Below are 144,179 nucleotides of genomic sequence, written 5' to 3'. Positions count from 1 at the left end.
TGCTTTTTACTGGAATGCTTTTGAATGTGAACATTACTGTACATGTGGACATACAGTTCCCAGCCAAGAATTTAGTGTCAAAACGGTGGATTGCATGTTTTGCATGAAAATACCTGTAAAACTGAAACATAAAAGTCTATGCAGTTTTTGTAATGTCAACAATAGCCAGTATATTGAAACCTGGTGTACTTTGATTAACTGCATGTACCTTGTGAAGTGAAAACAAGTGTTATTCTTTGACAGAATAATATCATTTTGAGTCAGATTTCCAGTGTTTTAGTAAAGTTAGTATGTGCAGAGAAAGATGTGTTCTATTTTGAAATGAAGAGTTAGTATATATTTAACAAAATGCATTTTTGAGAAGAAAATTATCCATCTGGCCAATTGTGTTTTGTAGGTGTGAGTCTGTGTTAAGAGTTTAGAAAAAGTATCTGAAGTATGGGTAAGCGCTTGTTAGCGATTGAAAAAAACTGTATTTTTTGAATAACATTTACGCATTTCTCACTGACAGATTCAGTTCAATGGCAGATGCAGTGTTTAACTATCCATAACATTATATTTGCAGACACAGTATACCATAATTCAACATTTTTACAGTTTTTTCCTTCAGAGTGCACTCTTGCATGCAAGTCTAAAATTACATTTCAGGTTCAACATTTTGCCTATTTTAAACTTCCACTTGAATGTGAACACACCTACTGGAGGTTCGACAGTACACGTATACACGCTATTAAAGAATCTCTGCTGATAGTCTCAAAGTCCAATAAAAACTGTCTATGTGGCTGTGGGGCAGAATTACAAAATGTTGGGTCGTGCTGGTTCTGTTAATCTGTGAAATATCATTGACCTCAGATTAGACAGTCTGAGATGGACATGTACTGTAATACCTCTGGCCGTGTGGGTGAAAGGCACGTCACGGTTTAAAGACCTTTTCCATATGGAACAGTGCTCTTCACTCCTATCGGATAAAAACCTCTTATTAAATTATAGCACATGTTGGAACAGGCAATTAAGTGCAAGGAATTTTTATGACTAAATAAAAAGCCTATAATGCATGCAGTGCAACTGAAAATATATTTGTTGGATTGCTTACTATTGAAATAATCATTTTGAAAGCACATTAACACCTTTATTTACCAATATACTCAGTTCACTTTGTTCCTATTATTAGGGTAAAACTATTTAAAGGTCTCTCATTAAGGCTCTCACTTTTTTTAACCCACTGGTGTGCTCCTACATTCAGGCCTGCAATGTGATATCAAAACCTAAATATATATTGCATCAAAAATACCACATCAGATTTTTAAACAATTCTGAGAAACACTTAAAGCATGAATGTGTTTGTATATAAATGTACATATGAAATCTTTTAAAATATTTGTATTTTTGTTGTTTTTGTGATCACAAACATCAGAAAAGATAAGAAAAGAAATAATATATTTATATATAGATAATATAAATAATAGATCATTTGTTGGTTTTGTTTATATATTATTATTGTTGTCATTATTTTTCTTTATTATATTTATATAAAGACAATGTTAGAATAAATGCATGTGAAAAATAAATAAATAATCAGAATATCTTTTTGGCTTTGTTTATGTATTATTATTATTATTGTTTTTCATTATTGTATATTGTATATTGTATTTTTTAACAAATACAAGAACAAGATAAACCTGAATCAATCATCACAAACATCAGAAATAAAATAAAATAAAATTTAATTTAATTAAATTAATTATTTATTTAAAAAGTAAAGAAATAATGTGTGTATGTGTGTGTGTGTGTGTGTATATAGATAGATAGATAGATAGATAGATAGATAGATAGATAGATAGATAGATAGATAGATAGATAGATAATGTTAGAATGAATGCATGTGAAAAATAAAGAAATAATCAGAATATCTTTTTGGCTTTGTTTATGTATTATTATTACTGTTTTTCATTATTGTATATTGTATATTGTATTTTTCAACAAACACATGAACAAGATAAATCTGAATCAGTCGTCACAAACATCAAAAATAAAATCACATAATTAAATAATTAAAAAGTAAAGAAAGACATAACATATTTATATATAGATAATGTTAGAATGAATGCATGTGAAAAATAAATAAATAAGCAGAATATCTTTTAAAATATCTATATTTTTGGTTGGCTTTTATATATTATTGTTGTTGTCATTCTTTTCGTAATCATCACAAACATAAAAAAAATAATAATAATACATGTATATATAAATAATAGAATGAATGCATGTGACAAATAAATATATAAATAAATAAACAAACAGAATATACTTTATATATTATTATTATTGTTGTTGCCATTATTTTCATAATCATCACAAACATTAAAAAAGAAAATAAATAATATATGTATATAGAGATAATATAGAATGAAAGGGTGGATAAATAAATAAATAAATATATTAGACTATCTATATTTTTGTTGGCTTTGTTTATATATTGATATTATTATTACACATTATTATTATTACACAGTATTTTTGCAGTTTTTGTTAATATTTATAATTATTGTTGTCATTATTTTTCAACAAACACAACAACACTAAACCTGCATCAATCGTCACAAACATAAAAAAGAAATATATATATATATATATATATATATATATATATAGATAGATAGATAGATAGATAGATATAGATAATACAGAATAGACAAATAAATAAGTAAATAAATAAAAATAGAATATATTTTAGAACATCTATATTTGGTTGGACATGTTTATATATTGTTGTTATTAATGTTTTTATTTTTTGACAAATGCAAAATAAACATACACCAATTATAAATAAATAAATAATTATTTTTTCAATTAATACATTACAGTTTTTTTCAGTTGCTAACATCCTTTTGTCCTATCTGTAGTCACATTTCCAAAACTCTAAACACAATAAGCACAACATCCATCTGTTGTGACCATACCATTAACACAATTTGTGTTGTTTTCACACAATATGCTGTCAATTACCACATTTCTAAAATGCATACATTTTCTTTTCATACAAGCTTACCCAAAACCAAAATCATGGATCTTTTTATTCTTATTTGCAAATGCTTAAACACATCATGTCAGAAATGAAGATCTAATGTTCCAAACCTTAAATACAGTATAAAGCTTCTACTTCTGCAATGACAGCAGCTCAAAAGTATTGAAAAATATTTCTATATAAAATATTGTAACAACTAATAAGCATTTTTAAGTAACAGATCAATGAAATATTTAGAAATAGCTGATTCCATTCTCATTTGGAGGAATAAACAGGTGTTGAAGCTCTTTCCATTACATCAACATAAAAAGACCTATTTGAATTGGTTTTGTGGATGCAGAACAACACAAAGAATCAAGGAGAGAAAAAATAATGCCTGGGAGAGGGAGAGAAATAGTTGTAAGAGGTAGAGGAGTAGTTGGATCAGAAAAGGGGAGAAGAAAAGGTAGGGGAGAGCAGTAAGAATGTGTGCTGGACTGTGCATTTTTATGTTTGTTTTTTTCCCCTTACACATGTGGAACCTACGAAAGCTTATGTACATGGGAATTGTGACTTTTTTATCTCACAATTCTGACGAAGTCTAAATTGCAAGATGTAAACTTGGAATTCCAAGAATATACGTCCGAACTGTGAGATAAAAATGGTCACAATTATCGTATTTTCTTTATTTTTCTGTGAAGGAAACAAGCTTGCATAGTAACCAAAGGCCACGTATGTTGGAATTTCTGTTGATCACTGGCATCAGCTATCATAGGGCACCATCCACATCCAACCCCGACCCACAGGAAAGCAATTGCAATCAAAGTTCCAATCAAATTTCTGCATAGAGGACCCTATCTTTTCCTGTTGTACATTCTATAAAGTAATGATAACTCATTCAGTTTTAGATAGTATATTGCCAAGAAAGAACACATTCAACACCTAAAGATGTAAAATGGGTTTCAGTTTAGGGTAAAATCAAATTACAAAAAAACTAAAACAAAAACAAAAAAACAAACAAACAAAAAAATTGTCTGTTATATTTCGGTAGTACTGAAACATGACAATCAATGCAGTTTTTGTAAAGCCATCAGCTGTTAGTAATTTGAGAGTCACTGTGCTATGATTGACTATATGTTTCTGTTGGATAGAAACTAGTGGTAATGTTTTGACCGAATGACTCGTTTTTGAATCGGGTTTGCTGTGTTTTGATAGAGTTGGTATTTGTAGAAAAAGGGTATTCAGCATTTTGAAACGTAGAGTTTGTATTTATTTAACAAAATATGGTTTTGGCCACAAAATGAACAATTTGGTTAATTGTGTGATGTAGGTGTGTTGCTGTGTTAAGAGTTTAGAAAAAGTACTTAAAGTATTGGTAAATACTTGTTAGCAATTGAAAAAAACTGTAACACAGCAACACACCTACATCACACAATTAACCAAATAGTTCATTTTGTGGCCAAAACCACATTTTGTTAAATGAATACAAACTACATTTCAAAATGCTGAATACCCTTTTCTACATATACTAACTCTTTCAAAACACAGCAAACCTGATTCAAAATATCATTGAGTCATTCAGTCAAAACATTACCACTAGTTTCTGTCCAACAGAAACATATAGTCAATCATAGTACAGTGACTGTCAAAATACTAACAATTGATGGCTTTACAAAAACTGCATTGCTTGTCATGTTTCAGTTCTACCTGCATATAATAGACAATATAAAAATTAATATTTTTTTCTGTAATTTAGCCTTCAGTTTACCTTCAACTGAAACCTGTTCAACATTTTTAAGTGTTGAATGTGTTTGTTCTTGGCAACATACTACTGAATGAGTCAGTGAGTCACTTTGAATGTACAAGAGAAAATCCAACATACATGGCCTTTGGTTACTATGCAAACTTGTTTCTGTTACAGTATAAGAAAAACAAAAACAGTAATCTTTTGATCTCACAATTCAGACTTCTACTGGAATTGTGAGTTTACATCTTGCAATTCAGACTTTATCAGAATTTTGAGATACTGTATATTCACAATTGCAAAAAAAAAAAAAAAAAAAATCAGAATTGTGAGATACAAAAGTCAAATTACCCTTTATATTCTATGGCAGAAATAAGCTTTCATAGGTTTCACATGTGTAAAGGGGGAAAAAAACAAACAAACAAACAAACAAATATAAAAATGCACAGTCCAACACATTCTTACTCCTCTCTCCTAACGCTTCTCCTGTTTTTCTGAACTACTCCTCTCCCTCTGCCAGGCATTCTATTTTTTCTCTCTCTGATTTTTTGTGTTGTTCTGCATCCACAAAACTAAATCAAAGAGGTCTTTTTTACTCTATGTTGTTGATGTAAAGGAAAGAGCTTCAACACCTGACTATTCCTCAAACTGAGAATGGAATCAGCTTTTCTAAATATTTCAGTGATCTTGTTACTTAAAGGTGCTAATCAGTTGTTACAGTATTTTATATAGAGAGCATTTTTTCAATACTTTTGAGCTGTTGTTGTTGCAGAAGTAGAAGCTTACAGTTTTTTTCAATTGCTAACAAGTATTTACCAATACTTTAAGTACTTTTTCTAAACTCTTAACACAGCAACACACCTACATCACACAATTAACCAAATTGTTCATTTTGTGGCCAAAACCATATTTTGTTAAATAAATACAAACTCTACGTTTCAAAATGCTGAATACCCTTTTTCTACAAATACCAACTCTATCAAAACACAGCAAACTCGATTCAAAAACGAGTCATTCGGTCAAAACATTACCACTAGTTTCTATCCAACAGAAACATATAGTCAATCATAGCACAGTGACTCTCAAATTACTAACAGCTGATGGCTTTACAAAAACTGCATTGATTGTCATGTTTCAGTACTACCGAAATATAACAGACAATTTTTTTGTTTGTTTGTTTTTTTGTTTTTGTTTTAGTTTTTTTGTAATTTGATTTTACCCTAAACTGAAACCCATTTTACATTTTTAGGTGTTGAATGTGTTCTTTCTTGGCAATATACTATCTAAAACTGAATGAGTTATCATTACTTCATAGAATGTACAACAGGAAAAGATAGGGTCCTCTATGCAGAAATTTGATTGGAACTTTGATTGCAATTGCTTTCCTGTGGGTCGGGGTTGGATGTGGATGGTGCCCTATGATAGCTGATGCCAGTGATCAACAGAAATTCCAACATACGTGGCCTTTGGTTACTATGCAAGCTTGTTTCCTTCACAGAAAAATAAAGAAAATACGATAATTGTGACCATTTTTATCTCACAGTTCGGACGTATATTCTTGGAATTCCAAGTTTACATCTTGCAATTTAGACTTCGTCAGAATTGTGAGATAAAAAAGTCACAATTCCCCTGTACCCTTTATATTCCATGGCAGACATAAGCTTTCGTAAGTTCCACATGTGCAAGGAGAAAAAAACAAACATAAAAATGCACAGTCCAGCACACATTCTTACTGCTCTCCCCTACCTTTTCTTCTCCCCTTTTCTGATCCAACTACTCCTCTACCTCCTACAACTATTTCTCTCCCTCTGCCAGGCATTATTTTTTCTCTCCTTGATTCTTTGTGTTGTTCTGCATCCACAAAACCAATTCAAAGAGGTCTTTTTATGTTGATGTAATGGAAAGAGCTTCAACACCTGTTTATTCCTCCAAATGAGAATGGAATCAGCTATTTCTAAATATTTCATTGATCTGTTACTTAAAAATGCTTAAAATATTTTAGATAGAAATATTTTTCAATACTTTTGAGCTGCTGTTGTTGCAGAAGTAGAAGCTTTATACTGTATTTAAGGTTTGGAACATTAGATCTTCATTTCTGACATGATGTGTTTAAGCATTTGCAAATAAGAATAAAAAGATCCATGATTTTGGTTTTGGGTAAGCTTGTATGAAAAGAAAATGTATGCATTTTAGAAATGTGGTAATTGACTGGATATTGTGTGAAAACAACACAAATTGTGTTAATGGTATGGTTACAACAGACCGACGTTGTGCTTATTGTGTTTAGAGTTTTGAAAATGTGACTACAGATAGGACAAAAGGATGTTAGCAACTGAAAAAAACTGTAAGAGTTTAGAAAAAGTACTTTAAGTGGTAAATGCTTGTTAGCAACTGAAAAAAACTGTAATACATGTATGTATTGTAGCTTCACTATGAATGATGATGCCAGAAAGCTCAGTAAGATGATGCACAATGTACAGTGACTCCTTCCAAAACAACAGTATGTCACAATTGCATTTAGCCTACTGTATATCATGTGCGGTCATATGGTAAACCAGTCATTCTCTCTCTGCTTTAAGAGCAGCTCCACCACACCCCTATTAGGATTCATGACGCTCAACATGAGCATTACTCAGTATCCAGCTGACAGTTTCCTGTCTATTTTAACTCTGCAGTGTTCAGACATGCCATTGACATTCATAGCAGCTCTCTGCCTCCGTCATGAATTTTCCAACCTGACCCTGAGAGTGCTTAAAGGTGTCATGGAGGGCACCAAACACTGACTTGTATGTAACTTTGTTGTTATTTTCACACTTGGGTCCATCATTAACAAACTGTTGGAGGGAAGGAAAAGCTTGTGATATAGTGAGAAATACAAAAAGAATTTTGCCAGCATCATTAGGTGGGTGGGTTTTGTTTCATTAGTACTCTCCTATTTAGTACATTTTTCCATAAACGTGGAAGAAGTTGCAGAAACAAACTGTTCAAGTAAACCGGAGATGAATAATCCAACTGAAGTACATAGTGTGACCTAATATCCTCCCAAACTGGATTCATCCCACTTCTCAGCATGCTTACCAAAACTTTCTATGATGTAACAGTTTTACTCATGCATCGTTCATGGGAAGTTTACACTGCTGTACATTTAATTTCTCTGTATGATGACTGCAGTACATGTGCCACAATGTCATTGTTTCTGCCCGCAGTGTCACATATCACAAATCACTACTGAAAAAGACAAAACACTGTGTGAAAGCAAGATCTGCAAGCTTTAACTTGTAGGCCTGTCTGTTTCTGCGGAACCCTTGTAAACAATTTTTTTTCCAAAGAAAACATGTAAACATGTTTTTCCAAAGAAAACAGACTTCTGTTGCATATTGTATAACCAAGGGAAGATAACCTACTTAGGCATTGTGGTAACGCTTTAGATTACAACCCGCAAAGAACTACGTAAGTAAACTGAATTTACGGTGTATGTTTCTGCAATTATAGTGTACCTATAAAGAACGTACATGTAGGTAAAAGGGGATTACATTTTAGTAACAAACCAGATACCAACATGCAAAGAACTATATAAGTATACTGAATTTACGGTGTACGTTTCTGTAATTATAGTGTACCTATTAGTACGTATGTGTAGGTATAAGAGAACAATAGGCTATGTTACGTTTTGGTAATTCGGGGGTAACAACCAGATATGCAACCTGCAGAGAACTGCGTAAGTAAACTGAAGTTACAGTGTATGTTTCGTAATTATATTGTACCTACGTGTAAGTATAAGGGAACAATAGGTTACGTTTGGGTAATAACGGGGTAGCGAACAGATAGACAAATAATTTATAATGGAATTACTTAAAAACTTAACAGGTACCTGTTCTATTAAATCGTAAGTTTGGTGTATCTATACGTAAGATTTTTAAAATTACTGGGAAAATATACTCTTGTTGCATGTAGTTACAGGGTAAGTGTGACATCTGCGGGCTGTAAATTAAAGTGGCGATTGTTCCCCCCTTGTTCAAGGAAGTTACAGGGTAGGTTCAATACATAAACACACAATCTGAAAATATATCTAAAAATATTTTTTATAGTCGCTAATCCCACTTCTACCTCTAAACCTAACGTTAACTATGACTGAACAGTAATAAAAATATAAAAAACAGGAAAGTGCAATCACAATCATTTATTTATTGCAAAAATGTCAACAGCCATACAAAAAAGTAATCCAAATAACGATGCGTTTGCAGCCGCAGTCCTCTCTGGCGGAATACAGTAGGTTTGAGGTGCAGTAGGATGAGAGCAGAATTTAAACTGTTAATCGCTGAAAATATTATCCAGACTATTGTCTTGAGCCACTCCTCGAAGGCGCCCGCGCGTCATTCCAACACATCTCATCAGAAACACGGCATGTCGTAATCTGTGACGAATGCAGGCGAGAGCCAATGAACGTCCGATTTTCCTGTCGCAAAATGCACTTTATAGCACGGGTTTATGGCTGTTGCTGCTGGACTCGCTGTTAGAGATGGAGATGAAGATCGCCGGACAAAGCCTTGAATTTGGTTCTGGTCCTCGCGAATCGTATGGATTCTGAAGATCTGGGTTACAGCACACAAATAAAATGGTTTAATTTGTAATTATGATGCGTGTTCGGTGTATTTTATGGTTCTGTTGTTAGTCACAGCATGTTAGAGAAAACGCCTTTGTGTTCCACCACGGCAAACGAAGTTAATATTACATGAATGATTAAACGATTGCAGAAATATTATTTATTTTAAGGGTTTAACGTGTAGTCATTATAACATTATGTAGACCTATTCTTGGAAACGAGCTGGCAACAGAAATCACACAGAACAGAATGAAATGTTATAATTTCATATGAAGTAAACGTTAAATGTTTAGATGATGTAAATATGTCAGTATTGCACATTTAGTGTCTGTAAAAATGTAAATAAATGTACATTTTGTGGAACCACATTTTACGTCGCGTTGTTATATGTATTGTACCCTGTAACTTCGTTGAACAAGAGGGGAACAATCGCCACTTTAATTTACAGCCCGCAGAGGGCACACTTACCCTGTAACTACATGGAACAAGAGCATATTTCCCCAGTAATTTTAAAAAGGTTACGTATAGATACACCAAACGTACGATTTAGTACCTGTTAAGTTTTTTTAAATTAATCCATTATAAATTATTTGTATATCTGTTTGCAACCCCGTTATTACCCAAACGTAACCTATTGTTCCCTTATACTTACACGTAGGTACAATATAAATACGAAACATTCACCGTAACTTTAGTTTACTTATGTAGTTCTTTGCAGGTTGTATATCTGGTTGTTACTCTCTATTACCAAAACGTAACATATTGTTCCCTTATACCTACATGTACGTTCTTTATTAGGTACACTATAATTACAGAAACGTACACCGTAAATTCAGTTTACTTACGTAGTTCTTTGCGGGTTGTAATCTAAAGCGTTACCCATTGTTTTAGTACGTTTACAATAACTTGGGTCATTTTTCTTATAAAAATCCGTACAAGCTAATCCTGATGGATAAAGTCAAGTCTCGCCCACTCGCCCTGCATAAACAATGCCTACCTGAGCTAGAAACCAGAAGCGATATGAGTCAGTCAGCACACTGACAAGTCAGGGCAGTATGGGACTGATTTTGCTGTCATCTTGTGGTCATTGGCAATACCGTTCTCATTACAGTTTTTTTCAATTGCTAACAAGCATTTACCAATACCTAAAGTACTTTTTCTAAACTCTTAACACAGCAACACACCTACATCACACAATTAACCAAATAGTTAATTTTGTGGCCAAAACCAAATTTTGTTAAATGAATACAAACTCTACATTTCAAAATGCTGAATACCCTTTTTTACACATACTAACTCTTTCAAAACACAGCAAACCTGATTCAAAATAGAGTCATTCAGTCAAAACATTACCACTAGTTTCTATCCAACAGAAACATATAGTCAATCATAGCACAGTGACTGTCAGTTGATGGCTTTACAAAAACTGCATTGCTTGTCATGTTTCAGTTCTACTTGCATATAAAAGACAATATAAAAATTAATATTTTTTTCTGTAATTTAGCCTTCAGTTTACCTCCAACTGAAACCCGTTCAACATTTTTAAGTGCTGCATGCGTTTGTTCTTGGCAACATACTACTGAATGAGTCAGTGAGTCACTTTGAATGTACAAGAGAAAATCCAACATACATGGCCTTTGGTTACTATGCAAACTTGTTTCTGTCACAAGAAAAATAAAATAAAAACAGTAATCTTTTGATCTCACAATTCAGACTTCTACTGGAATTGTGAGTTTACATCTTGCAATTCAGACTTTATCAGAATTTTGAGATACTGTATATTCACAATTGCAAAAAAAAAAAAAAAAAAAAAAATCAGAATTGTGAGATACAAAAGTCAAATTACCCTTTATATTCTATGGCAGAAATAAGCTTTCATAGGTTTCACATGTGTAAAGGGGGAAAAACAAACAAACAAAAAAACATAAAAATGCACAGTCCAACACATTCTTACTCCTCTCTCCTAACTCCTGTTTTTCTGAACTACTCCTCTCCCTCTGCCAGGCATTATTTTTTCTCTCTCTCTGATTTTTTGTGTTGTTCTGCATCCACAAAACCAAATCAAAGAGGTCTTTTTTACTCTATGTTGTTGATGTAATGGAAAGAGCTTCAACACCTGACTATTCCTCAAACTGAGAATGGAATCAGCTTTTCTAAATATTTCAGTGATCTTGTTACTTAAAGGTGCTAATCAGTTGTTACAGTATTTTATATAGAGAGCATTTTTTTCAATACTTTTGAGCTGTTGTTGTTGCAGAAGTAGAAGCTTAATACTATATTTAAGGTTTGGAACATTAGGTCTTCATTTCTGACATGATGTGTTTAAGCATTTGTAAATAAGACTAAAAAAATCCATGATTTTGGTTTTGGGTAAGCATTGTATAATTTGGGTAAGCATTGTAGAAAATGTAAGCATTTTAGAAACATGATAATTGATTGCATACTGTGTGAAAATAACACAAATTGTGTTAATGGTATGGTCACAACAGATGGATGTTGTGCTTATTGTGTTTAGAGTTTTGAAAATGTGACTATAGATTGGACAAAAGGATGTTAGCAACTGAAAAAAACTGTAATACGGAGAAAATGCACTCCTTTATGTTCCACATCGGTGAAACTGGTCATTTAGCAAGAATATATTTTGTAGTAGTATCCATATTTTTTCCCGTAAGAGTGGGCACGGCCATTTGTAAATTTTATCAGCTATTTTAGCTGTACAAAACATCTCGTTTTGATACTTGATATTGAAAACTGGTGTTACCATATTATTTTATTGTATTATCTTAATTATGAACAAACTGGTTTGTAGTGCAAACAGTTTTATCGTTTACTGCACATTGTTTTTCTTCTTATTTCCCTACAGCTGCTAATGAAACTGAAGTCGCACAGAAAACGGCTTACTTCTGCGTTGAAAAATAATAAGATCAGTGTGTTGCTTTTTCAAAAATAAGCAGGGAAGCGTTTCCATATTTCAGCACGTGAAATTGCAGGCAAACATACACCAAATTCCGAGAGAAATAAAACAAGGAAGTTATTAAAATGCAGAACCGAAAAACTGCAATTCACAAGCACGTGGATGTATTGAGTTTATTAGATTATATTGAGTACTGTGACATCCCTATATTCTATAGTCTTTGTCTAAACCCATTTCAGAGGATGTAACACACCCTGCGTTCCATTCGAAAGGGCTCATCCCTATGCCCTAAAAAGGGTTTACGCTCCGGAGTGAGAGCTCGAAGGGCTGAAGGGTGTAGGGGACCAAACAACTGTTTCTTAAAGCGCCCTTCTATGTCATCATCCTGTGACGACACGGAGGCGCTGTCATCATGGAAAGAATCAGCACAAAGGATCATGGGGGCCCGAAGTGTCCATCAGTTGTACCCTTCGAAATCCTTCATTCCGAAGGGCCCTTTGAAGTGACCAGTTTTGAGCACTTTGATTTGGAACGACCCTTCAAATTTGGCGGCCATGATTGGTTTCACTTCGAAGTGCCCTTCGGAGGGCAATATATCCCGTTTGGAACGCACCAACAGTGTCCTAACTACACGCAATGCGACGCTGTGTCACGCGATAAAAAGTATCTTTTCCATGTTAAAGGATTAGTTCACTTCCAGAACAAAAACGTACAGATAATATACCCACCCCCTTGTCATCCAAGATGTTCATGTCTTTCTTTGTTCAGTCGTAAAGAAATTATGCTTTTTGAGAAAAACATTTCAGGATTTTTCTCTATATAGTGGACGTCTATGGTGCCCCGTGTTTGAATTTCCAAACTGTAGTTTAAATGTGGCTTCAGGATAATTTTGAAATGATTTTTGAAGTCGACATACCCTAACCATAGCAGTCCATTATATGGAGAAAAATCTTGAAATGTTTAACTCAAAAAACATAATTTCTTTACGACTGAAGAAAGACAGACATGAACATCTTGGATGACAAGGGGGTGAGTACATTATCTGTAAATTTATGTTCTGGAAGTGGACTTCTCCTTTAAGTGGAGTTTTAGTCCTAACTAGCTGCAAAGGCCACAAGCAAAATTTCTATTTTAGAAATGGTTTCTATTTCCGCAAAGTCATGGCTGGAACAACAACATACAATATATGACAGTGATAATCTCTTGTGCTTTATTATAAGTTTAATGTGAGTTTGAATATCACTTTGCGTGACCTTATAGCCATACTGAACGCAACAGATAGTTTACCTCAGATTTTGAAAATAAATTAAAGCAAAGATGTGCATTAAAGCAGCAAACTCCATAACAAAGATGGTATCAGTCACTCAGTATGTATATTAAAAGACTTAATATTTATGAATTAGATTAAAAACGTATACATTTTGTTGTGAGTGCAGTGTGCTTCCAAAAAGAGCCCGCACACACGCTTTTGATTGGTTGTGATATTTGATTAATTCTATCACGTTATGGTGTGGCATCGCATCTGGTTTGGATACCCAAATTGCTTGTCACTGGAATCTTGTCGCATCACATGTAGTTAGGATACGGTGTAAGACAATGATGGTTTATTCATTCTTTTGAATCAAATTTTTAAAAGGGATTGTATTTTTAGGATTTTTTAAATAATTATTTCTATTATTTGCTCATTTGGTGCTTGATTTTGCAAATTGGTGTGACTTACCATATTATTTTAATGTATTATCTTAATTATGAACAAACTGGTTTGTAGTGCAAACAGTTTTACCGTTTACTACACAGTGTTATTCTTCTGTAAATTTGTTATACAAATTCACGTTGGATTTGGTTTTGTAAGTATCTAATATTTATCACTGCCGAATACCTGAAAATAATCATCACTCAGTCACTGGTGGAAAGCTTTAAAACTCGGTCCTGGAGGGCCGTGTCCTGCAGAGTTTAGCTCCAACCCCTATTAGACACACCTGAACCAGCTAATAAAGCTCCTAATAGGCATAGAAACTTCCCAGCAGGTGTGTTGAGGCAAGTTGGAGCTAAACTCTGCAACTCTGCTTTAAAGCGACTGTTCACTTAAAAAACTACAATTCTGGTTTTCTCACCGTCTATGAGGTTTTTTTTTTTTTTGTTTGTTTTTTTGTCAAACACAAAAAGAAAATATTTTGAAGCATGTTGGTAACTAAACAGTTGACGGTAGCCATTGACTTCCATAGTATGGGGGAAAATAACCTGCCAGTGTTTTTTTTTTTTTTTTTTTTTTTTTTTTTTTTTTTGCCATTTAATTGCTTAAGAATTGAAAACTGTACATGTTAAAAGAATATCCACCAAAATGGTTTTCAGCCAAGGGCCGGGATCCACTAGGGGATGACTCAAAAATGTTTAAAAATGAGCTAAAACATATAAAACTCAGATAATTCACCTTCAATAAATAAATAAATAAATGCACTGGATATGTGAGGTAGTTTCATGTTAAAAAGGTTATTTTTAGATCTGAAAAAAAAGGAATTAACAAAATCACAAAACTTCATGGCCATTTTAGAATGAATATATTTTATTCTCATCCCAGACGCTAAAATACTTAGTGGGTTAGAAAATTTGAGTGCCAAATGCAAACAAGTCATGGGCCTTTGAATATTGCTGTAGTCGGTGTGAGGCCCTAAAGATAAAATGTGCAAGAATCACTAATCTATAGTCTTCTGTTGATTTTGTGTTATTTATTTGACGATACATTTGTAACAATAAGGATCCGAAAATAAATCCATATTAAAAACATTTAGTTACAGATATGACCAGCAGGTGGCGTAATTGGACCACAAAGTTTTTCTTTCTTCACCTAAAGTCACTGCAGTCGTAAACGTGGCCCTGCACTTAGTAAGTTCATTGTGATACTGTGATTACTCCTGTGTTCAGCTTGACTAACTACTGAATTTCTATTACAATGGTAACCAGCTGAGTATCAGGTTACTTGTAGTCACACTATCTGTATTTTGGAGCTGTTTGCAAACATCATGCCTGTTACCTGTGACCTTAAACACCTCCAGTACATCTCCTGATGCATTAACAGTATCTAGCTGTGAGAAATGTCACAGCCTTAAGAATAATGCAATCACACTTGACATGCATCATCTTAAATGGGTTCTAGAGACAGAAAAACACAGAGTCCCAAGCCACCCACTCCAGACCCTTCACACGTCTCAGAGCTGGAGAAATCAGTGCTTAGCAGCACAGATGGATCTTACACAACATATCCAGGAAATCAACTTTCAGAAGACTTCTGTCAAGAACTGAAAAATTGCACTTGTTTTTGGTTGATCAATAGACCTTAGTCAGAGTAACGGCATATTTGTTTTTCATTTCTGACAGGAATGAAAATGAGGTTGTGAGGGATTGAAGTACAGCGAGTTCAGTGGATTGTACTGTTGTTTAACAACATGTCGATTGTTCAGCTGATGAAAGGTTCTTCTGAAAAAAAAAAAAGTCTGTATAGAAAAAAAACCTCCATAAAACAGTTTAAAAGTTGCGAGTTCTGAAAATTATGTGATCTAGGACGTTTATACAGTGTATACCATTGTAAAGACTTTGTCTGTTCCTCACAGCCTCGTTTACAACTACATTAAATATTGAGGCATTCTGCATCCAGATAATTTTCTTTGCTACGTAGCTCTCTGAAATGCTTGATTCTGATAGGTTAATCGCAACATATGAGACCCTTGTCAAAAGCAAGGCTTTATATCAGGGGCGTTGGGAATGGGAGAGGCAATGTCTCCTCAAAATATTGGAATATTGGATGAGAACAAAAAATCATAGTACAAAAATAAAATAACACCAATATTACAAAATATAACATATAAATCACTTACATTGTCCAGTAGCGACACCAGCAGGTAAATTTACAGCAGGTGTCCACGTCTCTCTGGCCTTCACTGAGCCCATTGAGTTTTAATAGACCCCCTAAAGCATGCAATATGATTGGATATGACTGGTTATGATCAGTTGTGATTGGTCTTGTGTTCGTGCGCGTTCCACGTTCGCGAAACAATATAATTGCCTTAAAGAAGTTCACTTCCAGAACAAAAATTTACAGATAATTTACTCACCCCCTTGTCATCCAAGATATTCATGTCTTTCTGTCTTCAGTCATAAAGAAATTATGTTTTTCTTATTTTTATTTTTTTTGAGGAAAACATTTCAGGATTTCTCTCCATATAGTGGACTTCTATGGTGCCCGTGAGTTTGAACTTCCAAAATGCAGTTTAAATGCAGCTTCAAAGGGCTCTAAACAATCCCAGCTGAGGAAAAAGAGTCTTATCTAGCAAAACGATTGGTTATTTTCTAAAAAAAAAAAGACAATTTATATACCTTTTAACCTCAAATGTGTAGCTCTGCGTGTACTCCGTGTATTCCGGTTTAAGACAGTTAGGGTATGTTGACAACTCCCATCACATTTTCTCCTCCAACTTCAAAATCCTACATCGTTGTAGAAATACCGACGCAGTGTTTACAAAGTGAACGTTCAAAGAAGATAAAACACCCTTTACAAAACAGCAACTATGTTGAAGTTGGAGAAGAAAATGAGATGGGAGTTTTTTTACTTATCCTAACTGTCTTGAACCAGAATACACAGAGCTCACACAGAGCCAAACAAGACGAGCATTTGAGGTTAAAAAGTGTATAAATTGTAATTTTTTTAAGAAAATAACCAATCATTTCGCTAGATAAGGCTCTTCTTCGTCAGCTAGGATCATTCAGAGCCATTTGAAGCTACATTTAAACTGCATTTTGGAAGTTTAAACTAGCAGGCACCATAGAAGTCCACTATATGGAGAGAAATCCTGAAATGTTTTCCTAATAAAACAATTTCTTTACGACTGAAGAAAAAAAGACATGAACGTCTTGCATGACAAGGGGATGAGTAATGAGTAATGAGTAATTATCTGTAAACTTTTGTTTTGGAAGTGAACTTTTCTTTAATGAGAAGACTAATTTTAAAAAGTAAACAACTCACACACTTATATATAACTTATTTGTTACATCAAAATAAGACTTAAAAATGGTATGAAAACATGATCTGTAAGAGTTTTTAGTGAGTAATCAACTTGGTGAAATTTAAAGTATATTTCACTTTAAATTAATATTTTTTGTCTAATTATTTATTTTGTGATAACTGTTGACTGGATATATATTTTCGCATTTTTATGACCACTGAACCACATACTGTATTTGACCATTGGCAAGCAATCTGGTGCTAGTTTGATGCCTTTCTTAAGTATTTGTGGTTTCTTTCTATTTACATAATGAAATAATTTAAGGCCCAGTTTCACAGACGGGGCTTTAGAAAACATTACTGTTGTGCATCTTGAGACAGAACAATGGAACTGACATATTTCAAGATAAGTCGGAGCAAGATATTTTCATTTGCATTTTAGTCTGGGACTAGCTTAAGCGTTGTCTGTGAAACCAGGGGCCATCATTTCATCATTGAAGCCATCATTACAAAATAAGCCTACAAAAACTGTACGCTTGGGGCTGAGGAGTTGATCATTTTGATTTTGTGCTGATCAACTGATTGTACTCATACTTAACATAAAAGTTCTGATAAATGATGTATGTTACAATAATGTTTAATTAAGTTTGGCTACATGATCACATCAGACCTCACACAGAGCGAGAGTATAGGCTGGTTGTTAGGAACTCCTTAGGGGCTGAAGCAGAAGCAGCAGTTCTTTGATGAAAGAAAGAAAGCCTATAGACAGATGAGCAAGCCCAGCTGTCCAGAGCCCCTCGGCATCAGTTTACAGCAGCCTAAGTGCCTCCCCAAGAGATCCCAGAGCAAATGGACCCCGCTATACCCTTTACCATATGATATGGCACATACTGTCCGCATAACAGCATGCTTATTATGCAGGCACACATGCACACACAAATCTTAGAACAAACTGTTCTTTCTCCATGGAGTATCACTTTATTTTATTGCTTTTATGTCAGAATTGCAGGGCAGTAAATGCACATGCCCTCCCCGCAGACACTCAAACAAACGCATGCATGCTGAAACAGCTGATTCTCTCTCCTCCTCAGGGGGCCTCCGCCTGGTGCCAGACCCAACGGCTGAATGTTGTAATACTGTTATTCTGTAGCACTTAAATGCCTCAGCTGTCGAAAAAAATTCAACTCGACTGCCAAACATCCTGGGCCCAGTACAAACTTCAGGGATGTTTTGATATGGTTTCTTCTGACCTCTACTGTCTGAACTGAGCCTTCTTTTCACAGAAAGATCTATTAAGTAATTAATTAATTCATTATTTTCACTCTAACACTGCATGTAAGAAAGTAAAACTTATGCCGCTGCAATCCACATTAATTTCGTATCTGTATACAGTAATGGCATGTAAACAGTTGTCTAATTTGTATCTATCTTGATTTCTTAAATGGAATTTTAGAAGAAACATCTGAGACAAAGAAGATACTTGAAGTAAACATAACTAACAGCTCCATTAATTCTCCTTAAGCTTTTGAAAAAGAGAGAAAAAAGTTGTTCCTCAAACTTCGGAAAAACTAGAACTAGAACAGGATAAACTATAAGCAGATGATCTGTCATCTGACGCACAAGTATTTGAGTATATGGCCTGTTACAGCTGTGGAGTCAGATTGTGTAATTAGTTCTACTTGTAATGGTTTTCTAAGTGAACAGAAGGTCCTCTTCTCCACCTCGCCCCGGCCCTCTTCCTGTGTATGATGAATAATGCTTTGATCATCTAGAGGGGGATGGATCAGTGCATGTGTGACTGATAGAGACAGAAAGAAAGCAGGAAAAGGAGCATTTGTGTGTAAACTCTCCAGATGTGTGTGTGTGTGTGTGTGAGGGTGGAAAGTTGCTGGAAAATCAATCACATCCATTGACAGTTCTTATCCGGGATGAGGGCTCACCCGGGGATTCCCAAGAGACTCATACAGTGGTCCATCATGCTCCTGGCAGAAGGGGCTGATGGGATGAAGTGACCATCCCATCTGTCGGGACATGGACATCACACGTATGGCTGGACATCTCAACACCTCCACTATCTATCTATCTATCTATCTGTCTATCTATCTATCTGTCTGTCTATCTATCTATCTGTCTGTTTTTATTTATGAAATATTTTTTAGTATTTCATTGGAAAAGATTACAACTGAACTTTCAGTTTCAACACCTATCGCAATTTGTGACTATTTTATTTTTTTGACAAATTGGTGGAGAATTCATCTGAATTCTTATGATCTCATTCATACATTTTTGTACAAAAAGGTTAAGGGTCAACTGTCATGCTCAGTTTTTTTCTAGAAACTGCACAGTTTCATACAAATTAAATCCTACATTCATACAAAATCACGAACTTGTAAAACAGTTAGGATATCACTTCTTTATAGAGTGTTTTCATGACACGTCATCAGCCATATCAATGCCACTGAATATAAACAATGCCACTGAACTGAATGAAACATATTTTTGCTGATAATGGCTGCAGATAATGATCAGTTATTGTAATGTTTTGGGCTGTACTAATCAGTAAGACCATGAAAAATAGTTGGAGTACTATAAGTTATAACAAATCAAGGAGAAGAGTGCAAAAAAACTGTAACAAGAGGCGTTTGTGGTTGGCAAACTTAACTAGGATTTCCATTGCAGAAATCCTGACAACTTTTGTATTTGTTCTTATAATTTCCGGTCAGGTAGGTGAAATATTAGGCTAATATAATTAATACTGCTCGTAAGTATCTTTACCACCAACTTTAGTTTGTCAAAATATTTTACACATATTTTACATATTATACACATTTTTAGGAAATTAAAGTGGCTGTAGCAATTCTGTAGTAAAAATGGCCAAATATTAAAGATTAAAGAAGTGGATATCTGAATGAAATACTGGTTAGTCAATATTAAACAAGGATTGGATCACGCAGTAAAATGTAAAAACAATCATCAGGCCAATGGCACCCTTTGCAGGCATTTGTTATAATGAATAATGTACATTAGTTTTACAGTTTTGTTCAATAAAACCATATGATTACTTGCTTTTGATACTTTATTTGAACTAATTATTGCCTCATTGCTATTATATATGTATTTTAATTAATTCTAAATGTTATTGTTTGCTTAGGTCTGTTTTTATTACCTCAAAAAATTATTTATAATTATATTACTCAATTCAGTATAATAGATTGATTGCTCGATTACCAAATAATCTTTAGTGACAGCTCTCCACTCACTTTTTAAATCACTTCATTTTGGTGAGTTTTTCCACCCCATTACAAATCATTGACTTTGAAATTATCAAAGTAAGTATGCATATTTTTTATTGCTTTTTTTATTATTTTTATCCTTTGTAGCCTATTACACATATTCAATGGAATAGTGATAATAGACACGTAAACTGCCAGAAATATATTTTAAAATATTTTAAAAAATAAAATACATTTTGTATATAATAGATTTTTGCATTACACACTTCATTAAAAGATAAATCTAGCAAAAAAAATCTGAAATTATCTATGTATGTTTTTATAGTACATATTTGTGGGCTTTTCACTTTAATTACACAGAGACAGAAAAAAACGCACACACATACACATTAGTAGTAGGATGGGAGACACAATTACACCGTTTCCTAAAACGACTTACAACATGAGCAGATTGCTGAACATCAGCACTTTGATTCCTTTGTGTGTGTGTTTGTGTGTGTGTGTGTGTGTGTGTGTGTGTGTGTGTACACCCTTGCAGACAAAGACAATATCCTTCATGTCTCATCCTTTTGATACATCTAAAAGCATTCAATAACAACACATCAGAAGTACTTTATGCTGAACCGAGCAATCCACTGGGTTGATTTATTTGTGTGCTTATTTTAGCTTTATGCCATAAATTCAACATGGATTGAACAAAGAAAGATTTACTGTCTTTGTGAAGACTGTTTCTGTTTAGTGCTTACTCAGCATCTGCTCATTGTTTCTTCATTTAGCACTCTGCTGCTGTGTATGGATATTCATTAGAGTCAATTGAATGATATTGATACTGGATTCAGCCAGTAAACCGTCAGGACTGTGATTTATTGGTACTTATTAGAGAGCATTGATCAGTATTGAGCTGAGAGTTGGTGGAGCCGCATGTAGCTGATTGATCACACTAGCTGCTCTCTATAGCGGCCTGGGAGTCATTAGCAGCGCAATAATAATTTGCTTTCAATGAGTGTCTGTCTGAATCAAGACTTTTTCGTCAGCCAATAAAAAACTCGTTGAGCGAGTGATGCTTTTTTGCCCAGTGATTGATACACACAAGTACAAAACTGTTTTCTGAATTATGTTACTGTAATGAAGCTGTGAGTGATGTTGCCGAAGTGTACATTTCTTTACAACTGATAAAGTATTTTAGGTGGTCACTAGATTTTTTTACACAAACACATCGATTTACTTCAGAAGGACTTTATTAACCCCTCGGAGCCATGTGGAGCACTTTTTATGATGGATGGATGCACTTTATTGGACTTCAAAATCTCAACACCCATTCACTGCCATTATAAAGCTTGGAAGAGCCACAGCATTTTTAAAAAATATAACTATAAAAGTCATATACACCTAGGATGGAGTAAATCATGTGGAAGTTTTCATTTTTGGGTGAACTGTACCTTTAAGAAACTAGACTAGTGTTCAAAAGTTTTGGGTTGGGAAGTTTTTTCAGTGTTTTAATGTTTTCTTATTTCACCAAGGCTGCTTTATTTTATTAAAAATACAGTAAAATTGTGAAATATTTTTACTATTTTAAATAATTGCTTTCTGTTTGAATATAGTTTAAAATTTAATTTATTCCTGTGATGCAAAGCTGAATTTTCAGCATCATTACTCCAGTCTTTAGTGGCACATGATCCTTCAGAAATCATTCTAATATGCCGATTTGCTGTTCAAAAAAACGTTTTTAACTATTATCACTGTTGGAAACTGTTTAAATATTTGGTGGAAACAATTTTCAGGATCCAATGATTAGCAAAAAGTTTAAAAGAACAGCATTTATTTGGTGTAGTAACATTATAAATGTCTTTACTGTCCCTTTTATTCAATTTAATGCATCATTTACTTTTTAAAAAGAATTCTGATCCCAGTTTTTTAAAGGTAGCGTGCTGGATTTGAGATCATTCATTCATGTAGCACAAACACAAATTCTACCTAACACTAAATCCAAGTATGAGCAATGCTAATAATAGTGATTATTTGCTCATACTCCAAAAATGATTTAGCAATATAACACAAGAATAAGGCTTCACTAACACCAACACTAACAAAACTTGCCCAAAAGCATTTCGAGGGCAGCACCGTTAAAAATCCGGTGTGTAAAATGAACATTTTTTGGTGAGGCTCCTCTGATAAATTTGCATTATTAATACTGTGGACTTGGCAATACTATCTTAGCGCACACTAACTGCGTCCCACTGGAGTAACTGAGGTTAAGGACCTTACTTATAGAGACACACTAGTGAGCAACAATGGGAATCAACTTTCTCACAATTTCTTAGGATAAAATCAGGAACATTTCTTTAAAAATCCCTGATCTTCTGGAGTAACGTAAGAAGGTTCCATCCATCCCCCTATCTACAACCCAATATTTGCATTTATTGGGCTATTACCGAGTGATTAATTGGTGTCCCACAAGATGCATGACATCAGTCCTCCTGCATCATTGATGTTCAGGGCCTCCCTACGGCCTGTAACGACGTTCCTGGAAAAGGCTGGTCGGAGCTTTTGGAGGAGGTGTAGGCTTGAGTGCTTCACCATGGGTCAAGATTGGCTATTGGAAGGCTTTGTTTTGAGAGAGCATTCTGGGACTGGGATCGATAGATCAATGCAGAGAATTGTATGGATGTCTTGAATTCCTGTAGAGTGGTCTGCCCCATTGCCCCACCCTCTCCTCTTGAGGTGGCCTATCTCTCTGGGGTGACTGGCTGCTAATGTGCTAATGTGCCCTGCTTGACTTCTCCCTGAAGCCAACAATGCCCTCTGCTCCTCACTGTTTCTCAAACATATGCTGGAGAGACAATGAAGAGGGTTTTTGTGGGTGGATGAGTTGAGGTATCTTCAGCTTGAGTTAACCTGGAGGGCTCTTGGGTGGGAACAACGGTGTTGTCAGTGTTAACCATTGTTGGGACTCAAATGCGAATGTTGGGACTCTGAAATAGAGGCAGGCCATGGGAGGAGATAGAGAAGCTCCACTGGTTGTCTGAAAGGCCAAAGGGCCCGTCATTCTCTCAGGCTATAATGAATATCGCATAAGTGCAACAGATTGTGGGGTGTCTCCAAAACAGTGAGACTGTCACAGAAGAGCAGAAAATACAATGCAGACTCCACTATTCATGAGTTTTATTCATCCTCTCCAGAGACTCACATCACAATGAATGTTAAGATGATGTTAATCAGACAATGACGTGTTATGGAATGACTAGCGAATTACTAGTCACACATCTGTCTATCTATCTATTTATTTATCTATCTATCTATCTAGTATCTATGTTATTGTTTTGAAAAGTCTGTACTCTATAGTATTATAATGTAAAACAGATGCTGACAGTTTCAAAAAAGCCAAGTGTGAACATAGCCTTAATTTTATTTGTCTGCACTAAAAATACCAAGGGATGTTCTCAGCCAATTAGAAGATAAGCCACTTCCAGTCAGGACCCCCTGCACGGCTGACTGTTTTTAGCACAGCAATTTGGAACTATTTTGGTGTATGTAGATTATTGTCCTTACTTTGATCCTCCTTGCTAAAATGCAAACACAACCATGGCTGCATGCACACAGACACACGCACACACACACATTTCCCCTATGTAACGATTGAGTCTCTGGCAACCAAACAGTTGTTTTATCCCAGTGTGAGCACAGACAGAGGAAGCAATAGTCTTCTGGCAAGGCAACAGCTGTTTTCTTTGGCCTAGCTGTGCTTGGACTGTATTACAATGAAGGCAACCCTCAAACTTAAACAAATGGAGGGGTCAGCTGGGAAGTATTCTCATTTTAATTTGAAGAAGACAAAAAAGTTCACCAGAAACCCAGTTAAGAGAAGATTATGTCATAATGCTTCTTTCAACTGTAAAAATGTCTGTGCCCTTGTTGTTAAGAGCATAAACTTGTGGTTTCAACTAAAGTGAGAGACCAAATTTACTGTTTTACCACCTTCTTTCATCCAATATTTATTTGCAGTACTGACAGACTGTGGGAAATCTTATGGAACAAGATCTAATTTTCTAACTTCAAAATCGTCTGACATAATTGTTTTACATTTTTTTGTAAACAGCGTTTGACGTTCTTTGCACGTTCGCTTTGTAAACACTGGGTCTGTACTTTCCGCTACTTCATATGTGACCTTTCCAACATTACGTAATGTGCAAAGTCGGGCTGGAGCAAGATGAGAATTTGTGGTTAAAAAGTATATACTTTTTTTTTTTTTTTTTTTTTTAGAAAATGACTGATCATTTTGATAGATAAGACCCTCGGCTGGGATCGTGTAGAGCTCTTTGAAGCTCCACTGAAACTGCAGTTTGGACCTTCAACCTGTTGGTCCCCATTGAAGTCCACTACATGGAGAAAATCCTGGAATGTTTTCCTCTGAAACCTTAATGACATGAACATCTTGGATGACAAATTGGTAAGTAAATTATCATAAATATTCACACAATTTTTGTGTGTGTGTGTGTGTGTGAGGATTGGTCTTTTTTTATATGAAGTCAGTATTTAAATTATGCTTTTGATGCACTTACATCTGTTCGGCAGTTACTAACTAACTTTTTAACCGACCGATAATCATATGCCCGTGGGAAAAAAATGTTTTTTATTACTGTAAAGCATTGCACAACTAATATTAATTGTAGAAATTAAATCTTACTAATCATATATTTCATAAAGGATAAAAAACACTTTTTTTGTCAGAACAGGAATTTTAATTGAAAAAATAGTAATAATAGCAAGATTTAATGATACTTAATTTATTCCTATTTAATTTGATTTATGAACATTTATTACTGTCTTAAAGAACAGGTTGTTCGAGATATAAATATAACATTCTGCCGTGTGAGTATCACTCTGTACCAGTGGACCTTATTTACAAAAAATAATTTATCATGTAAATTACAAGAGTATCTCAAAATCTCTGCAAAACATCACTGATTTGTTTATAATTGTAATCAATTTTAATTTATGCTTAGTCATTAGTTTATGCAAGTCATTCTAGTTATTTTAATAAAGCCAGCTATACATAACATCAGTGTGAATTCACAAAATACTTGACTTAAACTGGCTTAAAGCACTTTGCAATTGGCCATGTGGCCAGCAGGACATCCCTATGTTGAGAGGTGCAGACAGTTGAGGTCAAATGTTTACATACACCTTGCAGAATCTGCAAAATGTTAATTATTTTACCAAAATAAGAGGGATTTGTTATTTAGTACTGACCTGAATAAGATATTTCACATAAAAGAGAAAAGTTAACATCCCCTTGATTCTTAATACTGTGTTGTTACCTGAATGATCCACATCTGTGTTTTTTTTTGTTTAGTGATAGCTGTTCATGAGTCCCTTGTTTGTCCTGAACAATTAAACTGCCTGCTGTTCTTCAAAAAAAATCCTTCAGGTCCCACAGATTCTTTGGTTTTTCAGCATTTTTGTGTATTTAAACCCTTTACAACAATTACTGTATGATTTTGAGATCCATCTTTTCACACTGAGGACAACTGATTTTTTTTTTAACTGTCCCTAAATATCATATTTCTTTTCATTTAGTACTGCTTTTCAGAAGTTACAGAAGATACTTACATGTTTCCCAGAAGACAAAATAAGTGAAATTTACCCTGATCTTTATATTAAAAAAGTTTTCACCCCTGTCTCTTAATGCATTGTGTTTCCTTCTGTAGCTTCCGAAGGGCAGTACTAAATGAAGAAAAAAAGTTATTTAGGTGGTAAAAAGATATTTATGTGTAAAAATGTACATATTTTCATTTTGTTCAAAAGTTTACACCCCTGCATTGTGTTTCTGTAATAGTTGCATATGAGTCTCTCAGTTGTCCTCAGTGTGAAACGATGGATCTCAAAATCATACAGTCATTATTGGAAAGGGTTCAAATACACAAAATGCTGAAAAACCAAAGAATTTGTGGGACCTGAAGGATTTTTCTGAAGAACAGCAGGCAGTTTAACTGTTCAGGACAAATAAGGAACTCAGAAACAACTATCACTAAACAAAAAAAAAAAAAAATAATTAAAGGCATTTTGCATGATCCTTCTTATTTTAGTAAAATAATTAACATTTTGCAGATTCTGCAAGCTGTATGTAAACTTTTGACCTCAACTGTATATCCACTTCTTTACAAAAGGTAACATTTCTCAGGTAGTGCTTTGTTACAAACTGACATAGAGCTGATGTTTGTGCACACTGCATTCAGATGCCAGATTCCGCTGCCATTGTGTGCAGTGTTGACATACAAAGGTCCTGCTCTTTGATGAGGGCATCTCTGTCTACAGGTCATGTTGGGTCATCTGGACCATCCCGGCTCAACGCTGCTCTTTGTGAAGGCATGCTAATCTTGATTTTGAGCAGACTGCAGGCCAGGATGTGCAGCTTCTCTGTTAACACCCGCTGCATTCCAGTAGGCCGCTGTTGAAAGGCCGTTCCTCTGCTGGAATGGAGGCTATTTATCCAGTCAGGTGTAAAAAGGGACACATGAGATTAACCAGGGAGTAAATGGGAAATAAGAGGTTTACAAATATTGTTGGCTTCTTGTGTGATAAATTGCTTGTGATATTACTCATTTGGATTAAAGTGTCTGCTTAATGCGTAAATGTAAATAGGAGGCAAGTAGATGATTACAATATTAATTTTAAGATAACTTGCCTTTATGCAGGGAAAGATGGCCGTACATCTTGTTTTTTTTTTCTGGGATTTTGAAGCTTGTATGAGTCATTAATGTGTTTACAGATTAAATTGTGAGGCTCTGGGCACCGGTTTGCTATTTTATAATCATATCCTTGACCTTCACTCATATTACCAGTGTAAGATTTCTAGATGCGGAATCTGGGTTGTTAATGAAAGTTATTCTGACCTTTGTGGTTTTGTGGCTTTCTGCTGGCAGTTTGATTAATTTTGTCAAGTCGCATGAGGATGTCTGCAATCCATTTGTAAATGAACTGCGGTATGTATGATCAAACGAAGATGGCATCAAATCAATGATGTGATCACTCTTTTTGGCTGCTGCATGGATTTCCAGGAATGCTGAGGAGGTGATCAGGAGGAGAGAGATTCCTATCATGTACAGATGCACCAGGGGACGTCATTTAACCCTATCTCTGTCTCAAATTTCTTCCTGTCCTTTTTTTTTAAAGCCCATATTGTATACAAACACATGTAATGTAGACTATATTAAAAAAAAAAAACCCTCATAAAGGAGCAATATACTATATATATATATATATATATATATATATATATGAAGTTCATTTGCAAAAAACAGATAACTCCATTTTTAACAATTTTCCAAAATCATGTTTTTGCATTCTGCATTCCAATTAATCTCAATCAAACTGCAGTTATTTTGTTAGCTAAAAAATAACCCAAAAAAATAAAAAATAAAAAATACAGCTAACTAACACAATAAAATGCAATAAAAAAATGATAATATAATAAAAAACATGATTTTTTTTTTGTTTGTTTTATATATATCAAAGGATAATTTAAAGCCTTTGTTTTTGTTAATTGAGAAAAGCACGAAGTAGACATTACAAAAGGCGGCATTTATTTATTTATTTATTTTGGGCGCATTATCCCTTTAATTAGCTCTTTATTAATATTAAGATTTTTTTTTCAGATTCTTTCAGCGTAATTTCACAAAAAATAATTTAATATTTACATATTAATAAAAAAAATCTGAAAAAAAGGATAGCTCACCAAAAAAATAAAAAGAAAATAAAAAAAACAAAAAGAAAATGGACAAAAAAAGTAAATGAAAAGTTAAAGTTATGTTTTTAGTGTGATTTCTCAGCCAAATTTATTAATATGCAATTAATTATATGAATTAATTGCATTTTATATATATATATATATATATAAAAGTTTAATATATCATATAATATATCAAAAGTTTAAAGCCATTGTTGTGTTATATGAGAGCATTAAGCATTAAGTAGACATTACAAAATGTAGCTTTAATTAGTTCTTTATTAATATTTTTTTTTTTTAATTTTAAACATTTTTTTTTTCTTCCAGAGTATCATTGATTTCACTAAAAAATTATTGCATATTTATATATTAATAAAAAATCTGTGGAATGTGGATATGTATTCTTTATTAATTAAAGGGGTAGCTCACCAAAGAAAATGCAAAAAAAAAAAGGAAGAAAGAAATGAAAATGAAAATAAAAAGTTAACGTTATGCTTTGAGATGATATGAATTGATATTGAATTGAATTGATGATATAAATTATAATAATTGCATTAATATATTATATTAATTATATTCATATTTACATATTAAAAAAAAAAAACTAATTAAAGGTACAGCTTGCCAAAAAAAAGAAAGAAAAAAGAAAGAAACATGCAAAAAGCATAACATAAATCCATTAACAAATTGTCAGAGCATATGTATTTTAAAGAACATTTCCAAACTTACATTACAGTGTAACATAGTCAAGTTTGGCTCTGAAAAATCACATTGGTTTCATGTGATTGTGATAACTCCAATATCAGCCTGAATCCAGCCAACATGATTAGACTTAATGTCATAATATTATAGTTCATTTATAATATATGTAATATATTATATTACATATATTATTACATATATATATATATATATATATATATATATATATATATATAATATATTATAAATATAATAGTTCTTTTTAATAATCCTTTTAATCTATTTTGTTTTTCTCATTTTCTCTGTTTTCGACAGAAAAAACAGCATACAGGTTTGTAATGACATAAGGGTGAGTAAATACTGACAAAACATTCATTTTTGGCTGAACTATCCCTTTCGAGTCAAACCAGTGATTTCACAGTCAAATTATACGGTATGCCTCTAATAAGCTGTGAGTATGTTCAAGTGCTTAATTTGTACATGTAAATCCGTGTGTGTAAGCAGGTGGGTGGGCAACTGTCTGGCACACTGCAAAGACCAAGATTGCAGAGCCAGCAGAAGATCTCAGTGATGAGTGGGTGGGGATGAACGAGGACCATCCTGAACCAGGATGGAGGAGACGGCTTTGGAATCATGCCGTACTGTATACTCTAACATACACACATGCATAGTCAATTATATGTAGAAACAAAACTGTTTCTTAAGGCTAGAATACACTGCACAAGGTTTCTGAACATATTTTAAAATGCTAGGCATCATACACTTTCTGACTTTGTAAATAGTTAAAACTAGACATCATACACTGAATGACCGAGATCACACACTACCAGACTTTCAAGCTGTTCCAAACAAGGAGACAGGTGACAAATGAAAACTATGTTGTTAAACATGTTTAATATCATGTTTAATATCCTCAAATTGAGTCTGTGACCATCATACTCTATGTAATTTTCTATGAAATCTAACTAGTGTCAACTTTTCTAAACTGTAAATTGGGGAAAGAATCTTGGCGAAAGTCATGTATCCTAGTCTTTACAAGCATGAACATGTACAACCTTAGAAGCTTGTCGTGTGAGCAAAAGTCTCCCGTCGCAAGTGTTCAGCAGTGTGAGAAGCGGTCTGTATTCAAATGCAGATGGTGGGTGTTGTTGACTGCTGAGTTGAAAACACAAAAGGAAACAAAATGTATGCCTAGAGACAAATACAAGAAAAGACTGGACAAGGAAAGGCTGTAGTGGCTCTAAATAAAAAAATGTATTATACAAATACAATAAAAATGCACTGAAAATTATAACCAATTCACCTCTTTTGAATGACGACTAAATATGTGTTGACAGAAGTACACTTACAATGGAAGACGGTGGGTCACTCATTGAACATTTGCTGCATAGACTTCTGCCCACACATATTTTTGTTTCTATAATACTCACAACTTGTTTACTCATTCATTCATTCATTCATTTACTTATTATGCTTTATGTAAAGGATTAGTTCACTTCCAGATGTTTAAGTCTTTCTTTCTTCAGTCAAAAAGAAATTACGTTTTTCGATGAAAACATTCCAGGATTTTCTCCATATAGTGGACTTAAATAGGAATCAAATTGTTTCAGTGAAGCTTCAGAGGCCTCTACACGATCCTAGCCGAGGAATAAGGGTCTTATCTACTGAATTGATTGATCATTTTCTAAAAAAATTAATTTGCATACTTTTTAACCACAAATGCTCATCTCGCACTAGTTCACACTTTTCACATTGCTTAATCACGTCGGGAAATGCCAGCCTGGTCTCATTGTTTATACGTAGGTATTTATACGTAACATTAATACCGTTTTACAAGCACAAAACATGCATTTTTGTATGTTTTTATTGATGCTGACATTTAAAATGCACAAATCGCTACATATTTTTAGCTAAAAACGTAAAATATTTACATATCTTTTATATCATTAAGATTCAAATGCATTTTTATCATTTAATCAATAAGCAATTTAGATTTTTAGACCCCTTAACATAACCCCAAACCTATACCTACCCTTTTTATAGTGAATAAGATAATTGATCAAAATATGCAGGGAAATTACCATTTTAGTAACAATATAACATTAATATTTATATATGTATATATATATATATAGTCGCTAATCTCACTCCTACCTCTAATCCTAACCATAACTATTTCTGTACAGTATAAAGAAAAACATGGCAGACAGATACGTGCACTTACAATGATTTATTTATTGCAAAAATGTCAAAAGCAGTACCAAAAGCAGTCCAAATAACGATGTGTTGCAGCCGCAGTCCTCTCTGGCGGAATATGGTAGGTTTGTGTCAGGTGCAGAACAGAATTTAAGTTGTTAATCACTGAAAATATTACGCAGATTATTATCCCGCTTTATTCCGTGAGAGCACGCATTATTCAAACATACCTCACCAGAAACAGTGCATGTCGCAATCTGTGATGAAAGGCGAGAGCCTGAGTTGTTTTATCATGTCCACAGGTTGAAGGGACTCCAATAATGTAATATTTAACCCCTGGAATGCTAATTTTACCAGAGGAACCCCAACACAAAACGTGTAGGGATGCGCGGGGCACAAACTAACGCGGGGTTAATTGTAACACACGTGGTTTAAATATTTCCACACATGCTAGCATAACCAAATTTACGGTATTTACTAGTTGCCATAGCAACACTATACAGATAAAAAAGTGTGCCAAAATTCAAAAGCCTTTTGATGATATCGCTGAATATTTATTTTACCATAGTAAAAGTAAATTTCTGGCTAAAGTGAATTTTTCTTCTCAGTTTTCAGTATTCATTTAAAATGAGATAAATGTGCTATTATTTTAATCACCAATCTGTTATTTATCAGTTTAGATAGTTTATTAATGCTTGGCAAACCAGCAGAAGACACAAACCACTTTTATATTCCAGTCGCGCTGATGGGGAAAGTTGTAACACCGTGTTACAATCTGCCCTGCTATTATTAAACTGTGCTATTCTATGACATTAGCCATGTAATTTTCACTATTTACTTTTATGGATTTTAAAAAGAAACCACAAGAAACAGGTGAATAAAGACTGGCAATTGATGTTTAATGTTGAAAATTTATTATTTCAAGAAATGAAAAGCATTTTGGCTCATTTATGTGTCTCGTGTTCTATGAGAGCAGTGTTTGGAGGGAGGGGTTGTGTTCTTTTAAATGTCTGAATGTGTTTCATCTATTTGCGCACATTGTTTTGAACTATACTGTATAGCTGTGTTTTGCGATCAGGGCCGTCCCACACATGGTTGCGATGTGTTCATTGTGAACCTTAAAAATTTGATATTTTTTTGAAGTCTTAAAAAGCCATTATTTTATTTGAAAAAGTTCATCATTTTATTTTATTGACCAAATATTTTAGTTTGTCGTGTATATTTCTTTCATTCGATCAGACAACATTTGAAGCTGTCATATGGTCATGTTACAACGTGCCCCTCATATGTTACAATGTACCCCACATATGGGGCATGTTGTCACTTTTCACTTCCTTTTTTTGAGGTAAATAACGAAAAACTTATACACTGTAATTATGAAACAAAGTGACATATGTACAAGTGTGAAATTAACATGGATAAAAAATTATCTCCGCTATTTTACCCCCTGGAACGCGGGGACCCCCCTCAAAATGTGACTAGACTACTTTTACGCTAGTTTTGAGTAGCAATTGTTTTGTTGTGAAAACCTGGTACCCCTGGCTGGTATATTGCTGCTGCTTACGTTTGCTGGCCTCGTTGCTCAGGATAAAAAGTTGTTTTTAAAACATTATGTAGGCCTATTCTTGGAAACGAGTTGGCAGCAGCAATCACACAGAACAGAACGAAATGGTATAATTTCATATTAAGTAAACAAGCAAACGATTTAATAATGCAATTGAAAGCATAAGGCCATTGATATGACCACTACAAACAACAATAATAATAAAATTGATGTGGCGATTTCAATATTCATAAGGATTAATTTTTAGGTGTTGTCAGTACATCAGTATTGTACATTTACATGCTAAAAACACGTAAGTATTTGTACATTTAGATGCTGTAAATACATCATTATTATACATTTTAGTGTTTGTAAAACGTAAGTAAATGTATGTTTTGTAGAACCACATTTTACGTAAAAGACTCTGGTTCAAAAATGTAAGGTAGGGCGAAAAACTGCATCGCATTTCCTCCAACTTCAAAATTGTCTGACATCGTTGTTTTAGCTTTTGACTTACTTTACACATTTGCTTTGTAACCTATGTCACCTATGTGTGATCTTTCCAACATGATTACGTAATGAGTGAAGTTGAACTAGGGCAAGATGAGCATTTGTGGATAAATTTTTATATTGTTTTAGAAAATGGCCAGTTGTTTTGCTAGATAAGACCTTTACTCCTCGGCTGGGATTGTGTAGAGCCACTTGAAGCTGCATTGAAACTGTAATTTGGACCTTCAACCCGTTTATCCCCACTGAAGTCCACTATATAGAGAAAAGTCCTGGAATGTTTCCCTCAAAAACGTTCATTTCTTTTCGACTTAATAAAGAAAGACAATAACATCTTGGATGACATGAGAGTGAGTAAATTATTTTATTTTATTAGGACAATTTTAATATGTTTATTCTTTATTAAGATGTTTTTCTCATGGGGACAGTTGGCCTGGTCTCCACAATGTAATGCAGGGGATGTTAGGTTTTTACTATTCTTGTGGGGACATTTGATCTGCAAAGTGCATGCAAAACCTGAGCAATGAACAAACGTTAAAAACAAGGTTATGAATATGATGCTGTGCTTCCTTTTTTTGTTTTTTTATGTATTGGAAAGAAGAAGTGTCCATAGGCTATAACAGACACAACTCGCAAATCCTGTCTCAACTGTTTAAAAGCCTTCCCATAACTCACTTACAACACCTGAGAAGAGGAACATCCTGAATGTTTGTACCTGAATAACCCAGGCAGAACCTCAAGTATGTCTCAGGTGTCAATGCATTTCCATGCAAGCATAAATTATGTAGCTAATATTATGTAACTAACAACTAATATCAAGCAGACTGATGCAGTGTAACTTTTCACTATCTCTGCATCTTTCCGCTAATATGCAAATACGTATTTCAGTGGAATGACATGTGCAACGGCAATGAACGGTCAAATAACTGCTGCTCATTTTGTTTATTTAGAAGCGTTTGCATCTCTCTCATTGCCAGATAGTGGTTATGAAATCTTTTCACTCTGTGGCTGTTGTTGTGAAATGCAGCACCTCTCTCTCTCCATCTCTATCTGTCCTCACTCTCTCAGGCTCTTTTTCAGTCTCTCTCTCACCCGATGTCTGCTGCCAAGGTGCAGTTTGCAACAAGTACACGCCGTACCCAGAGCTGAGCTGACAGCCGGCTTTCTCTCAGGGCTGAATCTCGGAAGAATGCAGTAAAAATCCCACACCCTTTCCAATTAATGAGCATCTATCAATCAAAGGGGCCACGTGACCCTCCCACTCACATTCATCCCCGCTGGTCAATAGTCACCGCTGGACAAAACCTCCACGCCCGGACCTCTCGTTCGGCTGCTTATATATTCATGAGAAGCATGGGATTGTTGCATTTCAATCTTTGAATTTAGTGGAAAAAATCACATATTCAAAGCCATGAATACAAAAGAAAGTTTTAAAAGGAATGGTGGTACATTTGTGATTTACATACAGATGCTACATGGATGACACTAAACTGCATTATGAGCGGTGGTTTTGTTCTCAGATGCTGATCAAGAGTCGGCAGTGACTATTTCTGAAGTCACTGATCATTTTAAACGAAAATTTTTATTTTTTTTTTATTTACTCACACTCAGGCAATCCAAGGTATAGATGAGTTTCTTTTCTCATCAGTACAAGTATGGAGAGATTTAGCATTACATGACCTGCTCACCAGTGGAACTGTAGTGAATGGGTGCCATCAGAATGAGAGTCCAAACAGTTGATAAAAACATTACCATAATCCACAAGTAACCCACACAAATCCATTGCATCAGTTAACACCTTGTGAAGCAAAATGCTGTGTTTGTAAGAAACTAATGACATCAATAAGATATTTTTACATTTAAACAGTCACCCTTGAGTCCATAGTCCATAATAATGCTGTTTAAAATTAAAAATGGTTTAATGATGGATTTATTTCTTAAAAAATATGCAGCTTTTCACTTCACAAGATGTTAACTGATGGACTGGAGTGGTGTGAATTACTTGTGAACTAGATAAAAAAACGTTTGTCAAGACAAACTTTAGGCTGACTTGAAAAATCCTAGCCTGAAAGTACAAAGTAGCTGTAAAAGCTTGAAGTTTTATACTTTATATAGATAGATTAGATGATTAGTATGTTGCTAGCATGATTATCATGTTTCTAGCATGACCATTAAGTAACTAGCATGTTGCTAGCATGATTAACATGTTACTAGCATGATTAACATGTTGCTAGCATGATTAACATGTTACTAGCATGTTGCTAGAATGTTTTTTTAGCATGATTAAGAAGTTACTATCATGATTAGCATGTTACTAGCATGTTGCTAACTTGTTTCTAGAATGATTCACGTTACTAGCATGATTAGCATATTGCTTGCATGTTGCTAGCATGTTGCTAGTCTGTTTCTGATTATCATGTTGCTAGCATGTTTTTATCATAATTAACAAGTTACTAACATTATTAACATGTTATTAACATGTTGCTAGCATTGTTTCTCCCATGACTAGAAAGTAACTAGCATGTTTGTAACATGATTAGCATGTTATTAGCATGTTGCTAGAATATTTCTAACATGAATAGCAAGTTGCTAACATGATAAGCAGGTTACTAGCATGTTGCTAGCATGTTTCTAACATGATTAACGTGTTACTAACATGATTAGCGTATTACTAACATGATTTGCATGTTACTAGCATGTTTTAGCATGACTAACAAGTTACTAGCATGATTCTAGCATGATTAGCATGTTACTAACATGTTTAGCATGATTAGCAAGATTATTACAATTATTAGCATGATATTAGCATGTTGCTAGCTTGTTTCTAGCATGAAAAACATGTTACTAGCAAGATTAGCATATTGTAGCATATTTCTAGAATGATTAACAAATTACTAGCATGTTAGTCTGTTTCGAACATGATTAGCATGTTGCTAGTTTCTAGCTATATTTGCAAGTCACTAGCATGTTGTTAGCATGTTTTAGCATGACTAACAAGTTACTAGCATGTTTCAAGCATTATTAGTACGTTAGTAGCATGTTGCTAGCATTTTTAGCATGACTAGCACGTTAATAGCATGTTTCTAGCATTATTAACATGCTGCTAGTATGATTAGCCTGTTGTTATTATTATATGTTATTAGCATGTTGCTAGGTTTTTTCTAGCATGATTAACATGTTACTAGCAAGATTAGCATGCTGCTAGCATGTTTCTTTCATGACTAGCAAGTTACTAGCATGTTTGTAGCATGATTAGCATGTTAGCATGCTACTAGCATGTTGCTAGCATGTTTCTTACCAGCATGTTACTAGCATGTTGTTAGTATGTTTCTAGCTTGACTAGCAAGTTACTAGCATGTTTCTAACATTATTAACATGTTGCTAGCATGATTAATGTGTTACTAGCATGTTGCTAGCATGTTTTTAACATGATTAGCATCTTACTAGCATGTTGCTAGCATGTTACTATCATAATAGGGCATGTTTCTAGTATGATTAGCAAGTTACTAGAATGATTTTAGTTGCTAGGCTTGGCTAGATAGATAGATAGATAGATAGATAGACAGATAGATAGAGAAATATTAGATAGAGTGGAAGCTTGAATGAGTTCGAATGGATTAGAAAGTAGCACACAGAAGGGAAGCTTAATTCTCAAGCCAGCCTAATTATTGTAATGTTTTTATCAGCTGTTTCTCAGTCTGACGGCACCCATTCACTGCAAAGGATGCATTGATGACCAAGTGATGTAATGCTCCATTTCTCCAAATCTGTTCTGATGAACAAACAAACTCATCTACATATGTGACCCTGGACCACAAAGCCAAATCTTAAGTAGAACGTGTATATTTGCAGTAATAGCCAAAAATAAATTGTATGGGTCAAAATGATTGATTTTTCTTTTATGCCAAAAATCATTAGGATATCAAGTAAAGATCATTTTCCATTAAGATATTTTGTAAATTTCCCACCATAAATATATCAAAACTTAATTTTTGATTAGTAATGTGCATTGCTAAGAACTTCATTTGGACAACTTTAAAGGCTTTTTTTTTTTTTTTTTTTTTTTTTGCACCCTCATATTCCTGATTTTCAAATAGTTGTATCTCTGCCAAATATTGTCCCATCTTAACAAACCACACACCTGTAGAAAGCTTATTTAGCCAGCTATGTATAAATCTGTATAAATGATTATGTATAAATTTCAATTTCAAAAAACTGACCCTTATGGCTGGTTTTGTGGTCCAGGGTCACATATTTGATAGCCTGAGTTTGAGTTTTATTTTTGGGTGAACTATTTCTTTAATGTTTCCTCTGCAAGTATACTTTCATTCATGCAAGCACATGGCCATAAACATCTGTGCGTTTGCTGTAAAGCGCTAAGCAATTCAAAAGCCTACGCGATCTAACAACCTTTTCCATATGTATCTCGCGCATTCATCTTCATGTATCACCCTCTGAATCATGCAAATGTGAACTAGCACCTATTACATTATAAGAGCTATTCATCACAAACACAGGGGTAGGAAAAATATAGCTTCCTTTATTTATAACTTTATTATAGTCTACTTAAAATTCTAGAGGGATGTATAATGTATAAAGACTAGAAGCTTTTAATTAAAACTACTTCATTTACATACTGTATAAATAAAGAATATTAAAAAATATATACCCAGTTACTACCAGGATCTGCTTTCAAGCAGAGAAATCTGCTTGGTCTTGGCTCTCACTTGTCCTGTGACATCAATCTCACATACATTTCAAAGTGATGTCAACCCACCCACGAGCACCTCATTGGCATATGCACACAGCAGGCGATGGATGGGCTGGGATTGGCCTGTGCATCTTTTAAAATCCAACCAATGGGAAACAACAAAGAGTCACCAGGAGATCTATTTGACCCCAAACTCTAATTCATACACTCCCTTGTGGGCCCCTCCTGAAGGAGGGATTTAGGTGCATGTAATGACAGCTCCTCATGCAATTAAATCTACACTCTAAGAAACACTGGGCTACATATGGACAAACCCAGCAACTGGGTTGTTTTGTCCTCACTGTAAAGTTAAATGTTTAACCTAACCTTCTTTTATTTAACTTAACTATTGTTTGAAAAATTACTATATGGCTGGCTTAAAATGAACCCAAATTTTGTGAATTAAAAATCAGACACATAATTACTAGCAGCATCACCAATAATCAAAAGGTGAACATTTATTAAATTGCCATTTTAAAAATGTTTATTATTTTATAATTATTTATTTATTCAACTGATTAATACATGCCGTTTATTGAACATATTAGTACATGTTCATTTTCAACTTATTTTGGGTTCATTTTAAGCAAGCAATACAGTCATTTTTAAGCAATAGTTTAGTTGAAACTACCCAAAAGGTTGAGTTAAAACATTTAACCCAGCCGCCATGTCAAAACAACCCAATCGCTGGTTTTGTCCATATTTTACTCAGCGTAAAGTATTCTTTTAACTGAAAAAAACAAAAAACAAATGTAAAAGTAAAAAAATCTTCCATAAGTATATATATCCCAAGAAGATGCATTCCCAAAAGCCTCTATATTATCACATTTGTGTATATTGAGTCTTCTGTGTTTAATATTTTGAAAACACAGTATATTGTTAATAAATTATTGTCTTTAAAAAGACTACATAATATACCTATATTGTTGAAATGATGTTTAAAAAAAAAGTAAAAAATATAAATCAATTTAAAATGTACTTTGACCCCTCACATTTGTGTATATTAATTTATATTAAATATTCAGTACTTTTAAAATATTTGTAATACTTTAGAATATTTTTAGAATACTATTTTTAAAAAGTAAAAAATATGAATAATATTTTTAACATGTATATTTAATTATACACAGTAAGGTTTTTGATGTTTTTTAAGTCTGTTATGCTCACAAAAGCTGCATTTATTTGATAAAAAAAAAAAAAACAACAGTAATATTGTGAAATATTATCACTATTTAAAGTAATGGTTTTATATTTTAATATACTTTAAAATGTAATTTATACCTGAGATGCAAAACTGAATTTTCAGCATCGGTCTTCAGCGTCACATGATCCTTCAGAAATCATTCAAATATGCTGATTTATTATCAACAGTTGTGCTGCTTAAAATATCTTTTGGAACCTGTGATACTTTTTTCAGGATTCTTTGATAAATTAAATGTTAAAAAGAACAGCATTATTTAAAAAAGTAATTTTTTGTAACAATATACACTACCATTTAAAAAAAAATTGGGGTCAGTAATTTTTTTCTTTCTTTCTTTGTTTGGAAGAAATTAATATTTTTATTCAGCAAGGATGTATGAAATTGATAAAAAGTGATAGTAAAGACTTATATTGTTAGAAAAGATTTATATTTTGAATAAATGCTGCTCTTTTTAAGCTTTTATTTATCAAAGAATCCTAAAAAAGTATCACAGGTTCCAAAAAAAATATTAAGCAGCACAACTGTTTCCAACATCGATAATAAATCAGCATATTAGAATGATTTCTGAAGGATCATGTGACACTGAAGACTAGAGTAATGGCTAATGAAAATTCAGCTTTGCATCACAGGAATAAATTATATTTTAAAGTATATTAAAATAGTAGACCGTTATTTTAAATTGCAATAATATTTCACAATATTACTGTTTTTTCTGTATTTTCGAACAAATAAAATGCACACTTAATGAGCATAACAAATCTATTTATTTATTTATTTATTTATTTTTTTTGCTGACTTGTCTGTTGATGTCAGTTGTCCAGATTTAATTAGAGACTTCTGGGTGAAGCAAAGCGTGCAAGATGCTAATAGATCAAAAGGACAGGTCTCCACCCTATTTTGTACACAGTGGTCAAGAAGATCACGAGACCTTGACCTTTTATTAGACGTTTAGGGATAGATGCTCCTTTCCTCATCTGATTAGAAAGACATCAGGTGGTATTCAACCTGCTCAGTCAACCTATTCACTCAAGGGTCAGGCTACTGGGAATTCATGATACCAGCCAATGATAGATGCACTTCAGTAAGCATTAGAGCAACAAACAGAGTTTAAGATATCCAGAGAATGTTGGAAGACAAGAATGCATTTTTGTGTATGTATTTCATCATACATTTGCTACATATTAAACCCTTATATGATAACCCAAGCATGTTTCTCACAGTTTGCCCTTCTTTATTTATTATTTGACCTCTCAGTTCAGTTTTTATGTCAATGAACCTTCATAACCCAGAAAAAAACAAAAGCGCTGTCATGGTAACAAGAATTCTCACATCATTCGCACCAAAGACATCTGTTGATGATGTAGATTCTGCTTCACGTCATCATATCTAACACTACAGCAGCTGTAAGAAAAAAAAAACTCTTATAAGAGAGAGCAATTACAGTACACTAGGCCTATAAAAATATACCTTAACTTCAGTACAGGTGCTGCTTTAAATATTATTATATTATATTACATATTGCATTTTATGTCTGACAGAAGGACGAAAAAAGTGTTAAAAATGAGTGTTACAAAAATGTATTTCTTTCTAATTTTCTATTTCTCCACAGTGCACCACTGTAAAAAACAATTTGTTGAGTCAGCTTAAAATAATTTGTTACCTGGCTGCCTTTAAAATTTTAAGTTCAGTCAACTCAAAAAAGTTTAGTCAGCTTGAAATGTTAAGTTGTACTAAGTGACAACTTACATATTTGAGTTGATTCAACTTAAAATTTTTAAGGCAGCTGGGTAACAAGCCCAGCTTTTAAGTTTAACAAATCAATTTTTAATTTAGTCAACTCAAATATCTAAGTTGTGACTTAGTACAACTTAACATTTTAAGTTTTTAACTTATTTGAGTTGACTGAACTTAAAATTTTAAGGCAGTCGAGTAACAAATTATTTTAAGTTGACTCAACAAATTGTATTTTTTTGTTTTGTTTTTGAGGGCAGACTACTTAATTAGCACCTCTAGTATATGATAACAGCATGCTAATGTTCAAGAACCTCTGCCAGTCGTTCACATGCAAACACACTCACGCACATCTTCAAGTCTGTATCCCATGTGCCACACACACATCTGCTCCAATGCCTACACCTCGTTCATTTATAACTGAGTTGAGAGGGATTCATCAATGCAAACCAACTGTCAAGTCAAAGCAATCAAACTCATTCAGCCTGATGTCATTGATCAGCCTCGTACAAAGTCTTCAAATTTTGTATGGGACAATTGGATAAAAAGGGTGGGTTGAAAAAAGAAAAGCAAATTTTATAAAAAAAAAGACCATTAAGCCAGAGAAAGACAGATACATCTCTCCAGGGAGATTCGTCAATCATTGTAGGAAGAGTCTTTGTTCTGCCTAAGGTCAAGGTCTTAAATTAAGATGTAAAGAGAGAGGATAGACACTGAATTGAGAACTTAGTCAGCGATTACTTACTTGCTAATGCACAGATTTGCCATATGGGACACGGTTGGAATAGAGGACACGTGGTATAGCCATAAGAAACAGTATTGTCACAAGTACTGCTTGTGCACTGCCAGCAATTCATTAAGCTGTCTGGCACTAATTATCATCTTGAGCTAAATTAACACAGACAAGATGTATAGGCGGGATATGACTTGCTCTTTCACTCACAATAATAATACAACAAAGTGCGGTTCAAAATGAATACAGCGTATGTAAATCGAAAATTATAGGTATGCAGTTGTGTGTGAGACAAAAACAAAGCAAGATATTGGGTAATGATTCACTTGTTTAAAATCATTTGCACAATGATTTGCTAACATTTTGCACTGCAAAAAAATATTGTTTTATTATGGACCAAATCATTTATTTGTTTGTGTGTTTACTTATTTTTTTGTAAAAGTATGTAAACATTCTCAACAGTTTTCTTTTTTTTACGCTACCAGTCAAAAGTATTTGAACAGTAAGATTTTTAATGTTTTTGTGAGTCTCTTCTGCTCACTAAGCCTACATTTATTTGATCCAAAATACAGCAAAACAGTAAAAATTTGTAATATTTATTTATTATTGCTATTTCTAAGAACTGTTTTATATTTGAATATATTTTAAAATGTAATTTATACCTGTGATTTCAAAGCTGATTTATATATATATGTAACTTTTATTATTATTATTATTATTATTATTATTATGTTGAAAATAGCTGTGTAGAATTTTTTCAGGTTTCTTTGATAAATTGAAAGTTCAGATGAACATCATTTATTTAAAACATTTTTTTTTTCTGACATTATAAATGTCTTATCATCACTTTTGATCAATTTAAAGCATCATTGCTAAATAAAAGTATTAATGTCTATAATTTCAAAAAAAAAAAAAAAAAAAAAAAAAAACATTATTCTGACTCCAAGCTTTGATTGGTGTATTATATAAATTTACAAAAGCTTTTTTTAGATAGTTGCTGATCTTTGGATCTATCTATTCAACAAAGAATCCTGAAAAAATATACTCAACAGTTTTAAATATTTATAATAATAATAATAATAATAATAATAATAATTAAACAATTATTTTTTTAAATAAATAATTTTTAATTTTTTTTTTTTTTTTTTTTTTTTTTTTTTTTTAAACAGTAAATCAGCATATTAGAATGATTTCTGAAGGACACTTAAGACTGGACTGATGATGCTGAAAATGTAGCTTTGATCCCGGGAATAAATTACATTTTAAAATATATTCAAATTTAAAGCAGTTATTTTAAATAGAAAAAATATTTCACAATATTACTGCTTTTGCTGTATTTTGGATCAAATAAATGCAGGCTTGGTAAGCAGAAAAGACTGTAAAGACATTAAAAATCTCACAGTTCAAAAACTTTTGACTGGTAGTACATATAGATATTTATAAGTCAAAAATGTGGAATTATTTGTGCTAAACACCTACACACTAAAAATTTACAAACATTAACTTAATCAAAATATGAATCAAATCTCTCCATCTGAACAATGAGCCTTCACTCACATAAAATCAAATCAATCTCAAATACAAGCAACAAAATAATGAGGAGAATATTCTAAAACAATAATCTACATTTTAAATAACTGATATTTTAAATATCTGGAGTATTTATGTGGCATTTTGCATGAGCCCTACTTAACTTCTGAACCTGGTATAATATAAAACGCATTTTCATATTTAATTCTGACATATTTCAATTAGCTGTTGAGCTGACATAGAGCATATCATCTTAAAAGTGTCTCCCACTCTGAAACAACGAAGTCTATAAAACATTTCTCTCAATCATCACCCTAATTCATCCCGACACTCAAACCTCAAATGAACCGCTGTAGCAGACCCTGTCGCTTTAAGCGGTGGGCGTGGCCAGCGCACTACGACCCGCCTCGTATGCAAATCCTCCCACTACTTTGGCTGGGTAATATAGTGCGGTACTCGTTTCAGGTGTCCATAGTGAGCGCGAGCCGCGGCTTGAGAAGGAATCACATAGGCGTTATAAAGGGCGCAGAGAGAAGCGAAGTTCTCATGAAGAAGCGGACTGCAAATCAACAAACATCCTCGCAGCTCAACTTATAAACAACAGCCGGATAATACAAAACCACTCCTGAGAAACCGAACGCAAGACAGGATTATTCAACACACAGCTGATGACGCTTTCTTAACTTGTTGACATGAAAGCTTTTTGTGCAAAACACTTAGCTGGAGCTCACCGGTGAACCGCAACACCTTATTTTCGCCTCTCAAATGACATGCAACATACTGACTCCCGGCTGTGTATTACGGTAAGTGTTTAAGCAAGGAACGCCTAATTTATTTGGTTTCCTTAATCGTTTTTGGGGAGAAAGTAAGGCATTTTACGACGAATAGAGCAGTTGTAGTAGTATATGCACTTACATGAAACATTAAATTGTTGTGTTATGTAATAGATTAGAAGTATGTTGCGAAACTTCAAGTTTTGTACAGTATAGTGGAACTGCATGCAGACCAAAATTCTTATGTTTCTGTATAATAGCATTTTTAATAATACATTTTCGTGCATATTTTAATAATTAATTCATAATTTCTGTTATTTGGGATAATTTAATATTTTATTTATTCAAATACTTGCAATAGCAAAGCTACATAGTAGTGATACTTAGAAAATAAAAACGAAGTGTTTTAAGTTCATTATCACTCTTGGAGCACCACAAGATCGGATTGTTTTTAAAAGCGGATCAATTGTGGTTTTCAGATCTTGATCTCTGAGGAAAACACCAATGCCAGGAATCAGTGCAAACGCATCGCGAAATAAGAAGTGGGAGATGGAGGAATACGACCAATATCAGCACTATTTCTACGACGACCACAACTTGGACGAGGACTTCTTTTTCAAATCGACCGCACCAAGTGAGGACATTTGGAAGAAATTCGAGCTAGTGCCAACCCCGCCCATGTCGCCTGTCAGGATACTGGAAGGTATCGGTCCATCTCCAGGGGACAAGCTGGAGTGGATGTCCCAGTTCCTGGGGCAGGACGACGAGCAGGAGGGCCAGTGCAAACTGAACGCGGAGGAGACTCTGGAGAACTTGAGCTCCATCATTATTCAGGACTGTATGTGGAGCAGCTTCTCCGCCAGTCAGCAGCTGGAGAAAGTTGTCAGCGAGCGCTTGTCCTGCTCGGCGCAGGCGAAACTCTCCAGCAAGGCGCAGTGCGTCCCTGCGGACGCGCCTGCTCTCAACAGCTTGGCGACAGATTGCGTGGATCCAGCAGCTGTCCTTACCTTCCCTCTGAGCAGCAGCTGCAAGAAACAGGTGTCGTCCGGGTCAGAATCTCGCACCGACTCCTCTGGTAAGCACTAGACCGTTGACTTTGAACGCGACAGACCAATAAAACTCACTTATTTGCTTAACCGTAGAGAGAAAGTGTAAATCTGCAGCTGTGTTGACACGGATCTCAATGATACGAGCATGCAGTACAGTAGTTACCATTCATTTATGCATTAAGTAGAACTAAGCTGAAACCTGACATACCTGGATAAAAAAAAGTTGCATGGCTGCCACAGGATTTAGGTTGGCATTTCATGGTTTTTACTTAATATGTGTGGAATGTAATAGTGTGCTGAGCTTCCACATTCCTCAAGTGAACAAAAGGAGAAATTGTTGTACTTGTGGGTGGTGCCAGCAGCAGAAACCAGTAATAAGGATGCTTGAATCCTTAAATATAATGAGTAAGTGTTAAAGGCCACTCAATTGTCCACTAAGTGCTTTTTTTTTTTTTTTTTTTTTTTTTTTTTTTTTTTTGGCATTATAAGGGACCACTTTTAGCCAAAATGAAAATTTTCTATCTTTTGTTCATGTCATTCCAAACCTGTAAGACTTGCTTTCAACTGCAGAATACATAAGATATTTTTAAGAATGTTTTAGCTGTTTTTTTTATCCATGCAATAAAAGCCAAAGGAGTTAAATGTGACCCTGGACCACAAAAACAAGATTTTTTTTTTTTAATTGAGATTAATGCATCTGAAAGCTGAATAAATAGACTTTCCACTGATGTATGGTTTGTTAGGATAGGACAATATTTGGCTGAGATGCAACTATTTGAAAATCTGGAATCTGAGGGTGCAAAAAAATCAAAATGTTGAGAAAATCCCCTTTAAAGTTGTCCATGTGACATTCTTAGCAATGCATATTACTAATCAAAAATTAAGTTTCAATATATTTACGGTAGGAAATGTACAAAATATCTTCATGGACCATGTATTTAATATCCTAATGATAATTTTGACCCATGCAATGTATTGGTTATTGCTACAAATATATCCATGCTAAGACCGTTTTTTTTGTGCAGGGTCACAAATATGACACTTAATAGTCAATTTCTGTTTTTGTGACACACATTCAGCATTGAGCTCAGTACTGAAGTAATTGTGTAGTGAACTCAAAGTAGTAGGAACTCAGATGCTTCTCTTATCAAAATACAAATCAGAGGTGACTCCAAGTTCATTATTGCAATTTAGAGCCTCATTTACTTTCCTCTTGCTGAGAATAAGGAACTAATAGAAAGCTAAGATTCATCATGTAGTTTTGGGGCCCATCTAAATTAGATCTTGCATTCTGAATGGAGTTTTTTTAACATGCTGGGTCAATGGAGGTTTTGTAGTTGGTCAATCTACATTTCTTTCTGTTGTTCTTTCAGATGACGAAGAGATCGACGTAGTGACGGTGGAACACAAGCAGAACAAGTCCCGCTTGGTGAACGCCCGTAAACCGGTGACCATCACGGTTCGTGCAGACCCTTATGACCCTTGCATGAAGCGTTTCCACATCTCCATTCACCAGCAGCAGCACAACTATGCTGCCCGCTCTCCCGACAGCTATCCTGAAGAGGAGCCGCCTCGCAAGAAGGTCAGGCAAGAGACCTTGCAACCACGTTTGGGTTCTCCACCCCAAACGCCAGAAAGAAAAACCCCCTTACCTTCCCCCTCAACCCCTACTCCATCTCAGACTGTCTCTGCTTCTCCAACACACACATCCTACCACCTCAAATCCCAACCATCCAGCCCTCAGAGTTCGGACTGTGAGGACACGGACAAGCGGAAGACGCACAACTTCTTGGAGCGGAAGAGACGCAATGACCTACGTTCGCGATTTCTGGCCCTGCGGGATGAGATCCCAGGCTTGGTTGACTGTCCAAAGACGCCCAAAGTTGTGATCCTGACCAAGGCCACAGAATACCTGCGTACGCTGCATGTCAGCGACAAACAGAAGGCTCAGGAGAAGAAGCAACTGAAAAACAAGCAACAGCAGTTACTACGGAGACTCGCTGAACTGAAACGTGCATAAACCTTTGTAGTCCAGCCATATTTTCAATAGGAACTGTGTAGAACTGTGTTTTCTTTCCAAACGAGGGATATTTAATGGAATGGACTCTAGTTCTTCAGTTTTCGTTCTTTGCACATTTGCCTTCGCAATGGGGAGGAGAAGTACTTGTGGAAGCTGTGGACCTCACCAAGCTTCAAACGTTTTCCAAAGAGGGTCATTATTTCTGATTTTCATTTGAAACTGAAACCATGAATGTGTGTTATCCTAAATTCTTTCGCAAAAGCTATAGTATTTGGGGCGGGGAAGTATTATTTCATTGAATTAGCATGCCAAATTAGGCATTGTTTGAGATGTAGCAAGTTATATGCATGTGTAATTGATCTTCTAAACCAACATGCCCTTTTTAGTGGCGGAAATCTTGAATTTATCTGGGTAAATATATATATTTAAGGGTTTTGATCAATGTAACTTCTCCGTTAATAGTGCTTTATCTAAATTAACCTAAATTTAAGGAGAGCTGTGTGCCCCCATTGCCACATGATGACAGAGAGTAAGTTTAACAGACAGGAAGTTGCATCACTGTTCTTTTGTTACATTGTGTTCCATTTTGTTTTCTTTTCAGTTATTGTATATTATTGTTATTTTGGATGTTCAGGACAGTGTCCAGCACAGCCTTGCAGTGTATATAAACTGTGGCATATTCTTTGGACATATGTGTATATAATTGTAGTGGTGTACAGGACATTGTGTAAAAAAAACATACTTTGTGTTTTGAATATGAAAATCAGCACTGTTAATAGACTTTATTTTCTATTTTTCTGTCATTTGTCCTAAAACTTGGTTGGCCCACCTGCCTTCCCTAGAGTATCTCAAAATTTCTATTTTTGTTAAGAAAAGTTAAAAAAAAAAATTCAAAAAGTTAAATAAAACAACACTATCAACATTTCATTTTCATCACTAGCCACTTTATGCTGTTTTCACTGCCTATTCCCTTGTGTTCTGAAGTTTCTTTGGCTTATCGCTCTTGTGGCAGAAAACAATTGCTGAAAGAATTTTGTACTAATTATATTTTCTTACGGAATTAATTGTATCATTGTTTGATTTCTATTTAAATATAAAGTTGTACTGGTGGCATATGCTTACATATTTCCTAATATGACTATGGTAATTTGAAGTTTTTGCACATGGTCATTTGTCATGCAATTATTTGTAAAAAAATAAAAAATAAATAAAAATAAAGGCCATGTGCTCACAACAATCATCACTGATTGATTGAGGTGGATTTTGTTTGTACAATTGGCCAAAAGGGTAAAATGCCATCAGAAATATGTATATGCCATCAGTAACCCGTTGTTGTTGTTGTGTTGTTTTTCTTTAATTTTGTCCTTTGTCGTCAGGTGTCATAACGGGAGGAGAATGGCAGCAGCATTGTCTAAGCACTTTGTGTTCTGTACCTCATAAGCCTATATACATAAACTCAAAATTGGGTAAATAAAATAAATTCAGTTCAAATCATGTCAGCATGCTTGTCTTTCTTTGTTACTTAACATTTAATGCCACATTTCTCATATTTTAAGTTAAAAGAGAAGTTCACTTCATACTTCATAATGTATTCACCCCCTTGTCATCCAAGATGTTCACGTCTTTCTTCAGTCGTAAAGAAATTATGTTTTTTTGAGAAAAACATTTCAGGATTTCTCTCCATATAGTAGACTTCTATGGTGCCCACAAGTTAGAACTTCCAAAATGCAGTTTAAATGCAGCTTCAAAGGGCTCTAAACAATCTTATCTAGCAAAACGATTGGTTATTTTTATTTAAAAAATGTACAATTTATATACTTTTCAACCTCAAATGCTTATCTTGTTTAGCTCTGCGTGAACAGTATGTCGAAAAACTCCCATCTAATTTTTTCCTACATCGCTGCAGAAGCACCGACCCAGTGTTTATAAAGTGAACATCCAAAGAAGGTCAAACGCCCTTTACAAAAAAAGGTAAAACAGCAATGAAGTTGAGGGAGAAAATGAGATGGGAGTTTTTCGACATACCCTAACTGTATTGACCCGGAGATGGAAACACTACGCATACACAGAAACTAGACAAAATGAGCATTTGTGGTTAAAAAGTATATAAATTGTAAAAAAATTTTCTTCCTTGGCTGGGATCGTTTAGAGCCCCTTAAAACTGCATTTTGGACATTCAAACTCACGGGCACCCATTGAAGTCCACTATATGGTGAATGAAATGTTTTCCTTAAAAAACACAATTTCTTTACGACTGAAGAATGAAAGACATGAACATCTTGGATGACAAGGGGGTGAATACATTATCTGTACATTTTCGTTCTGGAAGGGAGCTAATCCTTAAAGTAAATAATTAAATATTGTCATCATTTACTCACCCTCATGTTGTTCCAAACACGTCTGACTGACTTCTGTAAAACACAACAGGAGATACTTTAGTCACCATTTAACTTTATATGAAAAAAATGCAGTGAAAACTAAAGACATTTGAGTGAACTGTCCCTTTAAGACTGTTGACAGTTTTGAAATAATATCTTGATCTTGAGGAGCGACGACTGGTTATGAAATGCACCATAACTGTTTAAGCAGTATAATCCTGGCTCAGTTATGCCAGAAAATAGGGCAAGGTTTTACTCCATGTGGCATAAGAGCTATTTCGCTCCATCAACACCTGTACAAGTGTGTGTGAACTCGATTTGATCATTTCATTAGCGAGAGCCACTTTTAGTTGACACGTCGTAGTGGCCTTCTTTGCCATGGCAACGCTCATCTCTCTTTTCCTTGGCACAGAACGCTCAGTTGCCATGGGGACGGGAGAGAGCTATTCATACCCGCGTTCTTCCGGAAGGTGCACAAGTCGACCTGCTAAAGTCAACAGTGTTGTCAAAGCAGCAAATTAAACGATTAAAAACTGTGCCAACTCATCAGATACATGAGTGAATCTCAAAGCTGGCATTATTGCATTTAAGGGCTACTAGTTTCACCATATTACTAGTAGCCAGCACTCAGTGCTGGATGGATAACTTGCAAATCGTAGTCTGTTACTGATTACACAATGAAAATTGTAGTTAATAACATAGTCTGTTGGATTATTATTTACAACGACTACTTTTTAAGAACTTTTAGATCTTAAAACACTTAAGACACTTTTGACCTAACTTGTTTATTTTAATCTCAAATTAACCATGGTTTTACTATAGTAAAAGTGTAGTAGCCTAACCATGTTTTTGGCGTATTGATTACCATATGTATAACCACAGTTTTACTACAAATACCATGGTTAATCTATGGTTAGTGTAGCAAATCCATGGTTAATTTGTTGTTACCGTAGTTTGACTATATTAACCATGTTTTTTTGGTTTTGTTTGTAGTAAAAGGGCAATGTGGGATAGTTGTGTACCATAGTGTTATATAAAAAAGAAAAAGGGTGGAGAAAAATAAAAAGAATAATTACAGAGAATCAATCCACCTTATTTTTTTCTGTGTGGGCACGGCCATTTTTGTAAATGGGTCTGGCTTCCGGTCTAATCCGCACCCAGATGTTTTAGCTGTACAAAACAGCTCGTTTTGCTGCGTGATATTGCAAATTGGTGTGTCTTACCATATTACTTTAATTTATTATCTTAATTATAAACACTAATGCAAACAGTTTTACTGTTTACTGCACGTTATTGTTTTCGTTATTTCACTTTAGCGGATAATGAAGCGTAAATATCGCCCATATAGCCTACTTACTTTCGTTGTGAATAATTGTGAATAATTTAATGCCATTGTGTGGATATGTAATTATGTAATCCATAAAAGTAATCTGATTATGAACATTTAAAATGTAATAGAATCTAATTACAAGTAAATGAACAAATAATTTTTGGAATTTGATTAGATCATTTACAACCCAGCACTGCAAGCACGTTATTAGAGCTAATAGGATTCTGTATTGATGTATTAGTTACGATTTTCGACCTGTTTACTAGATTCTCTCCTGTTTGGAACAAGCAGTGCCATTTTATTGTCCATATATATTACAATACCTCCTTTCCAAGTACTTTCTGTTCGATTGTTGAACTTTTGTCCTATTTCTGAATGAAACACCCTTGCCTTCCCGTACCTGCTAAAATTGAGTCCTTCATTCCCGTTCCTATGGAAACTGTTTTAGTTGCTTGGATACAGTTCCCTCCTTCGCTGCGAAGTCACCGCGCATGCTTAGATCATTCTACAGCCCTGAGAGGTTGCTGTCATGGCGGCCGCCACGCGTGTGCTCCAGAAAGGCATCAGCCCGTCTTTAGTGGTGATTTTAGGAGCTACGGGAACTGGCAAATCCAAACTGGCTATCGACATCGGGAAAAGTCTTAATGGGGAAATTATAAGCGCCGATTCCATGCAGGTGAGTTGAGCGATCCGCTGCATCATCTGTCAAACAGGGAAGCACGTGAAAGGGCATTACGAATAATAAATGACAGCTCGTTTTAAAACAGCAGAGCTGTAAAATTAAATAGTTAATGGTTTGAACTGAAACAGCATGATTTGTCAGAAGCTTTGGTTTGGTGTCAAATCAAATGCAGCAAGTTTTATATCGCATTGAAGTAGAACATCAGTAGGCCAAAAGTATTTGGACACCAAAATATGATTGTTAATTAGTTGTTTTCCCGAAAATAGTTTGGAGCAAACGTTGTTTAAACGTTTTGCATAACACATCGTATAAGTTTTGGGTTTTAGATATATTTTATTTCCTCGTGTCCACCATGGTCGCCATTTTTGACAATGCTCCACGCGATCATAATTCATAAATTTGTCATAAAGTCGTGTCTATTGAACTCTGCCACTAACAGCAGGCTTATGACAAGAAATGTGTAATAACTGGTTTCATATTTTACCTGATGTGGTAATTAGTCTTCCATGCATTGATAATATAAAGCTGTAAACATTGGTCAGTTTTCTGAGCTAAACTGTTTTATTGGGTTTCATTAAATATATAGAAGTGAGTATCTGCAGTAGTTCACTGATAAATTTGAAGCTTTTTTTGGTTATGTATGAATAGTTCCTCAACAGATCTGGAGATATCTTTAGCATGAGCACAATAGGGCATGTTGCATAACAGTATGAATGGTGTCTTATAAAATTCCTGTCCACCCTCTGATGCCAGACTCTATATCAAGGCCTGTATGATATTTGGAGATGGCTGTCCATTAGCGTTTCTGTAAATCCCAATGACATTTACTCAGCTGGCGCAGATGCCCGGAGAAGTACACGATTAGAAAGTCTGCCATCTTCGCTGGTTGCACGGACGCTCGGTTTTCTTGGCAGATTGGTTGAGCTGGTCACCGTGACCTCAAAGGCAGCAAACAGGGAAAATGTCTTTTGTTATTTTTAGAGTACTCTAAGGTGAAACGTAATATATCTGGTACTAGCAGTAATATAGAGTGTTTGCACGTCACGATTTGGTCATTTACCCGGCCATATCGTGATACTAGGATGTAAACAACAGCATGGATTGCACAGCAAATGTACTGCTGAATACTGAATATGTTGTTCTGCTAATTTATTCTGTCTAAACCACAGAACAAAATGTCTAGAAGCTGCTAAGTCATATGGAGAAGGATTAGTAAGCAGGAAAGGGTGCAATATTTTGACAAATTAAAGTTAATAGGTGGTTAAGATATGTACAAGCAGTAATAATTAAGATATTAGTCTAATATTTCACCTACCTGACATGAAGTTATAAGAACAAGCATGAATGTTGCCAGTTTGGCCAAGCACAAACGCCTTCTTTCCTCAGACATTTATTGCACTTTTCTCCTTGATTTGTTATAACTTTTGGCAGTCTATAGTACTCCAAATGTTTTTCCCAGTCTGACCGATTAGTACAGCACAGCAAACATGACAATAATTGACCATTTTCACCAGCAAAAATCTGCAAAATATGCAAGCTTTGTTCAGTTCAGTGGCATTGTTTATGTTCTGTGCCACCAGTTAATCAGGTTATTCAGATATTGAAGTGTTTTTTTGGAATCAATATTGTGAATTTTGTTGTTGATTTCTATAATTTTGAAATTTTTTTAAACAAATTATAAACAATAGGTGAAAGATACAAATGAAATACAAAAATACAAATCAAATTTAAAATAAAATGCGCGCAGGCTTGACTATATGAATTGCGTGTATTGATCCTTAATAAAGCTATTATATTTATTCCGTCAAGAGCAGTGTGAATTTTCTCTTTTTTTCTTTTGACATAACTTTGTTTGTATTTGAGCATTTAAGCATGTGTTTCAGACAATATTTGCAACATCTCCAGACAGTTATTTAAGGCATCTAAGGCCAAGGCCTATCTACTTTTATTCAGAAGACAGGAGTTATTGTACTGTATTGAAGGGATGGTTCACCCTAAAAATGAAAATTTCCCCATGATTCAATGATTCAAGCCATCCTAGGTGTATATAACGTTCTTCTTTCAGACGAATACAATCTGAGTTTTACAGTAGTCAACATTTTACAGTCGTCAACATTTGAAGTGGATCAAAACCTTTCATCAAAGTTGTCCTAAAACCAAAACAATACCTGGACTTGTCTTAGGAGAACTTTGATGAACTTTTTTGATCCACTTCAAATGTTGACTACTGTATATATAGTTCTGTCTTATCCAAGCTTTATAATGTCAGTGAATGGCTATTAAGATTTTGAAGACCAATAAAGTGCATCCATCCATCATAAAAAGTGCTCCACATGGCTCTGGGGGGTTAATAAAGGCCTTCTAATGTAAATCGATATTTAAAAATATCCATTTTTAAAACTTTATAGACCATAATCTCTAGCTTCCGCTAACTGTCGTACGTGCATTCACGAGACGGTGGCGTTCCAGCGAAAGACGTAGGCGTAGTGTAAGCTCTGATGTGAAGTAATGAACATGGTAAAAACGGCACGTTTTGTTGATTTTGTGTTGTGTTCCAGTTGCGAAAATCCTGAAATGTAATTTCGAAATCATTCGAATCACTGTCATTACAGGGATAGTTCACCCAAAACTGAACATTTTATCATTAATTACCACCATGTTGGCCCAAAACCGTAAGACCTTTATTCATCTTTAAAACACAAATTGTGTGATATTTTGATGAAATCCGAGAGCTTTCTGATCCTGCATAGACAGCAATGCAACTACCACGTTCAAGGTCTAGAAAGGTAGTAAAGGCATTGTTAAAATAGTCAATGTGACATCAGTGGTTTAACCGTGATTTTTTTGAAGCTATACATTATATAGTACTATGAGATATATGCTATATATGCACTATACAGTACTACGAGAATAATTTTTACAAAATTGCAACAAATGCACATGTGCAACTATCCAGTGTAACTATCCAATTCCAGTCACTTAACTCCTAACTCAGTGATTCACAAAAATACACAAAACTGCATGCAGTTGCTTTAAGTGTAGGCTAACAATTTACATTCGTAAAATGTGTAATACAAGGTTTGAATGAGATCTGAATATGACTTGGCTTGTTAGTTCCTCAGTTTGAGGAAAAGCTTATTGGAGAAGCACATTTCAAATGTGTCGAACATGCACAGCTTGCATGCTATAGCTTTACTATGTATATGCAAATGTATTTTGGTTTTATCAGACTTATCTAGTTGCCTCGAGTCCTGTATTGTTCTTGCAAATGTTGCAAATTGTAATGTAGCTGTACTGTGACATTGGTCAACTTTAGATTTACTACCAGTCAGATCATCCAGCTCTTTGCAGCTATGATCAGGTGAAGTAGCCGAGGTGCTGAATCCTCCACTAAGTCTGTGTCAGTAACAGATGAAAAGGCTTTGGCTGTGTGGACCCCTTTTGTGCTCTCAGGGCCCCTGGAAGCAAGGCCTGGGAACTCAGGGGGTGGGCTTAGTGAAGGTTTGGTACCACATTTGCATATAGGCTTGTCTATTATTCTCGGTAGAAAGGGACTTTTCTGCTGTTGAATTTGGGTCAGTTTAATCATACATTAAAGCTTCATTCAGGATGTGGAAATTGGGCCCATTCCCAAAGCTGAACTGGGTGTAGTTCGTGTATTTTACGGCTTGAAAGTGTGTCAGGACCAGCGATTATGTACTCTGACGTATATAGTTAAAATAATGATAATTTTCTCAGCTGCTTACATAATCTCTCTAAATGCAGCACATAGATTACATCACTGGCAAAGTATTCTTATGACGAATGCTAGGGATGCAACAATACAGTCCACGGTTCAATACATACCTCGGTTTTTATCCACGGTTTTCGGTTCGGTTTTGATAGCTTGCCACATCAGAGTGTTTTTTTTTTGCATCTAATTAACAACAAAATACTTCTGTAAACCTCTGTGCACTGGAAAAAGCGTGGATTATTAAATGTCTGCTTAATATTGTTTTGAGAGAGGTATTTTTCTGTTTTTTACACAAAATAGGACGGGTTTGATTCATACTCGAGCAGAAAATCCACATATACGTCAAAGAAGTAGCACTGATTACGTTCCGTTCCAGCTTCTCTAATATGGATAAAGGCATAACGTTAAACATTTCGAATGATAAAAAAATGTAAGGACGACACTTGTCTGCAATATGGTTTATTTGTGTTCTTCAAGTTCTTCAAGGTATTTTCATAATGATTTTCATAATGATTTTTGTAAGCCATAATCGACAGACAGTGTAGAATTTATTGTCTGCCTCATTCTATGATAAGAATCCACATCAAATCACACAAGAAAGTTATTTCAAACACCCGACTGATGCTGTGAAGTAAAAATAAGTTATAATGTTCAACAGGTTTAGAAAGGCTTATCATTGCTTGTCATTAGAATGAAAGATGCTCTTCGTGTGTTGCTTTTTCAAATACAAGCGGGGGAAGCATTTCCTCATCTCAGCATGTGAAATCATGGGCACACACAGCAAATTTCGAGAGAAATAAAACAAGGAAATAATTGAAATGCAAAACCGAAAAACCACAATTCACAAGCGCGTATTGAACCGTGGATGTCGTACCGAACGGTTCGATTATTATATTGAGTATTGTGACATCCCTAACGAATGCTCTAATATATAGCTTCCCTTAGAACAGTGGTTCTCAATCCTGGTCCTGGGGGCCCCCTGCTCTGCACATTATGCATGTCTCCCTTATTTAACACACCTGACTGAGATCATCAGCTCGTCAGTTCAGTTCATGGATCTCTCTCCTAATGAGCTGATGATCTCAATCAGGTGTGTTAAATAAGGGAGACATGCAAAATGTGCAGAGCAGGGGGCCCCCAGGACCAGGATTGAGAACCACTGCCTTAGAAGTTAAGTTAGTTTAGAAGATAGTTATTTCAGGCATCTAAGGCCAAGGCCTATCTACTTTTATTTAGAAGACAGGAGTTATTGTGCTGTATTAAAGGGACAGTTCACCCAAAAAAAATGAAAATTTCCCCATGATTTACTCACCCTGAAGCCATCCTAGGTGTATATAACGTTCTTCTTTTAGACAAATACAAAACAGAGTTATATAAAAACAAAAATGTTGTCTTATCCAAGCTTTATAATGTCAGTAATCGGCTATTGAGATTTTGAAGACCAATAAAGTGCATCCATCCATCATAAAAAGTGCTCCACATGGCTCTGGGGGGTTAATAAAGGCCTTCTGACGTGAATCGATGTGTTTAAGAAAAATATCTATATTTAAAACTTTATAGACTGTAATCTCTAGCTTCCACTAACTGTCGCACGTGCGTTCACGTACACGCGAGATCGGGAAAGGCCCTCGAGTCAGGATTCGCTCTTGGGATGCCCATAGCGCAACGACGCTGTATGTCAGCACGCTGCCCACAAAGGCTACTGCACGTTTGGGCTATAGATGTAAATTATACCTCAATACCTCAAAAAGAGATGCTTTTTGTTAGTGAAACATGCAAAATAATATTATATTTCAAGGAGGGACACAAGCCATATCTAGAGACAAGAGTATCAGTGAGATATGGGTAGGGCTTCACGATTAGGGAAAAAATTATTTTGTTTAAAAAAAGGTCACTTTCAGAACAAAAATGTACAGATAATTTACAAGATGTTCATGTCTTTCTTTCTTTAGTCGATAAGAAATTGTTTCTTGAGGAAAACATTTCAGGCATGTTTTCCATGTAGTGCCCCCAAGTTTGAACTTCCAAAATGCAGTTTAAAGCTTCAAATGGCTCTAAACGACCCCAGACGAGGAAGAAGGGTCTTATCTAGCAAAACGATTGGTCGTTTTTGAAACAAACTGACAATTTATATACTTTTTAACCTCAAATGTGCATCTTGTCTCGTCTGTGGGATGTGCATGCATAGTCTGTGTAATCTGGGTCAGTACAGTTAAGGTATGTCAGGAAAAACTCCCATCTCGTTTTCTTCTTCAATGTCAAAATCGTCCTACATTGCTGTTTTACTTTTTTATTTGAGTAGGCCGTTTGATCTTCTTTGCATGTTCACTTTTTAAACACTGGGTTGGTACTTCTGCAGTGATGTAGGATGATTTTGAAGTTGGGGAAGAAAGCTAGATGGGAGTTTTTCGACATACCCTAACTGTATTGACCGTATTGAACTGGAAAAAAACAGTTCACGCAGACTTAGACAAGATGAGTGTTTGAGGTTAAAAAGTATATAAATTGTCAATTTGTTTTGAAAATGACTGATCATATTGCTAGATAAGACTCTTATTCCTCGGCTGGGATCGTTTAGAGCCGTTTGAAGCTGCATTTAAACTGCATTTTGGAAGTTCAAACTTGGGGGCACCATTGAAGTCCATTATATGGTGAGAAATCCTTGTTTTTTTTTTTTTTTTACTCTCAAGAAACATAATTTCTTATCGACTGAAGAAAAAAAGACACAAACATCTTGGATGAGAAGAGGGTGAGTAAATTATCTGTAAATTTTTGTTCTGGAAGAACAAACTTCTCCTGTAGTCATAGTTGTTCATGAGTCCCTTGTTTGTCCTGAACAGTTGTTCTTCAAAAAAATCCTTCAGGTCCCACAAATTCTTTGCTTTTTCAGCATTTTTGTGTATTTGAACCCTTTCCAACAATGACTGTATGATTTTGAGATCCTTCTTTTCACACTGAGGACAACTGAGGGACTCATATGCAACTATTACAGGAGGTTCAAACACAAACGATGCATGAAGAGATGGGGGGTGTAAACTTTTGAACAGAATGAACGTGTACATTTTTCTTATTTTGCCTAAATATTATTTTTGCATTGTGTTTCCTTCTGAGCATCAGTGAGTGTTTGAACCTTCTGTAATCGTTGCATATGAGTCTCATACAATCATACGATCATTGAGTTTAAATACACAAAAATGCTGAAAAACCTGAAGGATTTTTCTTAAGAACTGCAGTTTAACTGTTCAGGACAAACAGGGGACTGATGAACAACTATCACTAAATTATTCTGAGGTACTGAAAACACTGGATTGTGAACGGATAAACACAGTGTCATGCTTCACATTACCACATACTGCACATATATTTATTTAATTAAATTTCAGCTTTTGTGATTTGATAGTCAAATATTTTGAATGCTCTAGAATACTCTACTCCACTCATATTTTCCATAGAATATTTGAACCTTTAGTTGTCCTTCCCTCATCCTCCTTGAGGATGTATTGCTCTATTGAGAGTGGCATGGCTGTCACCTGGTGCAGTTAATTGGGTTACGCTAATAAAATTCCTCCCCTTGTGCTGCACTGCAGTCCCATCCACTGCTCACACACTGAGCCGCAAGCTGGCTCCTCCAAGACCCCTCGCTGGTGTAACGCTCCACGAGAAACACAATGAGTGCTTTGGATTGACATAGCAGTAGCAAATGTGTGCTTCGTGTATCTTGAAAAGTATTGCATTTGTTCATAGATAGTAAAAGCATGTTTGTGCAAGAGTGAGTTGGGTTTTTTTTTTGTCGAGTTCTGTTGCAGGCAGGCTACTGGGAAGCCGCTATTGACGTGCTGAATTGGTGCCTACACGCCTATTATGCTCAGTAGCTTTCGTTGGACATTCAACGGCCGTGCGGCTTACACAGGACACTATTTACATTTTGAATGGCAGTACTGTACGGAGGGTTAGAATGGGACTAAGCCGAGAGAGCGACCGATTGTTCTTGTGGTCAGGTTAGGATTGAATATTTGAATAATGGTTTGTTTGGTACCCAAATTCTTGCTGCTGGAGTGAGGAGTGACATGAAAGGTCGCAAAGGGCAGGGTTCAATAGACCACGGGTCGACAAACTGCTCATGGGAACCCCGTTTGAGGTCACGAAGGCTGTAAGCGGAGAAAAGTAAGAAGGGATTTTAGATGCTTAGGGCATCCTGCTTTTCACACGAAGTCTTCAAGATCCCAGCAGCCCTTTTAATAGGCCATTCACATGAGCGAAGGACCGGGAGACCTTAACGCAAACGGTTATTAATGGACTTTAGTGGGTGTTTGGGTTCACTGATGTGGAACCAATTCGTACTACTCTTTGCTGGTGTCAGCTTTTGATCAGTTTAAAAGCAATCCAAAGGGTTTAAGGGTATCGTGGTAACATGGATTATAGAGGAACGAGACACCCTGGAAAACCCGTACAAACACCCATGCTGTTGTGTTTGAGCTACAGTGACCTGCTAAATGACTGTAGCCCAGTTGTAATGAATGGTAGCTAATAACACGCGGCGGCTGTTAGGTATCAGTGATGTTAAAGTTCATAATGGGGAGATTATTTATTGGTACAATGCGAAGCTTTCATTCTTATTCAGTCTATTGACAGCACAAATTCAGCATCTTATTGAGAGTATCGAACAAATGTTCTCTGGCACTGTTTTTGGGCTTTCTTCTCTCCTTTTTTGAGATTGTTAAAGAAACAAAAAATAATTTTATATGTAAATAAATATGCTGTTTAATATATTCTTTGTGCATAGATGTTTACAACAGTAATATTAATTATTGTTTTAAATGTTATTTATGCCATATGATCTAAATTACACAGATAACCAGTTAAACCATTTAAATTTGATTTTGACAATGTTGTTTAGAAATCTGATCAAGTCAATTATTCTTCTTTCTCAAGCTGAGACTGTAAATCTAAGACTTTGGCAATTTTTTTTCCCCAAAAATCAAACTTATTTGAGGCCATGAGCCAAAAGTAAATGGTGCATTACATCCAACTAGGGGTGGGCCATATGACCAGAATCTTTTTATTTTATGGTAATGGTACATGTCACGATATAGTTATTTTTTGCTTTAAAAAAGGTCTTTATGATCTCATAATTTTTGAATTCATAGAAATCACCAGTAAGAAACTAATTACAAGTAATAAGATTAAAAAAACTACAGTAGAACAAATATGAAATGCTACATACATTGTATAAAGTAATCAAAATGTATAAAAACACTGCATGTTCTTCACTGTGAAATTAAATGTATATTTCCTCTTATTAAAGTTACAAAAGTGATTTAGAGCAGTGAGAGATTTTCTCTCTTTTGTTGTTTGATTAACATGAATGACAGACAGCAGGAATATTAGACTGCTATCACTTTAAGAGCTACCCGGATCAATATACTGTTACACAGTGCATTTTCTTTCTCAGCTGTTTGTTTTCACTTAAGACCTAAATTACTGTGTTTACGAGGATGTTTGCAAAGACGAGCCTTTTGACAGACACAAGTGTGTATTTAACCATTCAAGGCTTATGTAGTGGCAAAAATAACGCTGTACTTCTGCGCTCGATGAGCACTGTCTTGACATGCGCGTGCCTCTCTGACAGCAAATTTTTTGAATTTTAGTCAGTGTGTGGTGTGTGTCTTTGGACATAAAAAAGATCTACAAAGTTACAAATCTCAAAGTTCACTCCAAAGGGAGATATTTCGTTCCCTTTTCAAGAGCTACAACGAACGGCTCCTTTGGGTTACAGCGTTTGTTTTCCACATTCTATGATTTCACAGTGCGGTCCATAAGAATATCATTAAATTAAATCCCGCCTACGGAAATTCTAATTGTTGGGGGGTGTGTACGGACAAGGTGCGGGATTAGCCTTGCTTTAGCGATGCAGCACGGAGAACCGCTTTAACAAGTCGTAGCGCGGTGGGTATAAACGCGTGCAGTACAGTATGCCGGTTGCTGTGTCGAAGCCGTAACGTGCCGCGGACGTGTGCAGTGTGTCGTAAGAGATTTATTCATCATACAGTGTAGATAGCTTTGAGTGTTTTTTTAAAATGCATAAACTCGCGCTAGGCTAGGTTAATCAGTGAAGATGTTCTTTGAAAATGTTAGGCTGCTTTTAGCCTTATTCCGGGCAATGAAACAAAGTATGTAAAATAATTAAATAAGTTAGCACGATAATATCACGTATTGGCAATCTCGCAGACTGAGAATAGGACCCAGCACTACTGTAGCGTATTATGTACTCCCCCTCCATGCATCCTAGGTGTATATGACTTGCTTCTTTCAGACGAATGCAATCAGTGTGTTATTACAAATTATCCTGGCACTCCCAAGCTTTAGAACGGCATAGATGGGTGTTTCTCTTCATAAGTCCAAAACAAGTCAATAAAGTGCATCCATCCATAATAAAAAGTGCCTCACACGGCTCTGGGGGGGGTTTGCACAAACTTCTTTGGCAAGGAGTGTAGCAGGACGGAAACACCATCTAAGCTGTTCTCCAGTCGCAACGCAGTGGGACAGCTAACCAGTCACAACACATTTAGTTTTTTAGAAGGCGGTCCTTCATTAAACCTGGAACTAATCGAGCCATATGTGCCAAGTTGGGGAGAAAGGCATTGTAATAATGTAAATTATGTGAAAAATAATTTGTTTTTCGATCCACCAAGCATGTGGGCATGTTCTAGTAAAAGAGCATAACAGGACCCCTTTAAATTAGATTTTCGACATTTAAGTGCAGAAATAATAAAGAAAAATATGAAAAATTAGAAATGAAGATTCACTTCAGTGTCACGTTCTTCCCTTTTTTTTAAAACCTTATATGGCATGGCAGTTAAAATCAAAGGTCATCACAGGCCAACCTTTTTTAAGCATCTGCTTAAATGTGGGAAGCCACTTTAGAAATTCAAAGAGACCTAACCGTTCAGATTCTTAGGCACAGTATCATATGTTTCTCATGCTGGTTCACTCAGTAGCTGTTCTCAAGATCTTGTGAACTGCTGATAATAGGACCTTTGCTCAGCATTATGCCCTAAAACTTTGGCCTTTGAGCCCAGGTTTGGTGTCCTTAATGTGTGAGTTATTTCTTATGACTTGTAAACTGGAATAAACTGACGTTGAGATGCACTGAAAGTGTTTTTACCTGAAATTTGCTTTTTATTAGACTTTTTTTTAATTTGTTGTAAATCCACCTTTTTAACGTCAGTAGAGTCGTGCAGACATTTGTCCTTTAGCCTGAGCTGTAATTTTAAAAGTAAATGCAGCTTGACTTGTTGAAGCGTTTCCTTTCACTTCATCTTTATACTCTTGTGGTGACCAATTTCAACAGACTCTCAGCTGAGCGCAAGAGCCTTGAAGGTTCATTCACACACTCAATAACCATTTACCTGAACTTTATTTAACCTTATGACATGATGTGAAGACTCTTTCAAAGACAGATATGGACTCAAAGGATTTTCTGCCTCCACTAACTTTCCTCACATGATAAATGATAGGCCTTGACTCATCTGTGCTCTCTTGTTTCACAGGATAACCGTAATTCAAAGAGAATCATTTATCAACCTGATTTGAATACTCTGCTGGACGCAGGCCTTTAAAGTGTTTGTCTAATTTCTGCTCCTTTTCTCTGAGCTCTTTGATAAGGTGTCGCACCTGTTTAAGCACTTGTTCACACTTACATCTCCCTGCGTGCTGTATTAATGGATCAGACCTCAAAGCAGACAGAACCTGCTGTCTTAAAACTGCATGGACAGCACTGGAAACCCACAGGGGCCTTGCTATGTAAATGTACCCAGCAATTATTGCAATCAGGCTGCTTTGGTAATTAATGCATTCCCAGAGGTTTAGTCATACAGTTGCCACCATGTGCATCATCTGTCAAATGATTAATGGATTTTCATTTTTGCATTAATATCAGATTTATTTTGAATGCAATAATTAAACCATGCATTATAATTGTCATTTAAATAATCTTTTTAAAACCTATATGGGCATGCACTGTGCATTGTTAGTAGTGCTGTCAAATGATTAATCATGAGTAATCGCATGCAAAATAAAAGTTTTTGCGTACGTATGTGTGTCTACTGTGTAAATTTTATTATGTAATACATGTACACATGTATATATTAAGGAAAATTTTTATGTATAAAAATATTTATATATAATATTAATTATATGAATATAAATATATGCATCTAATATATACATGTAATTTATTTATTTATATATATTTATTTATATATTAGGGCTGCACGATTAATTGCACAATATTGTGAGGTGCGCTTAGTCAATGAAGCCGGTACTTTGATTAGTAGTAAAGCTCCATCACGTGCGTTCAGCTGGAGTGGCAATTAATACACAGAGCTGTAAATCACTGACAAGCTACACCAAATTGCGCTCATAATCGAATGCGCACGTGATGGAGCTTCACCGTATACACACATTATGTAAACAAAAACTTTTATTTTGAATGGGATTAATCGTTCGGCAGCACTACATGTTAGTATTATGTATATGCTATTATTTATATGCTATTATGGTGTTTATTAAAATTAAATTAAATTTTATCGTCAATTCGTCAATTTAGCATTTTCTGTTTAATTTTCATTTTAGTACCTTTTTTTGGTATTTATTTATCTATTGTAATTTTAAAAAAAATTACCTAATTTTTTAGTTTGTTGCCAAGGCACAGTATGTATTATTTTTTTGCTTAATTTTAGGGTTTTCATCTAATATTTATTTATATATATTTTTTTTTTTCATGTTTTATATGATTTTTTTTTTTCATTCAGATTTCTTTTACTTCATTTTTATTTAGAATTTTGCCATTCAATTTAACAATTTAGGCAAAATTCCAAAATAATGTTTAATTTCTCTATTAGTTATTGGCTGTTATAGCTTAGGGGTCGACCGATTATCGGTGCCGATATTAGGCGGTTTTATGGTTATCGGTATCGTTCATTTTCAAAACTGATTTGTCAATGAAAATATTTTAAAAGCATTTAAAGTTTTTATTTATTTTTTTTTTTTTTTGTCAGAGCCCTAGTTATTCCTAATTTTGACATTAATTTACATTTTTACACCAGACGTGTATCATTTAAAATATAGGTTATCAGTCTACTTGATGTGTAATAACTGGTATCGGCATTGAACCTTGATGCCTTAAAATTATAGGCTTCTTGTTTCTTCACAGAAATAAGTTTGAAAGAATGTTAATGTTTTTTTCCATACAACATAAGTTCTTTTTTAATCTTGATTCTTCAAAAAAGTAAATTGTGGGTTCCACAGCCATCAACAGTATTCAATTTTGAAAAGGCATGAGAATTTAATGATAGAAATTAAATTTTTGGCGGAACTATTCCTGTAAACATCTCGAATGTCAAATGATTTATAACCTAATTGACGCTTGCAGATGACAAGGGAAGGGTTAATGTGGCCATTTATGTTTTGAAGGGCCGAGTCAGTTTGTCTGCGTTTGCTCAGGCGCTAAATGCTTTTGGAAGGAACCATTTCCCCCCTTTTGCCAAACACACCAGCAGCTAAATTCAATTTGAGCTGAATGAATGAAAATCCAATTGTGTCAGTCTGTCTGGCCGCCTAGGACTGGCGGCACAGCACATGCCCGCTGTGACGTCTGCATTCATCCCGGCGTCTGAGAAACCTCGACAGAGTTTGAGATCTGCCTGATACCCAGTTAAACTCCCGCACTGGTCTCTCGCTGCAGACTGAAGCGAGAAATAGCAGTGATGTCTCTCATTTATTCTCCATTGCTCATCTCCTATGGCGCCTTGTTCTGTCCTCCTAGAAAAGCCTAAAACGAGGTGCGGAAATGGGTTAGTTGTGGGTGGGGTGTTGAGTGCGGCGCGATTCAGAAAGCCTCCACAAATGATGACTGCACGATAGCGCTAAAGCGAGGGGAAAGAGCGATGTCGTGAATGATTTATTAGCTTGGCTTCACTGAGCCATTCCTGGAGGACAGGAGGAATGGATGGAAAGACGCTGGAGAGTGGGGCAGCGTGAATGACTGCACGATTAAAGATGCGTAGTGGGCGGTACAGTGTTGGAGAAACTCAGTTTCCCCTGTCATACATTTCATTATGACATACATGTGTACAAATTAAAAGCTTCTTGTTGAGAATAGGTTTGCTATTACTTTGCTAAATGCTTGAGCTAGCAATTTTCGCCTAGATGATAAACCAGGTGAAACACTGTGCATCCCAGACTTTGTTTACTAGTCTTGTAAATTAGATGGTATAGTAATACTATAGAACTATTTAGATTGTCTTTAACTGCTTTGCAAAGTACTTCAGCACAGCCTTTGCTGAGTTTGTGAAGAGCCCAAATGTAGACCCTGTTTAGCTGGCTATTTCTTTTTATGTACGGCACTGTAAAGTACTGTTAATTAGGTCATTTGTATCGTTGTATCTAGCGGTGGCTCTGAGGGCTAAGCCCCCATGAGGATGAAATCCTAGAACCGCCCCTGTGACCTACTACTGCAGATGAAGTGTGCATCCTGAGGACACTTTACAATCCCATGACGCCATTAGAGAGGATTTGTGAATGGCAAGTGAAGTGATGCAACTGACTCTGTAGGTCACATGACAATTACAACATGATGAATGTGTTACATCTGAATTATATCCATACAGCTCTAAATTTTTTATTCTAATTTTTTCCCCCAAATATGTTTTTAATTTTTCTCAATTCCACTTTTAAAGGTTAAATTTAAAGGGATAGTTCACCCTGCATAAAAATTGAAATTCTGTCATTAATTACTTACCCTCATGTCTTTCCAAACCTGAAAGACCTTTGTTCTTCTTTGGAACACAAATTGAGATATTTTTGATTAAATCTTAGCGCTTTCTGACCCTGCATAGACAGGGACGCAACTGACACGTTCAAGACCTAGAAAGGTAGTAAGGACATCGTTAAAATAGTCCATGTCACATCAGTGGTTCAACCATAATGTTATGAAGCTACAAGAAAACAGAATGATCTGATTTAGTGTTTTGTGGAATTATGCTAGCTAAATCTGCACAACAGAAACAGCAGACGGACTGAATGGAAATGCAGATTTATTCTCTGACAGCAGGTGGCGCTTATGAAACAGCAGCATTATAGAATTTCCTTTGTAGCCGCAGTAAACAAAACAGCTGTGATTATGAACACTACTTTAATATGCATTATATGAAGGAAAGAGAAAAAGAAAATGCCATCGAAATGCCATCATTTCCGAAGATGGTCTGTTCCTCTCAAAGATAAATTCACATGAACCCCGACATATTTGTCTTCGAGCATCGCGATCAGTGAGCTTGATTTGCCTGGTACAGTAGTGTTCCCTCTTTACAGATGTCATAAGTCCAAACAAATTGCATTTTAAGAAATGATTGCAATGCAGTTTGTGTGCAATTCCGGAACAAAGATCAGCCGAAATAAAACTAAAAACTGGTTCTGATTTATAGTCGGTCGACTGGTGCATCTCTAGAATTCGAACTTTCCCCACACTGCTGATTTAAAACAAGCAGGCAGTCCTTTAAGCTCTTGTGCGCTATCTGAACTGGCCACTCTTGTTTTGGGTTGGTGCAAAGATTGTATATTGTTCTGCTCTTTCCTGTTGTGATGGTTAGCATTGCACTACCATGTGCACCCCCTTCTGGACTGATCGCTTATGACTGACTGTATTCGTTGTCTGACTGCATGAACCGAACCGTGACGTCCATACCATTACACTGTCAGGGTCCTATGAAATGTTTTTTTTTTTTTTTTTTTTTATGTTTTCCATTTCTATTTCCTAGATTTTAATGGTTCAGTTCGGTTTTAATAATCGAAAAGCATGTCTTATAAATTAAATTCAACTTTTTATGCTTCTCTGAGTATATTATATCAATATTTTTATATAAGATGAAATGGTGAAGTGCTGGTGAAGTGATGCTCAGAGCAGCTTTGGAGATTAAGTTTATGTCCTCATATAGTGAGGCGGCAGATGCCGAAAATGCAAAGAGAAGCAGAACAGGTGGACTACTTATTTAAATAGCAGTCTTATTGTGCTTTGATACTCAAAGACACTAATTCATATGTGACCCTGGACCACAAAACCAGCCTTAAAGGGTTACTCCACCCCAAAATAATTTTTTTTTTTTTTTTTCATTAATCACTTACCCCCAAGTTGTTCCAAACCCGTAAAAGCTTTGTTCGTCTTCGGAACACAATTTAAGATATTTTGGATGACGAAGAAGCTTTTATGGGTTTGGAACGACATCGGAGTAAGTGATTATTGACAAAAATTTCATTTTGGGGTGGAGTAACTGTTTAACAATAGCGTTAATCAAAACTATAGCTTCTTCTTATCAAGATCTTTAATCTACACTACCGTTCAAAAGTTTGGGGTCAGTACATTTTTATTGTTTCTTTTTTTTTTTTTTTTTTTTTTTTAAGAAATTAATACTTTTATTCACCAAGGATGTATTAAGTTAATAATTAAAAGTTTATTAAAAGTTAATAATAAATAATTTACATTGTTATAAAATATTTATATTTTGAATAAACACTGTACTTTTTAAACTTGTTATTCATGAAAGAATCCTGAAAAAAAAAAAAAAAAAAAATCACAGGTTCCAAAAAATATTTGGCAGCACAACTGTTGATATTATCCAACATTGATCATTCTAATAATAAATCTGCATATTAGAATGATTTCTGAAGGATCATGTGACACTTGAGACTGGAGTAACAGCTGATAAAAATTCAGCTTTTCATCACAGGAATAAACTCTATTTTAAAGTATGTTAAAATAAAAAACATTATTTTATATTGTAAAAACATTTTGCAATATTACTGTTTTTTTTTCTATATTTTTAATCAAATAAATGCAGCCTTGATGAGCATAAGAGACTTCTTTAAAGACTATTACAAGTCTTACTGACCCCAAACTTTTGAACGGTAGTGTATATGCTGTGTTTTGTCAATGCGTGAACATCATATTATTTGTAGCACACTTGTCGTCCAGCAATCACAATAATGCTTTGTTACTTTTTAATAAAGTATCAACTTAACTAACATTTCGGAATTCAAAGAATAAATACGGTTTTGGTGCTCCTTAATGCCTTAGTTAAAGCGGCACGTGAAACTATTATATCTTTCTCTTTATTACTATAGTACAAAATGAACATGTTTGGACATCAAAAGGTAGGCTGTTTTATAACATAGCCTCCAGTACAACTTACTGAAATGTCTTATGTAATCACTCATTCAGTGTTTCAAACTTCGGAAAACGTGTAAAGCTTGTAAACAATGGCACGTAACAATACATTTACCTCAGAATAATCATTTGGCGTCCATAAGCTCATTAGTCAGCTAGAAAAATAACTATAAAGAGGAGCATTCTGCTAAATTTATGCGCTATATTGCACATTCATATTCTTACTAACCTGTTTCTACATAAGAAACAATGCAAGGATTTAAAGCTAAAATTAACACCTATAAAATTGCATGTTACTAATGAAGAAAAACAGACTGGATGAAAGACATTTGACAACTTTTACGATGCATTGAGGAGGAGCCCAAACTACACTCCTAAGTGATGCTGACGGTTATGATCCATGATATTGGCACAGTTTCTGTGTAATAAACAATTCTTTGTAAATGTATATAGTTCTCAAGTTGTAAAAAACATTTAGTTCCCAGGGGCCGGTTGCGCCAGCTAGATGTAAAAAAGCTGGGTGCAAGCCCTTCGCTGGGCTTTGCAACGTCCAACTTTACGATAAATATTTACACCTGTTGCACCAGCTATAGGCGCAACTATTTTTTTTCTAGCTATCAAGTTGTCTTTCCTGAGGTAAATGTGAATTCATGTGACAATTGTGCATTTTAGCCTACTGACGTCTTTCTGTGGCTGAAAAAACACATTTATAAATTGTATTTTGTGATAGAACTGACAGAATTTGAAAGCTGCTACGTTATTTCTGATTAAAATGTAGGCACAGAACTTACTGCGATTATTGGATGGCAGGAACGCTGCAAATGATGAGAGGAATTAAAGTATTTCCAAGCATTTATACTGTCCCAGCAAGATGTCGAATACAAATATTAAGGGAATAATTTAAGACAGTTATATACCGTTATCAGCATGGTAAAGTAGATTCGTCTCTCGTTGTGTCTGAGAGAATTTGTGCCGTTAATGCAGTGTTAGCCGTAGTTTTTTTTTACTTTCACATAAACACATGACAGTATGACAGGGTTATGTGACAGTAAGTGTTAAAGGGTTAAAAAAAATTAAATAAAACATGTTTATTCTGTGGCACCTAAAAAAAATTTAGCGCCTGATTTTGTTTCTTATAGGAGCCTCCTGAATTGGAATTAAGTAAAGATTATGAAGATATTTTGTAAATTTCCTACCATAAATGTATCAAAACTTGCAGTGCAAGTTCTTATGCAGTGCTAAGAACTTTATTTGGACAACTTTAAATGCGATTTTCTCAATATTTAGGTTTTTTTTTTTGCACCCTCAGATCTAGGTTTTCAAATAGTTGTATCTTGGCCAAATATTTTCCATACATCAATGGAAATTATTTATTCAGCTTTCAGATGATGTCTAATTCTCAATTTCCAAAAATTGACCCTTACGGCTGGTTTTTTGGTTCAGGGGTCACATATTGTGATCTGCATTACTTTAGGCAGCGTTCAGAATGTATGTTCAGCATCCAATGTAGTACCTACTCAAACAGCATGCCATTCCAAATTCTGGCTTTTGTAATCATCAATGTTTTTTGATATGTAGTCAATAGTCATGACTTGCGTCAGTCTTGCTGTTGGTCATACTGTCACTTCTCCTCTCCTCTCCTCCCACTCGATGGCCCTCCCCCTTTATGAATAGCGGGGAGCAGCTGTCTCGTGCGTGGCCTGAGGTGCTGTGTGGATCAGCCGCGGCCGGCTCTAATAGCTCAACACTAAAGCCATTGTCTGGGGACTCGTCTGAGTGTTTGCTGTGTGGGTCACTGGATTCACTGCACCCCTCGTCCACCCCCTTTTCCTTTGCTTTCTGTCTTTCTCTTTCTTTGGTTCTCATATATACACACACACTCTCATTCACACAGTCTCACACAAAGGAAAATTGTCCCCACCCCGTTGGGCTGTGGTCAACACACAGACTTGTGACCACTGTGTCGGCCGTCGGTTGTTGTGTATGGCGAGCGCTTGGAATCTCTATCTCCGCCGCGACTGTTACTACCTCGTAAATGCTGTTATTGTCTTTTTTACAATTGGAAAATGTGAAATTGTGGATGTGAAGTAAGGAGTCCACATTTGCTCTGTTCCTGTTTCCATTCCTTTCTTTCACTCCCCCCTCTGTGGACCAGTTGTCCTCATTAATAATGAGTTTCAATTAGACACTCTGGCTCTCTAGAACATGTCCAAACACACACACACGCACACACGCATAGGCAGCTGCATGGGATTAGATGCCTGCCATTCAAGTCATGGAAGGGCATGAGACCAAACAGCAGGACTTCACCATTGCGACGTCAACCAGACAAAACGAGGCGAACGCAATATCCTCAATGGCTTAAACATTTGAATTTTGTATGCCAATTAAAATAACCATCCACAAATGTTCAGTGGACAAAATATTCCAGTTTCATCTGTAAAATGATTGACACACCAGCACGACAGATTACACAATTGACAGATTAAATATGCCTTCTATTAAACTACTAGAGCGAATAAAAATTAAATAAACACCGGGGAAGGGGCGCAGTGGTCATTCGAAGCCTGGAGCGCAGGGTGGGTTCTGTATCAGTGAGAGGCTGGTACGGAGCCTAATGAAAGGGGGTAACAAACGGGTGCAGGGAACAAAACCCACTAATGCCTGCAGCACTTAAGAAACGTGGCCCCAAATGAGAGCCACATGACCAGGCTCGGCATTCACAGTGCCTTCTGTCATTCTTTGCCACACACATACGCCCCCCCCCACCACCTCCTTTTTCATGTTATGTCGCTTTTATGTCATTTTAGTCTTGTCCTGGACATGCTCTGGGTTCTACACAACCTTTCGGAAGAACACATGCAGATTTTTTTTTGTTTGTTTTTTTTCTGTGGTAGTTGCAAGGTTTCATTTTTGGTGGTTTTTGGTTATGTGGTATTTTAGTGGTTAGATGTTTTTGTCTCTCAGATCTAACCTCGGTGGAACATGTTGCATCCTGTATGTACAGTATATTACGATACTTTCCTATTTCCCCTCTCTTATTTTGTCTATGCAGATCCTAATGCATCTATACAGGAATTGTAGTACAATTAAAGTTGTAAAAACTCAGATCATAATAAGCAGTCAGAGGCACTTAAAGGAGTCTACTTCCAGAACAACAATTCACAAATAATGTACTCACCCCCGTGTCATCCAAGATGTTCATGTCTTTCTGTCTTCAGTCGTAAAGAAATTGTTTTTAAGGAAAACATTTCAGGATTTTTCTTCATATAATGGACTTCAATTGTGCCCCTGATTTTGAACTTCCAAAAATGTAGTTTAAATGCAGCTTCAAAAGGTTCTAAATGATCCCAGCCGAGGAAGAAAGGTCTTATCTAGCGAAACGATCGGTCATATTTTTCGAAAAATAAAAATTAATAGAAAGCAATAAGATATGAGATATCTGTTAAGAAGATATGTTGAAATTTTAATCAGTCACTTTGGGCTAGATTTTCATCTATTTCTCATCTCTGTATTGATGCATTACTTTAAAATCTTTCAATACATTTTCATTGAACGAAAATCTCATTCCTTATCTCTTTCAAAAACTTTATTTGTGAGAAACTTGCACACTAGAAAGGCTTTGCAAAGTTTTATAAGTTTCTCATATATAACTGTTTAGTATCTTAAGTGTGTATGACAGAACTTTTAAAATATTGGTCAAATTTTCAGTGAAAATGTCAGTAACAATTGATAAACTATGTTTTTTTTTTTTTTTTTTTTTTTTTTTTTTTTAGTAGGGCCCTTTGAAATCACATAAATTGATCAAAAATAGAGCTTCAAAATGATTAGTCTCAATTTAATCGATTCAAAATAAGTTTGTTTGCATATTAAATGTGTTTGTACTGTGTATATTTATGTAAATACACACACATACATGTATATATTAAAAAAAAATCAGTCAAATTTTCAGTGGACTTTCATTTATCTTGACTGTTTTAATGGTTACATAAAAAAAATATTAAGCAAAAATAGAGCTGCAAAATGATTAGTCTCGATTAATCGATTCAAAATAAAAGTTTGTACATTTATATACACACATTCATGTATATATTAAGGAAAAATGTTCATTTATATGTAAAATATTTATATTTATATATAATATAAATTATATATGTGTTTACATACAAATACATACAATACATACCATTTTTTAAAAATATATACATATACACAGTACACATAGTATGAAAACAAACTTATTTTGAATCAATTAATCGCAACTAATCGTTTTGCAGCTCTAATCAATATGCAAGTATAATTAATTCAAATCATGAAACAATTTAACAGCAATTTATTAAAAGTGTAACAAGAATACATTTTTAAGACCGTTTTTTTCTCAAATTCAGTTGCATTTTTTTTTTTTTTTTTTTTAACCAGATTCTGTTGTGTTCTGTTTTACCAGATTGTGTTCCTTTAATTTTCTGTGTTCCATTTATTGGTTTCATTAATTTTTAATAATCAAGACTGTCTATAATTATTTTTATGTATTTATTTATTTATTTATTTATTTATTATTATTACTTTAATTTTTATTTTTTTCCAGAAATACTGTGTTGTGTAGTTACATTTTTTCAGGTAAATATATTCTGGCAAAACATGTTCTGGTAAATAGTCCTTAAAAAAATGTTTAAAGAATTAATTATTAGTATTAGTAGTACTATCATTACATTAAGTAATATATTTCTGTCACAGTTTCTTCAAGTTAAACTAAACCTTTATTTTGACAGGTTACTGTCAAGACCTTTAAGTTTCTGTTTGTATATGATATGATGATAGTTTTCTCAAATAAAATTGTAAGATGCCCCTGAAATATCTCTCAGAGCACTTCTAGAGATTATATTCACGTGTTCAAGCACTCATATATTGATGCGGCAGAGGCTAAAAACACTGCGAACGTCACGTGTGCTTCAGTATTTGTGTAGTAAACGAAACCGTGCGTCTGTGCCATTCTTTCACACAGAGACACGCAGAACATGCTGCATATTTAAATAGTATTTTGCGGGGTTATATAGACAGACACTAGTCCATATCACATTTTCTTATAAGTGTACTGACCTACTTTTGATTTATGCATCCAAAATTGAACAAATTCCGTGACATAAGTAAATTCCATTTTTATGACTCAATTCTGTGATTCTGTCTGCGTTTTCTGCATCGTGGAAATCATAGGGCCCTATTTTTAGGAAAAGAAATATGCAGTGTTATTGGCACTGGCTTTTATTTGTGCAGTGTATTAATAATAGCACAATTATTGTTCTTTTCTGTCCTTTTTTTATTATTTTAAAAGCCCTCCTACCATATCAGGTGCTGCTTCCACCATCTGTGTAAGTTGTGTCACCACCCTCATTTGTTTGTCACCTGACCTCAAATGCCCTCGCTACAGGGCTGTGGAGCTCCCAGCACGCTGCATCTCTAAGGCCATGTGCTTTGCTGTATTGATCCCTCATAATGCAACAGTATCAGCTGAGTATCTATAGTCAACATTGTGTGTCAGAGCTGTCGTGTTTCAAATGTCTTAAAATGCCGCTTTCATAGATAGCAAGGTTGTAAAACAAAGTGCGTGACTGTCCATCCAGACCGTTTATGGAAAATAACAAGGTACATTAACATATGAACACCCTGGTTTACATATAAACGTATTCAGCAACTTGTCCTGACCTGGTGAACTTTAGTTTCACCACATTGTTTTTGGCGTAAGTGTCACAGTGACCAAAAATGTTGTGCTTTGCACTCAAGCTCCGCATTTATGGAAGTTTATGTGGTTGTTGGTAAACTCCCTGCTTTGTTAGTCTATCTTAACAAGCTTTGTGACCCAACTCTGCGTTTTAGTTTTATTTCAAGATCGAAAAACAGCTGTTATTGATTCCAAGTTTTCACAGAGTTAGAGGCCTGTAAAGTCGAAATATTGCGTTCAAGAGGGCTGGCTTTAAAAAGCAGGCGTTTTACTTATGCAGTAAAAAACAGAACGGCAGTGCCGTGCCAAGTTCTGAGGCGATTGTTAAGACTTTGTGCGTGTTTTAATCGCGCCTCTTTATTAGTGTTTACCCTTCTGCTCTGGAGAGAGCGGGCTGAATTCTTGTCTCTCCTCATATGCTGTTCTCCCCATTCACCTCACCAAGATTTCGCTGGCAGGGATGTCCTGTGGAGAGCACAGGGGAAAAGATCTCAATAATTCAGTAGCATTTCTTCCTAACTTGCCGAAATTGGCACGCAAGGGCAGAGGAGTTACGGTAAGCTGTTCTGAATTTAGCTGCGGCCGTGCACGCATTGCCCTTGATTTTGAAACCCTGCTGACGCCCCTGACAAGTTCCTTGAATGACCACAGTGCAAGGCTTTTTGGTGCCCACTTATGGATGCCATATAACTAGGGTTGGGAATTCAGAACTGGTTCTTGTTCATTCATATACTGGAATCCAGTGTTTTCATTCAGGTTCGTCAAAGATAATAGATCTTTCTGTTGAGGTGCACACAAATGTCTTTCTGCTTCTACACAATAGTCAAACATACAGTACAAAAGATTCCTCATGACAAAAATGATGTAGGACAGAGCGAAGAAGTACTTGTGACCTGTTTTACATCTCGCTGTGTTGCTGGACAGTTTTTGAAAGGATGCTCTTTAAGGATTCAAGTAGTTTTGATGTTAAGAAAAACTAGGGCTGGGCGATATGGCCAAAAAATGATCACAATAAATTTAATATCAGTCGATTTCGATAATTGTGACCCTGGACCACAAAACCAGTCATAAGGGTCACTTTCTGAAATCTGAATGAATAGGCTTTTAATTTATGTATGGTTTGTTAGGATATGACAATATTTGGATGAGATACAACTACAGTTTTATGCAAAAGCTTGGGGACCCCCTTGCAGAATCTGTGAAAATGTAAATAATTTTAACAAAATAAGAGAGATTATACAAAATGCATTTTATTTTTTATTTAGTACTGTCCTAAGTAAGATATTTTACATAAAAGATGTTTACATATAGTCTACAAGACCAAAAAAAAGCTGAGATTATTAAAATACCCCCCTTCAAAAGTTTGGGAACCCTTGGTTCTTAATACTGCATGTGATTACCTGGATGATCTATGACTGTTTTTTTTGTTTTTGTTTTGTGATGGTTGTTCATGAGTCCCTTGTTTGTTCTGAACCAGAGTATGTGAGCAGAGTGGATGTATGTTATGTTTTGAAATATCACATAACATATATTACAATAAAATAAAACAAAATACTAGGAGAGAAGTGTTGTGGCTTATTGGACCACTAGTGTGCAAACTATTTTCCTACCACATTCCTATCCAGCTTATTCGGTGGTTGTCAGCATTAAAAAGTACCATCTTTTTTTCATTTTTTTCAATGCAAATTTTGTTTGTAAAGGATGAAAATAATAGTTCGTGTTTGTCAGTTATTTTATCTACGGATTGCTGCATTTCCTACAGATTTCTGCTCATTTGAAATTGGATACAGAAGCAGCGCTCTGAGATTACATTTGATTGAATCCATTATTGAGATAGCAACTGCATGTGTAAACAAGTGTTGTACCTGTTTAAATCATGCCTCAGTATGTATCTATTCAGTATCTAGAAGGAGCAAACAAATTCCTCGAAAACTATCCTCCTAAACCTCCCGCTCATGTATATTGCTGTTATTATATTCTTCACATTCTTTCTGATCTCAGTGATCCATCTATATCAAGCTAGCGGACTATGTTTAACATGTGAGTTCTTGCTGATTATGCAGTTATATTACGGGCCGTTGGTATGACGTGTACTCGTGATGGAGCGAGTGAAAAACCACGATGCTCCGCTCCTCGCTCCGTTTAAAATTACACTTGCACGTTCTGCTCCCACTCCGCTCCGCTCATACTCTTTTCTGAACAGTCAAACTGAGTACCGTTGTTCAGAAAAATCCTCCAGGTCCTGCAGTTTTCCAGCATCTTTTGCATATTTGAACCCTTTCAGGCAGCGACCATATATTTTTGAGATCCATCTTTTCACACTGAGGACAATTGAGGGACTCAAAAACAACTATTTAAAAAAAAGTTCAAACGGTCACTAGTGCTCCGCAATGCATTAAGAGCTGGGGGGGGGTGAAAACCTTTTGAATTTAAAGATCAAAGGTAAATTGTGCTTAATTTGTTTTCCGGGAAACATGCAAGTATCTTCTGTTGTTTCCGAAGGTCAGTGCTAAATGGAGAAAAAATATTTTAACAAAATAAGAAAAATTTGGACATCTTCATCCTGTTCAAAAGTTTTCACCCCCCCCAGCTCTTAATGCATGATGTTTTCTTCTGGAGCACCAGTGAATGTTTGAACCTTTTTTTAATGGTTGTGTTGGAGTCCCTCAGTGTGAAAATATGGATCTCAAAACCATGAAGTCACTGCTGGAAAGGGTTCAAATATGCAAATGATGCTGGAAAACTGAAGAATCTGCAGGACCTCGAGTATTTTTCTGAATAACAATGATCAGTTTGACTGATCAAACAAGGGACTCATGAACAACCATCACAAAACAAACAAACAAACAAAAAAAACCAAGTCGTAGATCATCCAGGTAACAACACACCAAGGGTTCCCAAACTTTTGAAGGGGGTTATTTTAATAATTTCAGCAATTTTTTGGTCTTGTGGGTTATATATAAACATATTTTATGTAAAATATCTTACCTGGGACAGTACTAAATAAAAAATAACATGCATTTTGTATGATCTCTCTTATTTTGTTAAAGTTATTCACATTTTCACAGATTCTGCAAGGGGTTCCCAAACTTTCGCATAAAACTGTATTTTAAAATCCAGAATCTGTGGGTGCGGAAAAATCAAAATATTGAGAAAATAGCTTTATTAGCAATGCATATTACTTATTAAAATTTACGTTTTGATATATTTATGGTAAGAAATTTACAAAATGTCTTCATGGAACATGATCGTTACCCTAATATGCTAATGATTTTTGGCATAAAAGAAAAATCGATAATTTTGACCCATGCAGTGTTTTTTTGGCTATTGCTTCAAACAAACCTGTGCTACTTTATACTTTGTGGTTCAGGGTCACAATTTCATAAATTTCAAATATTAATTTCTTTCAAGTTTAAAGGTAGATTTTTACTCCTAAGTGAATTGTAATTGTGGTTTTAAACTACTTTTTATGGTCAAAACATAACAAACATTTGATGTTTTTGAATTCTTTACACATTTCTAGTCATTTTTTCCTAAATATCTCAAATTAATTTCTCACTTCTGCATGTTAAAATGACTGAAATTGTTTCAAATCATAAAACTGGTTTGTGTTTAATGTTGATGCCGTGCATCTTCAATACTGTTTGCAGTGCAGACTGCAATATTAATATTACTTTTCTTGTCTCTTAGAAATGCACATTTGACAGTAGCTTTAGTTGACAATAGAAGCAGCTTGAATAGCACCTGTAAAAACTGTAACAGTCTCATTTTTATACGGTGAAATTTAATTATTGTCACTGTTTGAGTTTTATTAAAATTAGCCATTGGTCCTCCATGGTAGCATATGTTTAGATCATAATGACCAATTAAAATCACACAGATATAGCACCTCAATACCATGGTAAAATGTAACTATATTGTTTGTAGGTATTTGTATGAAAAACAGTAGTCTAAACGCTATGGCATAATCACAGAAAGTACTGTAATTATATTCCATTACTTCAGTACATTTAATAAATGTCTAAAGTAATAATATAATAAAATTCAATAAGAATATCCCACATTTCTGCCACAATACTGTGGTAAATCTATGGTGATTTGTAGATTGAAAAGCGTTCTGGCTGTATTGTGCCGTCCAGTGTTTCTCCTGTTTGTCAGCGTTGTTTCATCCAGCTTTAAACTAGTTTATATCACTGAGTCATTTGTGTTCTTTGCTGAATTCAAGAGCTTCACAGTGGATCTACAGCAGATAAACTGTAGACATCAGCGAGTAAACGCTTCTGCTTTAGTGAGCTTGCGCTGCGTTGCCGTTCGAACTTTGAGCTGAGTGGATAAATGGTCTGTGTGGCGCACTTCAAATGAGTACCACTGTTTCAGTCCACTTTTGCTACATAAATATTATATCAAACGTTTATCCAACTCCTGTTATCATTTTAGCAAGGACAAAATTTAATCGTGATTAAATATAGTTATTGATTTAACACCAAACCCTATGATGAACTAAGCAAAAACAGCATTTGTGACATTTCTCCAAATTGTACATAAATTTCTACCCTGTTTTACTTTCTTGCAGCTTCATTGTTTATATGATCTCATTGGTTTGTCATTGCAGGTTTACAAAGGGCTGGACATCATCACCAACAAGGTTACAGAGGAGGAGCAAGCCCAGTGTCGCCATCACATGATCAGCTTTGTGGATCCATTGGTTAGTGGATACACAGTGGTGGACTTCAGGAACAAGGCTTTGTCTCTCATATCCTTTCTGAAATGTCCAACGCTTCATAGTGAAATTCCAGACTCCTCCAGGTTGAATTAAATTATTTAAGGCCTTTTTCCATGTCTGTGCTTGATTCATGAACAAGTGGTTATAAACCATTTTTCAATGAGTCCATCAAAAGATTCACAAGGCTTTCTCAAACTTTGCTTTCAAAGAAAGGCCTTTATATTCCAAGAACAGTAACTATAACTAGAAAATTTAAAAAAAATTGTTGTAATTCTACAAGAATGACAAAATCACCATCAATGTAAAAGAGATGCGGAGAAACAATATTAATGGAACACTTTCAGAACATTTTTATCCTGCCGAGGAGTGATTAAAAACATTGACAGCTAATCAGAATCCACCTGACATTAAAGCGCTCAAGCGTTGAAAGCGCCAAACGCAAACTTAGAATGTTATCTAGGCTGGGCAAAAAATGTCGATTTCTTGATTTTAATCAATTCTCATTTTTACGAAACAATATTGATTATTAAATCCCAAGAATCGATTAGTCTAGTCTGTTTTCAGAGTCACATGATCCCTCAGAAACCATTCTAATATGCTGATTTGCTGTTCAAGAAACATTTATTATTATTATTATTATTATTATTATTATTATCAGTATTTAAAACAGTTGAGACCATTGTTCAGGATTCTTTGATAAACAGAAAGATTCAAAGATCAGTGTGTACATATATATATATATATATATATATATATATATATATATTTATTATTATTATTATTATTATTATTATTATTATATATTTTTTTTTTTTTTGGAGGGGAAAAATGATAGAAATTTATTTAGCAAAGATGCTTTAAATTGGTCAAAAGTGATGATAAAGACATTTGTATTGTTACAAAAGTTTTCTATTTTAGATAAATGCTGTTCTTTTGAACTTTCTATTCAGCCTGAAGAAATTCAACTCAGCTGTTTTCAACATAATAATAATAATAAGTTTTTGAGCTGCAAATCAGAATATTAGAATGGTTTCTGAAGGATCATGAGACTGGAGTAATGATACTAAAAATTTAGCTATGAAATCACAGGAATAAATTACATTTTAAAATATATTATTCAAATATTATTCAACATTATTCAAAAAAATAAATATTCAAATAGAAAAGTAATTTAAATAGTAAAAATATTTCAAAATTGTACTGTTTTTGCTGTACTTCGAATCAAATAAATGCAGGCTTGGTGAGCAGACGAGACAAAAAAAAGTCTTACTGATTACACATTAGTCAGACAGAAAAAAATAATAAAATCCGTCAATTTTTTTTTATGTCAGCCAACATTTAAATGTTTCTTTTTTTAAAAAATGCATTCAAGTAGAAATTACATAATTGTAACTTTATTACTATAAAAAACTTAATTGAGTGTAATTTAAGTGTTTGTATACAATCGGTACATTTTAACTATAATCAATATTATAGTAATGTAGTACCATTTAGTGTTGGGCGATATGCTCAATTTTCATATCGTCCTATGGTCAGCCTGTGAGATCGTCGATGCACAATATTATCATGCTAATTTATTTAGTTACTTACTTAGTTTTATTGCCGGCAAATGAACCAACACCAGCATAAAAGGCCAAAAGCAGCCTAATGTTTTCAATATGACTTGATTTGTGTTTAACATGATAGCAATTTAATAAAAACATCATAAGTTACTAATGCTTACATTTCGTTAGTTATTCAAAAAGCAGCTACAGAAAATGAGCAGAGAACATTTACATTATCAAAGAACATCATCACTGACTAGCCTAGTCTAGCGCGAGTTTATGCACTTTAAAAAACACTCCCGGAACCACAAGTGAATACAATAGTTACATCACTGTATGATTAATAAATTTCTTACTCTTTATTTACACTGCACACGTCTGCCGCGCTGTTCCCCCCAAAACGAGTTACTGTGCCCCCCTTTTCCATCCTCTCTCCTTCTTGCTGAACAGGATTGATTTTGAAAGCGAAAGTAAAACCGGAAAAATGGCGCACATGAAAGCGATTGCATGCTTTGGAGAGGATCAGCAACTGCACGCATTTTCAGATTGCATGCTTCCCACCCGAGACACACCCTCGCGCTCACCATGTGTTTATACCAGCCACCTCCCGTTCCTTTGTGTTTATACCAGCCACCTCGCGGCAATGTTCTGAAGCGCCCCAGAAGCGTCTCTCTGCACTGGATCACTAAAGTTAGGCGCTTAGTCTATTTTTGACGGATAATAATAATAATCATCTTGCTATCAACAGGCAATATCTCTGACTATCGTCGATACACAATACTATCATCTATCGGCACAACTCTAGTACCAGCTGACTCTCATGTGTATTTTACAGCATTAGTTGAAAGATTTTTTTTTGTCCTTAACAAAATTTGGCTGAACCTGATATATATCCAAAATAATCAATATCGAATTAAATCTGATATCGAATTGAATCAAAAGCTTGTGAATCAGAATCAAATTGTGAAATCTGTGTAAAAACCCAGTCCTAGTTATCATGCGTTGGTGTTAACGCTGTATAGTTATAGTTACTTTTCTTGTGTGTGAATAGGTCTTTATCAATTTGTTGCTGATTTTACAGTTGGCTCCCCTACTGAACAGCAAGTAATTTTACGATTATCCTGTAATTTGAGGAGCCAATTGCTCCACAGTCTCCTCCATAGTTTGGAACCCTGTGACTAGTTAACTGGGTGACTAGTCGGCCAATTTTGCCCAATCCACACTCCCCGTAATTAACGGCTGCAGAAATTCATTTAGCTGACAAGTTTAGTTGACAGGCCCTTCTAAAAATATAAATGCTTCATAATTTGTCCGCAGATGAAAGTAATGGGCCATTACTCAGCCTTTTAAGATATCATCTGCAAACTTCTTAATGATCGTTCTGAGTAATTGTTCTTTTAAAATGTCATCGCCTCCCTGACATCAGTGACACTGCTTTTGTGAGCCTGCGCCTTGTTTGAATGCAAATCCCAATCTTTTAATTTCTGGTCTTTTGTAGAATGTGGCATTTCCCAGCGAGCCACATGAATGGCTGTGGCATTTTATGAGTGGGCGCTGGGTTGTACTCCCTCAGCATGCTCTTTCAGTAAATGCAAGGGCATAACTGGAAATGCTTGTACCGGAGACGGAGAGCGAGACGCGTCGCTGTCCTCGTTTTCCCCGCCCGCCTGCTGCAGATGTTTGCTGAGAGATGAGGAGGATATTAATAGCTGAGGGAGATGCTGTGAGGAGGTGGGGCGGCTCTCGCAGCGTCTGGAGGCGCGCTGCCGCAGACACCTCAGACGCTCACGCACAAGAAATGAGGAGATGAGCTCCCCAGTCTCGCTCCCACACTGAAGAAAGGTGATAACTACTATTAAGCATGCAGAAAATTAATAATCATCAAGAATTGTTTTTGCCAATCTTGTATCATAACCATTCAGAAATGCTTAATTACTCTTTCTCGCAATCTCGTCCCCACCCTTTTCCTCATATCTGCGTCTTGCTCCAGCTTTTCTCTCCTCCTGTCTTTCGTTTTCTCCACCTCCCTCCCCAGGGATCACATACGGGTGGGGCGGACAGTGTGCGGCCAGGCTGCTTTGATTTTGATGCATGTGACCTGGAAGTGTGTCCGGGAGTGTGTGTTTGTCCGTCTCGATTGAGGGGGAGTGCTGATGCGCCTTCTCTTATTGAAGCAGTTATCGAGTTGCTCCATGGAGGCAGCCTTTGATGCCGTTTATTACAGAATCCCAGCAGTCATTTTGAACCGTCTGCCCTCTCACGGCACCAGGCCTGGACAATTCATGCATTATTGCTAGAGTGGCTATAGATCTAGGAATATGATATTGCATTTCAGTCGAGCACTCTAGCAGTGGTGCGCTCTGCAGTCTGACCCATGGTTGTACATGTATGAGCGCTGTGCATAATTTATGTATTGCTTGTAACTATACTGTCATTAATTTGAAAAATTCATTCCTTGTCTGGGAGTCTGACTTCCTTAATATTATACATAGAGGACATACATCGTCGGAAAAAGCTGCCCATCATTGTTGGAGGCACAAACTACTACATTGAGTCCATTTTATGGAAAGTGCTCATCGACACTGGGGTAAATATGAATTTTAGTGTTTTCGGTATAAACAATTGCTCTGTTCCAAAAGCTAGTGAGCTGCCTACATGGGCAGCAGTTCGAAGTCACCGTTTAACAAAACCAGATTTTTTTTATTCTGTACTGTGATGTACGAGTGAAAAGGATTAGCGAAAAAGGGAAAAAAAAAATGGGTGGGAACGGAACTTGCAGTCAATTGGAAAACAAGGGATGGGATTTAAAGGTTACACATCATGAAAATCTGACTTTTTCTGTGTTTAAACAAGATGTTCACTTCCAGAACAAACATTTACAGATAATTTACTCACCCACTTGTGATTCAAGATGTTCATGTCTTTCTTTCTTCGTAAAGAAATTCAGGATTTCTCTCCATATAGTAGACTTCTATGGTGCCCCCGAGTTTGAACTTCCAAAATGCAGTTTAAATGCAGCTTTTAAAGGGCTCTAAAAGACCCCAGCCAAGAAAAAAGGGTCTTATCTAGTGAAAAAATTGACAATTTATATACTTTTTAACCTCAAATGCTCGCCTTGTCTAGCTCTGCGTTAACTCGGTGTATTCTGGTTTAAGACAGTTGGGGTAGGTCGAAAACTCCCATTTTCTCCTCCAACTTTAAAATCGCCCTACATTGCTGCAGAAGTACAGACCCAGTGTTTACAAAGTGAACGTGCAAAGATCAAATGCCTTTTACCAAAAAAGGTAAAACAGCGATGTAGAATGGATTTAAAGTTGGAGAAGAAAATGAGATGGGAGTTTTTCAACATGAACCGGAATACACAGAGTTCACGCAGAGCTAGTCAAGACGAGTGTTTGCGGTTAAAAACAATATACATTATATATATATATATTTTTTTAAAGAAAATAACCGTTTGTTTCGTTAGATAAAACCCTTCTTCCTTGGCTGGGGTCGTTTAGAGCCCTTTGAAGCTGCATTTAAACTATATTTTGGAAGTTCAAACTTGGGGGCACCATAGATGTCCACTATATGGAAAGAAATCCTGAAATGTGATTCTCAAATGTTTGATTCTCAAAAGAAAGACATGAACATCTTGGATGACAAGGGGGTGAGTAAATTATCTGTACATTTTTGTTCAGGAAGTGTACTTCTCCTTTAAGTGCTATAATCGTGTCCCCGGTGCATCTACCAACCCAACGTGAAAAAGGACAACCCAGTAACTTTTTGGTAAGTACTTGAAAATACGAGTCACTTAGATGTCGCTCCTCCTGTGACGTAGAAAGGGGATCTAATTATAATATTTACGCCCCTTAATCTGCACGTTTCCACCCACGGTGCCAGTTTGTTTTCGCAAGCGACAACAGTGTACCAGTTCTAACGCAATGGCAAAAGTTTGCGCAAAGCATGCTAACTGTTCTGTCATTGGCTGCTCAGATGAGCACAAAACACTATTTAGAGTCCCAGCCTCAGAAACGAGAGCAGTGGATTTGATTTATTTACTGTATCTAATATAATCTAATCTAATTAAAACGTGATTTCTTTCCCAGCTGTTTACCTTCACATACATAACCGACTGTTTTTGTAACTGTTTTTGTGTGTGTTTTTAACATAAACTTGTATTTGACCGTTTAAGCGCAGTAAGACTTGAAAGAGAACTTAGTTTAGTACTCGCATGCTGTGTGACAGCCGCTTTCTTGGTGTGAGCTTCGGATGTGTGCTCCCAGAAAACCCTATATCAGAAGTTTAAACTGATATGGCTTTAAAACGCATGATTTCAGCGCTATAGACATAATACAAGGTACAAGCTGTAAAGGCACAGGCCTATTCTGGAAAAGGGGGCGGGGAGCAGCAGCTCATTTGCATTTAAAGAGACATGCATGAAAATAGTGCGTTTCTGCTTCCGATATAATAAATGATCTGTGGGATATTTTGAGCTGAAACTTCACAGACACATTCTGGGGACACCTGAGGCTTATTGTAAAAGGGGGATGATAGGTCTCTCATAAAATGTCATGCTGTTAGTTTAGCAAGTGTAAAGTCTCAGTGTTAGTGTCGCACACAGAGTTGCTGCCTATGTTGAGCGTTCTAAATCGGTCTCTTCTGACATTCTGTGATGTTTTGGATGCTGCTTTAAAAGGCAATAGGTAACGTGGCAGCTCACTAAATTTTGAAACGGAGCTAGTAATTCTGAGTAATATTAAACGTTTTTCTGTGCATCTGTTGGCATGATATGTTTTAATCGAGTCCTCCTCTGTCTGACCTATAGCAGGGCAGTGTCACAGAGTCAGAACAGGGTGGGGCTTCTGAATCAAAGGCGGAACTTGAGAAACTGGGTGGTCCTGAGCTTCACAAACGGTTGAAGGAGGTGGATCCTGACATGGCAGCCATATTGCACCCTCATGATGCACGCAAGATTGCAAGGTAATTACTTAAGTGGTAGCACAAAACATTAAGCGAGCCTAATTACCAGTCACAGGAAAGACTACTGTGTATTTTCATTGAGTGTTATTTCTATCTTTGCCATAGATCAGCATGGTTTTACGGTTCTGAATATGTGCTATACAAAATAGTCCAGTGTTTGAAAGTAATGCTGCAATAAATTCAGGGTTTGAGTTCATTAAAATGGACAATTTGGTTCTTGGACCGGCAGGTCTGGCTTTTAGGATTAAGTCTGTGTTTTGGATCTTGGTGTTAGTGGTCATGGAACATCTAGTCTTGACTCCAGCTCTGTGTACATAAATGCACCCATTTTCTTAATTTGTACCTATTCTGAGGTGGTAAAATTTAAGTAATCAAGTTCCTCAAGTGCACTATGGTGTTAGCTCATGGGGGTTGAACGTGCAACCTTTTTAGATACCAGTCACCCTATTTACTTGATCTTTCCCCATTGTTCCTCTTCGACACAATGCTGTTTTTCTTAAACTTTTTATATTCAGTTGTGTTTTTTCCCCTCATTCATTGTTATGAAAGGAGCAAGGCTGACGTGAACTTGTGAAGTAACTTCATACTATCATAATCATAATAACATATACTAACATAATCATACTGCTTTGCCACGGTAAATTTTGGCATTTGTTGGGCATCTATTTTTGCATCTGTTTTTTCCACTTGTGTGGGAGAACTGCTGATGCCTGTGGCTTCCAAGCGTGTTACACACGTGTTTTCACATGCCTCAATTGGTGTTTGATTGGTATCAAGGGGCCGATTAGCACCTCTTCTGAGCACTATGTGCTCACTTAATTGATGCCAGCATGTGTGCCACTGCGTCTGCAGTATTGCTGTGGTGGAAGAGCTCCTCTCCCACAGTTCACAGTGCTGATGTCTTCTCCTTATATGATTTTGAGCAACTGACAAGCTGAAAAGCTCCCATGCACTTCTGCAGTGTGACAGAACTTAACCTTCATTGTTCATCTTTTGTTAGTTTGTTTTTTAGTAGTTCATAGTGTTCTTGTTTAGTATGTGGTGTGTTCTTTCCAAATGATAATGTTCAGTTGAGAGATTATTTGGCATGCGGAAATCTTTTGAATGTATTTGAGAAATGCATTGCTTTTTTAACTGAAGTCATATGGTATTTTGACTAAGTTGTCGGTCAATTGGATTGGCAGGAGTCTGCAGGTGTTTATGGACACTGGAGTTCCACACAGTCAGCTTTTGGAGGAGCAGCGAGAACAGGATGGAGGAGATTGTCTTGGAGGTCCCTTGCGTTTCCAGGACCCTTGCGTCTTCTGGCTGCGCTGCAAACCGGATGGTAGATTCATTGTAGATTGGCACTAAACCATGTCTGCCGTATCTTTGTTTAATTTCCCTATTCATCCTCTTTTGTAGCTCTAGATGAGAGGTTGGACAAGCGTGTGGAAGAGATGTTGTCGCTTGGGCTGATTGATGAGCTCAAAGATTTTCACCAACGCTTCAATGACAAGAAGATTAAAGAGAACAGGTAGCTCTCGTTGTTGTAAAACAGAACATTTTTAGATAAATTCATGATAAATTATGAAACTGAACACTTTAGTTTCCTGACAACGCATAAGAACATATGCTCACTTTGTCTTGCATTCACTTCAGAGAACAAAACAATGACACAAATGTACCATAACGAATTAGCAGTTTAAAAATAGGCTGTAGTAATTTGTTGTTGGCTGTATAGATTCATCAGTATCTGTAACAACTTTATATTACTAGTAATTAGTGAATAATATCATCCACCACCTCTAGTTTTGAGATCCTCGGTTTGGTTTTGGAACTAGGTCAGATTTGTTTTGTATTCATAATCCTTGTATTACCTCTGAATGAACCATGTGAAACCTATCTCACACAAGCAGGCAGACACAAAAGCTGCACAGCTGTCTTTTCTTCAACTGTCAGAGAAATCAAAGTTTCACAGGCTGAACCTGTTGCACATCAGACTTTTTATGTTAACAAGTTCTAGCACGTTTATCACCTGATGTTCTTGTCAGGAGTGGGTTCTTGTCTTAAATAATGGTGGGGATCCAGGGCTTTGACATGTGAAATGCATCCAATAACTGACGTGTAAGATGTAAGTTGATTTTGGCAAAGTCACTGAGCCGGTCGAATGACTCAGATGTGTTTTTAGTAATGTCAGAGAACCTGAAGTTACGTATGTGCCTTTTGAGTTCACAGGAAATGTATTGGTCTGTACTGCTGCATAACATTTGATGTGACCGTGACATTAGCATTAGACTCAGGGCCTATTATCTACTAAATTAATTTGTGCATTTCATTGCGCGTCACATATTTATGAAGACTATATCTCAACGTGCATGTATACTTTATGACATTAAAATGAACTGAAATGTAATTCCTTTTTATACTTTCTCAAGCAGTGGTGGACAGTAACGAAGTAGTTGTAATTCGTTACTGTACTTAAGTACATTTTTCAAGTATCTGTACTTTACTGGAGTAGTTTTATTTTGAGTAACTTTCATTTTTACTTCACTACATTCCAAAGCGTAATATCGTACTTTTTACTTTACTACATTTCATAAACTTATCGTTACTCCTTATAATATATCACGTGCTCTGAGACGCACAAGCGGTGTCTGATTCATGAACAAACTGATTCTTTTCAATGAACCTGTTAAACTGATTCCCCAATCGCACCAAACGATTCATTCACGAATTGGAATGATCCGATTGCAGCTGTTCTCGAATCGACAACTCATTGATTCAAGTGATCCGTTTAGAGCGAGTCTCCAGTCAAATGAATTCACAAGTAAAAACCGGGAGATCTTTTGTGCGCGCGACCGATGCTGCGAAAAGTAAGTTACCAAGGTCGAATTTTCGTATCAGAGATGGGGACTCGAGTTTGAGACTCGGACTCGAGTGCGACTTAAGTCGCACACACAGTGACTTCAGACTCGACTTGAGACTCGTCCTCGAAAGACTTCAGACTCGACTCGGACTCGAGCTGCGGGACTCGTGAACAATGTTTATTTTTAGGAAACAACTGATGAGCTCGCTGTTATTCAACTCCCTCCATTACCTATAACCTGCCCATGTAACACGCGACGTGTATCTGCTGCGTGCGGGCGCGGCCACACATTTTTTATTTTTTTATTTTAGGCGCGGCCGCCACACATGAGAGGACAACGAACAAACATGTCGACTGCTGTGCCATTCATCGTTAGCTTTGGATTTTAAAACTTCAAACAAGACGGCCCAAACAGAAGAAGTGCTCAATGCAAAATATGTGATATGAGGATAAAAGATTCAGTATAGACAGCGTCATTGATTATAATAGAGCTTTGTGATATCGCGAACTAAGCTTTTACTAATTTTAAGGGAGTTTGTAAATGAGATACTGATTTAATACAGCAGTTAAATAAACAAGATGTTATTATTAAGTGACTTTCATTGTCTGACTGTAACACTGTTGCCTGATTTTGCTCTATTTCGTCGTCAGAAGTAGTCTGAAACAAGTCACAACTGAGCCGCTGCGCATCTCCATTCAAACACAGCGCTGTTTCGTTTATGAATGAACTCGTTTCTAGTGAAATGATTCAATTTCCCATTCATAAAGACAGTCACTCTTTATTCCTAAATGAAGCAGCAGTTCGAACGAATCAAATGAATGATATGATTCAGTAATTAAATCAGTCTCTTGCCGCCACCTGCTGGCAGTTATTTAAATCATTTAACATTTCTGTATTAAAACAATTTGATTTAAAACATTAATCTCAACAATGAATTTAGGAATATGATTGCACTTCTGCCACCTCTGAGCCTCATTAAACATATGAAAAGGTAAAAACAAAAGTTAAATTCCCTTGTAAATCACTTTAAGGAGTCAAATATCACCTCATAATGGGAAGGCAAATTTTTTTATCAGATTTTTGGATTATTGTTTAGAATGTGCTCCTAAAATTTTGATTGTGCTACTAATTTTTTTAAATTAGGAGCACAATGTGATGTTTGACCATATTTGGTCTTTCTTAATTTTTGGTCTGTACTGTACTGTGTGTTCATGCTACAAGGCAAAATATAGATATTAACTTAAAAGTAAAGCATTCTTGGTGTTTTTGTCATGTTGCAATAGCCTGTTTACACTGATTATATACCAAAATCAAAGCTGATACTGTATGCTAATAGATAAAGGAGTCATTATAACATATTACATGCTTTGAGTTCCTTATATATAGCTATGCAGTGTTGGATGGGTCGCTGTACGTGATGCAACACTTATTATAACCAGAGACTTAATATAATAAAGAGACTTGAGACTTGACTTGGACTCTAGCTGAAAGACTTGAGACTTGACTTGGACTCTAGCTCAGAGACTTGAGACTTGACTTGGACTCTAGCTCAGAGACTTGTGAGCATCTCTGTTTCGTATTAATTATTATAACTGAAAATCATATTTAGGTCAAAGCTGTCCGTTGTTTGTGAATTACATCTGCTGTAAAAGGTGATCTGTTTAAGCGCACTGAAATGCTTGAATTCAGACACATCAAAAACGAAAAATTGTAATAACAGCTTAAATAAAATAACTCATGCACGTTCATATTCCTCGCTGATGTAACGTTAGCAGTTTTATTAAAATGCTAGCCCTATGTGACGTCTGTTTATATATTGTTTTGCAACAGTATAAATGTTTATATTGTTTGGATCAGCTAGAGTAGACAGATATAATGTTTATTTAACTATACTGAAAATAAGTAAATATTGTTAGCTGATGCTAACTGTCTAGCTGCTTGCTGGTGCTAAGTTGAGATCATTTTTAGATATAAAGTCCACATATTTTTATTCAACCACCTAGATAGATTACATCCGAGGGAAAAAGAAAGGATGTGATGTTCAGATCATGGTAACTACAGTAATTATCAAAGGAAAGGAAATAATCATTATGTAAATATTTCCTTAAAATGTTCTCCCTAACTTTAGGCCTTATTCTCATGTCATATATAACCGTGACGTTATGCAAAACAAGCTTTAAAACACTTTTTTTTTTCTTACTGTTGAAAATATGATTGTCAAATCTGTTTTGTCTCGGTACATTGCAGTGTAAGCTACACATTGAATATTACTATATCACTTTCGTCAACATAGTCCATATCAACAACAAAAATGTATTTTTTGGGAAAATCCCAGGTTTTTTGAGCAGTAGGATTATAAAAACAAATATGTGCTAATATAAAATTCAATTAAGTAGCCTATTTAAAATTGCAAAATTAATCTATCAGTACTTTTTTACTTAAGTACATAAAAAATCGGGTACTTTTGTACTTTCACTCGAGTAAAATTGAAAGAGGAGCACTTTTACTTTTACTGGAGTAATATTTTATTATACGTATCTGTACTTTTACTCAAGTACTCAACTTGTGTACTTCGTCCACCACTGTTCTCAAGGACAGTCAAGGCCATATCAGTGTATCTTTATAGAATGCTTCTCAAAGGCAGTCATCACCGTTACTGTTGCTACTTGGGTTAGGATTTAAACAACGCTCAGTGTTAAACTGGGACATAACTTGAGGAAATCATGGACGGAATTGTGAAATCCAGGCATAAAAATGGAATGTACTGTAGAACACGGAAGAAATTTTGAATGAATAAATCAAAAGTAGGTCAGTACACTTAAATCAAAATGTGATATGGACTAGTGTCTGTGAATATTAAGCTGCAAAAATACTGTTTAAACGTGAATCCTGCATGTTCTGTGTGAATGAATGTCGCAGACCCATGGTTTTGTTTAATATGCATACTGAAGTGCATATGACGCTAGCAGTAGCCTGTGTCACCTCAACATATGTGACCCTGGACCACAAAACCAGTCATAAGGGTAAATTTTTCAATCATCTGAAAGCTGGATAAATAAGCTTTCATTGATTTATGGTTTGTTAAGATAGGACAATATTTGGCCGAGATACAACTATTTGAATATCTGGAATCTGAGGGTGCCAAAAAATCTAAATATTGAGAAAACCGTCTTTAAAATTGTCCGAATGAAGTTCTTAACAATGCATATTACTAATCAAAAATTACGTTTTTATATACTTACTGTAGGAAATTTACAGAATATCTTCATGGAACATGATCTTTACTTAATTTCCTATTTATTTTTGGCATAAAATAAAAATCAATCATTTTGACCTACACAATGTATTTTTGGCTATTGCTACAAATATATGGTTTTGTGGTCTAGGGTCACATATGAGTACATGGACACATAAGGATAATCTCTTGAACTGCTCTGAGAGTCACTTCATGAGCATATACACATAGATATACAAACAGAAACTTGATGGTCTTCACAGAAACCCGTCAAAATAAAAGTTTGGTTTAACTTGAAGAAATTGTGACAGAAATATATTACTTAATGTAGTAATAGTACTACTACTGCTACTACTATTAAAATTATTAAAGCAATATTTTTAAGGAGCATTTAGTAGAAATTATTTACCAGGAAAATGTAAATGCACAGCACAGTATTTCTAGAATAAGTAAATTAATAAGTAAATTAAAAAAATAAATAAATAAAATAATTAGACATGCTATTGATTATTAAAATTTAATGAAACAATTAAAATGAATTTCGGAAATGTAATGGAAAACAAAGAATTTGGTAAAAATAAAACTGAGTTTGACGGGAAAAAAATTTATTATTATTATTTTTTTGTTAGACATTAAAACGTCTAGAAAAAATAAAATGCAAAAGACTCCAGAATAATTAAAATGGAAAAATGGAATTTGTAAAAAAAAAATAAATGAATAAATAAATAAACCTGAATTTGGGAACCACTCATAACACCCTCACATAGATATGCCCATGTAACCACTCAGCTACTCGTAACAGTCTAGGAACCGCTTGGAAACACCCTGGCAACCACTCATAACAGCCTATGAATCATATAGAAACATCCTGGCAACCACTCATAACACCCTCACATAAATATGCAGGGCTCTATGGTTTTCTTTTTAGGAGCACTTGCGCTCCTAACTTAAATTAAGGAGCACAAATTTTAGGAGTTAAAATTTTAGGAACACCTACTAATCAGTAATTTAAAAAATCAGGTAAAAATTAGCCTTCCCATTACAAGGTGATATTTGACTACTTAAAGTGATTTACAGGGCAATTTAAGAATGCATTTTAATAAGAGCCGTATTTCTGCGTGTCTGCGTTAGTGAATGCTCTAACCAAATTTGATATGCATATATTAGAGTGGCCTTTTATTGTGGCCAGCCTAAGACACACCTGTGCAATAATCATGCTGTCTAATCAACATCTTGATGTGCCACACCTGTGAGGTGGATGGACTATCTCGGCAAAGGAGAAGTGCTCACTAACACAGATTTAGACAGATTTGTGAACAATATTTGAGAGAAATAGGCCTTTTGTATACATAGAAAAAGTCTTAGATGAAAAATGGGGACAAAAACAAAAGTGTTGCATTTATAATTTTGGTCATTGTAGAAGGATTCGTGAGATATGTCTGTGAAACATTACTCAACATTGTGAAAACGTGTAGAAACCTTTGAAACTCCTCTCAGCGCCCCAAACACAAATATGCTGATCGTGTCAGTCGCACTGGTGCTCCTAAATATTTTTTCAGTCACACGCAGTAGTTGACTTATATGTGCGACTTATATGCTCATGCAATGCACTCATAACAGTCACATGGAAACACCCTGGCAACCACTCATAGATATACCCATGTATCCATTCGTAACATCCGAACAATCACATCTAGCAGTGATTTTTGCAAAGACAAGCATAGTGCATTGGCGCAGTGCCTGTCAGTGAATCTGCCCGTCAGCTTTGAGATATGTGGCATGGCAGATCACACTGTAGTCTTCAGATCTTGCAGTGATCAGAACATCCCATGATGCTGTGTTGTGCACTTCAGCCTGTATTTACTGATGCACTAACAATATTTGTTGGAAAAGGTGATTAATTATTGATTGTTAGTGCCGTCACATGCTCTGTTGTGCAGGGATATTGGCGGACGGACTGCAGTGCGGTGTGTCTGTGTGTGTGGATGTTGATGACACAGCAGTGTCTGGGGTTGGGCCGCTTTGGGTGTGGCTTCTGCTGATTGATGGCCGAATGCCCAGCGCTCCGTCCAGCCGATCGCACCCCACCTCCCCTCTCAGACGTCTTCGTTGGCAAACTTGCCACCCAAGCGCTTTTCTCTTCTTGCCTCACGCCATCCCACTCTCTTCCTCCCCCTTTTCCTCTTCTTTTCGTCTGCATCTGGCGCCCTTCCGCCAGCCTTCTCACCTTACACAGGGAGCAGTCACAAAGCAGCAAGGTCAGACTCTGCCTGTCTCTCCTTTCCATTCCCTCTCGGTCTATCTCGCTCTGTCCTGTCAATAGCCCCCCTCCCCCTCACCCCGTCTGCACTGTCCGTGTCCCTATGACCGGCTGATCTCTGTTTTTTGAGCTGGATGACGACTCATTTTTACCCTAGGGGCTGGTGTTCTGATGCACCCAGTGACCGCGTTTCCATTTAAAATTGGGTCCCATTAAACAGTGGATGTGATTTCACCCTTGAGTTTGCCCAAAAGGCCTAATACTTATTATATTGTTCTTTAAATTCTGCCACAGCTAATTAGTAACATTAATAACGAACGTGTTCAAAAAGAAATGGCTTTCTTGTTTAGTCCCAGTGTAATTACTGTAGCATTAGGTGTATTTGTATAATGAAATGCATTTGAAAAATGTGAGCTGTTGTGGAAAAAGTACACAATCTATGTTGCTGAAAACATGGGAGCACTTGAAACTATTTAAAGAACTCTTTAAAGTATGTGGTTTCATCTGAGCCGGTTGATGCTTTGACAGATTGTTTGTGTGCTCAGAATACTTTTACCCGGTGCATAGCTTTATATAATATATTCAAGCTCTTGAAAACATTTACAGTATTTCACCAAAAAGCTTGTTGTAATTGAGTTTCTGTTAAACTTCAGACATAACTGAACGAGACCAAGACGGAGCGCATCAGTGGGCAATTATTTGTTATGCATCAGATTTAGGTTTATATTTAATTCAATTTAACTGAAATCCTAAGTGAAAGAAAAAACAACCGTAAATGCATTATAAACATTACCTATCCCTTAACTGTCATTTTGTAGGGAAAACTACAGTTATGATTCGCTGTTTTTGATTTTCACATTTAATTGTATTTTATTTCAATTTATTTAATTTTATTTTTCTTAATCTTGTCCTTAACTGTCATTTTATAGGAAAAACTATAGTTATGATTAGCTGATTTTGCATGTTTTCACATTTTATTTTATTTTAATTTATTTTACTTTATTTTTCTTAATTTTTCCCTTAAGTATCATTTTGTAGGGAAACTAGAGTTACGATTAGCTGTTTTTGCATGTTTTTACATGGTTTTTTTTATTTATTTTACTTTATTTTTCTTAATCTTTCCCTGAATTATTATTTTGTAATAAAAACTACAGTTATGATTAGCTGTTTTTTTTTTCCACAGTTTATTTATTTATTTATTTTCTTGACCTAATTTTACTTGATCTTATTTTATTTTATTAATAAAATATGTAATACTGTTCATATTTAATTGAATGTAATTGAAATCATAATTGAAAAAAAAAAAACATAACTGTAATAGCATTATAAAAATGACCTATTCTTATTTATCATTTTGTAGGAGAAACTACAGCTATGATTAGCTGTTTTTGCATGTTTTCACATTTAATTGTATTTTATTTCAATTTATTTAATTTTATTTTCCTTAATCTTTCCCTTAACTGTCATTTTGTAGGGAAAACTACAATTACTATAAGCTGTTTTTGCATGTTTTCACATTTTATTGTATTTTATTTAAATTTATTTTACTTTATTTTTTTTAATCTTTCCCTGAACTATTATTTTGTAGGAAAAACTACAGGTGTTTTTGTGTGTTTTCACAGTTTATTTATTTATTTTTTTTCTTTACTTAATTTTACTTGATCTTATTTTATTTTATTTTATTTTATTAATAAAATATGTAATACTGTTCATATTTAATTGAATTTAATTGAAATCATAATTGGAAAAAAAACCATAACTCTAATAGCATTATAAAAATGACCTATTCCTTACCTATCATTTTGTAGGAAAAAGGACAGTTATGATTCGCTGTTTTGCATGTTTGCATGTTATTTTATTTATTTATTTTTTTTTTATTATTTAGTGGACTAAAATCTTATGATATTTAGTCGACTAAAACTATTCAGATGACTAAAATAAGACTAAAACTAAATGGCATTTTAGTCGATAGACTATGACTAAAATTAAATCAAAATTTGCTGTCAAAAGTTTTAACTGTTGTGGACACAACTCTTATCTATATTAGTAAAAATCAAGCATAGTTCTTCAGTTTTTGGTAGTTTGGTGTACATAAGGAATTTAGTTTTGTCCTCTGTGTTTGCAGTCAGGACTATCAGCATGGCATATTCCAGTCCATTGGCTTTAAAGAGTTTCACGAGTACCTGACAGCAAGTGAGGACATCAGTCAGGAAGAACGTGATAAACTGAAGATTAAAGGTAAAGATTCATTCACCTCATTTGCTTGAGCTTGTATGTCTTCAGTCTTTTGTTGTTAAACTCTAAACAGCTGTCAGTTCAGACCTTGAGACTGAACACAGAGTGAGTATGTTGATGTTCTTGAAAATGTTCTCTGTGAGAACAGTTATGAAACCTCTCCTGACTTCACACAAAAGAGAGCGAGCACGATCTCAGACACTCTTTCTGAAAGCATTTTTGTGCTCATCCAAGCAGTTTTTTCCAGACAAACAAACCAGTTCTCTCCAGAAACATGTGAAGCCATTTTATATCATGTCTATTATTATGATTTTCCCATCTGTTATGAAGTCTTTGACTTGTCGTCTTTTGGGAACATTTTTCTTTAAATGCCTATATGTGAATTATTTGACTAACCATCTAATTCACTTACAACTGGTAATGCATTGACAGTCCTGTTATTTAGCAAGCAGGTATTGTCTTCTGATTTTCAGTCAGGGATTGACAGCTGCAGTGGTGTTGGAGTCTGATCAGATGTCTAAAACATTCAGTGTTTAAGACAGAACGCTCTCAGTCTCTGTTAACAGCTGCTGAGGGGCGGTAGGGAGGGACATCATGCTCGCTCGCTCTCTCTGTCAGTCAGTTGGATTGGTGTCAAGATCAATTACGAACGCACTAAGCATGAAAGTTGCAGCACTCATAACGGTGCTCATGTCTGCTGAGAGCTTATAAGTGATTTCTTGCGTTGAGTGCTGAGCATTACCGACTATCGATAGGCCATGAAGTCAACAGTGCTGCTCTTGGATTGGCTAGTGTTGCTCTGATGTTTTTATGATGGATTGTGGATTGCATTTATGTTTTGTGGGGATGCCGCTGTCTGTGAGCCCAGACAGAAGTATTTTAAAAGTTTAGATTTGTGATAAATCCCTGTCTGTCCAAATTAGAGTTTGATATGGAGATAAACATTGATGATTGAAATTAAAACATTCCAGGTTTTTTTTTTTGTAGTTTCAGTGCAGCTTTAAATAGGCTTTACACGATCCCAAATGAGAAATAAGGCTGTTTTTTTTTTGTTTTTTTTTTTTTTTTGCTCACATATGATTTAGATCTGTTTCTAGAATCTTTCATAAAAGGTTAAGACTAGTCTTAAAAGTAAGCCAGCACTTTAAACCATAAAAATGTAGATTATGTTGAATCAAAAATAAGACTGATTCTTTTAACTGCTAGCTGGTCAAACTAGCTCTTAAGACACTGTCTTAACATAGAGGCTAAGTTTATGCAACTGGCCCCTGGTCTTTTCAGTTCAGATTTGTGCCCCTTTCATATGTGATGCGATCTAGGAAAACCCAGCACATGGTAAAATTTTACCTTTTTTAAATTTTGATACCATATGAAAGGGTTCAAGCCCTTTCCAAAACTGTTTTTATTTTGTCCGTAGCTTGAACGTAACCAAAGTTATGACTATTTTAAGTTGGCTGATAGCTTTGATTTTCAGGAATGGAATCTTGAGACTAACTTCTGTTTTCATGACATATTTTTCATGGCATTTAACGTTATTTATCATGGGCATATTCTCCGAACTTTTGATCACCCCTTGTATGTTTAGGTAGCATGAATAGTGTAGCATACATTGTAGATTACATTTAGAAAAGCGAGCGCAGCGCAACTGTTTGTGCACTGTGCATAAAACAGACTGTCATCAGACTCCTCCTCTGTAGTTCATCCGATCCTTTATCTCTGAATGTGAAATAGTCCATTATAACATCGTTTAGGGCACTGACATCACCAAGGTTCGAGTAAGATCATTTAAGTGAGCAAGTACAGTACTTCAGACTGCGTTGTTGCGCTCCGCCATCTCACGATATTAATAAATAAATAAATGTAAAAAACTTTGCATGCCGTAGTTTACACAGGACTGGCAGGGAATGTGTATTGATACGCCTTTATTAAAGGAGAAGTCCACTTCCAGAACAAAAATTTACGGATAATTTACTCCCCCTTGTCATCCAAGATGTTCATGTCTTTCTTTCTTCGGTCGATAAGAAATTACATTTCTTGAGGAAAACTTTCCCAATTTTTTCTCCATATAGTGGACTTCAAGTTTGAACTTTCAAAATGCAGTTTAAATGCGGCTTCAAATGGCTCTAAACAATCCCAACTGAGGAAGAAGGGTCTTATCTAGCAAAACGATCAGTCATTTTTGAAACAAATTGACAATTTCTATACTTTTTAACTATAAATGCGCATTTTGTCTAAGTCTGCGCAAGCTCTGTTTTTTCAACACAGTTAGGGTGTGTCGAAAAACTCTCATCTCGTTTTCTTCCCCAAATTCAAAATAGTCCTACATCGCTCCAGAAGTACCAACCCAGTGTTTACAAAGTGAACATGCAGAGAAGATCAAACGTCCTTTACAAAAAAAATGTAAAACAGCGATGTAGGACAATTTTGATGTTAAAGAAGAGAACAAGGTGGGAGTTTTTTGACATACCCTAACTGCATTGAATTGGATTAATGAGACTACACATGTGCATCGCAGAGACAAGACAAGATGAGTGTTTGAGGTTAAAAATAAATAAATTGTCAATTTGTTTAAAAAAATGACAGATTGTTTCACTAGATAAGACCCTTCTTCCTCGGCTGGGATAACTTTTTTTGTGGGGTTAAGGGAAAACACCTCTACAGCGCATTCTTAAAGGGGTCATCGGATGCTAAGTTCACTTTTTCATGTTGTTTGAACATTAATGTGTGTTGGCAGTGTTTGTACAAATCTACCATATAATGATAAAAATCCATGCAGTGGTTTTTAATTAATCTGTAAAAATAATATCCCCTTTTTCAAATCGAGCCGTTCTCAGTCACACCAACACAGGCCGCTCCCACCTCAGACCAGCTGTCACAGTCCAGTAACTTTCCTTGTTTCGATACTAAAGCAGGGATGTAAGTCAGACAAAATATCTCTGATTGAGCAATTGAGGTGTTGTGTTGCTGGATGTAATAATGAACATAGTGGTCGTCATTTACTCCCGACATCTGAGCCACTGAAGATGCAGTAGATTACGTTTGTTTGTGAAGGGAATGCACCTCCCGATCTACATATATCCGTGTATGTTCACATGAATCATTCAAGATCCAGCTTCACTTACAGCAGAAGTATGTATAAGCGTTTTTTATGAATCTTTGCGATCGCCTTTCCTTATAACGTGGTAGTTAGGAAGTTTAGCGGCTAAACGCTGCAAAATGCGGCTAAAGTAAACAAGATCGTCACTCCACAGAGAGAAGAGAGGGGCGGGGCGAGCAGAGCTCATTTGCATTTAAAGGAACAATCCGATGACACCTTTAACATAAGATAAAGACAAGTGAATTTTGCCAAGATATTTTCAGGGATGTTAAAGAATAATTTAATGAAAACCTCATTTTGACACAAAAATGGACATTCAACCTATTTTTTGAATTTCGAAAATGTTCCAGCGCGACATCCAACAGGTTTTCCCAGATCGGATCACACATGCGGTACTAATTCTGATTTTGTTATAAACAATCATGTCCGAATTCATGCGACTTTTGCGTAACTCTTGATTGACATTCGTCGTGATTCCACACTGATGGGAGACGCTTCAAAGATTTTACATACCTAAAGTTATCAAGACAGTTGCGAAAGGTAATCAGTGGAGGTGTGATGTGTCAGAACTAGGGATGTCACTACTCAATATAATATCCACGGTGTAATATGTGATTGTGAATTGCGTTTTTTCGGTTTTGCATTTAAATATCCTTGTTTTATTTCTCTTGAAATTTGCTGTGTATGTATGAGGAAACGCCTCCCGCTTATATTGGAAAAAGCAACACTTGCAGAGCATCTTCCCTTCTAATGAAATGCAATGATAAGCCTTTCTAAACTTGTTGTCCAACAAAAGAGAACAGTATAACTTATTTTTACTTCATTACATCACTTCATTTTACATCATTCGAGTGTTTGAAATAACTTCCTTTTGTGATCTGATGTGGCTTCTTGTCATAGAATGAGACAGACAATATACTCTATAATGTATGTTGATTAGCAGTGGTTTACAAATATACTTAATCATTATAAAAATACCCGAGATGGCTGAAAGAAAAATCGGAAAAACAATACCTCTCTCAAAAGAAATATTAAGCAGTCATGTAATAATCCATGCTTTTCATGCTTTTTTACAGAAGTTTACAGGAGTATTTTGTTGGTAATTAGATGCAAAAAAAAAAAAAAAAACACTGTGGCAAGCTATCAGAACCGAACTAAACCGAAAATCGTGGTTAAAAACCAAGGTATGTATTGAACTGTGCATCCCTAATCAGAACTCATAAGTATTATGGTGACAACTCTATATACAAGCAAAACATGAGGGCTCATATCGTAAATGTTTTAAAACTCTGCTGTCTTTTGTCACATCCATGTCTTTATTTTTCATATTGCCTGTGCATAATTTCGTTGGCTTCTGCAACAGATCACACTATAAATAAACATGTAATCGCTTACTTTATATCCTCTGTGTTTACTTCTGTATGACAGCACGTTGCGCAAGTGTTGCCAAATCCACCGTTTCCCAGCTGAATTGGGCTATTCTTTCCACTGCTGTTTTTCAACTTTGTGGGTTGATGTGACCCCACTAATGTGATATTTACCCCCCTGAACATGGTTGGGCTAGTTTTGGACTAGTTTTGAGAATCATTTAAGCAGATTTTACTGTGAAAATCTGAAAACCCTGTTTGTATGGTTCTTTTGCACAAACGGGTCAGTTCAGAACCATGATCTGATCTATCTTTCTACAACAAAAATAAAAATTGATATTAGGGCTTTCAAACGATTAATCGCATACAAAATAAAAGTTTGAGTTTGCCTAATATATGTGTGTGTACTGTGTGTGATTATTATGTATAGATAAATACAAACACATTCATGTATATATTAAAGAAATATTTACAAGTATATGTATTTATAATAATTTTTATAGAATTTATATTATACATGAATAAAAATATTTTGTACATAAATAACATACTTCTCTTATATATACATTAATTTGTGTGTATTTATACATACTTAATAATTACACACAGTACACACACATATATTAGGCAAACTCAAACTTTTATTTTGTATGCGATTAATCACGATTAATCATTTGACAGCCTTAATTTATATACTTTTTAACCACAAATGCTCGTCTTGCATTTGGTTCGAAAACGTGGTGTAGGGAGAACAACTCTCATTTTCTCCTCTAACTTCAAAATTGACATCGTTGTTTTACTTTTTTTTTTTTTTTTTTTTTTGTAAAGTGCGATTGACTTTTTTTTGCATGTTAGCAGCTGGGTTGGTATTTCCGCCTATGGGGTGACATCCAGCTAGTGCAAGATGAGCATTTGTGGTTAAAAAGTATATAAATTTGCCTTTTTTAAAATTTTTTTTTTTTTTTTTTTTTTTTGGAAAATGACCTGTCGTTTAGCTAGATAAGACCCTTATTCATTGGCTGGAGCCCTTTGAAGCTGCATTGAAACTGCAAGTTTGGACCTTGGCTCCTATTAAAGTCTACTATATGGTGAAATATCCTGTTATGTTTTTATGTTTTCAACATCGATAATTAGAAATGTTTCTTGAGCAAATCTGCATATTAGAATGATTTCTGAAGGATCACGTGACACTAAAAACTGGAGTAATGATGCTGAAAATTCAGCTTTGTCATCACCAAAATAAATTACATTTAAAATACGAAGCGGTTACATTTCTTTGAATTTCTCTGTGCCTCAAACTGAAGTGGCGGCACTCTTTTCTGTTGTCTTCTACACATACTTGAAACACACGAGGGGCACATGATGCAATTTCAGATTCTTTTGGTGCCACAGGTTACTGTAAAATTTAACATAATATGACGACACCAGAGTTGTGTAGATAGAAGAGGTGGATATTAAATTTGGAATAAGGAGCTCAATAAAAAATTGCACACAAAAGTGCAGATGCCTGTCAAAAATCTTTAGAGTTTTCATTGTGGTTATATGACTTTGTTTTTTAACCTTGACATCTAAGCAGCAGCAGTACAAGATGTTAAAAGCATAGTTCACACAGAAGTGATCATTTACTCAGCCTCATGTCAATTCAATTAAATCTTTCATGCATCAAAATGTACAAAAAGGCATTGTAAAAAATATGCAGCTCAGCTGTGTTTGCTCAATTAACCATTTTTGATGTGCTTTGATCAATGTTTGTGTAAATAAAAGCCTAAAGTAAATCTGTTCATCAAATAAAGTAATTGTGTCTCCTCAGAAGACATGGATTAAACCACGTTTCAAATGGATTACTTCAACAATGTCTTTTTGTAGTTTTTGATGCATGAAAGTTTTGTTGGCGTAAATGTTTAAAGGACAAAAATGATGAGGGAATATTGAGTGAATATTTTTGAATGTAGTGTGTTCAAACAGTTGAAAATCATAAATTTGCCCATATTGTGTAGTCTAAGTACACAGACACAGCCAGATGTGCTCTGGCACCAGTGGTAAGAGGATATACTAAAGGGGAAGTGGATTGAGAAAAGGGGCAGCTGAGGGTTTTAATGGAACAGCCTCTTCCTCTTCCCCTCGTCCTCTAGGTTTTGCTATTAAGCACTTAAAATTGTGTTAAAATTATCCCACAAACATCTCACATAGTACTTGGTCTGACCATCATATTGATCTGGTTATTTCCTCCCCCTCTCACAGGGATCGAGTCTCTCAAGCAGGCGACCCGCCGCTACGCCCGAAAACAGAACAAATGGGTCCGCAACCGATTCCTCAAGAGTAAGTCTCACTGAATACAAACTCTTCCTCTAGTTTGAGTGCTGGTGTGGTGTAGTGGTCAAGTTCAGAAGGCAGCTTATTTGATCCCCACAAGGTACCGAAACGCAGGTTATTCCAGCCAAAATAATTTCATGAAGCCTAATGTGATTCCTCTTCCCCTTTCCATCTTGTTGCTTGTGTTTAAGAGTTTAATGGTCTGTGAGGTACGGTCTCTGCAGCTGGATGCTCCGTAACATCACAGCTGTGCTAGTTCATAGTGCGACGTAGCCACTGGCTTTAATTTGTATCGCGCTTACTCTCAAGGGAACTGCAGTTCTGAATTCATCGGTGCGCATTACATGTTGGCTTCGCTTGTGGCTTGTCTGGTGTATATTGGCTTCAGTTGCCCTCAGAGGTTACTGGAGCTGTGTATGTGTGTCTTTTTTTTCGTTTTCTTTCAGTACGGTCCAATGGTCAGGTAATCACAGCCGTTTTTAACGAGATGGACTTCACACAGACCATTAAACACACAAACGGCTGTGTAGAAATACAGTGTGTGTGTTTTGAAGGCTACCCCTCCCGTACGGACAGTCTCAGAATTCCAAGGCTCAGGGTTCGGTATTTACCGGCCTTGGGTTGATAAAAGATCAAATGCTTTTAAAGCTTGGGTGTTTCAAGACACGGGTCAGTCTGAACAGTTTGTGCTTTTACTTTCAAACAGAAAGAAGAATCACCGAAACCCTTCAATGGATGAACAGCTGTGTGTGTATGTGTGTGCTAGTGACGTCAGGGTGTTAAGTTTATTTAGAGAAAGGAACTGAAGGACGCTTTAAAGAACGGAGAATGTACAAGTGAAACACTATTAGTTGTTTGCATAATAAAAGCTGTAAAGTTAAAAGGAGGGTGGCACAGGGGACTTTCACACAGGTTGAGTCTTGGTGTATCTTGTATAGAAAAGGCTAGGCTAGACAGAATGGGACAAAAACATAACACAGAAGTCCCAAGTGTGGGGGTGTTTTAAAGTTGGCACGGTGGTCTGTCTAATGCATATGTTCTCCGCCATGCGTTCAGTTGGTTTTTTGAGACTTGAGAATCCAGCTCTTTAACAGTGTAAATAAGCCAGAATACGTGAAATAGCATTAGACTTCCCTTTTTAAAGAGCAGGTCATATGGGTTTTTAAAAAAATATCTTTTATGTAATGTAATGTTTTTTGTAATCCTTTAATGTGAACAGTCTCAAAATTGTTAATCAAAAAAGTGCATTATACATGAAGACAGATGTGTCTCAAAAGAAAGAGTCGACTTAGAATCACCTTAACAAGTCGTCATTTTCAAATCTTTTTCTTGTTACTGATCTACGTCACTTGGTAACACATTAGCATAATCCCCGCCTGGCCGCGAAATACGAACAGTCTGACCTGCCCACAAGTACTTCCGCAAATTAGTGTGTTTACGTCATGTTGAGAAGACGCTGTGTTATGCCATGTGAAAGCGAGTTTTTGTTTTCATTGCCGAAAAATTATGATGATGTGAAGAACCAGTGGTTAAAATTAATTTATTAATAGCAGCAATACAATTCAAAACTTTTGTTGTGTTCGTCATTTTACAGAGGATGGCTTCTCTAATCGTGGCTTTTGAGCTTTTTTTATTTGGACTAACAAGCGTTTCCGAACCACAACCTGTAAGTACAATTGATATGTTATGTGTTCATTTTCAAGTGAGTGCTCAAAATATCTGGATTTTTGTGCTAATATGTAATGTATACCTAGTGCAACTTTAGGTTTCCAGGTAAACCACGATGTTACTGTCTTGCTGAAATAGTTATGAAAATTTGCTGTTAACCCACTAATTCCTAAGAAAATGTGTCGATTAATGTAGATTGTCGTTGTTCTAATTCGTTTAATAATAATGTAACAGATATATTTTGGCTTGCAAACTATGTTGTTTCATCTAGTCACGTCAGCGCTCAGCTAATGTTTCCACCATTATTGTTTTGTTGTGTTTACAGTTTAGCAGCTAAACTTTAGCTGTGCTCATGATTGGCTTGCATAAGTGTTAAAATGTTTTTATGTAACTCTTTTAAGAACGGATTGGAGCACTATATTGTAAAGGTAAAGGTGTGGGGTTGCCAGGTTTTCACAACAAAACCCGCCCAATTGCTGTTCAAAACTAGCCCAATCGCATTTCGAGAGGGATCCCCCATTAAAAATTGCATTCCGGGGTGTAAAATACACACTTTTTGTTAGGGTTCCCCTGGTAAATTCTCATTCCAGGGGCTAAGCATGACGTTATTGGGGTCACTTCAACCCACGGACATCAAAAACAGTTGCAGACTTGGCAACAAAGATCGTAGTGCTCGCTAACTTCACAACAGGCTTGGGCAGCTGACCAATCAGAGCAGGCTTATGGAAGGCTGCAATGCAGTTGGAATGTTTTCTGATTTGATGCATTTAAATCTGTTGAGGGGACTTCAACACAATATAAGGACACTTTAAAAGACCATATGATCTGCTCTTTAAAGATCCACTGAAGTGCTATGAAACATGCAGCTTTATTCTGTGTCAACGTAATTTCAACTGAAACAGGAAGACATATCATGCAGTCCTGTCCCCTTTTTTTAAATGGCCAGTAGCATTTAATTTATATTACAGCTTGGGCCAGAGGCGTTGAACTCTGTAAAGCAGCTTTTGACAGTGTATGACAGCTACAATCCCATCCATATTGCTATAAATATAGCATTGTGTGTAGAATTTAAACGGGTCTGATACGTTTTGTGGTCTGCGCCGATTCGCGCATATGATCCACTCCATGCTGTCGTGTCTCTGGACCAGAGCAGACTCTGTGGGCTCTATGGTGGTTCATGTGACACAGCATGAAACCAGACCTTTCGCCCTGATTGAAAGCATTTTTACGAATTTTACGAATTGTTCCCTATCCCCTATATAGTGCACTATGTGCCATTCACCAACCGTACAAAAAAAACGAATTGTGCGAACAAGTGACCGATTTCAGCCACAGCTTCAGCGTGTGTTTATAGTGTAGGGGGTGGGACACTTTGGATTCTGGAGAGCATTTGATTGACAGAACGTTTGATGAAGCTGAAGTGCAGGGTGATGTCATCAAAATCGTTGATCCGTATTGGTGGAAGTTAGAGACTGTATGTTTTGAATGCTTATCTTCCAAATGTAAATTTTGTCTCTGCTTTGGAGCATAGTAGATTACAGATAACCTTAAGGCTAACATATCATACTAAAAGCCAAAAAAGTTTCATGGGGTCTTTAAATATTAATTTGTTCCTCTTCTCTTTCTGGATCTTCACGTACCTTACTCTGCTTCCTGTGAGCATGTCAACATTGACCAAACCGATGTCTTTGATTTACCTTGGATTTCCACTAAACAAGTCCTTGGCCTTCATCACCTCAGCTGTCCTTCCCAGCATTATCTGGGCATTCCCTTTAGACTCTGACCCCTGTTTCTGAGGATCTTGGACTGGATTACCCCTTGCTCCCCATCCCTACAGAGGCTACCAGCAATCCTGTTAACCCTAATGAGATTAGGCAGAGACAGTGGCTGGCCCTCATTAAGAGTAGTTTTGCGTCCCGCCATATGTGGCCAGACCCTTAACACAGGGGCAGTTTGCAATTGAGATGTCTGTGAACGTGGCCTTCGTCCACGGCTTCTCTTCATCTCTTGAGGAGCAGCCTTTTGGTCGTCCTCTTCACTAAATGCTCTGGTGCTTCAATGAGTGATCATTCCTTCAATGCGTTAGGTTTCTACTCCATCTATGCAGTATACCAAGCATTTTGCCATCCTGATTACAAAAGAAAATAAGTTTTTCAGGCAAAATTTCTCTTTATATTTCCTCTTTAGCCACTCTGTCTCAAGGGAGAGTTCAAGACCATATTTTTTGACTAATCATTCAAGACCAGCTCCTCTGAGTCCAAGGTTATGCCAGGTCCAAATGCTCCTGAAAACATGGTCTTGAACTCAAACAGATTTGAGTCAGAATCTGGTCTTGTCTAGAGTGAGAGTGCTACAACTCTGCTATTAGATTTCTAAGAAGCAGCTAAACTCTTAGGTCACTTCTTTGTGGCCTTACTTAACAAGGTTCACCAGGTCAGTTGGTCTCAAGTCGTTGCAACCCAAGGTTGTTTCGTCCTTGTTGAACCCGTTGCATCCATCTCTACCACTCTCCCACTCTTTGCTGGACTCTGACCTGCTTTTGGTCTGGTTAAGCTCCTGTGGCTGCCTGTCAGGGGCCTAACTGATCCCTCCCTCCGCACCCCACGCATCCCAGGGCCTCATGGGGCCCTCAGCTGACCGTTCTAATCCTGCAGGCATTAGTGTACTGCTAGGAATTCAGATTGGTGGCAGGAGGTTGGAGTCTGTGGTGTGGCCTCTTGGGGATAAGGACTTGTGGGGTCATCGAGGGCATACTTGGGTTCATTGTCCTCCTGGCCTCAATGGAGCGATCAACAATTCCTCTTTCCTTTTTCAGTCAGTTTTTTCCATTTGTTGGTTATTTGTGAATTAAGCCTTAAGCTGATATATATATATATATAGGTCCGTTTGGTATATTGATCTTTTTGGCCCAAGAAGGGAACATCACTCTTTGAGAATTGTAATGTGCCACCCTTATTAAAGAGGACAAAGGATGCCCATTTTCCACAAGTTGGTATGATTCTTTAGGGTCTCAATGAAATGTCTGCGACATACTCAATGATTGTGTAAAACGACACCTTGTTTGCCTTGTCAAAAACAGCTTTATTCAGAGTGACCATTTTTGGTGGATGTTTTTTTTTAAATGCTAATAAGCTCTGCTCACCCCACCCTTTTCTTTCTTTCTTTTTTTTTTTTTTTTTTTTTTGTGTAGTCGGTGGTACGTTACCATCAAAAATAAAACTAATCACCTGCGTCCTCAGTGGCTCTAATGTCGGGAGAAAATGAAGACTCTTATGTTCACTTTAACATCCAAATATAAAACACCTGCAGTGATTATGAGACATTGTTGTCGCTACAGCTGCTTGAGTACGGAGAAAATGGCGGACGGCATACAAATGGCTGAGGGCGGAAATATGTTAATACCAGAGCTGGGGAAATAAATCGATGCATCGCAAATCAAGAAATTATTCTGCATTGATTCAGAGATTTTCCAAATGCATTGCGATTCTCTTTCAAATTGATTCTCTGCTTAGTTTTTAACAGTAGATGGCACTGCATGCTTTAGAAACAGCCGTAACGTTAGTAAAATAATCATTCATAAAGTTCGAAAAGTTCAAAGCAAATTACAAGGGTGTTCACAGTGACCTGCGTTTACATTAATCTCACATCATAAAAGCATTTTAAGGTGTAATTACATGATTGAGCCAAACGCATAAGCGCTCTTTAGCGCACTTCTTTGTGAGTGCACGGTTAAAAACGAGTTTTTGAGTGTGCGTTAAAAACTAAATTAGAACGGCATCTGCTGTTAAAAACTAAGCCTTGAATAAATTCCGGAAAGAATCACGATGCATCCGGAATTGATCCACGAATCGCAATAAATCGATTTATCGTGACAGCTCTAGTTAGTACGGGACAGTCCGTCAGTGATCGTGTGCGGAGCTTTGAGCAATATGACATCATACTGCTCAGAAAATCAAAACCGCTTGATAATTGAGACTGTGGGGGTTTTAAAAAAAGAGTGAGTGGATTATCATTGTAGGGTGGATGTGTCCACACACTGCTGAGACACGTTTATATGCAAACACCATGTAAAAGTGATTTTTGCATCCGATGTACCCTTTTAAAATCAATTGATTTGCAGCCAACAGCCAGTGCAAATAATCTGCACGCTTCCTTGTAGAGCTGTGCCTGTTTGAACTCTACTGTTGACATTGTAACAGCTGAATTCAGGATTAGAGTAAACCTGAGCTCCGTTTCCGTCTGTGCTTCCCCAGGGAGATTGGACCGAACGGCTTGGGGGGTAACCATGACAACAGCTCAGTTGGCGGCTTGGCGAGGCAACGTGAGCGTTAAATAACACTCTTGCCTTTTGTCAACGATAGGGGAAACCCGAGTGGGATGCGCGACAGGTGCGACATAGAAAAGTGTCCACTTACACTCCACACACCTCGGGACACGCCCCGCACTCCCAAAATACATTCTTGCTGGAAGACTGCAGCCAGCTTCTTGTGTACGGGCTTTTGTGTGTGTTTATATACATAAATGTTTTGTTAAGAGGGTGTGTGAAGATGGTTATGTAATGTATAAGCAAATCTAAATGAGAAAACACAGCTGTTGAGGTGTTGACTTGGTGGCTGCAACCTGCAGCTGGAAGTCTGATGATTACAGCTCTTGGCTACTCGATCTCTTAGCCCTCACTTCCTGTTTGGAATGTCCAAAAGTGACTGACAGAGTACTACAACTGTCCAGCATTACAACAGGTGTCCCATGCTGAAATCCATATCTACTCCTTTCGTCCTTTCTTGCCCTAGGCTCTCTTATCACACAAACAGCAGCAGGTGTGACCGCTCGGTGTGTTTCCTGATGCCCATGTCTTCTGAGACTCTAGAGGCTCTGCCAGTTGGTGAGCGAGGGGTCTTTTCACATTTTAAAAGACGGCAGCCGTACGGCTGTTTGCCGTGAGTGCGCTGGAGTGGCGCTGCCTCATTGAGGTGGACATTTGAGATCTCTGTGGTTAGAAACCCTTGTTCTCTTGTCTTTTTCACCATTCAGGTCCGTCAAGATTACTTGACTTAGATTTCACTGAGATTTTAATTTTGAGTGGGAGGGAGAGACCTCTGTTCAGCATCTGTTTACCCCCAGATGGCCATCGTTGCCCTGTTCCCTCTAATTTCTATACCCCAGAGAGAGAGAGAGAGAGAGAGAGAGAAAGGTTTAAAGAGGTACATAAAGGTACAAAAAAAGAAAGTCCTCCACTCCCCACATGGCTCAGGTAGGCCAGGTGTTTCTGTGCAGGCCCACCTGCTGCCGCTCTTTTCTGACAAGCACAATAGCAGACATAAAGACCTCAGAAGTTTCTTTGATTAGAAGCGACTGCAAGAAAGAGGCAACAAGGTTTAGTTTGGGGTAAAGAGGTGCTTTACGTCAGCTAAGTGGGATGCTGGATCGCAGTGTGTGGAGGAACACCTGTGCGTTTGATGCTAGTGCAAAACATGTACAGGCAAATTAAAAGGATTTAGACCTGTAAAGGTGTTTGTATCTCATTTGGTTCATGAAACTTCATCATGATTTATACATTCAATTTCTTTGAGTTGGAAGTAATGGATTTTATATTTTGATTTATTCCAAAAGTAATATTTGGTGGGTTTTAAAAAGAGTTTTTAAAAATTAATGTATTACATTTGATGCAGCAGAGTTATATTTAAATCATCGTTGTAATACATTTCAATATGCATTTATTATTTGATTGCCTTTGAGGGTTTCCAAACACAATTTTTAGTGTGCCTTGTTTAATATTATGGATGGTGTTATTGTTGTGTTTCAGGATTATGTAATACTTATTGGTGTCATCTGGGCCTGCTCTAATTGTAAACAAACACAAGGTGATAAGGAAGTAAATTGCATTTGGAGTCATTCCAGTGGTTGGCGAAGGGTCAAATTAGAAACTGTTGGTTCCTTTTTGCCAGACGTGGAGGAACTGTCTGACAAAGAATTAGATTTTCTGCAATAAGCATTTAACTACGGTTACAAACAATGCTTGTCTGCTTTGCATTTTATGTAAATTAAGCTTTTGCATAGCCATTTTTTAACTTAAGAGCCTTCTTGGATTTTTAAGCGTTCAAGTAAATGTTTCTCTTTGTGACAATGCTGGACTTGTATAACATTTGCCTCAGGCAAACAGGTGTGAGGGCTGGATGATATTATCAGCAGTGTCCTTGTGAAATGGTGGCTCCACTAAATGCTTTGTTACTTCTGTTGTTGTTTTCCTGAGATGGACTCCTTGTAACCTCTTAAAGGAGAAGTTCACTTCCAGAATGAAAATTTTCTAATAAGTTACTCACCGCCATGTCATACAATGTTCATGTCTGTCTTTCTTCAGTCGCAAAGAAATTACATTTTTTTGTTTGTTTGTTTGTTTTTTGAATTCAGTGGTTGAAGGTCCAAACTTTAGTTTTAATGCAGCTTCAAAAGGCTCTACATAATCTCAGCTGAAGAATAAGAGTCTTATCTAGTGAAACGATTGGTAATTTTCTTAAAAATATACATTTATGTACTTTTTAACCATAAATGCTTTGTAAACACTGGGTTGGTACTTCTGCCTTTGCCACACGTACGTCATGTGTCAAAAAGTATATATATTTGTATTTTTATTATAAAATTACAGAACATTTTGCTAGGTAATACTCTTATTCCCTCTGCTATGATTGTGTAGAGCTGCATTGAAACTGCAATTTGGACCTTCAACCCACTGGCCACCATTGAAGTCCACTATATGGAGAAAAATCCTGGAACGTTTTCCTCAAAAACCTTAATTTCGACTGAACAAAGAAAAACATTAACATCTTCGATGACATGGGGGTGAATAAATGATCAGGAAAATTTCATTCTGGAAGTAAACTTCTTTAAGAGGGTTTCAACAGGAATTAAAGCTTCAAACAGCGTTGAAAGGGCCCTCGCACCCGGGCTTATTGCCACCCAGTGATTTTAGGAAAACGGCGAACAGTGAGCAACATGCATTGTAAGTGGTAAATATAGGAGGAATATGTCAAAGTCAATTATATGTGCCAAACTTCCTGCTGCCAGCTGGTGACGCTATGACTATAACTGAATATTGGCCTTTAGTCTTCAGGCTTATTGGTTTTCAAACCAGGACTCTTACTAAACATGTAAAATTTGGTGCAGATCGGACATTGCATTTTTAAGTTAGTGTAAAGCAAGTCATTTCCTGTTGCCAGCAGGTGGCACTATGATTATAAAGGAATATTGGCCTTTAGATGTGTTCAGGCCAGGACTCTTATCAAACGTGTAAGGTTTGGGGCAGATCGAACAATGTATGACTACAACTACTACTTTTTCCGTGACGAAACATCAAACTTTATCAGGCCGCCACGGAGACGCCCTTCAACGAAAACTTATTTAACGAAAACTCGTCATGTAATTTTCTGTTGCCAGCAAGTGGCCTTATAACTACAACTGAATACGGTCATGGGCATGTTTTCAGGACAGGACTCTCGTCATGTGAAATTTTGGATGCAGATTGGACATTGTATGCCTGAATTATAACAACTTCCTGTTTCATGGCGAAACATCGAAGTTTGTCAAGCCGCCACGGACACACCCTTTAACAAAAACTCAAGATATTTGCAGTTTAACGTCACAAAGGACTTTAGATTAGACTGACCAAATTTGGAAAATCTGAAAAAAATCTCTAGGAGGTTGAAATACAATGCCTGAAAATGGCAAAAACGGCACAAAACTTGCTGAGAAAATTTTAAATAACAGATTTCCTGTTGGGTTACGGACTTCGTATAGGGAGACTTTTTTTGTAGATATTGGTGTGTTACATGTGTCTACCAAATTTCGTACATGTATATGAACCATAGCTCGAGGAGCACTTCGTTGAAATTTTATAGGTGACGATTTCGAGCCAATTTCTCGAAACCCATTCCAGGTGTAAATTTTCACCACTTTTGGTGTGTGCAAAGTTTCATGAGTTTTCGAGTATGTTTAGGCCCTCAAAAATGTGATTCTTTTTGGAGAAGAAACTGAGCAATTTCAGTAGGGTTCTCGCACCACCAGTGCTCGGGCCCTAAAAATTATAATAGCAGTTGTAAGTACAGTTTAGTATAAAAAGAAATCATGTTTGTTGAGAAGGACTTAGTGTTACTTTGCTGACACTCAGCATGAAAATGTAAGAAATGTTAGTGTCCCCAGTGGTTTGTCAAAATGCATTCTGCACATTGTAAGAGGTCAGGTTTCTTCCTTATAAAAAACAAACAAAAAAAAAAAAAAAATCAGTCTTCTTGGATGCAAACACTCCATTTTTATAGCATCATTGTGCAATTCAGTAATAAGAACTAATAAACAGGCTACGCTATCTCTCAACTCATCTTGAGAGCTCTTCCATATTCACTGTGTTTGTCAGCCTTGCTAACATTTCCTCAAAGAAAAACAAACATTTGTGAGTACAGGATGTCATTTCAAGCAGTTTGACAGTTCAACTAGACGGCGTTTGAAAATAGCAGCTCTAAAAATATCATGCCAGACAGATGCTGCTTTGAAACTGGTTATCACAGCAGGAGATTTTTAAAGGAGAACTCCACTTCCAGAACGACAATTTACAAATAATTTACTTACCCCCTTGTCATCCAAGATGTTCATGTCTTTCTTTCTTCATTCTTAAAGACATTGTTTTTTTAGGAAAACATTTTAGCATTTTTGTCATATAATAGACTGATATGGTGCCCCGATTTTAAACTTCCAAAATGTAGTTTAAATGCGGCTTCAAATGATCCCAAATGCAGTTGTAAACGATCCCAGCTGCAAAAGAAGTCTTATCTAGTTTTGCCTTTTTGTTTGAGGGCATTTGATCTTCTTTGCATGTTCACTTTGCAAAGACTGGGTCGGAACTTCTGCAGTGATGTAGGATGATTTTGAAATGATTTTTGAAGTTGAGGGAGAAAATACAATCGGAGTTTTTCGACATACCCTAAACTGTCTTAAGTCAGAATAAGGGAGAAAAAGGAAAGACGAGCATTTAAGATTAAAAAGTATTTAAATAGTTTTTTTTTAAAAAAATGAAAATAACCAATCATTTCGCTAGATAAGACCCTTTTTCCTCAGCTGGGATCATTTACAACTGCATTTGAAGCCGCATTTTAACTGCCTTTTGGAAGTTCAAAATCGGGGCACCATATCAGTCCATTATATGGAGAAAAATGGAGAAAAATGCTGAAATGTTTTCCTCAAAAAACAATTTCTTTAAGACTGAAGAAAGAAAGACATAAACATCTTGGATGACATGGGGTGAGTACATTTTATATGAATCTTTGTTTTGGAAGTGGACTTCTCCTTTAACTGCTTGTGTCTTCATCAGGACGTAATTAAACTTCCCTGAGCCAAACCAGATGCAATTGGTCATAGTGACACTTCAATGACCAAAGTTAGCTTTCTTGGATCAAATCAAATTGCATTAGTTAATTGCTGAGCAAGTTGTTTCCTCCACTTAAAAGGCTGGAGATGCACTATTTACTTTTTTAGCTGATGCAGTATTACTTTGACAATAATTACTTTTCTGGCTTTATTAATTTTTAAAACTCAAACGATGCACCATGGCAGTGCCAGATTTACCTTGAAAATAGCATGTTTTAGGCTTTGTACCATGGTAATGCTTTGTTTTTTCTTAGGTGCTTTGGCATACTGCGTAAAACCACTTTTCACAAATGTGATAATCATTCATTACACTCCCATTTGCTATGTTATTGCTACCTGAAACCATTTAAAACATAATGGCAGAGAAGAGAGGAATTCACTAATGAAAGCTTTTTATACTTTCCTGTATCATTTCTACTCCTATTTTGAGGAGTTTAACCTATAATTGATGTGGATAATATGGCCATTGTGTCTAATTAGAGAAGTAGGAGGATTTGAGTAAAGCATGATAGCAGGTCATGACCTCTCATTTGAAGACAAAGATGAGTTTTTTTCCACCCCACTTGCTGGTAGATGGATTTTTAAATTATGACAACGGAGTGTTTCTGTGTTATGGACTGCCAATTGTGATTTTATGTATGACTGTTTCTCAAAGGCATGTGTTAAAACTATTTTAGATTTTCTTAACATTTCAAAATGCCTGTTTACTGTTTTTGTAACAAGTTCTGAGCACACTAAGTGTTGCTTACAAAGCCCAGGTTTGGGTTATTTGAACAGCCAGCAACCCTAAATATTGAACTTTGGGACCTAACTTTGCCGTGCGCTATTTGCACTTTACATTGAAATGATGCCTCAAATCATGAGGTATAAGATATGATTTATTTTTACATCCTGAACAACATAAACTTGGACATGGGCTTTTTTTTGACTCAAACCCAGAGCACTAATAAACCTAATATTTTCTGATGTTTTTTTTGTATCTGTTTTTTTCCACTGCATGTTTAATGTGTGGGCCTTTCATTAGCTGTGCATGTCCACTGTATTGTGCGTGGATCGATAGCGTTGAGCGAGGCAGAGTGAGGTCGTCTCTGCTGACAGTGTCAGAATGCTGTTTGAGATTATTGAGCGGCAGTGATTCAGCAGGTTCAGGCTGCTGCAGGCCCTCCCCGCTTCTCCATACTGATTCACTGCACCACACCGTAACCAGACATTTTCTCCACCTTTCTTTTCTTTTGCCTTAAATATTTTAATTGTTCGATGAACACAGTTTAAGATCCCATTATAGTTGTTTAACTTTGTTCTTGTATGTTAGCTTTTCCCCCTATAAAAAGCAAATCATGGCCATTGTTTTCCCCAATGCGCTTAAAAGGATTGTTCACCCCAAAATGAAAATTACCCCATAATTTACTCAAGCCATCCTTGACTTCCTTCTCCTGGATGAATACAAATCAAAGTTATATTTAAAAATGTCCTGGCTCTTCCAAGCTTTATAATGGCAGTCAACGGGTGTTGAGATTTTGAGGTTTGATAAAATGCCTCCATCCATCATAAAAAGTGCTCCACACAGCTCCAGGGGTTAATAAAGGCCGTCTGAAGTGAATCGGTGCGTTTGTGTAAAAAAAATATCCATTTTTAAAACTTTATAAACCATTAGTTCTAGCTTCCGCTACATGTGGTACACGTGTTCACTAGAGAGTGGCGTTCCAGCGAATGATGTAGGCTCCGGGGAAAAGTGACAAACATGGAAGTGTAGAGAAGAGAGCAAACCAAAACACCGGTCACAAATTAGAATGACAAAACGAGGATTTGTAAAGAAAAATGTTGGAGGATTTTGATATAAATCAAAATCCTTTTTTCCTTTGCTGTAAACAACTTGGTTCTCGTGAGACTAGCATATTCTCCGGAGCTTACGCTATGTCTAAGTCTTGCGTCATCTGCTGGAACGCCAGTCTCTGTGAATGCACGTAGGACAGTTAGTAGGCACCCTATGAAATCCATTTTATTTTTTCCCAAATTCAGTTTTATTTTTCTAAAATTACGTTTTTTCCATTTTAAACTTTTCTGGATTCTGGATTTTCCTCGACTCCTTTTTAATGGTTAAATCAAATTTTATTAATCTAATTAATTAAAATCATGACAACTTATGCAATTTCACATCAGTTTATTTAAAGTTTAACAAAAATTACATGTTTAGGGCCCAATGAAATGTTTTATTTTTTCTCACGTGTTTTATTGGCAATGTTTTATTGTTATCAATTTCTGTGTTTTAGCATGTCTAATTATTTGAATGCATACTTAATTAATTCAAATTTATTGCTAAAATAGCCTTATGAAAGAAAAAAATTTCCCCTCAGAAATTCTGTGTTATGCGTTTTCTGGCATTTTTTTGGCAAACAAAGGGGATTTACTATTAAAATTAAAACATGAAAGAAATGTTGTGTGATTATACCCTAAAAAATAATGTTTGTTTCATTTTAGTAGTAGTAGTAGTAGGCTACTTAAATTCTACTGAACAATAGTAATATATTTCTGGCACAATTTCTTCAAGTTAAACTTTTATTTTGACGGGTTGCCGTGAATATCTTTATAGTTCTGTGTGTACTGTATATGACCAGTTTTACTCAAATGCTCATGACTCTCAGAGCAGTTCTGGAGATGTTGTTCATGTATGTCCTTATTTAGTGACACGAGAAGTGCTGAAGTCACTTCGAGCATCACACGCGCTTTGGTATGTGTGTAGTAAACAAAACCGCGCATATGTGCCATTCATTAACACAGAGACATGCAGAACATGTAGGATTCATATTGAAATGGTATTTTTTGCGGCTTAATATTTATAGATTCTAGTCCATATCGTGGTTTGACTTAAGTGTAATGACCTACTGTTGATTAATTCATCCAAACTTTGACATTCCGTGACATTCTGCTTTTATGACAGGATTCCGCAGTTCCGTCACCACATTTTAGACATCGCGGAAATCGTAGGGCCCAACGTTAGTGGAAGCTAACAAATGATTATGGTTTAATAAGTTTTAAATATGGATATTTTTCTTACTCAAACGCATCATTTATTAACCCCCCAGAGCCGTTCGGAGTACTTTTCATGATGGATGGACGCACTTCAAAATCTCAACAGCCATTCACTGCCATTATTTATTTTCAGGTGAACTATCCCTTTAAAGTGAAAGTTAAGAAAAGTAATTTATTCATTAGCCTAAGTTTTAACATTAACTTTTCTCAATTAGACTCAGAGAACATATGAGTACACAGTGTTCTTAGCATTACATTGCACTATGATTATTCTGCAAGTTTCATCAAAATACTGTTTAATCAGTGTCGTCTTGTCAATTTATCTTCCGAATCTACAGGACCTGCTAGCAACGTGCCACCAGTTTACGGTCTGGATGTGACAGACGTGACCAGTTGGGAAACTACCGTACTTGCGCCTGCTTTAGAGATCCTGGACTGCCTCCAAAAGGTTTGACTTCCTTGTTTAGTTGGTAAATAATGTCTCCTTTACACCCCACTGATTAACATTTGACTTGTGAACCCAACCATGGCGGTTCTGCTTAATAGTTTGTGTTGCTAGTTTCCTGTCAGTGATTTTTGCTGGGTGTTTTCTTACTTAAAGGAGATTAAAAAAAAAGTACTGTTACATTTTAAATGTCATTTACACACACTAATAACTTATCCCCAATCCCCTCTTGTATCACCACTTCAGGGAGAGCAGCCGTCTGCACAGCCAATCAGAGTAGAGGGGGTGGAGTCTCGCAACAAGCGAAGTCATCACATGTGCGACCTGTGCGATAAGGTGATCATTGGCGACTTAGAATGGACAGGTGAGTTTCTGCTCTGGTCAAACCAATGCGTTCTCAAAGAGAAGTAATAACAGCGTTCGTACAAGGTGCTTAAAGTGCTTGAAGTACTTGAATTTGACATTAAAATTTAAGGCCTGGAAAAATTCACACAACAAAAAAACAACAAAAAAAACAGTACACTTTTTTTGGTTATTTCAGTTAATGTCATTAAAACTAGCAAGCTAAGTCAGTAGTAGTACTGACCATGTCAAGTAAACATGGTTGAAGACAAGAAATAAGGAACCGATGAACCGAATCTGACCGATTCAAACTTGTGACTTTGATCATTGATTCACTAACAAAAGCCACAACAAAATGAAAGAGCTGTTCTTTTTCAAATTTTGCCATTGTTTGTAATGATTTTAACAAGCACGTAGTGATGAAATGGAACTTTGGAAACTCAGAATCTGTTAAACCAATGAGTTGCAAAATGATTCACTGTTTCGAAGCTCTCCAGTCGTATCGTGTATCGCGAATAAGTTGTTTCAGAAGGGGTCTCAAAATCGTGTATTGCAAATCATTTGATTGAGATTGACTTCAGAGCGGGTTCACAAATCATTTGATTTGGATTGGGACCTCAAATCGCGTATCGTGAATCATTTGATTTAGATCAGGACTTTGGAGTGGGTTCACATCATTTTCCTTAGATCGTTACTTCAAATCGCATATCACAAATCATTTGATTTAGATCAGGACTTCGGAGCGGGTTTGCAAATCATTTGACTTAGATCGGGACTTCAAATCGCATATTGCGAATCGTTTGAATTAGATTGAAACATCGCATATCACAAATAATTTCATTTAGAATGGGACTTTGGAGCACGTATCATAAATCATTTCATATCGGGACTTCATAATGTGTATCATGAATCATTTGATTTAGATCGGAATTTGGAGGGGGTTTCGCGAATCATTTGGCTTACATCGGGACTTCAAATTGCTTATTGCGAATCATTTGATTTAGATTGGGACTTCAAACCATGTATCACGAATCATTTGATTTAGATCGAAACTTCGAAGTGGGTTCGCAAGTCAGTTGACTTAGATCGGGACTTCAAATTGTGTATTGCGAATCATTTGATTTAGATCGGGACTTTAAATCATGTATCGTGAATCATTTGATTTAGATTGGCACTTAGAAGTGGGTTCGCCAATCATTTGATTTAGATCAGGGAGCGGGTTCATGAATCATTTCACTTGGATTGGGTCCTCAAGTTACGTATCGCAAATCATTTAATTTAGAATGGGACTTTGGACTGTGCATCACAAATCTTTTGTTTCAAATCAGGACTTCAAATCACGCATCACAAATCATTTGATTTAGATTGGGACTTCGGACCGGGTTCTCAAATTATTTGACTAAGATTGGGACTTCAAATCGCGTATCGCGACTCATTGGATTTAGATCGGGACTTCAGAGCATGTATGTCAAATGATTTGATTTAGTTCACAACTTTCAATCGCCTACCGCGAATCATTTGATTTAGATCAAAACTTTGCGTATTGCAAATTATTTAAGTTAGATCAGGACTTCGGAGTGTTTATCACAAATTATTTGATTTAGCTCGAAACGGGCTCCTAAATCATTTCGGAAATTGAGTTATTCAAAACAAATAATTTGCGATATGCGTTTTGAAGTCCCGATCTAAATCAAATGATTCGCGATCCACGCTTTCATGATCTGAAATGATGGTCCGCGAATCATTATTCGGATCGGGACTTTGGAGTGTGAATCGTGAGTCATGAATCATTTGTTTCCAGGATTTCGAAGCGTGTTTTTTTCTTACACAGTAGAAAACATCAAACCGTTAAGGTAGTACAGTTACAAATCCCTTAAGAATATTAACTTGTTTTTCTATAGTAAAAGTGTAGTGTACTTTGTAATAGTCTAGTAGTAATACTTTGCTTCACTTTATTTTTGCCATTTTGTTTTATTAGTATATATTATTGTTATATTATTAATATATATATTATATTATTATATTATAGTATCATCTATTTATCTTTTTTTTTTTTTTTTTTAATATAAAGAACTCTGATTGAAATTCATTTTACAGTATCTCTACCAACCCTGTAATAAGATGTTAATATTGACCTGTCCTGTTCTCCAGCACACCAGAAGTCCAAAAACCATCTTTATCAAGTCCGCAAGAGGAGAAAATCTGAGCAGGCCTCAGATCAGGACCCAAGCCCTGCCGAACATCAAAATGTCAGTGCCAGGCAGGTACCTGTACAATAGCGCTCCCCTCTTCGGCTCTGGTTGGGGTCAAGCTCACAGATGGACCAAAGAAATGAAGTGCTCATAATGTGTTTTTAAAATCAATATAAGGAAGGTACTTTCAGATTGATTGGTTTGCAGTGAGCAGTGATTTCTCAACTCTCCCTGTGGAGTAGCAGAACACACTTCAGGGTCTGTGATGTTTGGACATCCGGATTTGATGGTTTTCCCCATCTGCCACAGACCAAGGGTTACGGCTAATGTCTGGATTTGGATTCTTGCACTGGACAGATGTCTTCCACGCTGCTGTTTTGTCTGAACAGTGCACTTTTAAACCACATCTAACCATGTCTATTGCTCTTTTAAACCACATTGTGGTGAGCTGTGCTAACCTTTTTGGCTGTTCCGACTGAACTCAAAATACATCACTGCTCATGTTGGATTACTGGATCACATTTTTTTCTGCTGATCAAGAACAGAGGTTATTTTTTGATTTATTAAATCTGATGCCGGGCTTTATTTGGAAGTCTTATGTTTATGTAATCGTCTGATCAGTTTTGGTCAGAACATAACTATGACAAGCAGTGGACGTTCTTTCCTCAGGATTCCCAGTGCCTATTTTTGTAACGATTTTAATGAATTGATTCACTCTCATGCCATACCAAAACCATTTATTCTTTTATCGAACACAGAAGACATTCTGAAGAATGTACATGCTGCTCATTTTCATATAATGACCAAATTAATAACACATGAATCTTATAGGCTACATGTTTTTTTTTTGTGTTTTTTTTTGGAGGTTGAATGGAAAAGAGCAGCATGAACATTCTTTAAAATATCTTCCAAAAAGAGTTTGGAACAGCATGAGGCTGAATCAGAGAAGTGTTTTTATTTCTTGACTTTTACAGAAAGATCTGCCTATTACTGCATGCATTATGTAAATGTAATTAAAGAGCTTTTTATAATTTTTATAATGACGTATCTCAACAGATCTCTGTTTATTACCTAATCAACTTAGTCAGGAAAAACTTTTAGCATGAAGTCATCAGGGTTGCTTGGCCGATGAGCCATCAATACCAGCTCATACCGGCGCTCAACTTCGTAATCCTTGGCTGGAAGCCACAAGCTACCTCATTTTTCGTTCTCCCTCTCTTTTGATCCCTGCTCCACGTCGATGTGTGTGGAAATTTAGCAAGTTCACAACATAACACTCATTAGCCTCCCTGCCCAGGCTAAATTTATATCACCCATACAATAGCTGGAAGGGAGAGTGTTTACATAGAGTGCCTGAAAGTGGCAGTCCCATATTTGCACTGATTTGGCTCACTGATTTGAACCGTGCGGGTGCCGGTGATTCCGGTATGAGGGGGTCCTTGTGTGTGATTGTTTTACTTTAGCTCCGCGAGAGTCCAAGGCTTGGCGGGAATGTCTTAGTGGGTCAGCTGAGCTTTCTCTTGACAGATAACGGCTCATTTAGAGCAGGGAGGTCTCAAGGATGAAAGTGAATGGAAAAAGAACAAAGACAAACAGCAGTCAGCTGGCATTTGTTGACCTTGCATGTCATCTGACTGTGTTTTATGTCTGTTTATTCTGAGAAGTAGTAGTACTTAACACTGTTTTAGTAGTTTGACCACTGCTTTCAAGAGCGTTTTGCAATATTTACTCATCCTTTTGACTTTCTTCTGAGGAGTGGACTATTTTAACAATGTCCTTGCTACCTTTCTGGGCCTTGAACGTGTCAGTTGTGTTGCTGTTTATGCAAGGTCAGAAAGCTGTCGGATTTCATAAAATATCTTATTTGTGTTCTGAAGATGAATGAAGGACTTCCAAGTTTGGAACGACATGAGGGTGAGTAATTAATGACAGAATTTTCATTTTTGCATGAACTATCTCTTTAATTGCTCTTTTAAAGAGTCGTCCAGATTTAAAACTATTTTTTAAAGATAAAATTGTGAGTAAAACGACGCTTTCATTCTTTTGTTGAGCACTTCACTTGCTTTTGTTTTATTTAATATGCAATTTGCTTGTTATGTAGGAACATTTGTTTACCTCACACTGGGATGATTAACCAGTTTAATAGTGTTGTTGGATTGATTCTGCTCTTTCCCTCCTTCTCACCCTCCCAACTGCTGATTCATTCCTTGAATAAAAGAAAACCAGCTGATGTAAGACTTAAATAGCACTAGTTAAGCCATGCTGAGAACTGGAGAATTGGGTCAAGTTTGTTTATTTAATTATCCTGTTATGTTCCGTCGTGTTTAGATCTCCAAGAGCCCATAGAAAGTCATGATTATGAAAGAACTGTGCACTGAATCATGAGGCGTATTATATTATTACTTATACTGAATATTGTATTAGGCATATGTATAATACATCTGCCCCTTTTTGAATTGATGCATCTATAAGCCTGCTTGTCAATGATGTCTAATATCTTATTTTGGTGGTTTATCTCATTTGTTGTCATTAGATTGCATTTACGACGGCAATCGTAAATATCTATATAGAGCACTGAAAACCCTTATCCCTCAACCCATATCTGTTAGATTAGGGTTAGTTTGACCCAGATGATAACATATTGAAAACTGTACAATGGTTTACAGATTTGAATTTGATTTTTGGACAAATATTTCTCACAACCTCTAAAAATATCCAAAATGATTGGTTTTCTGATGCTATATTGATACACAATGTTGACATTGTGGAATGTTTCAGTACTTCAGTACATACTTTGCCACATATTAGTTTGGTTTACCCAACTGTTTATAGATTTTGGTCAGTAAGATTTTTAAATGTTTTTTAAAGTCTGTTCTGCTCACCATGGCTGCATTTATTTGATCAAAAATGCAGTAAAATCAGTAACGTTGTGTAATATTAATACAATTCAAAATAACTTTTTTAAAGTATATTTTAAAATTTCCCACATTTCCTGTGAAGTGCTGAATTTTCTGCATCATTACTCCAGTCTTCAGTGTCACGATCCTTCAGAAATCATTCTGAATTGATGATTTGATGATCAAGAATCATTTATTATAATTTTTAATGTTTAATAAATATTTTTTTTTATCCAGGATTCTTTGAAGAATTTAAAGTTCAGCAGTGTTTATTTAATATAAAAATCATTTGTGACATTATAAATGTATTTACTGTCATTTTTGGTCAATTTAATGCATCCTTGCTGAAAAAAAATATATATATTTATTTAAAAAAAGAAAACAAGTCTTACTGACATTGAACTTTTTAATGATAAACTACCAGTCAAAAGTTTTTGAACAGTACGATTTTTAATTTTTATTTTTTTTAAAAAGATGTCCTTTCTGCTCAGCAATCCTGTGTTTGATCCAAAGTACAACAAAAACAGTAACATTTTGAAATATTTTTACTATTTAAGACAACTCTTTACTATTTGAATGTTTTAAAATGTAATTTGTTCCTGTGATCAAAGGTGAATATTTAGCATCATTACTCTTTACTCATTATTCTTGTCACACGATCCTTCAGAAATCATTCTAATATGCTGATTTACAGTCCAAGAAACATTATTATTATTATCAATATTTAATATAAAAATCCAAAGATCAGCATTTATTTATCTGAAATAAAAAGCTGAAGTAACATTATACACTATGCCATTCAAAAACTTGGAGTCAAGCTTTTTTGGGGGGAAAGAAATGATAGAAATTAATACTTTTATTTAGCAAGGATGCTTTAAATTGATGCTTTTAAATTTCTGAACTTTCTATTCATCAAAGAAACCTGAAAAAATTCTACTCAGCTGTTTTCAACATAATAATAATAATAAATGTTTTTGAGCAGCAAATCAGAATATTAGAATGATTTCTGAAGGATCATGTGACTGGAGTAACAATGCTAAAAAATGAGCTTTGAAATCACAGGAAAAAATTCAATTTTAAAATATATTCAAATAGAAAACAGTTATTTTAAATAGTACAGTTATTTCAAAATTGTACTGTTTTTCTGTACTTTGGATCAAATAAATGCAGGCTTGGTGAGCAGAAGAGGCTTCATTTTTCAAAAACTTTTGACTGGTAGTTTATTAGTTTGTACCTTGTGCAAGTATGAGAATTAGGATTCAGCTTATATGTGTTTGTGCGATGTTGAAGGACTTATCAAGACTTGTATCTGTGTGGAGTGAATGAGGGTCACGGTTAGACACAGTCCATTCCCTCCGCTGGCCCCCTGTCAAGGTCCGGTAACCTCCGAAACCCGACCGACATGCACGATTCGGTTTCCTTTCATTGTCTTATCTCGCTCTCTCCTTCACTTTCTCTGATATTTCCCCTCTCCTCTTACCTTTCTACTCCATTACCTGAATATCAGCTTAAATGGGGAGGTCACGTCTTCATATTGTCTCTTCTCTCTCAGCTTTTCTCGTTCTCCCTCCGCTATCTGTCTCTGTCTCTCATTTTCTCTCTCTTGCAGTAATGATGAATCATGTAGTGTAGAGAATGAATCATGTTGTTCTGGAGTGCAGTGGAACAGTCTGTACGCCCAGTCCTTACCAGAGGTCAGCTTTGTGATGGAGTTAGTAATAGCCGTGCGGCAGATTGCGCTTCAAGCGCGCCGACTCCCTTCACTGTGGAGAATTAGTGTCGGTAAAGGTGTATATATTGCATTGCATAAACTGGAACGCTGATAACATGACTTTTAACCTGCTGTACTGTGAACTGATAGTGAACCATATCTGTTTGCATTCAGAGGTGTGGGTGCTGTCAAGAATGTTTGTCTGTCAATCTCTATTATAACTCGGTAGTTATTAATGACAGGTGTGTATTGGTTTTATTAGTTTTTTTCTTATGCAAGAATATCATGGTATTACATCTGAATGGTTTGATTTCAGTCCCAAAAGGATTTTTTCATTGGCTTTTGGGTTATTGCAAAAACTAAGCTGTGTGACCACCAAATGTTCTTACATGTTTTATTTATCATAAATGAACAACTTTTGAATTTTAAAGCAATCAGCAAAAGTAAAAAGCTAAACGTAGACACTAAACGAACTATGCCACTGATGTATTTAATGTCATTCAATAAAAATGTTAAAATGTCTTGAGCTTGTGTAACCCACTGACCTTATTTCAGGCAAAAACCCATTGACGATGGAACCAGAAGTGCTGAAATGCTAATCAGTGGAATATACTACACAACATTTGCCCCAATTTTCCCCCAATTTACAGTCTGTTAAAGTTTCTGCATGACTTTAAAGGGTTAGTTCACCCAAAAATGAAAATCCTGTCATTAATTACATAGGCAGCAACACAACTACCACAATCAAGGCACAGAAAGGTAGTAAGGACGTCGTTAAAATAGACCATGTGACATCAGTGGTTCAATCGTAATGTTATGAAGCTACGAGAATACTTTTTGTGTGCAAAGAAAACAATAATAATGACTTTATTCAACAATTTCGTATTGTGTCGTGTCATGTTTAGGGGCGTGGAAATGTCCTCGCAATAACAAACCGGTGTGTAAAACTCTTGGGTGTGTTTTAAAGAGTCTATGCCGCGAACTTAACGTATTTCACATTTTTGAAAATCTAGTGCTTAGTTGATCCCAATAAGCGTTTACTGTCACATCTGTAAACGCAACGGCTTTCTTCTTTCGTAAGAGGGTTTGACACGGCATCTTTGTTTCAAGGCGAAACTTTAAAGGAGAAGTTCTTTTTCATAATAAAACATGTCTGATAATTTACTCACCCCTATGTCGTCCAGGATGTCGGATGTTTGGTTCAAAGGAATTTAAGGCTTTTGAGGAAAACATTTCAGGATTTTTCTCCATATATTGGACTTCAATTGTGGGCAGTGGGTTGAAGGTCCAAACTGCAATTTCAATGTAACTTCAAAGGGCTCTACACAATCCCAGCTGAGGAATAAGAATCTTACGTAGTGAAAAATTTATATGCTTTTTAACAATAAATGCTCATCTTGCACAAGCTCTGCGATGCGCGTCTACTTCACGCATTACATAATCACGTTGGAAAGGTCTTTGTGCTCTGGTTCAAAAAGATAGGGTAGGGTGAAAAACTCCATCTCATTTTCTCCTCCAACTTCAAAATTGTCAGACATCGTTGTTTTACCTTGTTTTTGAAAAAGGCGTTTGACTTTCTTTGCACGTTTGCTTTAAACACTGGGTCGGTACTTCTGCCTATGTTATGTGTGCATGATTATGTAATGCGTGAGGTCAAGCTAGTGCAAGACGAGCATTTGTGGTTAAAGGAGAAGTCCACTTCCAGAACAAAAATTTACAGATAATGCATTCTTGTCAACCAAGATGTTCATGTCTGTCTTTCTTCAGTTGTAAAGAAATTGTTTTTGAGGAAAACATTTTAGAATTTTTCTCCATATAATGGACTGATATGGTGCCCCGAGTTTGAACTTCCGAAATTGTTTAAATGCAGCTTCAAATGATCCCAAATGCGGTTGTAAACGATCCCAGCCGAGGAAGAAGGGTCTTATCTAGCAAAGTTTATATATTTTTTAATCTCAAACGCTCGTCTTGTCTCACTCTGCCTGTACTCTATTGTGTATTCTGGCTCAAGACAGTTATGTCGAAAAACTCTGATCGTATTTTCTCTCTCAACTTCAAAAATCGTTTCAAAATCATCCTACATCGCTGCAGAAATACTGACCCAGTCTTTGCAAAGTGAACATGCAAAGAAGATCAAACACCCTTGACAAAAAATGTAAAACAGAGATATAGGACGATTTTGAAATTGTGGGAGAACATGAGATGGTTTTTTTTTTTTCGACATATCCTAACTGTCATGAACTAGAAAAAAAAAACAGTTCAGGCAGAGCAAGACAAGATGAGTGTTTGAGATTAAAAAGTATATAAATTGTATTATTTTTATGAAAATAACCGATCGCTATGCTAGAAAAGACCCTTCTTCCTCGGCTGGGATCGTTTACAACCACATTCGAGATTGTTTGAAGCTGCATTTAAACTGCATTTTGGAAGTTCAAAATTGGGGCACCATACCAGTCCATTATATGGAGAAAAATCCTCAAATATTTTCCTCAAAAAACATAATTTCTTTACGACTGAAGAAGACATAAACATCTTGGATGACAAGTGGGTGAGTACATTATCTGTAAATCTTTGTTCTGGAAGTGGACTTCTTATTTAAAAAGTATAGAAATTATTTTTAAAGAAAATGACAGCTGAAGACCCTTATTTCTCATCTGGGATTGTGTAGAGCCCTTTGAAGCTGCATTGAAACTGCAATTTGGACCTTCAACCTGTTGATCCCCACTGAATCGTGTAATGTTTTTCTCAAAAACCTTCATTTCTTTTCAACTAAAGACAGAAAGACACAAACATCTTGGATGACATGGGGGTGAGTAAATTATCAGCAAATCTTTATTCTGTCAGTGAACTAATCCTTTAAAGAACACTACAACCAATCTGATGACAACTTTGAAACTTCTGAAGTGTTTCCAATTTTGTGTGCCATATGCATCAGATGTCTAGCCAACAGTCCGTGGGCGTGATGTCTGAGGCTGAGACTTGTGCACATGTGCTGAATGCATCCATCCACTGTCACGGTCAACGAATTATGCTATGAAACGCTAGTGCACTCAACTGTGCGCAAGATGGAAAATGTAGCCTTTAGAAAAATAATGTTAAGGATGAAATTTCCATTACATCCACTGTTTGCATATCTAAGCATATGTGTAGAAACCCAAGTATAATTTGGGCTTTAGAAGTCTTCTGAGTTAAAATGTGCCTGAATTGTGGTCTAGTCTACTATATATCTCCCACTTTGTCTGAGCAGTTTGGATTAGGTCTGCGTAGTCAGAGGCAGTATGATCGCTCTTAAACTCATTTTGCAAGTCTACAAGATAATCCTAATCCCCTTAGACAAAACACCAGACCATCTGGAGCTAGCTTGACAACTGCTGCTAATATACACGCCACAGCCAGTCAGACAGATACACTGATAGTAATTTAACACGCAACCAACACAACTATTAAGAATAGACGTGTGAAAAACGTTGGTCTCATTCGAAACGTTTGTATAAAGTCCTTTGTTTGTCCTGAACAGTTAAACTGCCTGCTGCTCTTCAGAAAAATCCTTCAGGTCCCACAAATTCTTTGGTTTTACAGTATTGTTTGTGCATTTGAACTCTTTCCAACAATGACTGTATGATTTTGAGATCCATCTTTTCACACTGAGGACAGATGAGGGACTCATATGCAACTATTACAGAAGGTTCAAACACTCACTGATGCTCCAGAAGGAAACACAATGCATTAAGAGCCAGGGGGTGAAAACTTTTGAATAGAATGAGGATGTGTACTTTTTTTTTTTTTTTTTTACTGTCGCTAAATTTCTTTTAATTTAGTACTGCTCTTCAGAAGCTACAGAAGATACTTATATGTCTCCCAGAAGACAAAATAGGTCAAAATAACCCTGATCTTCAAATTCAAAAAGTTTTCACCCCTTGTTTCCTGTTTCCTTCTGGAGCATCAGTGAGCGTTATCTTCTGTAGCTTCTGAAGGGCAGTACTAAAGGAAAAAGATATATGATATTTAGGCAAAATAAGAAAAAAGTACACATTCACATTCTGTTCAAAAGTTTTCGCCCCCCCGGCTCCAAATGCATCGAGTTTCCTTCTGGAGCATCAGTGAGTGTTTGAACTTTCTGTAATAGTTGCTTATGAGTCCCTTAGTTGTCCTCAGTGTGAAAAGATGGATCTCAAAATCACAGTCATTTTTGGAAAGGGTCCAAATACACACAAATGCTGAAAAACCAAAGAATTTGTGGGACCTGAAAGATTTTTCTGAGGAGCAGTGGGCAGTTTAACTGTTCAGGACAAACAAAGGGATTCATGAACAACTATCACTAAACAAACAAACACAGCAGATAACAACACAGTATTAAAAATCAAACTTTTGAACAGGGCCATTTTTGTAAATTCAACTATTATTTTCTGTTATGGACTATATGTAAACGTCTTTTATGTGGAATATCTTATTCAGGTCAGTACTAAATAAAAAAATAACATGCATATTGCAGATTGTGCAAGGTGTGTGTAAACTTTTGACTTCAACTGTAAATCATTCCTTGTTTTTGCCCAGAATAGTGTGAAAGTGTGAATAATATTTACCAGAAATTAGAGTGAGGGTAGTACTAACATTGTGGCGTGGTTTTGACACAAACATTGCAGTTTGTAATCACTCGTTTTCACTATAAACTCATTTGAGAGCCCGTAATACGGGACCGTGTTTACAATGAAAATATCCATGACTTCAGCACTAGCACTTGTTTTTAACACCGCATCGGTGCTGTCAACTGGAAAACACATTATTTCCTGGCAGAAGACGTCGTGTTATCTTCATAAGAGAACTAGGAGATATCTCTCAGATTTAGCCCTAACCCAAACACACGGGACTAATGGCACACTTTAGTGAAGGCCGGGTCCGCTATCTTTTCACATTCATGCTCTCAAGGTTGTAATTTGTGGCATTTCTTCACATTTTTCTCAGCTGGATTCCTGACGTATCTGATGGCTATTTAGTCTGGTTTGAATGTTTATCACGTTGTAGCTTCTCAGCCTGGACGGAAATGAGGGAAACCCATCAGTATTGTCTGGACTGTGTTACTTAACTCAATTAAGCGTACATTTAAACCTTTGTTCAGTTCCTCTTTGTGCATATGTGGTGGTCAGATGCTGGCTGGGCGGTTGGGACGACCCGTTTCCTTGTTTGAGTTGGCTGCCGGCCTGTCTGCTACTTTGTGCCCCCGTTCGACCTCGATCCATAGGTGTCCCGTCACTTAACAATACATTTACGTCTGTATGCGTTTACGCTCTCGCCCTACAATTCCCTAAACGCACTATGGATCCTGTTATTCCAAGCCGTAGTATCTTCATCAGAAAGCTTCAGGGTATCGTTATCTGGGCTCAAACGCAGAACTTGAATTCCACACATCTCTCAGCATGAATGTCATGCAAAATAAGCATATTTATGAAGCTTGTAGCTCATTCCTGTGGTGAGAGAAAGACCTTGCCTGGTAATGTCTCAATAACAGAGGATTGTACCCACTGGTGTGGTCTGTTCGATAAGAGACCATCAGTTCTCAATAACAGCCTTTACCAGCAATACCGCAGGGAACGGTCTTGGCCGTTTCTTTGGAGCACCATGTTCCCTTCTAAACACCTAGTGGTTTGTCTCTGTTTCCTCCTCCTCCTCCTCCTTTCTGTCTCTTGTCTGGGTCTGTGGTTTTTCTCTCAGTCAGCACTTCCTCAGCATAAACCGTTACAGTCTTGCTCCTGTGGCCTCGACGTGTGGTTCGTTGAACCTGGTGGGACTGCCCTAGGCGGTTCCCTGGTCAGAAGGCCTCAGATTTGCATGCACTTCATTATAATCATAAAGTAGCAACAGTTAACCCGCTTCCCAGGAATGAACACGCCCTATAAACGTTTGAGATTATCTGCTGAGATGAGATGATGAGAGATAAATTGGAAAGTTGCATGCAACTAGACTTTGATATTGGAGTAAACTTGATCCACATTGGGGCTTTGACAAGAAAAGTCTTGTACAGTGACCAACCCACAGGTTAAAACTCCAATTACAAAGGATGAAATTGCTTTTTTTTTTTATGTCGAAAGTTTGGTGGAGTTCTCTCTCTCGCACTCTCTCTCTTTCTTTTCGTTTGGTGTGGGAGTGTTTTTTTTCTCTTTTTTTTTTTTTTTTGGTCAAAAGTTTGGTGGGATTATTCCCCCTCTTTTTTCCTTTTTCTTTAAAGGATGAAATAACTTTCTCTCTCTCTCTCTCTCTCTCTCTCTCTCTCTCTCTCTCTCTCTCTCTCTCTCTCTCTCTCTCTCTCTCTCTCTCTCTCTCTCTCTCTCTCTCTCTCTCTCTCTCTCTGTCAAAAGCTTGGTGTTTTTTGGGGGGGTTTTTTGTCAAAAGTCTGGTGGTGGTGTTGTTTTGTTTTTTTACTTTGGTGAAAGGTTTGGTGGGTTTTTCCCCCTTTTTATCTTTTTCTTTTAAGGATGAAATACATTTTTTTGTCAAAAGCATGGCTTTTTTCTCTTTTTTGGTCAAAAGTTTGGTTTTATATATTTTTTTTCCTCTTTTTTTATTTTATTATTTTTTTTTTTTTTTGGTCAAAGTTTGGTGGGTTTTTATTTATTTATTTATTCTCTCTTTTTTGGTCAAAAGTTTGGTGGGTTTATTCCCCCTCTTTTTCTTTAAAGGATGAAATAACGTCTCTCTCTCTCTCTCTCTCTCTCTCTCTCTTTTTTTGGTCAAAAGCTTGGTGTTTTTTGGGGGGTTTTTTGTCAAAAGTCTGGTGGTGTTTTTACTTTTTTTACTTTTTTGGTGAAAGGTTTGGTGGGTTTTTCCCCCCTTTTTATCTTTTTCTTTTAAGGATGAAATGCATTTTTTTTTTTTGTCAAAAGCATGGCTTTTTTCTCTTTTTTTTGGTCAAAGTTTGGTGGGTTTTTATTTATTTATTCTCTCTTTGGTGGGCTTTATTCTCTTTTTTTTTGTCAAAAGCTTGGTGTTTTTTTTTTTTTTTTTTTTTTTTTTTTGTTTTGTTTAAAATGTTTTGGTCAGAAGCTTGGTAGGGTTTTATTCTTTTTTTTTTTTTTTTTTCTCTTTTTTCTTTTTTGGTCAAAAGCTTGGTGTTTTTTTTTTTTGTTTTTTTTTCTTTTTAAAAACTTTGGTTGGTAGGCTTGGTAGGATTTTATTAAAAAAAAAAATCTCTTTTTCTCTTTTATTCCTCTCAAGACTGCATGTATTTAATCCAAAATACAGTGAACTGTAATATTGTGAAATATTTTAACTTAACAGTTTAAAATGCCTAATTGTAAAAGTTGAATTATCAGCATTTTCAGCTAATTTCTTATTACCAGTGAAAAAATTTGGTAACAAAACAACATCAACGAAACATGCTGCTTTATATCTTCGTGGAAGCGATGGTACATTTTTTTTTTTTTTCAGGATTCTTGGATTAATAGAATTTTTGAATATAATTTTTTCCCAATTTCAACAATATAAATGTCTTTACTGTCACTTGTTTTGCATCCTTGCTGGAAAAAAGTATTGCTTTCTTAAAAAAATATCTACTGACTAAAACAGAAAATTTACATTTCTTTCTGCTTCATAAAGACTGGTTGGAACATTTATGGTTTAATCACATTTATTATTTTATTTTATTTTAAATTTACAAGTTTATACATTTAACATTGTTTATAAAATTCTAAAATATTTCTATAAGAAAATATTCACATATAGTATGACACATTATCTTGCGTTTTTATATAACATTTCCATATCATCTTATTCTTTTTTTCACTGTATAAACTGGTGTCTTTATACATGAAAATATATAGCTCCCATTATGTTTAAAGCACATATTTGTGTGTCCGTGGCATGAAATGTTTGAAAACCCCTGGGCTAGGTTACATGCAGCTGTAACTACGTGATGATGAACAGCAGCATTTCTTTTTCTGAGTCCTTGGCAGGAGCAGAATAACAAGAAGCTGGTTTATGTAACTGTACTCTGTTAAAGTCCCATCTTTTTTTATGAGCGCAGCCACTCTCCCACAACTTCCATTTGTACTTGTTCCTTTTTCTGGCCACTGTTTGCGTCCTTTGGTCAGTTGCTGTTGTTGAGGAAGCCTGCTGGTCTAATGCAGGATATCTCTGGAGTTGTGTTTGTTGTCAGAAGCCCTCTCAGGCTTACAGGAAGCAGCCACCTGTTAAACACGCTGCTGACTCACTCCAGTTTTGTTTGACAGGATGCACCACACGCATATGTTCTCATCCACACGTACTGCCAGCTGGCTAGGCATCAGAGATTCTCAACTCTCACACTGAAGATGCACTTGAACATGTCCTTTTTATCTCTCTTTTTTCCGCTCTCTTGCTCCCTCTGTTACTGAGGCTAAACTTCACTTCCTTCCTGCCTTTAGAGATTTGGGGAATGAATCCGTTCAGCAGCGGTGGGTGTGAATAAGCCCATGCTAGACTGAATTCGGCCTTGGATGTTTCAGTAATGTTGTGGCTCTTTTCTTTGCAAGACTGAATCTCGGCGTCTCCGCTTCTGTTCTTCCCAAGCTCCCACTCGCACACTTGCTGTCTCTCTTTCTCACAATACAAGAAAAAAAAAACAACACTCCTCATCACAGATTTTCATAACTTTCGCCTCGTGAACAAGTTGCATACTCGCATAACTCTTACGTCAGCGTGCTTCACATTTTCTGATGTGTTTGTGCTGTTAATTATGCAGGAAGGAAGTTGAATTGGCAAAAGGATGATTTTAAGATATTTCTCATTTCTTCAGAATAGGCATTAACATATTTTAGTTTCAACACTCACACTGTGTATTTTTGAAAGAAGTCTCTTATGCTTACCAACGCTGCATTTATTTCATAAGTAAAGGAAAATGGTAATATTGTGAAATGTTACAAATAGAAATATTTTCTATTTGACTTTATATTAAAGTGTAATTATTCCTGTGACAAAAAGCTGAATTTTCAGCATCAATACTTCAGTTTTCAATGTCACATGATCCTTCAAAAATCATTATAATGTACCCCAAGCTTAAACAAAATATAGATTTTATTTTGAGTACTGATTTTAGTGGGTATATAAAACAAGTTTGGTTAATTAGAATCTGGTGTTCCAGAGAGATTTATGCATTTATTACTTGCATCAAAGAATGCTTTTATTCTAGTACAGTATATGCCAGAATATTACCGTTTTTTTAAACTGTAATATTGTGAATTACCATAACAAATACTATAAGTACTATAACCAATATATTTCTATTTAAATATATATTAAAATCTAATTACTCCTGTGATGAAAAGCTACATTTTCAGCATCATTACTCCAGTCTTCAGTGTCACACTATCACAAAAATAATTATAATGTACCCCAAACTTTAAGAGTAGTAAATTAAGTATTTTTATTTAATTTAATTTAATTTAATTTAATTTAATTTAATTTAATTTAATTTAATTTAATTTAATTTAATTTAATTTTATTTTGTTTTGTTTTTTGTTTTGTTTTGTTTTTTGTTTTATTTTGAGGAATATTTAGGTACCCAAAACTTTAAATGTTTTTATTTTTTTTATTTTATTTTATTTTATTTTATTTTACTTTATTTTATTTTGAGAAATATTTAGGTACCTCAAACTTTAAACGTAGTGTTATTTTATTTTATTTTTTTATTATTTTGAGGAATATTTAGGTACCTCAAAACTTTAAAAGTAGTGTTATTTTATTTTATTTTATTTTATTTTGAGAAATATTTAGGTACCTCAAACTTTAAAAGTAGTGTTATTTTATTTTTTTTATTTTATTTTATTTTATTTTATTTTATTTTATTTTATTTTTTATTTTATTTTATTTTATTTTATTTTTTTTTTTTTTTTTTATTTTATTTTGAGAAATATTTAGGTACCTCAAACTTTAAACGTAGTGTTATTTTATTTTGTTTTTTTATTATTTTGAGGAATATTTAGGTACCTCAAACTTTAAAAGTAGTGTTTTATTTTATTTTATTTTATTTTATTTTATTTTACTTATTATTTTAGATTTATTTTTTTAATACCCTCATTCTGATTTTAGTGGTTATATAACAAGTTTGATTAATTAGAATCTTGTGTTCCAGAGAGATTTATGCATTTTTACCTTTATGCAGAATACCTTGTTTCTAGTATAGTACATGGCAGAATATTACCATTTTCAAAACAGTTTAATATTTTAAAGTAGTATAATGAAATAAATTAACCATTTTCTATTTGATTACATATTAAAGTGTAATTTATTTCTTTATGCATTTTTATTTTATATATTTACATCAGAAAATCTCATTCTAGTATAGTACATGCCAGAATATATATATATTCTTATATTATTATATATAATAATTTGATCATTTAAATTATCATTATTTTCTATAGTTATTCAGAAACTGTACAGAAACTGTAGTAATTATTTAATAATCATGTGAGAAGAGCATGTAATGATTTTAAAACAGTCTGGTAAAGTACTACAATCGACAAATCAGAATCAAGCATCCCAGAGATATTTATGCAGCTCTTTTAAAACTTTGGTGCATATTGTTGCAATTTTGCTAATTGCGGTTGTGTAATGGTTTTTAGTATCTCAGAGGTGTGCGGAAACCTGCTTTAATAAGTCACGTGTGAATACGTAAGTGTTTTCTGGAGGTGTCAGAGCATTACGCTCACTGATTGGATGCAGCAGCCGCGTGTTGGCAATGCGAAGTGGAATACTTCATTCTCCAGCTAGGTCAGAGAGGACGCATGCCGCTGATCTGATGTGAGAGGCCTGCAGGGAGACATCTGAGGTTCTGCTGTCTGCTTTATGTGTGCGTGTCTGTCCTTGTGTGAATGCTGCTGCTGTTAGGAGGTAAAACTGAGGGCAAAGAGTGCAGTTTAGACGCATTTACTAAGAGTGAGCTTAATTGCCTTGTGTTTGCACACTTAAAAAATGTCTCAGTGGGGAACAGTATGATCCCAAGCAGTTTTTGGAAGCCGATTTGCATATTAATGTCGCGTAAGAGCGTGCGTGTGCATCCAGATACTGGGTTTCATGTGACTTTGCCGTAGACTGTTACAGCTCTGCAGATTTCCTGCCGTGTTATGTAATCCGAGGGCAGTGGGTTTTTTCCTGGACTTTTTTTTCTCCCTTCCTTGAGCAGCGCAGCTCCTCTCTTCCAGAACTTCCTGTTTTCTCAGTGGCCCACTGAACCCTTTCCCAGAGACAGGATGAGAGGCGCTCAGCTGGAAGATACGCCCACCATGACTCACAGAGAACTGGTTTTCCCCCAATTCTCCAGAGTATTACTTGGCCTTTCTGCACGTATTAAAAATCATTTGCATCATAAACACTTAGGATATCATAACCGGAATATGCCCTGTGCTTGTATTGTGCTGTCGTCTGTTTTGTGATGTATTGCTGAGGCGAGCATCACTATTGTTATTCCTCATGTTTAGGGTTACTCGGTGTCCTCCTATCCAGGCTTTTAAGTTAAGCGTGCATTTTATTATCAGTATAAGACGTGCACTGTAGTCATGTGGTAATGATAGTAGAACAGTGTCATTTTTAATGCTTTTTTAAAGAAATCTCTTCTGCTCACCAAGCCTGCGTTCATTTGATCCAAAGTACAGCAAAAACAGTGCAATTTTAAAATGTCAGTATTGATGCTGAAAATGTAGCTTTGATTACAGGAATAAATTACATTTTAAAATATATTCAAATAGAAAGCAGTTATTTTAAATAGTAAAAATAATCCAAAATTGTGCCGTTTTTGCTGCACTTAGGATCAAATAAATGCAGCCTTGGGGAGCAGAAGAGACTTATTTTAAAAACATTAAAAATCTTACTGTTCAAAAACGTTTGACTGGTACTGTATAAAAATAAAGAATCATGAATAACCTTTAACATTATTGGAAACTTTGCATTCAACAAAAGGTTCTTTTTAGTGGAAAAAAAGGAATTTAGATTACTAAAATGCTCTTCATACTTTTCTTTTAAGAAATGTTGGCTCGAGAGGTTTAAAATTCTTCTTTGGCGTCACTGCAAAAACCCTTTTGGAACCTTTATAGAGTGTAAGAAACGTTTAATAGGACAGAGCTGAAGTGTATGTGTGTGTTGAATGTGGATTAGATGAGGTAAGGCAGGTGTGGTGGTTGGTCTGGTTGTGATTGTTGGCCCTGCGGCTAAAACGTGTGGGAAAGAGAGCTAAAGCAATGGCAGCTCTCCTCTATGCCCAGTCACATTCACTTCATACCACAACACTGTTAAGACATTTCTACAATGCAGTATGTTTGCATGTCCTAATCGTACAGCTGAAGTCAAAAGTTTACATACGCCTTGCAGAATCTGCAAAATGCTAATTAATATACCAACATAAGAGGGATCATACAAAATACATGTTATTTTTTTTATTTATTACTGAGCTGAATAGCATATTTCATAAGATGTTTACATATAGTCCACAAGAGAAAAAAAACAGTTGAATTTATAAAAATGACCCCGTTCAAAAGTTTACATACACTTGATTCTTAATACTGTGTTGTTACCTGAATGATCCACAGCTGTGTTTTTTTTTGTTTAGTGATAGTTGTTCGTGAGTCACTTGTTTATCCTGAACAGTTAAACTGCCTGCTGTTCTTCAGAAAAATCCTTCAGGTTCCACACATTCTTTGGTTTTTCAGCATTTTTGTGTGTTTGAACCCTTTCCAGCAATGACTGTGTGATTTTTGAGATCCATCTTTTCACACTGAGGACAACTGAGGGACTCATATGCAACTATTACAGAAGGTTCAAATGCTCACTGATGCACCAGAAGTAAACACGATGCATTAGGAGCCGGAGGGTGAAAACTTTTGAACAGAACTTCTTTCTTTTTGGGTGAACTATCCCTTTAACAAATATATTTTAGGGTGTGTGTGTGTGTGGTGGTGGTGGTGGTGGTTTTTTAATCTAATTCCTGTGTTCTCAGTATCACTTTCCATCCTGTTTGTCTGTTGTAAATCCTGTTAACAGAAGCCAAGTACAACATCATGTCATCATCTTCCAGGAAGTGACATCACAGTGCAAACATCAGTAAGTATGGAGTGCAACAGTCAGGTTTTGGAAGTAAAAATTCCATTTTTTTTTTTTTTTTTTTTTTTTTTTTTTTTTTTTTCCTTAGGGGAATCATTAGCAACAAATTAAAATAATAAAATAAAAATGCATAAAGAAATAAATTACACTTTAATATGTAATCAAATAGAAATCAACAAATTTATAAACCTGTAAACACGTACTCACTATGAGCTACAAGGTTTTAACCAATGATATATTATATAGTTGAACCCATCAGCCCACATTATTAACCTATTTTTAAACAATCATGTTTCACAGCAAAATACCTCATGAAAACTATTACAAGTGATTCTGCAGAGAATCTCCACTGATCAGCTCTTTAGCTCCACCCACTTCCATGAACCATGGCGCAGTCCTTCTACATTCTCAAACTACTGAACTATTAGTATTCACCATAGACTGTAAAAAAAAAAAAAAAAAAAAAAAAAAAAAAAAAAAAAAAAATTGATGGACGATGCTTCTCTGCTCCATTACACTAGAAAAATGAAGCCAAAGCGTTTCAGTATGGCTGCTGCCATCTTGGGAAAAAGTGACATCATTTAGAGCCAGAGTCTGCGCAGTAGTGTCGTGAGGTGGAGCTGCAGTATCAATGTCCCGCCCAAACTCTCGCAGACCCAATTGCAAGATCACAATCATGACACCACACCCCTTTTTTATAGCATCAATAACTACCTAAAAGTGAACTTATTAGAAAAACTAACACTTGAACATAAATCAGCATGATAAGAACTACCTCAAATGATGGAAACCATCTTTGGAAAAAAATATTTGAAATGTAATGGGCTCACGTCCCATTAGATTACATGGAGAGGGCAGGGTTTATGACCTATACTACAGCCTGCCACCGGGGGGCAATTGAAATGTTTTGGCTTCACTTTTCAGGACTCGTGCGGCACACTCAGTATATACCAGAGGTTGCGCTAGACTGTAACATTGTCCGTCATTTTGACGGACAGAGTCGTAAAAATTCCCTCATATTTTATTACCCGTCATTTTAATTTTCATATTTTAATTATAGTAACACATTTAATTGCTTTTATTTTGTTCATTTTCATTTTTAATCATGAACCTACAAGACGTCAGCGCAGTGTTTAAAAACAACAAAATACGCTAGGGCTGGGTTCTCAATTTTGATAGATTCTCATTTTAATGAACCAATATCGATTCTTAAATCACAATCGATTTTTTTGGTCTATGCTGTTTTCATCTGATAAATGAACAGTACATAGTGCACCTCCCATCCAATACATCGCAATATGCTGAATTCTGTGTTTTGTATCTTTTGTATCCCAGATTTCAAATTCTGTCCATTTCATTAGGAAATTCAAGCAATAAATATCGTTTTGGCGCTCTTTAATGTTGCATGATAGATCGCTGTAGCTAAAGTGGGTAAGCTAGTCATCTGTGCCTAATCAGTTGCAAAGGATTTTGTTTTTTGTTCTGGATCCTGTGCTCTGCTGCCATGCTGGAGTGCACTCACCACCAACTGGACAGGGTGTAATCTGTCAAAGTGACAGACGGCCTATGTATATATATATATATATATATATATATATATGTATGTGGGTATATATGTATATATATGTATGTATATGTATATATCAGTGGCGATTTCTTTAAGACTGCAAGGGAAGCTCAGCTTCCCCTATAATGTCACAAAATTAATGGTCAAATTATGTACTATTGTATTAACATTTTATTGACTAAAAATGCGTTAGAAAACGTTCATCTCAAAGACGAGTTCGTTCAGAATCAGTTAGATGTAGCAGGTCGGCTGACTTGATTTTCTTCTCATACATTCCCGTAGCGTCACAGTGCATTTCCCCGTTGAAGCCCAGCGTCCATTGACTTCAATGCGGCTGCTTTGAACGTTTTTTTTTTCAGTGCTTTGAAACTAGACGGTCATTGGATAAACGCTGCGATTATGTCCCGCCCACGGACGCTCAGCGTCTCTGGGGGTGAATGAGGAGCAAATGAGGAGTGGGCTGGCCTGGACTCCGAGCTTCTGCGTGATGATTGGAGGGTCTGTCGAAAGATTGCATCTCCTTTTGACTGACAGCGATTTTGTACTATAAGGAATCGCTGAAGCTATTCGCGCTCAGTCCCATCGTGGATTTCTCAAGTTCAGTCGAAATAAAACTGCTGCAACCTATTTCTTTATATTTGCTTGGCGAAATTGCTTGATTTTCATCATACATTTCACACAATTATACACCACATTCCTTGTTCCACTTTTACAGAGTTTAATATTTTTTTAGATCGTTCATTCATTCATTCATGTTAATATTTAATGTAGTAATCAATATATATATATAGATTACTACATTAAATATTAACATGGAGGATGACTATAAATTAATATATATATATATATATATATATATATATATATATAGTAATCTTGAAAAATTTTAACATAACATAATGAAACCTTATATTTCTATTAAAATACTTTAGAAATAAATAAATAAATAAATCTCCATAATAACCTTATTTAAATTGCAAAATATTTATACTATATAGTAGCATCTGACTAAAAGAAAAAATACATCATATTTTGCATAATAAAACTAAAGCTTTTTTTTTTTACGATTGTTTGCATTGTGACTTACTTATGACAATAAGGCACATTCTTGTGAATAAATAAATAGACAATTTTACGATGTAGGCCGAAAATGAGCTTCCCCTATTTGACAAACCAGTAGCCGCCACTGGTATATATATATATGTATGTGTGTGTGTATATATATATATATATATATATATATATATATATATATATATGCACATATACATTGATTGTAGTTATTAAAGCTTATTAGTTATCAAGTTCTTTGAATAAAACTCTTAAACCCTTTTCCTATGGGAAAAAATACTTGTAAAAAACCAAGGCCAGTAAACAAGTTAATAAAGTGATGATGCGATAATAAAATTAACTTAATGTTGACAGCATGGTGTAAGCTAACTGTCAGTCCCACACTAACTTCTGCCTGTTTTTGTGTTATTGTGTAAATAGGTTATAATTAAAGTCTAAGCTTGACCAGATCATATTTCTGAAAGTACCATTTTATTGAAGTACTTCCTTAAATTACAACACATCCACATTTTTAATAAGTTACACAGCTCAAACGGTACTGCATAACTGGAATGACTCGTTTATGAAAGACTCCGTGTACACACACACACACACACACAAACTCAAGCCGGCAAAAATCCCGCCAAAAGCTCTCAGCTGTGCTGATACACTGTGTTTTGAGGAAATAGCTGAGGTAAAAAAAGCCTTGAGATTAAAGGTATCACAGTTTGTTCTGTGTCTTTGTTTACCTGAACAGTTTTACCTCAACGTCTATGTTTAGTGTTGTCAATATATGGGTCAATATGCAGTAAAAGGCACTTGGTGTATACGTGTGTGTGTGTGTGTGTGTAGCGCCTGTCTTAAATAACAGCTCTGCAGTCTTTTGTGTCCTGTCTTTTTCTCCTCCTAGCATTTAAAATAACCTTTCATTTTTCAGGCTGTTTCGCGCCAAAACCAGGGGCAGAACAATGAGGACGTTAAACATTTCCCTTTAACCCCTAGAGCGCTGTGTGTGTGTTTCTGATATGTGTGGTGTTGCTGTCTACTGTATGAGTCTTTATATGGGTGTGTTTGTTCAACACTATCTCCTTCCTCAAGCCGTGTATGTTGGTGCCTGTGTGTTTCTAGATCAAGGCTGAATGTTTTCACTGGTTGCCTGGGTACGGCGGGGCCGTTGGCCACCGGTTGCTGCGGGAGACAGGGATGGGAGTGGCCAGAGCCGGTCTGCTGCACTCTAGCTGCAGTTTAGCGCGCTCGCTTTCCCGCCATCAGATCTCGCCATGAGGGAGGGGCTTTGGCACAAAGACAGAGAAGAGAGAGGAGGATTTCCCGCCAAATGCCTCATATGCAAATAAGCCCGGGTGGGAGTGGCATGCAGCCGTTTGCGGCACGGTTAACTGTTTCGGTGCTGAAACAAAGCTGACATAACCTCTCACCTCATAAAGATGACTTGTATAAGCACGCCTTTTCACTTTATGTTCCATGTTATGTAACTTGAGGAAACTCTAGCTCTCACAGCATGTATGTGTCTGTGAACTTTTTGTAAGTAACAAAGAAGTTATACTTTAAGTGTGAGGTTGATGACTTCCATGTCTGGAAATGTATTCTTCATACTCTAAATGTAAGGGTGTTATGGTTTTTATTGCACAGTGGTGTGGGAAATTTGTGTGCATAGCTGTTAAAGGTTGTAAGTAACTGTAAGTAATGTAAGCTAGACTGCTAGGTTTTGATCTGAATGATCTTTCCATTTCTTTTAAATACATTTCTGAAGTCAAGGCTGTGTGATTTGTGTTGGCCCTCAGAGAGACTGTCTTTGTAAAAGACTTCTCAAAGTTTTGCAGCATTACCTCAGGGGGAGCCTCTTCATTTCTGTTTGCAGTATGAGTTCCTGTGCTTTAACACTTGAATGAGATCTGAACAGTCACAGACGCACAAGAATTGAAGGAACTTTTCACCCAGAACTGAACGTTTTCAAGTAACCTACTTTTCTTAGAATGCAAAAGAAGAATTTGTGAAGAATATCAAGACTGCTTTTTTCTATAAATAATGCATTTAAGTGGTAAATACAACAGTTAAGATTATTAAAAAATAATAATAATAATAAATCATATGTATGTAAATGTATAAAACCTGGCTTATCAGCAACGCAGTTAAATATCTTTTAATTAATTAAATTAAATAATGCTTTCATTAAAATTAAATAAGTTTACTATATATATATATATTAGAATAAAAATATTTTTTAAAAAATGTGAAGGTTTCAGTGTTCATTTTGGAAACAAAAAGCATTTTGAAATAATCATTCATTTTATTGATTTTAAATATTCACTTAAAAAAATCTAATACAAATGAAAGTGTTAGAAATGCACACATTTAAAAAAATAATAAACAATGCTGATGACCACTGAAATGTGTGGTCATCAGCCTTATAAAAAGGGTCTATAAAATTTTTACATATTATATGTAAAGGGTTAAACATTCTTTTTGAAAAAAAAGAAAAATCCTTAATTTGATTAATTTTAAAAATGTAAAAATAAAAATGGTTTCGCAGTTTAGTTGTTCTAACCATTTGACAACTTGTAGTTTCTAAATTTAACTGAACATTTTACGTTTTCACTGTCTTAACTAGTTTGTAAGTTGACTGAACTAAAATGTTTGGCCCTTAACTAAAAAAAAAAAAAAAAAAGTGTTAAATCAATTCAATAACAATATCACGTTCTCAACATCACTTATCGCGAGAAGTCGTGAAGACCGTTGCAGACAGAAGACGTTCGTCAGCCACCTCAGTTTCTCCACAAAGTTTGGAAGTTTTCTCAGCCTTTAAATTTGGTAAGTAAATGTTTGTATTTATTGGTTTAATACGTGTAAAATTATGTATTTTGTCTATGAAGAGTACAAGTATGAGTTAAAGTGTCGTATTTTCTAGTTATGTGTGTGCCAGTGTTAGTTTCGCGGCATTGAAGCCTCAAAATACGCGCGGTTTTACAGTGTTTTCTACATAAATATTATAATAAATATTCTCTCATGTAGTACTGAGTTTAACTAATTTGGAGAACGATAAAAATCCAGTTTGGTATGTAGGCAATAATAAACAGCGCAACGGGCAACTGAATGGATTTTGAACGGCGGGAATTTTAAAAAATAAACTTGACAGCGTCTTTACAATCCCAAAAAGATACATGTGATCTCAATTACGATTGAAACATTTAGACATAAGTACAAAAATAACAATGTATATAAAAATATATATATATTTTGTATTAATGTCTATCTATTAAATACCATAATTTGACACCTGTAATTTTTCAGCAATTAAAAAAATTATACAAAAATACTTAATTGCATTGTTGGTAAGTCTTGTTTCCTTGACACAAGCAAGCGTACATGGTAATGTTTTGGATCTGACACACTGTGTAACCGCTTTGTTTTTACAGTTGGTGTGGGTGTGGACAGGGCAGGTGAAGGTGGTGACGGTTGGGGAATATAACCGCACTTCATTACAGTCCTGTGCCAAAATTTTCCTTGAACAATAGAAAAAGGATACGCACAATGACTACTTTGTTAGATACCTAGAGTGAGAGTTATGGGAGTGTACTGATAAAGTAGGCTAATCTAATGCAGTTAAATGACACCAACGCACACTTCCATCAGCCCTTAAGGGCTCCTGTCATAAAACACAGCCGGTGACTGCTAAGGGTCCGTGCCCTGCGGATAGAAAATCTCACACTTTATTTCCCTCACTTTCTTGTTTTTCCCTTGATGTCAAGGGTGGAACGGCCTGGTTCATGTTGGGCCGGTTTGTTCACCTGCCAACGAACTAGCTAATCCTGAATTTACCTGGAAAGCTCTGAAAAATACAGCCAAAGGCAGATCCCAGTCCAACAAGCGTCATCTGCAGGAAGGGTGATATAGCATTCTCATAGTCTCAATAGACAGTTGTGAGATGATGGACTGCCTGCATCTGTACTGGGTCAGCACTGGACGTGTCTAGACATATCAGCTCAGTTTATGTCAGGATAATCAGTCACTGATAAAATATTTATTTTCAGATGGATGAGAGTCTTGAATATACAGAAGTACTGAGAGCTGAAATAAACATTTAATCCACCTATGAATAATGTAGTGTGGATGACTAGTGAGCTTTTGTTTGTTTAACTGTAATTACATTAAGTGGTTAAATCATTAGACGGCTGTGTGTGTCAT

General features: G+C 35.8%; 2 protein-coding genes across 7 annotated transcripts; both read left to right on the top strand.

Annotated features, from left to right (window-relative positions):
• The first annotated feature begins 43,566 nt into the window (after positions 1-43,566).
• Positions 43,567-48,449, top strand: myclb (MYCL proto-oncogene, bHLH transcription factor b). Its single transcript, XM_051137287.1, has 3 exons — positions 43,567-43,916; positions 44,366-44,961; positions 46,309-48,449. The coding sequence occupies exons 2-3, from the start codon at positions 44,391-44,393 to the stop codon at positions 46,953-46,955; spliced, it is 1,218 nt and encodes a 405-aa protein (XP_050993244.1). The 5' UTR covers positions 43,567-43,916; positions 44,366-44,390; the 3' UTR covers positions 46,956-48,449.
• Positions 48,450-51,149: 2,700 nt separating this feature from the next.
• On the top strand, positions 51,150-120,727 carry trit1 (tRNA isopentenyltransferase 1). 6 transcript variants are annotated; one of them, XM_051136694.1, is made up of 11 exons: positions 51,150-51,339; positions 78,626-78,769; positions 82,772-82,867; positions 85,088-85,242; positions 86,427-86,569; positions 86,647-86,758; positions 102,527-102,604; positions 116,761-116,840; positions 117,046-117,155; positions 117,399-117,516; positions 119,646-120,727. In XM_051136694.1, exons 1-11 carry the CDS (start codon positions 51,193-51,195, stop codon positions 119,771-119,773), a joined length of 1,311 nt encoding a protein of 436 aa, XP_050992651.1. In that variant the 5' UTR covers positions 51,150-51,192; the 3' UTR covers positions 119,774-120,727. The 6 variants fall into 6 exon arrangements, 5 of the variants coding, with proteins under 5 accessions (XP_050992651.1, XP_050992652.1, XP_050992650.1 ...); XR_007829815.1 differs by lacking the exon at positions 119,646-120,727 and adding an exon at positions 95,712-95,824 and having other exon boundaries at positions 51,151-51,339; XM_051136693.1 differs by lacking the exon at positions 116,761-116,840 and adding an exon at positions 95,712-95,824 and having other exon boundaries at positions 51,151-51,339; positions 85,091-85,242.
• The last annotated feature ends 23,452 nt before the right edge of the window (positions 120,728-144,179 follow it).

The sequence above is a fragment of the Labeo rohita genome, chromosome 19 (genome assembly GCF_022985175.1).
Source record: "Labeo rohita strain BAU-BD-2019 chromosome 19, IGBB_LRoh.1.0, whole genome shotgun sequence".
NCBI classification, from domain to species: domain Eukaryota; kingdom Metazoa; phylum Chordata; class Actinopteri; order Cypriniformes; family Cyprinidae; genus Labeo; species Labeo rohita.
Note: the sequence above shows the minus strand (reverse complement) of the source record. Positions and strands in the feature narration are given on the sequence as shown.

Coding starts and splice junctions, on each gene's coding strand:
- myclb (XM_051137287.1), top strand. CDS start 44,391: ATGCCAGGAATCAGTGCAAACGCATCGCGAAATAAGAAGTGGGAGATG. Junction 44,962..46,308: donor ATCTCGCACCGACTCCTCTG/GTAAGCACTAGA, acceptor TTGTTCTTTCAG/ATGACGAAGAGATCGACGTA.
- trit1 (XM_051136692.1), top strand. CDS start 51,193: ATGGCGGCCGCCACGCGTGTGCTCCAGAAAGGCATCAGCCCGTCTTTA. Junction 86,570..86,646: donor GCTGCGCTGCAAACCGGATG/GTAGATTCATTG, acceptor CCTCTTTTGTAG/CTCTAGATGAGAGGTTGGAC. Junction 117,517..119,645: donor TGGCGACTTAGAATGGACAG/GTGAGTTTCTGC, acceptor CCTGTTCTCCAG/CACACCAGAAGTCCAAAAAC.